We start from the raw sequence: 144179 nt of genomic DNA on the forward strand, positions 1-144179 counted from the left end.
TCCTTTTTGTTCTGACACTAGATATATATTTGACAGGACGAGCAGGACGTTCAGCTGATGGTAATTGATACGCCCTGCCCTGCCCTGCCCTGCCTACAATGCAGTGCCGCTCAGAATTATTGAAAAATCCAAAACTTCTGAGTGACACTACAATTGCGCTTGTCTCCTTAAGACATAAGATGTTAAGTCTCGTTTGCCCAGTTATTACTATCGAAACACAATAATGTTTACACATTAATGCTTCACAGCAGAAATAGCCGCCGTTGTAGTACCCTTTATCTAGCCGGCATCCTGTGCAAAGGAGCCTCCCACTTGTTGGAATGTTTGGGTTGAAAATCTGAATGAGAAGGGACTAAAAGTGATGCCACTCTAATCGGTAATGCGGTGTATTTGAAAATCTATATATATAAAAGAGATTTCCACGTATATAGTACTCATCACGATATCTCTGGAACCATTAGAGCTAAAGACTTGAAATTATTGTAGGAATATTCTTTTCACCGAGTAGAGGTCAGCTAAGAACGGATTTTCCAAAATTCCATCCGCAAAAGTTTTTTTTAATTATGCATTAATTAACAGAACAACGTCTGTCGGGTCAGCTAGTAATATATATGGTGAAGATAAAAGCTTTTAAATTGTTTCATATAGTCAATTTGCACTCCATAGTTGCATATTTTCCTCAATATCAGTGGCACCAATGTAATATATTATGTATGCCACACAAGTAATGTTTAGCACTAACATTGTCATCACCTTCTTATTTAGATTTCTAAGCTTGCGAAAGATAAATGATTACGCTTAGATCATTTATTTGTCTAGATCAGGGGTGCTCAAGCTTGAACTGCTGGCGATCTACCTCAAAATTGTTAGACTACGATCGATCGGCTCTGAGAGGCTTCAAGTATGTGTGATGAAGGATTGTCGTCTAAGTAGAGTGTCACGATGACAAAGATATTAGTTTTGCGCAAAATATGCATTTTTTTAGTCAAGGTAAGTGTAGGTCTGCTCTTAAATGTCAATGAAAAAACTCATAATTATTATTCCAAGTCGCGAGTTTATTAGTTATTACAAAATAAACGCGTTCTAAAGTTAAAGAGCGACTTTGGATGTTGAATCAGCATGACACTACATGTCCTGAGCATTCTTTTCATAAGATGGTACGTAATTACCGATTTTAGTTTATCATACCGGATTTTTTTCTCGAGATCGACTCAAAAAGCACTCGCGATTGACCAGTCGATCCCGATCGAACATTTGAGTACCCCTGGTCTAGATGGACTACGACAGCTGTAAAAACGCCGAAAAAAATTTAGTTTAGAACTCACATTTATTTAGAGCAATTCACTCACACTAACACAGTCTCATACAAATCGCGAGTGTAATTCGTACTTTGTCAGGCCTCTCCTCCTCGCGTCGGTTTCCTCAGTGCTGAGGGTCGTGATCATCTCGACAGAGTACTTTGTTGCGTATTATTTGCCACCATCTGCCTCTGCCGGAAGCAGAGTGCAAAGCGTCGTGGACAGTGGTTTCAAGGGCAGTGCGAATCTGATCGTTCCATCGCATGGGGCTCCTTCCTCTTGGTCTTCTTTCCTCCACCTTCTCTGTTACCATCAGTCTTTCCAGGTTGTCTTCATCCCTTCTGGCGATGTGGCCGAAGTATTCTAGGACCCTACGCAAGCAGATGGTAGAGCCTAGTCACAATGCCCAGCCCTTTCAGGATCGACACATTAGTTCGGTGTGCTGTCCAAGTTATGCCCAACATCCTTCTCCAGCACCAAGCTTGTCAGGCACACTAAGGTAATTAATCTGGCCTGTTTTTATCGGTTGTCTAAGAGCAAGAGACTCTACCTAGACGTATAGATTATCTAAGTGATGAATGACGCTTTAAGCTTAAGTTTAATCAAAATGTCTTGATTACATTTTTATAACCGGTGAAAAACGCAATACACTGCTGTTTTCAGGAGTCATTGGCAGTAATGGTCTCTAATTTTAGTGACACGGTTGCCATAACCAGAGTTGAAGTTGAAGTATCTAATAAGTTGAAGAGTTTAGAGTATCATTCTAACGGCCGTTCCCAATATTCAGTGAATCTATTTCTTGAGATAAAAATCGTAACTATCGTTGACTTTTCTGTCCCAATAAACTTATCGACGGTCACTCACCTTATCCATACATGCTGCCTGTCAATGGAGGACGTATAGCTTATCAGCGATAAAAGTTTGTATGAAAATTGCAATTCACGCGTCCCAATAGAAGGCGATTAGAATGACTTATCGGGTGTGTTGGGACAGCTTCAGATTACTGACAGTAGAAGGTAAGTAATTTATCTCTATCTTTAGATGGCAAGGTGGACGGGAAAACCACGCGGAGGATCACCTAACCGCTGATCAGACCAGATCAAGACACTCACTGGCCTACCACCTACGACCCCAATAAGGAAAGCCGAGGACCGAATGGAATGGAAGGCTTAAAGGCGTAATTACTATTATTTCAAACTTATGCCAAATGACTGCACGTTTCATACTTAACAAAATTACAATCATTACTTAGCAGTCCCGCCGCTTATTACGTATTACTTACACCTTCTCTTTGCTCCCTTTGGCCGCGTACTAAGGTACGGCTTATACACCCCCATACGAGTATTTTTTGACGGAGCTGTGGAAATTATCAATGCCTTGAAGTTTGACAACTCTCATCATGTACGTCGAAGCGTTGCTACGCGACAGTATTTCAACTCAGATTTTCGAATTTATTCATCACACTCCTGAGAGAAACAGGCGAGGGCTAAAGACAGAAAAAGGCGAGAGCGATAAGCGAAATCGAGTCATGGTGGTCAGGTTTATTTGCTCGCTATATTTTTGCAGTTCTGGCATTGCAAATGTTAATGGGTGAGAAATTACCAAAAAAATATATAAAATTTATCAATAGACATTTATTAAACATATTGCAACTACAAAAATTGGTTTTAAAATAAATTAACAATTTATCTTTTTGTCTACTATATAATAAATACTTAAGAGGAAACAGATTGGATGTTTACGATGCTCGAGTAATACCATACATTTCTTGCTCTATAGCACATCAATTCTGTTTCCGTTAACACAGATACTAGAAAAACATTGATACTTAAAATATAATTTATAATAAAAAGTGCATTAATATAAGCGTATTATTCATTCTGGCATTTTGTGAAAATTCCCGTATCACTTGGAATCTTTATACACGGATCTAGTGACTACCCTTTTGTCCTTCATTATCATCATCATCATCATCATAATTTCAGGCGGAAGACGTACGTTTAACTGCTGGAGAAAGGCTTAACTTAAAGATCTCCATGACTATCTGTCCTGCGGTACCCCTCTTCAACCTATTCCGGTGATCTTGACCAGATCATTGGTCCATCTTGTGGGCCAACCAACACTACATCGTCTTTTTTCTCCTTAGTACATCATAACTCAGTTATATACACGTTGTAACTATTTACAATATCATTAAAGGCATAAAAGGCATTTATTTTCTCAAAATTGATTCATTTAGAATTCTTTTTGATGCCTTTGATGATTCTGAGATCGCCTTCGTATTAATATGACAACTAGGTCGAGACAATGTGATTTATTTGTACAAATAAGTGAGAAGAAAAATGTATGTCTTTCAATGGAACGGGTATATGTTGTGACAATTTATATTTTACGTGCATTTTTTATATGGTTATTGAATATTTTGGCAGAAAACCTCCTCAAAAGTTAACAAAAGCCACTTTTTTTCTTTGGTCTTTAATAATATTATTCAATCTATAAAATTGTAACAAGTCGTAAGTACAATCACAGAATAAAAATTTGCAGTTGTACAGACTGCCAATAGAAGTGAAAACTTAGACCTTTTTGTATTAAAATTTGAAATTTCATAATGTTTAATAGTAATTAAAATTATTAATTTATATTACTTAAAACTTATTTACAGTAATATAAATAATCAAACAAAAACACTATTTCAACAATGACAGTGCACATTTAACTTTTCACAAAATCCATTAAAATTTCACTTATAATATATACACAGCACAAATGTTGCACAATACGTCAGCTGTATAACTACAGATATACTGCTATAAATATTACGGTGACGCGAACACACAAGATTTCACCCATCCAAAAAGAGTCTAACTATATATATTTATTCATTTATCGCGAGCGCCAATAATGTGCATGTCGGTGAGGCGAACCCATAAGATTTCCACCTACCAAAAAGTGCCCAACGTGGCTAAATAAGTTTTCACTTCAATAAATTTGATATATTTGGAACGACTTATTTAAGCTATAGAAAAATTATGGAAAAAATAATAATGTTTTAAATTGTATATATGTCATTCTTATCATTCATTATATCTCGTAGCAACGAGAAAAAATGTTTTGTGGTTCATTTGAAATCAAATAAGTTATTTTGTGATGTAAATATAAGTTTTTATTGAAATTTTTGTACATTGACGAACTGAACACCCGATGTATTGTTAGGAAGTTCACGCTTAACTTTTTTACGCAAATGTTTTAACCCTAATTCTAAGGAGTTCGATAGAAGTTTGCGAGTGTTAAAAAATGCCATTGGTACTTAACGGCGTAAAGGAACCCTGCTTTGTTTTTGTTGCTTTTGTAAGTTTACAAAAACAGGTTTTCTTTCTGAACTGACTGTTCGAGAATATTCGATACTTTTCTTACTTGTTTTTTACTTTTTCTCTAATAGATGCACCCGAGGCTTTTTTGATTAATTCAGCAATTGAGCCATAAAGTGAATTATTTATGTGTTGACTGACTGCGGCGAAGTGTAAGAAATAATTTGTGGAATCATACTGGTGTTTTCGGGTCCTTGTAGGCCGTAACAGTAAAATTGATATATACAATTTTATTCTAAACTTAATAGTTTAGAAAGACAAATGACACTTCCAAAGTGGTAAAATGTGTCCCTCCTCTGAAACTTCTAAAATAAGAGAATGATAAAATTAGAATGAAATAACGAAATATATGATGTACATTAATTACCATGCAAAGTTACTTGTACCGAAATCGAGTGATTCACTAAAAATCTAAAAATAAAAAAAAAATAAAAAAGTTTATACATAGTAATAGGTGAGATGTGCTTGAGTAGCACGCGCGACGTGAGGAGGCGAGAGCGGGGCCGCGGTGGGGGGACACCGATAAATATATAGATAATAATAAAATAATAAAATATTATTTATAAAAAAAATTAACATAAAAACCAACCAACTTAAGAAACACTATTCCAAAAGAATAGATGCACTAAAATGTATAAAAATAATTGTGTCATAAACAATCTAATTAATTAATCTAATTATTCTAGTTACGATTCGGTGTCCCCCCGCCGCGGCCCCGCTCTCGCCTCCTCACGTCGCGCGTGCTACTCAAGCACATCTCACCTATTACTATGTATAAACTTTTTTATTTTTTTTTTATTTTTAGATTTTTAGTGAATCACTCGATTTCGGTACAAGTAACTTTGCATGGTAATTAATGTACATCATATATTTCGTTATTTCATTCTAATTTTATCATTCTCTTATTTTAGAAGTTTCAGAGGAGGGACACATTTTACCACTTTGGAAGTGTCATTTGTCTTTCTAAACTATTAAGTTTAGAATAAAATTATATTAGAACCTCAATATCATTTTTGAAGACCTATCCATTGATACCCCACACGTATGGGTTTGATAAATAAAATTTATTGTTTTTTTTTTTTTATATTTTTGTGTGAAAATCTTAATGGGGTTCACAGAATACATCTACTTACCAAGTTTCCACAGCATAGTTCTTATGGTTTTGGAAAAAGTGGCTGTGACATACACGGACAGACAGACAGACATGACGAATCTGTAAGGTATTAGATACACATAGATATTAGATACCTGCCTATTACCTAGGTTTTCAAATATACATAGTTTTAAAAATAAATAGTTTTCGAAACTGTTAATGTTTAATGTTATTATTCCATACCGAAATTTGTTTAGTGTTTACGTATTGGCATTTGAAAAACGCATACCGATTACCGACACACCTCAAGCTACTAGAAGAACAGAGAGAGAGCTATATCAATATACTTACACAATTACTAATTGATTATTATTGTTTAAATTTTAATTTATAATGCATTTTAAATAAAAAAAAAATATTGAAGTAGGCGTTACTTTGCGGAAATCCATACTTATATAAATGATTTGAGTTTTCTTTAGTGTTAATTCCGCCAATATTTGTCTTTAAACAATTCGACACGTGTTTTGCCTCTACACGATGCATCCTCAGGACGTGTTGTCTCCCCAAAATCTGGCACTTGACAGCTTTTTATACATACTTTGGACTTTGGAATTTGAAACTTTAAAATAAGTGATAAGTGCACATACCACTCTGCAAAAATAAATATTATATTGTTTTAGTTATAATTTAGTTATAACTGACGTGCAAGAAATAAAAATGTTACATAACTTATGTTTAAATATAAAGAGCGGGACGACATCTATGTTGAGTAGGCAAGATGTTATCCTTTGGCACGTTCCTGTATTATTTTGTCGGAGTTGTAGCAACTATCGAGACCCTACTTATCATTTTTGAAGTAATTCTACTTGTACTCTTATATATTCTTTGGTAATACTTCTTCAGGCGCGGCTTTCATTGATCATCATACGCGACTACGACAATTACTTGACCATAACAACGTTACGGTAGGTGACTCAAATATTCGGATAGCAAAAAAAGATTTGGCCGAGTATCGTTTATTTACTCCTAAGAATTGAAGAGTTCTGTTCACAAACTCTCAGCAAACTATCGTTGAAGTAAATATCCTTTACAATAAAAAAGAATTATCGAATCGGTTGGCGCAATATTGAGTTATTCGTAAATTTGTCGCGCACATACTTATAGCAAATTTAAGAATTTTATGGTTTTCTCATGGATTCCATTGTCTGATCTGAACAAAATTACAATGGGACCACACGGGAAGCACCAGCTTTCAAATAAAAAAAAAATGATCAAAATGGGTTCATCCAGTCAAAAGTTCTGAGGTAACAAACATAAAAAAAAGATACTGATGAATTCAGAACCACCTTATTTGAAGTCGGTTAAAAAGATATCAAAAGTTCATCAAAAAAATTGGTTATTTTGTAAATATTTATTTATATTTAAGAAATTTCATTAATATGTATAATTCTTCCCGTAGGTGTAGTATATGTTTCACTCGGTATAAAGTGCGATTACCTTACTCGGGTATATTCAGACCCTCGGCTACGACTCTTGTTTACAAACACGCCTACAATTTATCGATGAGCATAGAGCTCATATTTGAATAGTTGAATGCCACCGTCCAAAACGTTAAAGATTTAAAATGCGCCACTGATAGATATTTGGTTAATTCTTACAGTCATTACATTTGTGAAAGATACATCGTTGTCCCGTTGCAATAAAATTTTTAAAAATCCGTAACACCCTGACAACTGGAATATGGAAAACCAAATCACTAACCAATTTCTCGATAACCTGCCTTTTCACCATTATGTTGGTCAAATAATAATGTAAGGTTTCCTATTGTAAATAATATGAAGTGTAACTTTTCCCCTGCTAAATTAGGCTCAAATTTTCACACCGAATTTCTCGGTATTATATCGAGAATTACATTGTGATCTCAATATCTTATATATTTTCATTCATTGACTGCCCTTGAGAAAACTATTATAAATGATATAAGAATAATAAGAAGAGCCAGAACGTTAAGTTAGTGTTAGAATATTATGTTATATAATCGGAAAATAGTGAGAAAATATATTATACAGAAGTAAATCCTCAAAATCGCACTAATTAGTCTTTTTTTAAGGTAAGAAATGAGCTCTATTGTTATCCCTGCTAGAACAGTATAATTGACTTAGCAAGTATAATAAAACAAACCGTGTATAAAGATCTGCAGTGCGAAATAAATATCAATTAGCTGCTACAAAAACTATATACAATTGAATCTAATTTACTGACTAGAATTGTTTCTTTACTTTAATCGACCTTACAATAATTCATTGTGGCCCACAGATTGTGTAAAATTCTCAATTTGTTTTAGATATATTTTTACTAAATGATTTATGTCCAAAAATAGTTTGGCCTCGGCAAAGAACCAGCTAAGAATAGAAATTGGCTAAATTTTATAATAAAGGCCGTATTTATAATACAAAATTGATAATAATTTTGCTTTATTTAATTGATATTAAACGTTATAAATGGCATCTAGTTTTAATTTACAATGTGGATTCAGAGAGAAGTCAAACAATTCATGAACGCCCGAGTCACCGTAGATTACTTTCCAATCTAACATCGATCAAAGTTCTGATTGAATGGTTCATTCTATCGGAAATACTTAAAACTTCAGAAATTATACCTAGACAGTAAATCCTTATTATATATACTAGATACTTTGCAAATAGTCCGAGTAAATACAATTAATTATTTTAGGTCACTTGATGCTTATAATGTAAGCGTCTCAGAAATAATAATAATGGATTTACGACTGTCTTCGCCTATCAATACAACATACCACTCTTCTTAAGTTCTCTGTGAAACCACCTTTTTGCATTTGAATTTCAACTTTACAGTTTGGTAAAGCTCCAACCAAACTATCATTTTCAGTCTTAATATCCTGTCCAGTGTCACAAAGATCCTGGTCGGATCACGAATCCACTGGGCACTTTTCAATTACGCTCAATTCCTCATCATTAGACCGCACGATAGGAGTATCTTTTGGAACTGTAATAGGCATTTTAAGCGGTCTTCTACTTGTAGTTTCTATGTTCACCACAACATTCGTTATACATTTTTGTTCTTCAGGTGATTTATCTTGGTTATGAAATGTATTTTCCTTTTCATCATTTTTTATTATGGTTTCTCCTCTACCATCCTCTTCATCGCTGTCTCTTTCATCTTCTTTAGCTTCTAATATCATTTTATGTGTAGCTTCTTCAATCACACTGTCAGTCGGTGCTTCATTTATACATGAATGTGTTAAAGTAAACGGAAGTTTAACAGACACTTCTCCGCCCATTGTACTAAGTGTTAGTTTTACTTTGACATAATATGATACGTAAATAGCAAAGACGTTACGATCTTCTGGTGTGTTCGAATTACAAACGACTGTTGATGCCAAGCTTGCTCCTGTTTTTGAATAAGAGTCCTCAAGCGCTATCCAATTTTTTGTGACACCTGTAACAAATCATCGGCATAAAATACAAATAATAAAAAAATTTAAGAACTTTTTTGTGTACTTTAATTCGTACTTGACAAATAAAATATGTGTATTTACTCATGGGCGCTGTGTTAGTTTATACTATGATGTTCAAGTGCCATGCCTACCTCATGGCAGCCAAGTTGTAAAAATTTTAAAGACATAAAGTACATGTTAACAAATTTTTGAGACTGATAGTTAAGAAAATTGTGTAACTAATTTGACGTTTTTAATTATTTTGCTTAATAATTACATTTCAATTGTTAACACTTATGTTCGTGCTTCGTGTTTGCATCCGAGCTTCTAATGAGACTCTACAATAGATTTTGAACCTATCACGAAATAAGTTATTAATTTGAATAAAAATTCTAATGTTATTTAATTTACCAGAGGGAGGCTCCTTTGTACAGGATGCTGGCTAAATTATGGGTACCACAACAGCGCCTATTTCTACCGTGAAGCAGTAATGTGTAAACATTATTGTGTTTCGGTCTGAAGGGCGCCGTAGCTGGTGAAATTACTGGGATTTGCCCAGTAAATTCACCAGCTACGAGAGCTACAGAGACTTAACATCTTATGTCCCAAGGTGACGAGCGCAATTATAGTGCCGCTCAGAATTTTTGGGTTTTTCAAGAATCCTGAGCGGCACCGCATTGTAATCGGCAGGGCGTATCAACAACCATCAGCTGAACGTCCTTATTTTCATAAAAAAATGTTATCTCTATAAGTTAATGTATACGTATACACTCGTGTAATGCTGCTGACATTTTTTTAATATGCGATTGGAGTTCTATTGGTTTATTGTACGACAATGGAGTCTGGTCTATAAAAACATACCTCTGTGTGGTGTAAGTGAGTAAGTGTCTGTATGGGTTTCTCCTGGATGTATAGGAGTGCCTGTTGCTCTCAGCATTGCCACCACATTCTTGAACTTGCCATTTGTGAACATGCACACGTCCACGTGTTGTACCACCAGGATCTGTGTCATAAAATAATTGAGATAAGTAATTAGGATAACCGATCACTGTCCCTTAAGCCAGCATCTATTTACCCTGAGGGATGACCATATATTTAAACATACAGGGTGTAAAACAATTACATCGCCTAAAGATTCCCACGACGATCGGTCCTGCGCTGCCCTCATCCAACGTATTCGGGCGATCTTGACCGATCATCAATCCATCTTGGGGGCCTATCAACACTAATTTGTCTTCCGGTACGTGGTTGCTATTCGAGTACTTTACTACCCCAACGGCCATCTGTCCGTTGAACTATGTGCCTTACCTACTGCCACTTCGGTTTCGCAATCATCGGTGACAATGGTTCTCCTACGAATCTCCTCATTTCAGAAACGCAGGTAAACTCCGAGCATAGTCCTCTATTTTACCCACTGAGTGACCATGAGCTTCCTCATAAGGCCTACAATAAGCAACCTCATCTGTGTTCCGTAGTCACCACAACACACTCACTGTTAATTGGAATGAGAAAATTTTACGGATCTTCTGGAACGTAATTTATGGGGTTAGCGTAGAAATGTGAGATAAATTAAAAAGTAGTAAAGCTTTAGTCTGAGCATTGCCTCAGTGCAATATTGAAAACAAAATTAAAAAAGTACATGATATTCTTAACAAAGATTTCACAATAGTTGACTCATGAGTAGTGGAGATGAGATCATGAGATGCACTACACAAAGTATTTAAAATAACCGAAGTGTTCCAGAAATACAACGCTGAAAGGGACATAAAATTTATTTGTTTCCAATTATTTCTTGGCGTCAATGCAACTACAATTCATGGCCAACAGAATAATAATTTTGGATACAAAATACGATAAGTATTTTTGCTATTACACTTATCCGTACAGCACCAAGATAAAAAAAAGTGTTTGTGTACTTATGAACGCATACAAGGAGTTATTCTTTGTTGGCGTGATAAAAAATTATTGCTCTTGCTATTTGACGTTTGTAGAAGAAACAATATTGTAATAAAGATGTTATTAAATACAACAATTAAATTATTTTTATACATTTACAGAGAAATTAATTATATTTTTGTTGTGGTTTGGTAGGCAAATGAGTTACAAGAGGCTTCGTAGCTGACTTATGATACAAATGGTCTAGTTGACAGCTAACGTCAAATTATTATTTACTTTGCCTATGACCATAAGCTTCGCGCAAGTGCAACCAAGAAGTAGGGAAAGTTTAATCCTCATCCCAATCTACTATCGCATTCTTTATAACATAACATAACAAATCTGCTGACCAAATAGGAACTTTAATAATGAGCATAGCCTCTAAGCCTGATTTTATACTGACCATCTGCTGATAATTAAGGCGACTTTATGGATAGGAGTTTTTAGCAAAAACCAATTGCAAGTACAAATTCAAATATGATTAAAAACGACTAACTGTCGTAAACCACACATATGAAAATTTATGTCTCAGACCTGAGAAGAATGTTCGTCATTTTTATAAATCGCTCCATTTCCAATCTGTGGTGTCAATAAGAAAGTCTTCATATGTTAGTGGCCTTTTCCAAATACCACACAAACGTCTTTTAATAATTCTCTTGAATCTAGGAACACATTTGCTTTGTTCATTTTCTGGGATCTTGTTATTCATCACCTAACAAAAGACCTACGAACTCGACTTCACCGAGTAGTAAGCATTACAAGTTTAAAGTCTAAAGTTTCATCTCTATTGACGGAAATATATATAAATTTAAGTATCTTTTAGCGAAATTTATCTTTTTTAAGTTTTCAGCAGTTTTGTAAAATTCATATTATTGCAAGTTGTTGAGAATTGCCGCAGTTAGATATACTGGAATACACCATATTTATTTATTTACAACTAGGTACAATAACATTTAACAGTTAACATAAAACTATCATCTTATAACAAGGACAGTATATTTTATGTGATCCAATTAAAATTGTACACATCATTCACTAAATACAGTAAAAAAAATAGATGGACACAACAGAAATTACATTATATGAAATTTAAGCTAATAATTAAATTATTTAACGTAAACTAGCGAGTTTTATAAAGAGTATTTTTAAACAAGTGTATATTTGTAAAGAATTTATCAAAATCAGCACACACTTCTCAAAAAAATGAGTTCTCTACAAATTCTCATAATCGGGTTGTTATGCGATACATTATTATTTGAGGAATTGATCTAAAATAGGCATGGAATATGCACAGATCGTGTTGGCACTTTAAAGTTTATCAAACCATCTATCTATCGATAACCAAAGTATCGATAGATGGACAACAGCAGGCAAGCACGCACGACGACGTAACGATGGCCCAGTAGCAGATTGAAGCGAGGCCGCGCGGCCAGCGAGGGCCCGGTGGGTGCGGAGAAAACATCTCGCTCCGCCCAGATACTCAAAGCCGTTGGCAGATACAGCACCCTTAATAGGCGTACGCGGCTTTACGCGTTGTTACGTATCTTAATATATATAAATTACGTGACACGTTGTTTGTCCACGATGGACTACTGAAGTAATAAACAGATTTCAATGCTACTACTTCATGGAGTGCAGTTTGGTCCAACTTGAGAGATAGGATAGTTTTTATTTTGATCTGGGACCCATAATGAGTTTTATTTTCAATATTTGTTTTGTATGGACATATTTTCTATGAGAGAATTTAGTGACGTACGGTTTGACAGTTCCGCTGTGAAACAATTTCATTATAACAACAGGGAGCATTTTTTACGAAATAATTCTTAATGTTTTGAAATATTATTGGCAAATTCTTAGTAAACAGTATTTTTTTATTATCTACAGAACAGCGTCTGTCGGGGCAGCTAGTAATAATATATTATACATAATACTAATTAGTGGGTGGTACATTGTCTTTATACTATCGGTGAGTAAACATGTTTCCGGGCAAAGTCACTTCTAGTATTTTTAGTTCTTATTTTGATTTCTAGCGTTTAATTCTAGTCTAGTTCGACTAGCCGTTTACATTATCTTTGGACCTGACGTCGATGACGTCACATCATCGCTTTGATACGGTGTGCAAAACAAGCATGACTAGGATATTATTATTAATAAATAAACTACGATTTATTTTATTCCCATTATAGATTGATGTAAAGGCGTTGTGTTGTGATGCTAATTAATATAATTATAATGATGAAATATCAATGAAAATATCTGGGTTAAGTAAAAAAAGAATTTATTTTTCTGTGATTACTATTGTATGGACACAAAACAGCGGAAACTACAGAACTATTAACAACAAAAGACAAAACATAACATTCAAAACTTCAAAACCAAAGCAGCGATAGCACAAAAATATCACGACATGTACCTAACGGTAATGAAACTGCAAACCGTACTAACACAACAGGACGAGCGCGAGGGGGTGAAAGGGTAACGGGAGAGGGCTTCACGTTCCAGCGAGGTCTAGAGATAATGTGGCCGTGTAGTCAAAGTCAAATTATCTTTATTCATTGAAATCATATTTGATCATTTAGAATCGTCAATTTTTGGTTTTGTTATAATAATAAGAGCTACATAATGTAGTTTGTAAAAATAATATTTTACTCTAGAAAATTATAATGTTTTGTTTAATTAAAATAGAGTTAGAGTAACTTCATTCCCAAGCAATGTTATCATCTAAGAAATCCGTTATTTTATAGTAAGCTTTTTATGTTTTCGTTTAATTGTATTTTTAAATTTGTTTACCGGCAGATTAAACATATCACTTGGGTGATTATTATAAAAGCGTATACATCGTCCTTTAAGTGATTTTGACTAATGATTTCAACTTTACGGAGCCTGGTAGTGGTAACAGCGAGCATATCTTTATACCTAGTAATAAACTTATGACTATCGCTATTTTTCTTCAACGAGTAACAATACTGACCTTAATTCTTCTGACAGTTTTGCCCGAGTGGTTGGCCACCACAACGCTAACGTTAACAGATTCTCCATGTGAGTACGTAGCCTTATCCAACCACGCCTCAAGCTCCACCCTGAGGAAAACCACATCATTAAAATACCGATACTAAATTGATCTAGGCTTAGTTCAGACTTCCCTGCTGTGTTTTAACATTCACATTAAGTGGGTACTTTCAAAAAGGCGGCCCATATAAAGACAGGTAGATCTCTTGTAGTGTTGCAGATGAGTAAGGCATCAGTGATAATTTACCATATGGATTAAAAAATACAAAAAATGGTTGTATACTTAACTGACTGAACGAAAAAAGTTAAAAAATCCTCCAGGCGAGGTAAATAATATGAATTTACAATGAGGAAAAAAGCGTACAAATTGCACCTAAATGAATAAAGAAATTTCATTTCATCTCATCTAATCTCATATAATCTCATCTCACCTCACTTTATCTCATCTTATCTCATCTCATCTTATCTCACCTTATCTCATCTCATCTTATTTCATTTCATTTCTTAGCACAGGATACCGGCTAGATTGGTATTACAGTAGCGCCTTTACTACCGCCGAGAAGAAATGTGTTAGCACTAATTTTGTTTAGATTTGAGGGGCACCACAGCCAGTGAAGTTACTACGCTGAGACATCTTATGTATCAGGGTGACCAACACAATCTACACTCGAGCAGCAAACAAGTAAGGCAGCAAACGTCGTAAATACGTCGGACTCAGTGAGTCTTACACCTCTGTGCCGTTTGGTGTCGAGACACTTGGCCCGTGGGGCCCAGAGACGCGAAGAATGTACAAGGTACTATCTTCGCACCTCAATAGAGGTACTGGAAATCCAAGCGATGGAAGCTATTTCGGTCAACGGATCAGCCTAGCAATCCAGCGTGGAAATGCTGCCAGTATTCTTAGTACACTTCCGAGTAATGATAGTTTTAATTTAATGTAGTCATAGTATTGTAAATATAGTTAAAATATATTTTTGTTTGAAGTAATGATTCAATGCTATAATTAAATTAGCTCTTGCTTCCACTTTTAAAATTTTTCTAAAGTATTTGTATGTTAAAACATTGATGAAAATGAAGTGCGTTCAGTTCTAGAATATTTTAAACTTATAATAGCTTTTAGCTTAATCGCCCTTAAGTTAAAATTGTCTAAATGCTTTTAACCAAACTTTCGACGAAAGTATCTAAATTTCGGACCGGGTTGATATGATCAATAAATTTAATGTTCTTGTCCCCAATATTATAAGGTATGGATAGGGTTTAAATTTAATTTCTTGGAGCTCCATTACATTCTGTTTCCATCGATCTGAAACGATCATAGTAAAGAAATAGATAATGTATCGGTCAGACTATTCTAGATTAGTCCCCTGAAGACCTGATCTGGAAAGATCTTGAAACATCGACAAACATTCTTAGCTGAAATAACAATAAAAATGTATCTCTCACGCTAATGTAAAAGCTCAGTTATAATTAATTACACGCGTTTTAATCCTTTAAAAAGATTTTTATTTAAATGTTTAACACTCGCGTTGATCAAAGGAAATACTATATTCGAGATTAATTCTCAAATTATGTTTTTATCCAATAGGTCTTGCTTATTTGTTCCAAATTTTACTTATCCCTTCAATTCAAGCGCTTTACGGAAATTTCTTAAACTGGCAGATGTGATTGACAGTTTGCTGAAAAATATTTTAGTAACTTATGTATATACATGTGCTCTCAAGATATTTTATCGATATAATTTGAAAGTATAATTATTCGCACAATTTCGGGCATTGTGTTCCAACCACTTTCAGTTCTTATTCAGTGTGAAGCCTTTTCTTACTGGAATAGTTTATCATATACCACTTAACACCGAGATTATGTATTTCAACAAAGCTGAAAATGCTTGGCTAAATATTGCGATTTATCAAAATAATAGATAATATTTTCGGAGGGAATTCAATAAATAGTGAGAGTGGTGTGCAAATTCCTTGGAATCAAGAAAAAGAATACTGGCTGATCAAGCTGTGCTGTTGATAGTAGGCAGTAGGCTAGTCGATTTTTTAATTTTATGTAGAATTCAAATTCAAATATTTTTATTCAAAATAGGATGTGACATCACTTATTGAAAGTTAACAAATACCACCCATTCCAAAACGATTGCCTGATCTTGTTGTAAAAGCATATACATCGCCCCACAAAAGACTTACTAACTCGATTGAGACGAGTAGTAGGCATTATAAGTTTATGTCTCTTCCTGGTGTTAATATTATGGTTATGACAGTTCTAGCTAATTCACTTATGTGCCACTGGACATACATTACATTATCAAGAATATATTGAGAAGCAACAGTCAAGATGTTAATTATTTCTTTGAATCTTGCTCTCAATGATTCTTTAGCACCTAGGTTATAAATAGCGCGAATAGCCCTCTTCTGCAGCACAAAATATATTGTATTAATATCGGCAGGGTTGCCACATAGTAATATACAATCTTAACTATGTCTTGTTGTGTTTTATTACGGGGCAGTGCAGCCGATATTAATACTATCTCATTTTATTTACTGCAGTTGAGGGTTATTATAAATTATTAGGATTGTTTTCATGAATGAATGAAAACTTTATCAATAACACGACATTTACAGCCTAATAATATAGCATGTTTCAATATTTAACTCTCAGTCACCACTTAATCTAATATATAAAATTCTCATGTCGCGGTGTTTGTAGTTAAACTCCTTCGAAACGGCTTGACCGATTCTCATGAAATTTGAGTGCATATTGGGTAGGTCTGAGAATCGGACAACATCTATTTTTCATCCCCCTAAATGTTAAGGGTGGTCTCTACTTTACAGTTGATAGCCTGTTCCAGCGCAATATTTGCATGTTAGGAAATTGACTTGAGAAGCCGTTCTTTTGAATTAAATTTAAAATTTAGTTTTTGAATTCGTTCCATTTGTGAGTCCCTAAATACTCAAAGAGTAAAAATATTTTTTTTTTAGTAGTGAACCATAATTGTAGTAATAATACCTCACCTGCCATCAGATAAGAGGAATGGTTTCTCAACCGTCACTCTTGGCGCCAGCGTTTCCGTGTTCTCTAGAAATTAAATCACGATTAATATAATTTTATTCGAAAAACAAAGCCAATATGTACCTATAAGCCTTGATTTCAAAATAAAAGAAAATACACTTAAAATTAAGATGGGGGGGCTCTAGAAAAAAACATATTCTCAAAGTGGGCGGTGAGCAAAATAAGGTTGAGAAACTATTATCTATAGGCTCTACTTTACAGTTGATAGCCTGTTCCAGCCCAATATTTGCATGTTAGGAAATTGACTTGAGAAGCCGTTCTTTTAAATTAAATTTAAAATTTAGTTTTTGAGTTCTTCCATTTCTACTACTTGGTACCAATTGGTGGTCAATGGACTGTATCATGGGTCAATTCCAAGCTGCAGTTGCCACTTTGCACAGATCCCACCACTGAAGCCGTAATTTCTTTTTTTATGTACGAGCGTACCTGGTGTTAAGTGATCACCGCCGCCCACATTCTCTTGCATCACAAAAGAAATTACAGGAGCGTTTCCGGCCCTTCAGAAAGGTGTACGCGCTTTTTTGAAGGTACCCATGTCGTATCGTCCCTTAAACACCTCACAAGGAAAATCATTCCACAGCTTTGTAGTACGTGGAAGAAAGCTCCTTGAAAACCGCACTGTGGAGGACCGCCACACATCCAGATGGTGGGGATGATATCCTAATTTGTGGCGTGTCGCGCGAAGATGGAATTTGGTGGCAGAAATCAGGTGAAACAGCTCTTCGAAACACACTCTTATAACTGCATAAATTTAACAATGCTATAATTGGAATATAACATAACAAGTAATCTCTCATGGTAAAATGTCTCGTCAAGTAGATATTGTACAAAAGCTAACAAGTTTCCGCTCCAGATAACTCAATCATTCTTTGTTTGACACGACAGCGGAGACCGGATATTATAAAATATTACTTTATTGATGAACATTGAGGTTCTTGTTAGACTCAATATTAAATATAATTAAATATTTATAGTTTAAAAACTACTAAAGGGATTTCTCAAGCTTGAAAGTTATTGCTTAAAAACATTTTAACTAGGTGCTTAGGAGTTTCTTTTTTTTATAAAAAGTAGGGAACAAGACGAGCTCGACGTTCAGCTGATGGTAATTGATACGCCCTGCCCATTACAATGCATTGCCGCTCAGGATTCTTGAAAAACCCAAAAATTCTGAGCGGCACTACAATTGCGCTCGTTACCTTGAGACATACGATGTTAAGTCTCATTTGCCCAGTAATTTCACTAGCTACGGCGCCCTTCAAACCGATACACAATAATGTTTACATATTACTGCTTCACGGCAGAAATAGGCGCCGTTGTGGTACCCATAATCTAGCCGGCATCCTGTGCAAAGGAACCTCCCACTGTGGGAGGGTCTGGGTTGTGGTCTGATAAGCAAACTTCGAAAGAAAGGTCATTTATTCAATAAGGTCAAAATTAAACTTATGAATGTGAAAGAATAGTTGAGCTTTAATGAGAAGAAGTAACAATAAACTATTTTTTTTATGTAAGAGAGGAGCAACCACCGTATTTTGAAGGTACCCATGTAGTATCGTCCTGGAAGCACATCATAAGGAAGCTCATTTCACATGTTTGATTGTACTTGGAAGAAAGATCCTTGAAACTTTGGAGGAACACCACAGATCCAGATAGTGAAAAAATGATATCCTAATTCGTGGCATATCGTTAGAGATATTCATGTTTCTATGGAGAGGGCTGTGCTCGGAGATTCCCTGCGAGATTGAATCAGAAATGAGGAGATCCGTAGGAGAACCAAAGTTACCAACATAGTCCAAATGATTGCGAAACTGAAGTGGCACTCGATACGACACATAGTTCAACGGACAGATGGCCGTTGCGGCAGTTAAGTCGAGGACTTAATGGCGACCATGTACCGGAAGACGCAGTGTTGGTAGACCCCCACAAGATGGTCCGACGATCTGGTCAAGATCGCCGGAATACATTGGATGAGGGCAGTGCAGGACCGAACATCGTGGAAATCATTGGGCCTTTGTCCAGCAGTGGATGTCCTCCGGCTGATGATGATGATTCATTTTTCTTTCATTCTTTCTTGCTTGCTTTGTTTTCCCTACGCTAGCACATTGTAAATCTATGGTCATGACATATTTCTTCCAGATCCATCGACCTCGTATAGAAATGTATGAATGATCTTACCGATTGCATCCCTTTTTGTTCTGTTGTGATCCGTATCTGTTTTTTTGTGTTTGAGTCTGAAACAAGAGTACTTAATTAAAAAAGATTTAATATAAAACGAAAACTATCCCTACCTCCAACAACCTTGCTTGAAGAATAAATAATTAAAAAAAGGGTTACATTATTATTTTTTATTTCTTTGATTTATTATTGTTCAAAACAAAGCATATCTACAATAAAAGTTATACATTTAAATACCATGAAAAGCACCTAAAACGCGATATCAGTGTTACATGGCAATAATTATAATAATTAATGATATAAACAATATGTTATGTTTTTAAAGTGATAACCCTCAATTCTAGGATTAATACACAAATAAAATTTGAGAAACAAAACTTTATGAACGATGCGGGGCTCGAACCCACGACCTCCGGCGTTCCGTGCCGGTGCTGTAACCAACTGAGCTAACCGTTCGAGTACTGCCTCGTTACAAAATTCTGTTTGCTTTGTTCAACTCTCAGGTTGTGGCTTCATCTACAGGATCTACTTTACAGTTGATAACCAGCTCAACCCCAATATTTGCATATTAGGAAATTGACTTGAGATGACGCTCTTGTAAATCTAAACAATAACGCCGGAAGTCGTGGGTTCGAGTCCCGCATCGTTCATGAACTATTGTTTTTCAAATTTTATTTGTGAATTAATGATATTATAATATTAACTTAATATATATTATAAATATGGTTAAAAATTATTAAGTGTTTACCAATACTATTTAACATGACATTGTTTTTTATTTTTGTAAAGAAAATTGTATTATGTTTGTAATAAATTAAAAATGCTTCTAATTCGGAATTAAAACTATGGCAATCTTGTACGGGAGGGTTAGCTTAGCTACGCTCGATTCCTTAAGGCCGTTGGCTCGGGCCCCAGCCTTAAGTGAAATTATCTACCAGTTCACTCCACCCAAGGTCACGTAAAAGAACTACGTCAAAAAAATAATAGTACATTTACGTAAAATTTAAAGTGAGACCGAAATTTAACGCATCCAAATAACTGTGCAGAAAATTTTGTAATCTATACATTACTAACTAACAAGACGCAAAAGGTATGAATAATGAAATTTCCTGTATACGACGCATATTGATAACTTAATATCCTGTATAATTTGTCTTCATATTAACATGCTCCACTTCAGAGAGTGGCGTTCAATTATGAATAACATATGTTTTATACATGACTAAATATTGCTTAAATTCCTCATTTATTTAAATGGCAGCCAAATAGAATATGTAGAGCAATTAACATATTCATGACAAATTAGTTCACCTGAAAACCAAATGCAGAAAGAAATTGATGTCAGAGTAAGTAGAATATTCAAATTCAAATAATTTTATTCAAAATGGGATGTGATATCACTTATTAAAAGTCAAAAAACTTCCAAAAAGTATGCCTCAGACCTTATAATAACGGGTGGAACAAACTCAAGGGGCTATTTTTTCATAAATAATGTGGTTACAAAGTATTATCGTATAATTAAACTTTTTATTTTATAGCCTGCGGGCGGTCGCTCTATTCCCAATCAGTGGTATCACTAAGAGAGTCATTTATGTTATAGTAACCTTAACTACACCAACGTTTTTTAACAATTCTTTTGAATTTCGTAATACATTTGTTTTGAACATTTTCTGGGATCTTCTTGTAAAAGCATATTCATTGGCCCTTAAGACGAAGGATATGAATAAATAAAGTTTTCAACTTATGTTTATTGATATGTTTCACTTTTGGATCACAAACCCAGGCCCTTACCAGCATAATAGAAAATTAAGAGTCTCTCAGAATAGAAGCATTCCATCAAGTTAAAAATCAAGTAACCAATTAAAAAAATAAAATTTTGACAAATAAACAACCGACTTCAAAACAATATATAATATGCATTAAAAAGTATGAAAATATTTGCGTATTTTTATACAACCTAATTAATTAATCTAATTCTAATTACGATTCATCAACGTCCTGCTCGTCTCGTCCCCTATTTTCATTAAAAAAAAAGTATCAGTGATGGTTGCAAAGTCGCTTTTCAGTAACTTGAGCTACGCTGACGATAATTAGGTGCTTGTCAGTCTTCAATTAGCGCACTGAACAGAATGCTATGAAAAAATCATGATTTGCAATAAAACGTGGGGAATAATCATAGTTTTAAGATGTCTGTATCTGTATCTGGAGGATGGAACACTTTAGGTACCTGGATCATATATTAATTAGTGACCTCGGTGAATACGCTGACATTAAGAGAGAGCGGAAAATAAATTCGATATGAAAACTTCTTTAGAAGCGCAGAGTACTTTATTTTGTGGATATATAATGACACTAAGCTGTCACGCTTGGCTATAAAACGCTCGTTCGGGGGTAGTCAGCTCCAGTCGACTAAGGGAGATTAGGACAACTTGCTGCATCCACTGCACTTGATGAATATCAAGGGATTTTCCATTTGCTTATATAAGATGAAACCATTGAGTATTAATGCTTAGTATAGTAGTATATTTGTTGCATCACTTTGTATATTATATCTGGGATCTGAAAGAGGTTTGATATATATTTGGTTAGGTATTGGGTATTTATGCATAGTTATTTTTACGGCAGTAAGGGACGAGACGAGCAGGACGCTGACGGAAATTGATACGCCCTACCCATTACAATGCAGTGCCGCTCAGTATTCTTGAGAAACCCAAAAATTCTGAGCGGCACTACAATGCGCTCGTCACCTAGAGACATACGATGCTAAGTATGAATTGTAATTTCACTAGCTACAGCACACTTCAGACCGAAACACAATAATGTTTATAGATTACTGCTTTACGGCAGAAATAGGCGCCGTTGTGGTACCCATAATCTAGCCGGCATCCTGTGCAAAGGAGCCTCCCACTGATAAAATAGTGATTGACGTTAACTAGCAATCTATCTTATCTGATGTCAATAAAGTATTTTTGACTTTGACTTTGACTGTATTAGCGGGCTTTAATCAAACTACTATCGAAATAACATAATTGCTACCAACCACAGCTAAAATAAATTCTACCTTCTCATTTCTAAAGTTTGTGTTTCCTTAAAAATACCCAAAAATTATAAAAAAACAAAATTATTTACTTTGATTAGCGCGAGTGTGACACATTTAAATAAAATACTTTTAAAAGGATTAATACGCGTGTTATTGTAATTTATTTATTTAAACCGATATTTCGTGACCTTTGCAGAGCACGTTTTCAGGTCCGACCTGATTATATTAAAACTTAAAATTATAAAAAAATGTAACATTTACGCATTCCTATGAAGCTACAGTTTAATACTTTAAAAAGTATTTTATTTAAACATACAAACAATTTCAGTTAGTTTGCCTGATAATGTTTTGATAAAAAGATTTGAAAATCAAAGCTCACCAGTACTCCAATCTCATTAAAATGGTTTTGAATTTCTCGATGCGGTTCGGCAATCAACGTGAAATCACACGTGAAATTCGAGGCTTCTCTAATTGCAAAAGCAATATCAGGTGTTACCTTTGGAAATTCTGTGATGTTTAATATATTCACAGATCTTCAATTGTTATTATCTAATTCATACTATAATATCTTCTGAGACAGCATGTACGGATAAGGTGAGTTACTGTCGATAAATATATTGGGACAGAAAAGTCAGCGATAGTTACGATTTTTATTTCAAGTAGGCCACAACCGGAGATAGACTGAATATTGGGAATGGCCGTTACTGATCGGACAGCCTGGGATTAGATTATGATTATTTTATAGCAATAACAATGTCAGTACAGTATTGTATATTTTATTAAAAAGAGCGTAAAAGAAGAATGCTGGGAGACTTTACTGCGCCGCTTCTTCTCTCTCAGAGCGCCATTTGTTTCCGAAGTGGTAGTATCTATTAGAAAAAGTGTAGTAGTTTACAAAAGTATTCTAAAGGAATAAATTTTGAGAAAATGCCTTAATTTATTTACGCTTATGATATATGAAAACCAACTTTGCATGAAATATTATTTGAGCCATTGTTTTATATTAATTTACATTTACTTTTTTGACTTATACGTGTAAGGACATTGACTATTTGACGTATGTTTTGTTGCATCACTTTACATATTAGAATATTTTAATTGAAATGATTTGTAAAACGATCAAAATGTAGATCTTGAAATATTGATTTAAACGAATTGAGAGTCTTGCTACTTCTTCTCATTAGCTCAACCCTTTACGAAGTAGCAGTAGATTCAATAAGAAAAAAAATATTTTTGCCATTCATAAGTATCATTTCCGTGACCTACATGAATAAATTGATTTTGATTTGATTTGATAAGGTGAGCCTACTCCCCTTTGTGTGAATGTACCTCTATATTTTATTATTATTTTAAACACTTTGTTAGTTTTAAATATTACCCCTCACTTCTGGGATTAAGTATAAAAATTTAATCTGTACAGTATGGACGGTGCGGGTTTCGACCCCGCGCCTCTCGAGTAACGTCCCAGCGCTTTTACCAACTAATCCAACCGTCCCACATGCCGCATGATCCGAAATCTTACATTTTTATTACATTCGTTGCATTATTATTATTTCATTTAAGCCAACGTTTTTTTGAAATTTATCGCCATATGTTGCCTCGGTACCACCTGTATTTGCTGTAGATAGATGTTTTTGCCAAAATTTACTAACAGTGTCCTGTTATTATTATTTTTATAAGTGTAACTCTATTAACTTGTAAAGGAATAAAGCAGGTGTAATTGTAAAATACCGTTACAATTATACTCGTTTTAATCCTTTTATTGTATTATTAATACATAATAGTTTATTAATTATAACTAAAAAGATTTTAAGTGGCATAATTTTTAGTTTTTCTTGAACTCTATTTATTTCTTTAAATGTATATCACAAGTTCTACCTACTTTGAGCTGCTGTTTCCCAACTGAAGTTTAACATTTAAAGAATAAGTATTGCTGTACTATTGTAACTATACTATATATTGGGAGAAATATACGTATTTGATTTGAATTTAAGTCGAAGCAACTAAAGTCCAGTTATTAAGATCTCTTGTGTTTCCCATTCTACTATTTGTTGCCGAAACATGGACAGTCAAAGAACGAGAGAGACAAAGGATTGACGCACTAGAAATGTGGTATTGGAGATGAATGCTACGAGTATCTTGTCCAAGAGTTCTTGTGTCCACACAAACGTCGCACGTCTTGATACTTGAAGAATTCAAGGTGAAAGAAAGGCTTTCATCTATAGTCAGAGCGCGTATCCTCAGATACTTCCGACACGTCACGCGACGTGGAGAGCATGCCTTAGAGAGACTTGTTGTTCAGGGAAGGGTCAGTATATACGTGAAATCCATCCAACAAATACGAAAAGCCATTGATTCTCACTTTTTGGTAACCTATTAGCCCTGAACCGTGACTGTAAGCTTTGGGCCCGGGGTTAAAATCCCAGTAATTTAATATATTTGTGTTCTGAGTCATGTTTATTTATTAATTAAGATACACTATTGATCTTACACTAAGCATTAATAACTATTCAAATTATAAACTTTTAAATACGAGTATTATAAATAACTAATAATTATTATTCATAACTTATAACTATGGTTCGAAGTGTAACATCTATCAAAGTGTATACAGCATTCACAAAACAAAAACAAAAAATATTGAAAATTAAATAAAAAAAAAACATTTAACTAGTTTGTGACATCTGTTTTTTTTATATCGGAAGATATGGATAGTGCTATTATTAGCTTGCAGTTTGTTATAATATGATCGTTTCATTATGTTGCGGGGCGAAATTAAAACCCAGGGTTGTTCTACTGTGTGATAGATAGAAGAACTTATCAGTCTTGGAATGATGTGAAGAACATATCCACATATATAAAAATAAATTGCTGTTCGTTAGTCTCGCTAAAACTCGAGAACGGCTGGACCTTTTTGGCTAATTTTGGTCTTGAATTATTTGTGGACGACCAGAGAAGGTTTAAAAGGCGAATAAGTATGAAAATGCTTGGAATCAAATAAAAACAACAATAATGTTTTTCATTTGATGTGTCCCCGTCGTTCAGAAATCAAAATTGAAAGAATTGTTTAAAATGAATAACTAATTAGAATCTTTATATCTTTCTAACTTTCTCAGGAGGTAAGAAATAAACTTAATTTTAGCTAACTATAGTTGGTAGATTAACTACAGTTGTTAACTGTCTTACAGATTATTTTTATGTAGATGGATAAATCTTAAGTTTTAATCGTAAGCCGACATCTATTTCTCATTTACCCCAAAAATTTTAAATATTCTTTTTTTTCTTATTACTTTATATGGCAATACAGCGTTTGCTGGATTAGCTAGTAGATTAATATTTGTTAAAAGGTTTGGACATTTTAACTTTCCATTAATAATTTTGTGTAATGTTATGACATCTATTATGTTTCGTCGACTGTTCGGATTCAAATATACATTTATTTATGTATGTTTAAGTTAGTATATTTTATTTAACATATCGGCTAAATTATGCCTCATTTGAGGCACCATACTATATGTGAAATGCCTCAATCATAATTAGCATAAATAATAATAATCCGTACAGTTACAATAAATACTGAATATTTTTATTTTAACTATAATAATTCACGAAATATTCTTTTTGTAAATCTCTATACGTGCAAACGTAAGGTACGAATCCTATATACACAAAGTTCAATTATACTCAAGGACTACTGTATCAATAAAACCTTCTTTACCCTCTTACATCAAATAAAAGGTTGTTATGGATACAGACAGGAGCGCTCTCTTATATGACAGACCGCACTTTACTTCATAAATTATACGTCTAGTATACAGGGTGTACTGTTTATTTATATATTTGGGCAACTAACAAATTACACTCTTTACATGATTAAACTTAAAATATAACAATAAAATGGATAAGAGTTAATTCACTTTTAAGCTATCACAGCATTCATAATTTTTACTACGCTTATAGGACAGTAGTTTTAACAATTTATAAACTAAAATCTAAAAATATTGTAATACATAATTTAAAATAAAAATGAAAATATGAAAACAAGGTTTCTAAGTCACAGTGTAAATTAAGTATTATCTTATTATATTGAGCAAGCGGAATGAATAAATCAATGTTCTGCGATTTGGCCAATGAGTTATATGACCTACAGAGCCTAGAATTAGTTGCGTTTTGACCCAGATTTGTCCTAGATTGTGGTACTACAAATAACGAATAGGCATTTTTTCTTATTAATTTTGGAGGAACGTATATTTTGAATTTGGAATACAAGTATGGAGAGTCTACTTTACCGCTAAAAATATTGTGTAAAAACAAAAGATCTAACACTATCCTTCTATCCGCCAGTAATGTTTTAGCCTTTTTTGGTAGCTTGAGTGCATTTTCGCTAAGAAGTCATTATAAGATATATGATACATAAGCGTATTTGCACACAATTGCGTATTGACAATTTGTTTCAGCGTATGTTAAAAAATATATATATCGTACAAAATTTATCGTACCTACTACAATAATCATTATATTCGATGGGATATTGCAACTCTCTTGCGTATCTGTGTATGGAATAGAACAATTTTAATATCGCGATACAAAAATAGGTGTTGATCATTGTCATGTGAAATTTTGAAGTTGTATGAATTTTTTAATGCTGAATCAAAATGAAATAATTATTAAAAACAATTTGGGGGTATGAAAAATAGATGTTGGCCGATTCTCAAACCTACCCGATTTGTACACAAAATTTCATACAAATCGGTTCAGCCTTTTCGGAGATGTTTGGTAACAAACACCGGGACACGACCATTATAATATATATTAGATATTATGTTAATAAATACGACTATTTATGTATGAATGTATTATATAATTGTTCGAAACTTTGTTCAAAAAGTTCAGGAATGGTGCCAAATATCATACAAGATATGCTGAATCGCGTTATTAGTGTGTTTTTGTTTATAAGCAATTCAGCCATTATTTTTAAATAAATGATATTGTTTCATCCCGTCTGTAATCAATATATCAGCGAGGTAGTGTTTTATAGTCGGCCTAGCCAGAAACCATACCCGATACATGTCATTATTTAAAAGGCGTCAAATGCTGTTTTCTTCAGAAATGGCGTTTGGGTGCGGTCAATGTTTGGTTCTGCATGATATGCACTGACCTCTACTATACGTATATACCACTGGACTGGCGGCTGTCAAAGAGCTTTTGTGCCTGTTTGATATTCGCCATTTTGGCGCTGTTGTACATGTAGCGAGTCTGCGGTAATAAAACTAGTGATGACAACCTAAGCAAACATCGATAGATGGTGGGAAACTATTAACAAAAAAAATGTATTTTATTTCATTGATTGTGGAAGTATAAATAACACAGAAAACGAACGCAATTAATTCAAAATTCAAAAATACTTCAGAGTACTATACGTTCCTTTGCAGCCATTTGTATTATACGTCAAAATTATTTAGTTCTCTGTACGCTCGCGAGTGGCGCTTCAGCTGATGGTAATTGATACGCCCTGCCCATAGCAATGCAATGCCATTCAGGATTCTTGAAAAACCCAAAAATTCTGAGCGGCGCTACAATTGCGCTCGTCACCTACTTGAGACATTTTTGACATTTGACACCCAGTAATTTAACTAGAAACGGAGACCGAAACACAGTAATGCTTAAACATTACTGCTTCACGACAGAAATAGGCTAAAAAACTTTTATCTGCAAAAATAAAAACCTTAATATAATTTTATTTTAATCATAATATAATAATGTATGAAATATTCGAGAAAAGTGACCAGTGAAAAATTTGAGCGTTTCATAAATTGTAATATTAACAGGAATATTGCTGCAAATTGCTATTATTATGCCTCGGGTGTTTGTCGCTGTTGCATAGAACTCGCCAGAATAATGTTGTTTCAACGTAAATTTACCGGTTAATGAAGCCTTCTCTGTGGGCAACCAACGTTAATTGAGGTTGGAAGTAAAATTTACAGCTAAGTAACAATTACGTGGAGCTTTGTAGTAATACCAGTTCTATATTAAAATATGTTCTTTGCATTATAAGTTATTTTAAACATTACTGTTTCCTGCGGATTTACCTGATTGATGGTTAACTAGTTGACGGTTTTCAAACCTTTCATCTGTGGGAGGCTCCTATTGCACAAGATGCCGGCTAGATTATGGGTACCATAAAGGCGCCTATTTCTAATATAATAATGTTTACACATTATTGTGTTACGGTCACAAGGGTGCCGTAGCTAGTGAAATTATGCTTATGTCTCAAGGTAACGAGCGCAATTATTGTAGTGCGGCTCAGAATTTTTGAGGTTTTTCAAGAATCCTGAGTGGCACTGCATTGTAATGGGCAGGGCGAATCAATTACCATCATCTGAACGTCCTGCTCCTCTCGTCCCTTATTTTCATAAAAAATAACCTTAATCATCATCACTTCAGCCGGAAGTCCGTCCATTGCAGGACAAAGGCCTCCCCTGAAGATCTCCACGACGATCGGTCCTGCGCTGCCATCTTGTGGGAGGCCTTCCAACACTACGTCTTCCGGTACGTGTCGCCATTCAAGGACTTTACTTTCGTATTCTAACTGACTTAAAAAGGAGGAAGTTATCAATTCGTCGCTAAGTATATAATAAATAGATCAAAAGAAGTAGTCTGACAAGCACAATTTAAACAAAAAGTCATGCATTAACTGTTCATCATATCTATTTCTATATTAATACTTTAAATTATATACACTTAATCCGTCAAACTTTGTAAGCTTGATAGATTGAAACTACCAAGACGAATATAAATTTTTATAGAGAAATTTTATACAATTTAAGAAATTAATTATGAAATAACAAAGTTACAATAAATGCTTAAATGGATTTGTAAGTTATTAAGGTGATTATACAAAAAGAAGAAGAAGTACGAGAATTAAGGTCGATGCGTCACTTGGACGGTTGGCTCATTTGGTAAGAGCGCTCGGACTGAAATGAAAGTCGCGGGTTCGAGTCCTGCCATGAGTTTTGGTACAAATTAAACTAGTATATTTAATCGCTGATGATACTTCACTTATTTTTAAAGTGAAGCGACGTGCGGATATTGATGACGAGGTAAGCAATGCACTCTCAAAGATAGTGCGTTGGTTTGAGACGAATAATCTGCACTTAAACAGTAAAAAAACAAAGTGTTTACGGTTCATTACACCAAACACAGCGGAGGTACAAACCAACGTACTTTAAAACAACGTACGGTCTTCCTGGGTATCACGTTAGATAAAAAACTTCAGTGGGGTCCACATATTACCCATCTAGCAGATAGACTCAGCTCTGCGGCATATGCAGTTAGAAAGATTAGAGAGTACACGAATGTTGCGACCGCTAGATTAGTGTACTTTAGTTATTTTCACAGCATCATGACGTACGGTATATTACTATGGGGTCATGCTGCTGACATTGATATAGTGTTTGCTCTGCAAAAGAGAGCTGTTCGTGCTATATATCAGCTTGGTTATAGACATTCTCTCAAAGAAAAATTTAAAGAAATAAATACGAGTATTATGACTGTTTATTGTCAGTACATTTATGAAAATTTAATATATGTTCACAAAAATCGTCACCTTTTTGCTCTTAATAGTGATTTTCATTATTATAACACTAGAAATAAGGGTATGCTTGTAACTAATTCTAGTAGGCTTCATAGGATACATAATAGCTTTAAGGGTAAATGTATACACTTCTACAATAAAGTCCCAGCCACTGTTCAGGCATTGTCTATAAATAAATTTAAATGTTTTATAAAAAAATGGCTCTGTCGTAAATCCTATTACTCCACTGCTGAATATCTAAATGATAGGACAGCCTGGGACTAGATTGTGATTATTTTATAGCAACTGTACAATATTGTATATTTTTATTGAAAAGAGCGCAAAAAAAAAGAATGCTGGGAGAGTTTCTTGCGCCGCTTCTTCTCTCTCAGAGCGCCATTTGTTTCCGAAGCGGTAGTAGTATCTAGTAGTATAAGAAATGACATCAAAAAGAATTCTAAAGGAATCAATTTTGAGAAAATAAATGCCTTTTATGCCTTTTTTATGCCAGAAGTAACACAAACATTCACACAATGAATTAAATTAGTAGTAATGTAAATAAAGATTATGTTCATTTACATTTTCAGTTAATTTTTTTAAATTAAGAAGTATTTGTTTGTATGTACATCAAGAATTGAAATGGAGGTATAGGGGTGTGTTTTAATACAGGCGTTAATTGCTTACCGGAGGACACTGTCCCAAATTATGTCTATTTGTTTTAAATCATGTAAATAAATAAAGATTTGATTTATCTTGTCATATCATAATTGCTATATCACAGCTAACCACCAGAGAAAGACTCCTTTGCACAGGATGCCGGCTAGATTAATGGTACCACAACGGCGCCTTTTTCCTTTAAGCAGTAATGTGTAAACATTACTGTGTTTAGGTCTGGAGGGCGCCGTACCTAGAGAAATTACTGGGCAAATGAGACTTAACATCTTATGTGTCAAGGTAACGAGCGCAATTATTGTAGTGCGGCTCAGTATTTTTGGTTTTTTCAAGAATTCTGAGCGGCACTGCATTGTAATTGACAGGGCGTATCAATTACCATCAGCTGAACGTCCTGGTGGTCTCGTCCCTTATTTTCATAAAAAAAATATTAAATCTATGAATTTTAATACTAGCATAAGGCAAGCATGAGCCGGGGTTTAAGAAAACAAATAAAACCTTTTAGACCTCTGCAATAAAACAAACCCGTAACCTATAAGTAACCTGAAGTAACCTTTATTAAATTATCCATATTGTATGAGGAACAAGAGAATGCTTTTCAGATATTGTAATATAATGCAATTCATCTCATATGACTGATTATTTGAATACAGTTTTCATGATAATATTATTGTGTTGGCATTCACAATAAATATTTAGATATTCGCCATAAAATTATCATAAGTGATTTGTTTGTATCTGGCAACCCTCACCATAGCCAATGAATAAATGATTATGTAATCAGGCTACACTGGCGCCCCTGGCGTGTCATCACCAGCGGTCGACTGTTATGTAAGGCCGGTGTTGTCATTATATAAACCATTAATTAACAACGGTTAGATGGGTTTAATAATACTCAGGGTTGCCTGTAATTCATATTATTATGAAAACGATAGATATATATTTTTTGATACTTTTACCGTGTATAGAAAAAATTTCTCTTAGGCAGTGACCTTGCTCATAGGACAAGGGCGGATGACCAGGGCGTATTTAAAGGTTAAAATAATTAGTAATTAATGATAATTGATGACTTGAAAAAAATGTAAACAGCCACCGATGTAATTTTATTTTCTGCATTTTTGGAAACAAGAATTAAGTTATTTGCAGTAATATTATCCGAAAGTTTAGGTGTATACTAAATATTCCGAGGTTGCGTTCGGCAAGCTCCGTAAAATCTTCTCGCCCCAAATACCGCAGTGTCTGAAGACGAAGGTTTTCAATCAGTGTGTGTTACCAGTGATGATTTATGGTACGCAGACGTGGTCACTAACGTGGGTTTTGATGAGAAAACTCGACAACGGAGAGGGCTATGCTCAGAGTTTCCCTGCGAGATCGGATCAGAAATTATGGCCCATAGGCGAACCAAAGTCTCCGACATAGCCCAAATGATTGTAAAACTGAAGTGGCAGTGGGCAGAGCATATAGTTCCACGGACAAATGGCCGTTGGGGCACAAAAGTCCTCGAATGGCGACCACGTACCGGAAGACGTAGTTTTGGTAGTCCCAAGATGGTTCGACCTCATCCAACGTTTTCCGGCGATCTACACTATCTGGTAGGGCAGCGCAAGACCGATCATCGTGGAAATCTTTGGGGGAGGCCTTTGTCCAGCAGTGGATGTCTTCCAACTCATGATGATGATGAATGAATCATGAAGATATGTGTATTTGTTTAACAGACCACTGACTTAATTTCAATTTTTTTATTCAGTGGTCATCAGATGCATAGTAAGACGCTAAGTAGAGAAAAGGCTACACGTGGTAGCTCTCTTATAGTTAAGTAAATAATTACTTAAACTCAAATAACTTGAAGATATTGTGGGATTTTCTGTTGAACGTGTTATTAAAATAGCATGTGTAGAACTCGAACGCGCCTGTGTTTTTAGTATCTAAGAGTTATTTAAGAATGTATTGGAGGAGGTTTTATTGAAATTATCTGAGTTTATGAAGTATAATATTATGATATATGGTGACTTTAATAATAACATAACTTAAACTATTCCATCAATGTATTATTAGTCCAACGAAGTTATGAACTGAGTACGGCTAAAAAAGAGTCTTATTGGCAGGAATTAAAGTAGCTATTTTTTCATAAGGTGTGATTGAATACAATTTAGTGCGATCAAAACGTTATGCCTTGCTTATGGCTTCATCATCATAAAATACTTTAAGTTTTGTAGGAAAGAGAAGCTTTACCATCTTATTTGAAATATTTATAGCCAATTTTAAATGTGCTTTCATTTTGTGGTCTTCTTTATTAGTTTCTTTAGTAAAAATGCAGATAGACTGATATGGGTTTTTTGTCAATGATCCAGCCCATTGAGCTAGAGGGTGCGGTTTCGAATCTCGGTAGGTGCATAAATATATGTATATGTATATATATATATATATATATATATATATATATATATATATATATATATACATATACATATACATATACATATACATATACATATACATATACATATACATATACATATACATATACATATGTTATATATACTGTGCATACATTTATACGATGAATAGTATAAATGTTTCCTAGTCATGAATATATCGTTATCCTTCACCAATTGCACAGGGTATGGCTAGGTGGGGGTAAGAAAATTTATGTAGAAAGTGTCAATTTCATTATTATTCTTGAAGTCCTTCTGAAAGACTTAAGAATATTCTTACTACCTCTCGGAGAGTGTTTTCGAATTGATCTCACAACCGGGCTGAAAGTGCGTGATTTATAACGTTAAAATATGCAGCGTTGTATGGAAATCCATTTCTAAAGCGCTGGTAAATTTTTATCAATTATTTTATATTTTGTCAAACTACTATACTTACAAGCAATAATTTACACACAAATAGCCTTAATCTCAATAATAATACAACATGCGTTTACTATTGGTGGTTTCCGAGCTACTTACGTGACAGACATCAATTCGTTGAAATTACTAACTATGACGAAAATGTGACCACTTCACGGCCTCTCCCAATTAAAAAAGGGGTACCTCAGGGGTCTATACTACGACCGTCCAGGTCGAGGATCATCTTCAATTGACTCCCTTCCTTGCTTGAAAAGGCCGTGCCATTTGTAAATCATGGTTTTACCAGGAGCAGAGTCTCCGTAAACAGCTAACATCTCTTGCAAAATAGTTTGAGGCGTTTTTCCTTGTTTGGTGAGGAACTTTACGACGGCGCGATGTTCAATTTTCTCCATAGTGGCTAGTTTGTTCCCGATTTACTTGTTCACTCGTTTGTAACTCGAAAGCTAATGACCCAATTAGGCTAGAAATTGGCATATATAGTAATTATGAGTTACTCAAGTAGCGGCTACCTGGAGGAGCGACCTCACCCCCGCCAACCCCGCCATTCCGCGAACTTTTTGACCTCCCCTCGTATGTCCCTTATTATTTACTCTGTACACAGCGGACGTGGTTCAACATATTAAATATTGTATATTTAATATGTTTGCTGATGACATACAAATTTACCTGTCTTTCAAGCCGTATGATTAGGAAGCTTTCAATAAAATTACCCCAGACCTTAATCGGATCTTTGACTGGTCAAAATCCAATGGATTGCTATTAAATTCGAAAAAACGAAATATATGGTTATAGGTACTCAGTAGTAACTCTAATAACCTTACATTAAAATTAATAATGAACAAATAGAGAGGGTAACCGAGGCCCGAAATCTTGGTTTGCTCATAGACGAAAACTTACGTTTCGAAAAATATATACTTCAGATTGTTCGTAGTTGGTCTTATAGACTGAAAGTACTATACCGAATCAGATACTCAATAAAAAAACGCTAGTGTGTTCAAAACGCTTGTGCACGATATTGTTTCTACATCCCGCGGCGAGACCACGTTACTCCTTATTTGAATAGAGAGTAATTATTAAAAATGTGGAGTCGTATGAAATTGCACTTTGCTACTTTACTATTCGGTATAATAAAGAACGAAATCATTATTTATCTATTTAAAAAGTTAAAATGGAGAAGTGATGCTAACATTCCACATAAGACTCGCGCTTCGCACGACTCTTTAAACATACCCATCTTCCACACATCCGCATTTCGTGGTAGCTTTCGCTACACAGCCACTAAGTGTTGGAATAACCTGTCACCACCACTTTGAAATTTGCAGTCAAAGGAATCTTTTAAGAATAACTACAAAAAGCTATTATTGCAAGAGCAAAAACTAAATTAAATACATCGATTGTAGTGAGGATGGGAATCATAATGGATATATTATGGATATATTTATGGAATAACCTGTCACCACCACTTTGAAATTTGCAGTCAAAGGAATCTTTTAAGAATAACTACAAAAAGCTATTATTGCAAGAGCAAAAACTAAATTAAATACATCGATTGTAGTGAGGATGGGAATCATAATGGATATATTTTATCTATATAATATTATATTACTCATTCATTTTTTATATATATATTTATTATATACTTGTGTAGCTAGTGGGGATGTACGTTAATGCGTGTATCCGCATCACTACGTGATATATATTTTCTTTTCAGATTTATAAATTAATTAAGTTCTGAGCTTTGTTTGTTAGATATAGATATACGATAAATATTTAAATATTATAATTACTTTTTCACACATTACTGCCAAAATAGCTTGCAAGGAAAAAAAATATATGAAGTTCATAATATCACTGTTAGGAAAATACGTCCTAACGTTTGCTGAGAACTTTCCTTTTAGCGAATCGCGCTGCTGCCTCGTTTGTTATCATTCTAGTTATTAAATAATCCTTACATGTTTTTAAGCATGAATATCTCTGTCTTTATTGTTTTTTAACATTAGTATTGATATTTTTTCTTTTCTTTATTTAATGTTAATTGTTCATATCTATTGTACTTGTAAAAGATTTGGTGGCAGTTATTCGCAAATAAAAAATTATTATTATTATTGTATGAACAAAGAAATCTGGTCCCTTCACCGTTGCTACGTATTTTTCTCTACGTATTTACGTCACAGCAGCCGACCAATCAAAGTGCGTCAGGTCATTCGACGGGTATAATATAAAACAGCGGTGCTAATTTAATTATTCATTCTCATTCCAGGTTCGGCGATTCAACTCCTGAGGATGCTTTTTCTAGAAGGGAAACATGTGTTGAATGGGTTTCAAAATTCTATGATTGAGAACGCGTGTAGACTCTAGACCGTACGAATGGGCGGGAGATTCTGCATGCACAAAACTAATCGAAATTAACACTGAATATATTGTTTCATTCTTAAAATTTATCTTATTTTTAATGGCTTTTAATTTCACACGATCCTTTCTTTTAACTCCTATTGTGCTTCTTTCTATTCCATTCTGACAAATTTTAATTTTATTGGCTAGTTGCTCTGTCAATGCCCATGTCTGACAACCGTATAATAAGCATGGTAGTATGCACGTATTAAATACTTTCCTATTGTATTTCATAGGCATTTCTTTATTCTTCATTACTGCATTAAGTGATCAGTATCGTTTCCACGTATTAACTATTCTTCTTTCTATTTATTTTTGCATACATTCTTCATTTTATTTATTTATTTATATATTTTTTCATAACATAAAAAAACTTTGTCAGAAAGACTTCTAATAGCGAAGTTCGTAATTAATAGTTTTTATTTTTCCCTGTATTTGTAGTAAGAACTATTTATCACTAGGGAAAAAAACCGACTGTAGTGATAACTTAAACTGATCTAAGCTGAAATATTTAATATTGAAATTGTTAAACTTGAGAAAAGCTTAGGTTCTTATTAAGGCGCGGACTGACTAGGATTGTAAACGCTACAACCAATAGTAGAATGTTTGTGTTGATCATGTGGCTCAGCTGCAAATCGGCATATATTTTACTGGTTTTCTTTTGTTTATTCAAAATATACATATTAAATTGAATAATTTTTTGGCTTAAGTTTTAGACAAAGACTAATTCTATTAAATTCTTTAATAAAAGAATGTTGTTGTCACTGAAAATTCAGAGATTTTTAACTCCAAAGGTTATTTTTGGGAAGCAACTTCTAATTTTTTTTTTAATTTTTCAAATTATATATAAATATTTTATTCGATTCAAATTTTTCCTTAAGTCCTTCTTTTTGTAATGTATTTTTTGCGTCGAAATATTTTCATTGCGTTATGTTGTAATCGACTCTCTAAGACACCATTTTTTTTTGGATATTGAGGTATGACCGCGCCTTAAGATGTTATGTATATTAATATGATAATGTAAGGAAATGTTTTATTTAAATATCTTATATTTATTGTATAATACATTTTATTCTTAGTTACATTTCATGAATAGAACATTAGAATTTTGTGTAAGTACATTAAGTATCATTATTTAATCCTGTAAAAGTAACAATTGGTTAGAGTCAGAGAGGAGGAGCCTGCCTACCGCTGCCGTATGCGTGAGAGAAAGAGAAGCCAGACAGACAGGCGCCGTAACGCGTTACGTTACGAAGCGGTTTACCCTCCCATTTTAGAAGTTATCACTTCAAAAACACATAAAAAATTATTGATTTTCATACAATTTTTTCTGTCCACATGGAACAAATTTAGTCCTAGTTGTCATATCATATCAGTTGGCTACCAGTGGGAGGCTCCTTTGCACAGGATGCCGCCTAGATTTTGGGTGCGGCAACACTTTACAACTGCGCCCATTTTTGCCGTGAAATAGTAACGTGTAAGCATTATTGTGTTTCGGTCTGAAGGGCGCCGTAGCTAGTGAAATTACTGGGCAATTGACACTTGACACCTTATGTCTCAAGGAGACGAGTGCAATTGTAGTGCCGCTCAGAATTTTTGTGTTTTTCAAGAACCCTGAGTGGCACTGCATTATGCTCCACTGAACGTCCTGTTCATCTTGTCCCTTATTCCCATAAAAAAATATCAATACGGAGTCTCTTTCTGAAATAAAATTCCACTTACCGATAATACAATTTTACGTAAGAGAGAAAAGAACGATTGATTGGAAACTTTCAAGCCACTAGTTAGTCTATATAAGTAACAAGGTTAAACTGCGTCATAGATCTGACCTAAATGTTAAATAGACCTTATTGTTCTTGTTGTTTTATGTAATGTTTTGACCTTTTATCGAATATTTAATTACAGTGAACTAATTTTCAGCTTTAAGGTCATATAGAAGTGAGTTAGGTTTTTTAAATTAAAAAGTTATTTAGGCTCGCTGATCATTTAATTTCTTGAGCATTTTACATAATGAATATCTGAGTTATTCTTATCTTAAAAATTCGTGAGGATTATTATTATAATATGAAAAAAATGTGTTTGTGATTTTTTTTTCTGACAATAAGGGACGAGATGGGCAGGACGTTCAGCTGATGGTAATTGATACGCCTTTCCCATTACATGCAGAGCCGCTCAGGATTCTTGTGTAAACCCAAAAATTCTGAGTTGCACTACAATTGCGCTCGTCTCGTTAGATGTTGTCTCATTTGCCCAGTAATTTCACTAGCTACGGCACCCTTAAGTTCAAAACACAATTCACACACAACACAAGTTTGTTATAATTTCAATTTTACACTAACACTAGCTGACCCGGCAAACGTTGTTCTGCCATATAAATTATTTCTAGGTAATTTCTAGTGTAGACAAAAAATAACTGACTTACTGTAAGTGTGAAAGGATGTGGTATATGCATGAAATAAGCATGGAGCGCTGTGAACGATGACGGAATATAAAAAAAAACAAACATTATTATTTTTAAGTTATTATAGTTTATTTCTTAAAATTAATTATCACTTATTAATTACGACAGTAACAATAACATACAATATAAATCTCTTAATGCCATAGCGTGAACAATATTTTTTGTTAGCCCATCTTTAGTTATCGCATACAAACTGGATGGTTTACCCACTCGAGAGCATAATTATCCGTGTGAAAAACATGGTGTGCTCAAATCTAAGCCACAAATAGACATCGTTTGGCCTTGGGATTTGTTGATAGTCATTGCAAATGCCAATATAATCGGAAACAGAATAGGGTATACGAGTATTGCGAATCAGCGATTGTGCAGAAATCGGTCGGTAATTTTACGTATCCAGTTTAATCTATAGCAACTTTTCCATCGCCGATATCTAAGAGTTGTTTTGAGAATGTTTCAGCGGATGGATCTTGAAGCATTTGAACGCGCATATTTACTTTCAACTGTACTTTTTCAACATTACGCCACAATGGAAATGATTTTAAGCAAGCGTTGATCTCATCTGTATATGTTGAACGTGGAACGTGTTTGTCTGAAATCACCTGAAAGGACCAACAGAGTGCCGCTAAATAGTTTATCGTTGTTTTTTTTATCTTTCAATGTCGTGTTCAACGACTCAACTGAATGTTTGTGTGTCAGAGTACATTCATCCCAGATGATAATTTTACACTGTTTCAGCACGGTGGCCATGGACCATTGTTTTTTAATATTACACACTGCGTCAGGGTTATTTTGAATATTTAGTGGCAACTTAAATACTGAATGAGCTGTTCTGCCTCCATCCAATAAAGTTGCCGCAATGCCCGATGATGCAACGGCCAATACGATGCCATTATTTGATCGTATTTCAGCAAGAATTAGCGAAATAAGGAATGTTTTGCCAGTTCCATCCGGTGCATTCAAAAAGAAGAACCCACCTTATCCTGCTGAAACTGCGAGCAAAGTGCGGTCATAAATGGTTCTTTGTTCCTCATTAATTAGTGGGACATTGCGGGTAACAATCGCTGCCATTTCTACAGTGTTGTACTGCAGTTCACGATTCATTTCAGTGTTAATTAAATCAGATGCAGTTCGATCTGGTGAATTCATACCGAAATGATTGAGTGATAAGTTGGCAATGATAATGCAAAGATCCTGAACAGCAATCAATGCTTCATTGTACATAGCGTCGCTGAATGTTACCGTTAGATCATTGCACCGTGTACGATATTGATGAAGTATATTATCAGTCATGAATCTTTGTGATTATCCCACAATATCTGTGCTCGGGCTTGGAAACATGTAGTCAACATTATAGCGAATAATAGATGAATTTGTATTGCTTTACAGTTCAATGCAGCTTCAGCAAGCATACAACACTGGTTGTCGTCCTCCAGCAAGCCGAGTGCAAGTCATGCATCTTTATATCTTGGATCTTTACGATTAATCAAATCTATTTACAAATGTAAAAAGGATAATGATTCAGTTTTAAATTAACCTGTTTTTTCAATTTTATTGATTTTATAATCCATATTTTTGCTGCTACTTAATAACAGGTGTGAATTCTTTATGAAATGCCTTTTGTTGGACTTAATTTTTTTTTACACCATCAGAAAGAAGATATTTCAACGAACAAAAAGCCTCCAAACTTTTTGAAAAAAGCTAATATTTTGACGTCAGAATTTTCGATTGCAAATTAGGGTCCTTTTTTGATATTAAGTTAAAATAAGGCGAAAAAATAAATATTTTAAATCAAATAAATTACAGTGTATTTGGGACATAATAAGGTAAGTTTTCACCAATTTTCGTAGAATTTTTTTTTTTTAAAAAGATAGAAATAAAATGCCAAAAACTTGGTGTTTTGAATTTTTCACACTGAATTTTGAGGTTATGTGAAAAAAGTGTAATTATAAAAGTTGTAGATTTCTTTATTACCTACAACTTTGCCGATTAACTTTTTGCCATAGGACTTGTAGTTTTGCCGGAAATCGAGATAAACCGTTTTTTACCCTAAAATACCCCCCCTTTTCCACTTCCTGAACTCAGATCGCCCGTAATTTATTTTTCCCTTAATTTTTGTTATATTCTCGTCCTTTACCAATGGGTTTTATCCCACTGTAATTTTTTTTGGTTTTAAAAAATTATCGACCCTGGTCTAAAAAGCGCGGCAAATTTTTAAAATCTAACATTGGTAACACTAAGCATATATCAGGAATAAACTTTAATAATAAAAATAAATGCTTATTTTTATAAAAAAAAATAGATTTGCCATAAACTCAGGGAAATTTTAGGGAAAAACATTTACAAAATAGACGTTAATTTATCAGTTATCGAGCGGGATGAAAAATTATTAAATTACTTAAATGGCTATTATAAAATAGGGGTTGGTGATAAAAGGGTAAAAATTTAGTGTTGTATGTATTTTTAATGCCACATTATATAAAAGTAAAATATTTTTTTTTTCCCAAAATAAAAAAAAAATGTTAAGGGTGAACAACCCTTATCACTTAGGGGTATGAAAAATAGATTGTAGACGATTCTCAGACCTACCAAATATGCATATAAAATTTGGTAAAAATCAGTAAAGCCGTTTCGGAAGAGTAAGGTAACTAACATTGTGACACGAGAATATTAAATGTAAGATCAAGTGAACCTAATGCGCTACTATCGTTATCCATAAAAATAATTATAAATAATATGTCAAATTAATAGGTACAATTGAAATGCTTAGTCTAAGTTTTAATACTTTAATGTGCACGATCAGCTCCGTCTTACTCTCGTGATTTGTATGTCACTTTGTGTTAGTGTGAGTGTATTGCTCAAAATAGAGATTAAACGTCCACCTAAATTTTTATCGACGTTTTAACAGCTGTCATAGTCTATCTAGACACAAAATTAATAATGTAAGAATTTAAGATCGTCTGATTACCTGAGAACATTATGATGTGCTAAAGCGCTGAGTGTATTATGAGGTGACGGAGGCAGCACCGCCTGTTGGGGTTTGCCGGGTCCCTGAAGCACTCTTATACCCATCCGTACTACGTGACGACGTGACACCTTCTCGTCTGCACGTTCTGCTGTTAATTATAAACTTAATTAATTACCTTGACCTGGTGCTTAAAACGACACTAAAAGCTTAGTATTAAGGCGTCCTAAATAAAAGTAATCTATTAAGTTGTGGATAGAAATATTCATTAATTTTCAGTTAGTATATTCAAAGTCTAATATTATATTCTTAACAATGGAAGTGTCTCGTTTATAGTTATATTACAAAAGAGAAATATTTAATCGAGTTCAAATCATATCAAATCACTTTATTCATCTTGGTCACTTATGAATGTCAAATGTTATTTCTTTTTACCAGTTACCACCACTTCCGGCAAGGTTGAGCTTCAATGAGATGAAGTGGCAAGAAACTTATTTACAATTTTAAATAACTATTTACAGCTGCAACGTTTAAACAAATATTTTAATTATATTATATGTAAAGTGATGAGTACGAAAGAAATACAAACTCAAGCGTACGTCACCTGGTGTTAAGTGATCACCGCCGCCCACATTTTCATGCACTTAATTATTCTTAGCAACAACCATATCCCAAATAAATGAAAAATAAAAAGAAACCCAGATAACCTTAAAGAATATTTTCTTCCTCCAAGCCGATTGGTCATCGTGGAGAAAAATGACCAACACCCTCTAAATTCTAATTGTAACTTCACAGTTAACTAGCCTTCTCAAAAAGACAAACATAATATATACATATCAACATTAAATGTACGATCTATTAGCTCACCAGAAAGGTTACTTGAATTTGAAAAAGCACTTGACGATATTAAATGGGACATAATAGGTTTAAGCGAAGTGCGAAGAATGGGAGAGTGTATTGAAGAATATGACAACTACCTTCTATATCATAACGGAGAAACACCAGGCCTTTACGGAGTTGGTTTTCTATTAAAAAAATATCTGTCATCAAAAGTAGAAGAAATAATTGGTATATCCGAAAGAATAGCAATCTTAAACATTAAATTACCAACATCAGTAAAAGATGAATCATGGACAATCGTACAAGTATATGCTCCCACTGAACCTACAAATAAAGAAGAACGTTTGAAAGTTGAAGAATTTTTCGAAAAATTACAATCGATCAACCATTATATGAAAAAGAACGTTATAGTTATGGGTGATTTTAATGGCAAAATAGGACAACGTAAGCCCGGCGAAGAGCACATAATAGGCAATTCTAGTTATGGTATACGCAGTAAAAATGGTAATAAAATTATCAGTTATACCTTACAAAATAAACTTACAATTCTCAACAGTCAATACAAAAGAAAACCTAATAAAAAATGGACCTGGATGTCACCTAATGGAAATTATAAGAACGAAATTGATTTTATTATGACAAATAAAGCGAGATGTTTTTCTAATACACATGTTTTGAATAATTTTAATTTTAATACCGACCATAGAATGGTAAGAGCTTCACTAAAAAAAGTACCAGCCAAAAAGTCGAGAAGGAATTATAGAAACACCAAGCCAATACCTATAACAGAGGATTACAAAAAACTACAAAATAATCTGTCCATAGCTTTAAACCAGGAAGACAAAAACTATGAGAATATAGAAGAACAATATAATTCATTAATAACTAACCTAATAAGGGAAACAGTAAAATGTAAACCAGAAGCAAAGACTCTATCAGATGAAAGTGAGAAATTGATAGAACAAAGAAAACAATTGATTTCAAAAAAGGATAAGGCCACTAAAACTAAAATTGCAGAATTAAGTAAAAAAATAAGATCTCAAATACGCAAAGATATAACTCAGAAAAGAAATAAAACTATACAAGATCAAATTACCAAAACTGGAGGAGTAAGAAAAGCACCAAAAAAACTGATGAACAAAAAGGATTGGATGATTAATCTCAAGAATAAAACTAATAGAATAACTAGGAATAGGGAAGAAATAATAAGAACTGCAGCCGAGTTCTATCATGATCTGTACAAAAGTTCTAAAAATTATCGAAACTTAGCGGAAAATGTAAAAGACCCAAGCTCACTGTACTATTTAATCAAATCCTGAAAACTGAAAGCATTCCGGCAGACTGGACTAAATCAACTATAGTACTTATTTATAAAAAAGGTGACAAAAACGATATTGGAAACTATAGACCGATAAGTTTGATGGCAAACATATATAAAATTTTCTCCAAGATATTACTATCAAGAATCTCTAAGGTATTAGACAAGAACCAACCCAAAGAGCAGGCAGGCTTCAGGACAAAATTCTCGACTGTAGACCATATACACATGGTAATACAAATATTAGAAAAATTTAAAGAGTACATCTGTGTATATTATCTAGGTTTTGTCGACTACAACAAAGCTTTTGACTCGCTAGAACATGATGCAATTTGGAACTCTCTTAAACTTCAAGGAGTTCATGGAAAAATAATAAATATTGTTAAGAATATATACTCCAAAAGCACAGCTCGAATAAAATTGGATAAGGCCAGCAGCGAGTTCCCAATAGAAAGAGGAGTCAGACAGGGAGATCCTATATCTCCCAAACTATTCTCAGCAGTATTAGAAATGATATTCAGAAACCTTGAATGGGAAAGTGAGGGACTTAATATAAATGGGGAAAAACTAAACCATCTACGATTTGCGGACAATATAGTACTATTTTCCGAGTCTTCAAAGAAACTAGAGCATATGCTACAACAATTGTCAGAGGAAAGTGCTAAAGTAGGCCTCACAATGAACGTCAACCAAACTAAAATAATGACAAACTCTGATAGAAAAGAAATTAAAGTAGATGGTAAAATAATTGAATATGTAGACGAATACGTTTACCTGGGGCATTTATTATCAATCAAAGACTGTATGACAAAAGAAATCGATAGAAGGGTCACGAACTCTTGGAAAAGATATTGGTCGCTCAGCGAAGTGATGAAGAACAAGCATATTCTCATTAAGGACAAAAGAAAGGTTTTTAATGCTTGCATACTACCATGTTTAACTTATGGATCACAAACATGGGCCCTAACCGAGAAAAATCTCGCAACTCTAAAAACTTGCCAAAATTCTATGGAAAGAAGCGTCCTAGGTGTTAGATTGAGAGATAGAATGAAGCTTTAAAAATGTAAGCAAAATTATTAAACAGCAAAAATGGCGATGGACAGGCCATATGATCAGAGACAATTCTGGAAAATGGACGAAAAAAGTGACGGAGTGGTACCCCAGAAACGGAAAAAGAAAAAGAGGCAGGCAATCCAAAAGATGGGAGGACGACATCCGAAACTTGGTCGGAAGCATGTGGACTCGTCTAGCCAGAGATAGAACGAATTGGAAAAATTTAGTGGAGGCCTATGTCGAGGGACACGCAGCAAGAAAAGTTTTTAATAATTAAGTTATGCAATATATTTAAATGTAATGTAGTTGCTGCAATAAACGCGTTTTTTATATGTAAAGTGATGAGTACGAAAGAAATACAAACTCAAGCGTACGGGTCACCTGGTGTTAAGTGATCACCGCCGCCCACATTTTCATGCACTTAAAATAAAAAGAAACCCAGATAACCTTAAAGAATATTTTAATAAAATAATTTTGAGTTCTTACAAAACTACTCTATAATATACTATTAACCCTTTAATGCACAGGATACCAGCTAGATTATGGTTACCACAACGGCGCCTTTTTTACCGAGAAGCAATAATGTGTAAGCATTATTGTGTTTCAGTCTGAAGGGCGCCGTAGCTAGTGAAATTACTGGGCAAATGAGACTTAACGTCATAATATGGATCAAGGTGATGAGTGCAATTGTAGTTTCACTAATTTTTTTTGGGATTTTTCAAGAATCCTGAGCGGCACTGCATTGTAATGGGCAAGGCGCATCAATTACGATCAGCTGAACGTCCTGCTCGTCTCGTCATTATATTGTCATCAAATAAATATTATTTAATAATTTTTAATAACAATGAAAGGGTCTATGTTTATCTATTAGTTTAATTATTTCTTGTGACAGATTAATTGAACTTGTAATACAATTTGGAATGCTTTAACAATCCATAATATAACAAAGGTTAACACAGACTCTAACTTTGTTCTAACGTTATTATGAACGGTCTTGTAATTAAAGTGATTGACGATCTATTGACGGCTACTTTCATTAACAAAATTAAGTGGACTTGATTGATTGAATTACTTATCTCTATTTTACTTGATGTTAATTGGATACGAGGGTGACACTGAAAGTTTTTAGATCTGGCCACTAATTGTAAACTAAAAAAATAAGCTTTAATTTTGAAAATGAACATTCTTACCAATATTATTGCGAAACTCTGTAACGGCCGTTCCCAATATTCAGTCTATCTTCGGTTGTCGCCTACTTGAGAAAAAAATCGTAACTATTGTTGACTTTTCTGTCCCAATAAACTTATTGACGGTAACTTACCTTATCAGTACACGCTGTCTATCAATAGGATGACGTATAGCTTACCAGCGATAGAATTCTGGATGGAAATTGCAATTCACGCGTCCCAATATAAGGCGATAAGGATGACTTATCGCGTATATTGGGACAGCTTCAGATTACTGACAGTAGAAGGTAGTCATTTATCTCTTTCTGTAGATAGTATATTGGGAACGGCCGTAAGAAAAAAACGATTCACTCGATGACAGATGACGGCTATAATCTTGTAAAAAACGGAGATAGTCAAAATCCAAAATGTAGTAAGCAACTGGTCGCTTTCGAACTTAGCCAGATTATACTTCGTCTCCAATCGCGATACTGTATTTTTGTTTTCATGGTAAAAGAAGGACAAACGAGCGTACGGGTCAGTGATCACCGCCGTCCATATTCTCTTGCAACACCAGAGGAATGACAGGAGCGTTGCCTGCCTTTTTAAAAGGTGTACGCGCTTTTTTATTACTACTATTTATACTAATTACTACTATTTCAAACTTATGTCAAATCACTGTACGTTTCATAAAAAACTAAATTTCAATTTTTACTAAGGCAGTCCCACCTCTTACTACGTAGTATTTACATCATCATATTATTATAAACCTCTTTGCTACTCGGTTACATTATCTATGGTCCTGACGTTGATGACGTCACATCGTCGCTTTGATACGGTGTGGAAAACAAGAATCACTAGGATATTATCTATATCATATATATATATCTACATACATAAAAATGAATATCTGTTCGTTAGTCACGCTAAAACTCGAGAACGGCTGGACTCTGATTTGGCTAATTTTAGTCTTGTATTATTTGTGGAAGTCCAGAGAAGGTTTAACAGGTGAACAAATATAAAAATTATCGGAATTAAATAAAAACAACAATTTTGTTTTTCCTTTGATGTGTCCCCCGTCGTTCAGAAATCAAATTAAAATAAGAGTTTAAAATGAATAACTAATTAGAATTTTTTCAATCTTTCTAACTTTCTCAGGAGGTAAAAAATAAACTTAATTTTAGGTAACTGTAGTAGGTAGATTAACTGCAGTTGTTAACTATATATCAGATTATTTTTATGTAGATTGATAAATCTGAAGTTTTGCCCAAAAATAAAATTTCTGAACCTAACCGCACCAACAAAACAAAACAAAAAGTTTATCAGAAAGCTTTGAATTTATTTGTATCATAACAGTGTGTCTGTCAATATCAAATTGAAACCTCATAAATACCCAGTGTTTCAAGAAAACTCTCGTTTTGAAAGTAAGGAATATCGTGTGTAATTAATCGAAAATAAAAATAAGATTTCATTCGTACCAAGCATTTTTTATAAAAAAGGATCTGTTTTGTTTGTTTTAAGTTTATTTTATACAAAAGTGGTATTTTATTTATCGATTGAGGCAGTACGAAGTCTGCCGGGTCAGCTAGTCTATATATACAAAAATGAATTGCTGTTCGTTAGTCTCGCTAAATCTGGAGAATGGCTGAACCGATTTGGCTAATTTTTGTCTTGAATTATTTGTGGAAGTCCAGAGATGGTTTAAGAGGTGAATAAATACGAAAATGCTCAGAATTAAATAAAAACAACAATTTTGTTTTTCCTTTGATGTGTCCCTGATCGTGGTTGAGAAATCGAATTGAAAGAATAGTTTAAAATTAAAATAAATAACTAATTAGAATTTTTATTTCTTTCTAACTTTCTCTTAACAACAGTTGTTAACTATCTATAAGATTATTTATAGAGCTAACTCACGTGCTAACCGCAATGATGACCAGAGAGAGACAGATCAAGAAAATAGTCATATTGCTATGTCAGAATTGCGTTCTTTAGTAACAATGAAGTACCTACATAGGCTTAGAATGCAAGGAGTCCGTGCATATCAGAAAGTTTTAAATTGATTAACAGACTGTATGATAATTGATTTAATACAAAAAAGGATTCCTTTTGTTTGTTTTAATTTTATTTCATACAAAAGTTTAGGTCTTTATTAGTATTCATAAATAAACAACGATTTATTTTCTAAGTATAAATATAAAAAAAAAATCTCTTGTTGTAAAGATGTTGTCTTGTGATGCTGATTATTATAATTATGATATATCAATGAAATAATCTTGGTTAAATAATAAAAGTATTTATTTTTCTATTAAATATATATTATTAAAACTATAACAGCGACATAAAATAACACAAGTATTAACAACAAAAGTCATTCAGTTCTTTTATACTCCAATACTGTTTCTGTTTTTGGTGTATGTAAATGATGGTTTTTAATACATAAGCAATAACACATAGTCTTGAAATTCAAATACTTTATTTAAAAAAGGATTTCAAAGCACTTATAATTGATCATCAAAATGGCCACCCATTCTAAAATTTATGCCACAGACCTGAGAAACGGCTCCAAGGAAAGTAAGCGGGCTTCTTCATTTTTTGTATAAAATTTTGTTTAAAATATATGAATGATTGTAATCGTTTCTTTTTTTGCAAAAAATGTTTTATTTGTTTTTGAAGTCCAATAACATTATTATTTTGGTTATAATGATCAAAACTCCAAGTAAATCTCATACTGTTTATCTGATGAATACCTATACCAATTTTAATTCTTTAGGAATACGATGTATTCTTACCAATGTATGCACGAACATCATACGAAGTTCCAATTGGTGCACCGTGGTACTGCTTAGCTGGAACGAGTTGAACACTAGGTGGCGCTAGTGGTGTAAGTTCCAATTGGAAGGGAAATGTATTCGCCCCAAGACGTTTTATAAGTGCATCCTGAAACAGAAATCAACTTAAGCGCCTTTTTTTATATGAGAGGGGGCAAACGGGCAAGAGGCTCAAGGGATGGGGAGAGGTGAGGCAACCGCCCATGGACATCCGCAGCAACAGGTGTATCCAGAAATGCGTTGCCGGCCTTTAAGGTGGGAGTATGCTTTTTTCTTGAAGGTCCCTAAGTCGTATCTGTTCGGGAAGATCGCTGCCGGTAGTTGATTCCACAAAGTGGCTGTGCGAGGCAAGAAATTTCGAACAAAACGCGCGGTTGTGGAATGCCAGACGTCTACTTGATGCGGATGGTACTTTGCACGTAATGTGAGGTGGTGGAATTCGGCCGCTGGAATCAACCCGAACAGCTCTGAGCACTCCCCGTGATAAATGCGGTAGAAGATGCAGAGAGAACCCACATCTCTACGCAATGCTAGAGAATCAAGCCGATCGGAGAAGACCCCTAATGCCAAAAAATATGATATCAAGTGCGAAATGCCTTCAAGAAGTAGATTACGTAATATTAAATAAAATATAAATAAAGTGGAAATCGTTCCTTGTAAAGTTTTTCTATAGTTAGCATGCCCATAGTTACCTAATTAACTATACGCCTTATGAGGAAGCTCATTGTCGCTCAGAGGGCAATGGAGAGGGCTATACTCGGAGTTTCCCTGCGAGATAAGAGAGATGAGAGAAGATCTGTAGAAGTACCAAAGTAACTGACATAGTCTAGATGGTTGCAAAACTAAAGTGTCAGTGGGCGACTTGTATGGCGACCATGTACCGGAAGACGCAGTGTTGGTGGGCCCCCGAAAAATGGACCGATGATCTGGTCAAGATAGCCGGGGTAGGATGGATGAGGGCAGCGCAGGACCGATCGTCATGGCGAGTTTTGGAGGAGGCCTTTGTCCAGCAGTGGACGTCTTTCGGCTGAATTGATGAAATGATGAAAGTTTGTCCTACAATACAGTACAAGTTGAGTAGTGCCGGAAGAATTTTGGGTCTTCTATCTAGACTTCTCTTGAGAATGTCGTGAAATGGGGTAAATTGAACATTGGTCTATATTATCACCAGAAGAAGTGTTGTGATACCATTCAAACCGAAACACAAATAGTGCTTCTACATTTTAACTTAGTGACATTTTCCATTTACCAAAACTTGTCCATGTCGTATCCAAATGAGCCTTATCCACATCACAAACTGATTTATTTGGTTGTTCAGTTTCACAGCCGCTGCTTTTGATTTCACTTACAGCGCATTCGTGACCACATTATCGTAAAAAGCCTACCTGCAGTGGTGTATTAGGATCCATGTCGTGATTGCCATGATGCGGCCATATCTGTGCGAGACTCATAATGGCCTCGTTGCAGAACTTCAGCCCCATCACCTCCTCGTCTTCTCTGCCATATCTGTAAGAAGTCTATACCTTAATATACGATCTTAAAATATCATTATCATCATCATCATCATCATCAGCCAGAAGACGTCCACTGCTGGACAAAGGCCTCCACCCAAAGATTTCCACGATGATCGGTCCTGCGATGTCCTCATCCAACGTATTCCGGCGATCTTGACCAGATCGTAGATCGTAGGTAGTTCTTACTCTTCAACAACACATCTGCGGATCTCCATATGCCTCACCACTTTCCACCATGTGAGTGTCTTGCCTGTTTTCCCCCTCTTTTATAAAAAAAAATTAACTTGGTTTGGGTACAACTGGAAGCGAACAGCACTAATCATTGGTTTTTATTATTACTTTATTATAAGTGGTCACCGCTGTTCAATTGCACCACCAGGGAATCATAGGAATATGGCCAGCCTTAATAACTGTACTATGTAGAACGCCTATGCAGATAATGAGGATATGACTACTAAGCTAACCCAGGACGGGTTCGAATCCCGATAGGTGCAATCATTTATATGATGAATATGGATGTTTGTTTCCGAGTCATGGATGTTTAAGTAAGAATTTAGTATATTGTATTAAATATATCGTTGTCTTGTACCCGTAGTACGGGCTTTACCTAGTTTGGGGTAAAATGATTTGTGTAAAAGTGTGTCAATATTATTATTATATAGGTTCTAATATAGGTCTACTAGTCGAAGTAGTTATAATATCTTGCCAAAATTATGTACTGTCAATTTAGAAAATAATCTGTTATATGCGATCCGTAGCAAATCATAAACCAAGACGCTTGTAGCGAAATGTTTTATGTTGTCTGACTCATAAAAGTGATATAAAATGTAGCAAATAATTCGCCCAATATATTTAACAACTGCTGAAATTCAACCTCAACAATATTAAATATGTCTGAAACATGTTAAGGAATCGTGCCTTTAACTTGATCATTTTGCTCGTGTTATGAAGACTGATACGGTGTAAAAGTAACCTTAAATATATTGCTAATATTCTACATAATATTCTACATTTAGGTACATTATGACGATCATGTTTGGAGCAAGATAATTTGTGTTAAAGTGTGTCAATATTTATATTATTATATGTATACCTATGCTAGCCGTCGTGTATGTATAACCTGATTTCTGCCACCGAGTTCCACCCTCGCACGACACGCCACAAGTCAAGGATATCATCCCCACCATCTGGATGTGTGGTGGTCCTCCACAGTGCGGTTTTCAAGGAGCTTTCTTCTGCGTACTACAACGCTGTGGAATGAGCTTCCTTGTGCGGTGTTTCCGGGACGATGCGACATGGGTACCTTCAAAAAAAGCGCGTACACCTTCCTTAAAGGCCGGCAACGCTCTTGTGATTCCTCTGGTGTTGCAAGAGAATGTGGGCGGCGGTGATCACTTAACACCAGGTGACCCGTACGCTCGTTTGTCCTCCTATTCCATAAAAAAAAAATAGTGTAATATAGTTAATATAGATTATCTAGGGTTAAGGCTGACAGTACAGTTTCTTATCAGGTATCTGGTCAAATCTTTTTAGGAAGTGATGTAGTTTCATGACATCTACCTAGTCTTTTTTGCAATATTTTGTTATTTTATTGTTATTTCCTAAGGTAAATAAATATAATTCAATTTCTTTTGATAACATCACGAATAACGTTTTATTAAGATAGTTAAACTTAAAGGTATTAAATTTAATGAAATCTCAGCAATAAAAAAAAAGGATTATTTTAATCAAGCCACGAACGAATCCATGAATTCACACATTATTTCCATCAAAAACCTAACCTACTAACTTAAATAATTATTCTCGTATTTCGGTTATAAACCTTAGTAAAAATTAAAAATCTTCTTAAACTAAGTAAACTTTAAGTACAATTGCAGGTGATAAGCATGTCAAGAATATCTGTGAAGTCTGTAAGGACTCACAGAATTTACTTGGAATACTTTGATTTATCTGAGGCTTTTGATTATTGTTGTCACACAATACTTGAGAGGAAAGTAAGCCATATTGGCTTATAAGAAGGCATCGATCTTATTAATTCATATATTTAAATCAATTTATTTCTTTTTATAATTTAATGCAATTTTCTTATTAAATCAAAAGAAGGTTCATATGAACACACCAAGGCTCTATTGTTGGACTGTTCCTTTTTCTAATCTTTATTAAAGATCTGCCAAAGCTTAAGAAATAAATTATAATATAACTTTGTTTAAAATTGACACTCCTGTCATACACAAATTTTCAATAAGCGATGTCTTACGATTCATGATATTCTAAAATATGTACGCAAAAAATATTTGAAAATTTTGGATTCTGCATTCCATAAAATTAATGTCGAAATGAAAATTTTGTAGCTTCAGATAAAATACGCTACATTTATAGTTACCCCCATGTTTATTTTGTAATATCTGCAATAAGCCCACATTTCATGCGAAGGCTTGTTACAATATAGAAGCCTAAGCAAACAAAATATTGTTATTCCAATCTTTGTCGTGGAATGATAATATTTATTCGAGAATGATAGTTTTTTCATGATTTGTAACACTTTTATTGAATAAAATGAGTTATGTTACAGATTTTCTTTAAAGGAGATTGACCATACGCGGGCCATGGTTGTGTCAGACAATAATAATCTTTGGAAGAGTCTATACTCTATGGCCTAAAAAAGTACTATAATGTCGCCAAAAAAGCAGAATTGTTTTAGTGCCACAGACAACTAAATCTAGGTTAGATATGGTAGGTTCATAGAAATATTAGGTAGTACATAATATATTACATACATAATATTTTCTTGTTTAAATCATGAGACCAGAATTTTAATGTCAACTTAAGAAAAAAAAGTGCGTATTAATTAAAAAAATTATAGATATTAAAAAAAAATAATAGGTTAGGTTTAAAATTGTCTATTTGGCATGAAATGCGCTATATATACACTCCATATTAAATTAAACATTTAATTATGTGCATATTCAAATTCAAATTCAAATATTTTTATTCAAAATAGGATTTAAAATCACTTATTGAACGTCAAAATCTACCACCCATTCAAAAGAGACTGCCACAGACCTGAGAAGAACGGGTGCAAGAAACTCAGCGGCTTTTTTTTTTAATATAAAATATGGATTACAATGTAATATCGTACAATAAACATTTATAATTAAAGAGCCTGAGGGTGTTCGCTCCATTCCCATTCCGTGGTGTCATTAAGAAAATCGTTTATGCTATAATAACCTTTCCCACACAAACGTTTTTTAACAATTCTTTTAAATTTCGTAACACATTTGTTTTGTACATTTTCTGGGATCGTATTGTAGAAGCATATACATCGCCCAACAAAAGACTTACTAACTCAACCCAACCGAGTAGTAGGCATTACAAGTTTATGTTTGTTCCTCGTGTTAACATTATGAATGTCACAGTTTCTAGAAAATTCCTCAATGTTCTTATGAACATACAAAACATTATCAAAAATGTATTGAGAAGCAACAGTCAACGTGTTTATTTCTTTAAATTTTTCTCTTAATGATTCTTTAGAACCTAGGTTATAAATCGCGCGAATAGCCATCTTCTGCAGCACAAAGACTGCCCCATAACAATATACCATAGGACATTATACTATGAAAATAACTAAAGTATACTAATGTCGCCGTATCTATGTCAGTTAACAGTCTAATTTTCTTAACCGCATATGCTGCGGAACAAATCCTATTTGCCAATCCTTCAATATGGGGGCCCCACTGCAATTTGGAATCAAGAGTAATGCCAAGAAATATAGCAGATTCCACTGGTTTTACCACCACTCCATTTAATAAAATATTTGCATCTACATTTTTGACATTTGGCGCGGTGAATTTAATATATTTGGTTTTATGATTATTTAACAATAAGTTATTGGCGCTAATCCAGTACACGATGTCAGATAGAGCATTGTTTACTTCGTCATACAAAACTTGGCTTCGTTTCACTTTGAATATAAGTGAAGTGTCATCCGCAAACAATACCACCTTGTGTTTTTTTTCTACAAGGTCAGGGAGATCATTTATATAAATTAGGAAGAGGAAGGGTCCAAGAATATACCCTTGTGGTATCTCCATACCGAGAGGAGTCCCAGGAGATCTCTTGCCATTCACCTCGACCCTCTGAATCCTATTATTTAAATATGAGATCAGAAGATCGAGTGCAGATCCTCTTATACCATAGTGGCATAGCTTCCTGACCAGCGGTGAATGTTGAACACAATTAAAAGCCTTAGATAAATCACAGAAGATACCAAGTGCATTCTGTGATTCCTCCCAGGCCTCAAAAATATTCCTGATGAGTTCAACACCTGCATCCGTAGTCGAGCGTCCCCTAGTAAAGCCAAATTGTTTTATATGAAGTAACTTATAAGTGTTAAAGTGAGTAAGCATTTGGCTTAAAATAATTTTTTCAAAAATTTTACTAAGGATCGGCAACACCGAAACAGGGCGATAGTTATTCGGGTAGCTCATATAAATTTGTATGAACAATAATAATAATTCAATATTTAATTAATACAAAGCATACATGTTTATATATACAATACATACGTCATATGAATGTATAGATTGTAACTTACTTAGTACCCACGTGCTTATCAGATTTTCCGGCACTGTTACTTACACCACGTTCTTCCATAATATAAATTATGAAGATGAGAATTTTCACTTAACTTTATGAAAGTATAATAATAAATCAATTTCAATAATATAATAAAGCTTCCAAATACAAGAAAAGAAAAATGATGTTTGCTATTCGTATCACTGCAATACAACTAATATAGGGACCGAGCGTCTAGACTGTCACGGCAACTGAAAAGTGAAAAGAGCGCGAGAAATGATGCGCACCAAAAACGTTACTATCCCATTTGATGAGTAGGTTTTACTCTCCATATTTTTCTCATACCGGGTGCCTCATATGAAAAATCGATTCTTAAGGAGTAAACTCCTTCAATTTGCCAAGATGCTGCTATCTGTATATATTTGCTAATCTGCGGTATATTTTGTAATTTTCCCGCGTTGGCTGTATGGGTTGCGCGATCTTGGATTTCAAAAATTACTTTGGGGCTATACGTGTGCGTGGTGGTTATAATAATCTTTCGGAAATTTTTGTGCCACATGAAACAAAACTCGTTGAAATCGTAAATTTGCGCAGCGGCCATCTTTATTACTAGCGGATTTAAAAACAAAATGGCGCGTAACCGAAAATCGTGATGATTTGCCATTAAATTTTTCTCATACGTCGATAAATAAGTTTCACTTCAAAAACATACCGACGTATTGAGAACCTCTTCCTATTTTGAAGTCGGTGAAAAAGAGTGGCCGAACATATGGTAAATTCAGTAATTTAAAAGAAATATTTATAGTGACTATTCAAAGCGCTTAGTTTAAGCCTAATTGAATTAAGATTATTTGACTTTTACTATGAATACTTATAACATAATGTGGCGTTGTACATTATAGCCTCCTATCAGTATCTACCAATAAACACAAAAAGCAATCCCAGCGGAGGAACTCGGGATATACGAGTATAGTACTTTCATAGCTGGCAACATATTTTTTTTAATGGTTTTGGTTACAAAATATTTTGCTGTTTTGAAAAAACGTATTAGCTTAAATTAAAAGTTGTGAAATAGTATTAAGGTGTGAAATGTGTTTTTCTTATCATAATTTTTATTATAAAACGCTTTGTGACATCCTTTCACTCCACAGTAAGCCATTTTTCAATTAAATTTCGCGCACAGATTGTCCTGGAAGTTGACAAAATGACACTGACGCGGCGGGAAACGTTTGTGGTCATAAACGACCACATTGAAACTGCTTCATTTCGCTTGGGCCTACTCACGTTCTAAGCGTTATTATTCTAAGATTACAATAATAAAATCGATCGCTGGTAATCGATTCATAACCGATTATGAGTGGCACCTTCATAATACCCACATATTTGAAAAAGATCTTTTTTTTAAATATATATCCGTAATCATTAATATTGAATCGAAACATCTGGTGGCATTCTAGTTTCAATCAGTATCATTTTGCATACTAACCTTCCCAAATCGGCAGTTCCCCAGGGCACTTGATTTTTCAGATACACCATAACGTACCTCATTTGGTTTATAAGACGATTTATTTTGCATGGTCTTATAGCTTGTTTCAATAGCTTTCAGATACATTCACTCCATCCATCCTAATTATATGCAATCTATTAATACACGTAAAATAATATGCATTGACAGAACGCTGCATGAGCGCCAAAATCGTGCGGACCTACACCGTACCGGATTAGTGAGCGCTGAGTTGTTTAGGCTAAGTAGTATATAATAAAAAACACTTTTACGAATTACTTGAATAGAATATATAATCACTATACTCACAACTATATACAAGTAACACTAAATGATTTATTACAATAGGGCAGTCGGGTGGCAATTCGTAACAGTTACCCTACTACCAATCTTAATAATACGAAACTACCAACATCATAACAAAGTGACATCACTATGATTTTTATGACATGTGATTATATAATATTATAATTGCTAAATATAATAACTAATTATTACTAAAACAATATAATATTAACAGGATACATATTATTCTATTAATATTATCATAACTGAATGTTGGTACTAATTGGAATGTCAAGTAACCTCTAAAACGATAGCTAAAATGTACCCGATTTTTAGAAACGGTGTACGCTCGTATCCGTCCAACTACCATTATATTGCCATAATTTCAACAATTCTTAAGATGGTTAAGTTTAAGCGAGAAACGTTAGCGTTTATTCTTAACATAGTGAAAGCCTTTGATCGGATACGGCTCAAAGCGTTTCTAGTGAAAGGCCTTCCTACAGACTTCCTGAGAAATTATGCAAATGGGTCACTAGCTTTGTGGCTGATCAGAGTATTAAGGCTGGTGAAAATGTATTTAATGCGGAGTTATTTTGGGAAAATCCATAATTATCTGAATGTTTTAAGAAATTTTATTCATTCAAACTCACGCCTTGTTCCCGTCGGGGTAGGCAGAGACAATAGAATGCCACTTGCTTCTATATACTTATACTATACACTTCTTGCATCATTACAAACCTCACGCGCTTCCTCTACATTAATTACTCTTTTCAAACATCCTCGTCGGTTCCGGGTGCTTCGGACCTTTCCTTTTTTCAAAACGTCCCCAATTTGGTCGACGAATGTTCTACGAGGTTTACCACACACACTTGCCTTATATATTTGATGCGTCATTCTTTCTTCACTCATTCGCCCCACGTGTCCAAACCATATCAGCATTCCTTTTTCAGTCCTTGTCACAACATCCTTTTTCAAACCACAGCGCGCTCGTATTACCGCATTCGAAATTGTATCAGTCAGTCTTACCACACACATATTACGCAGTGATCTGCTTTTTTGCTTCTTCTGCCATACACAAATACTATGGGTATTTGTGTAATTTTAAGTATTAATTTTTCTAATATTCATTAATCTACATCTACATGCAGAGTGCACCAGCTTTACTTAGACTTTGCTCAAACTTCACCTGCGTAATGCTTAGTTGAGTGAAATAAGACGCCTTAAAAACGTAATTGAGTTTACGAGATATTATGCTAAGCTTACGCTCAGCTAAGTTGCCACGCACACAAGCATCAAACAGTTGCCGCAATAAAGAAGCTATTGTTCTTACGTAGTGCAGTATCTAGTTGAAGCGTAGCGGAGACCAGTACTTAATCTAAGTATATTTCTTAATTTGTGCTCAGTGAATCCTAGTTTACTGTTTGGTATTTTATTGTTAAATTGGCTTAATTATAAGATCGGCAATGCTCTTGTGATTCTCATCTAATACAAGTGACACGTATGTATGTTTGTTTGTTCTCCTTTTTCATAAGAAAGGAATAAAAATTTTCACCAGTAGGAGGCTCCTTTGCACAGGATGCCGGCTAGATTATGGGTACCATAACGACGCCTATTTCTGCCGTGAAGCAGTAATGTGTAAACATTATTGTGTATCGGTCTGAAGGGCGCCGTAGCTAGTGAAATTACTGGGCAAATGAGACTTAACATCTTGTCTCAAGGTGACGAGCGCAGTTGTAGTGCCGCTCTATATTTTTGGGGGTTTCAAGAATCCTGAGCGGCACGGCATTGTAATGGGCAGGGCGTATCAACAACCAACAGCTGAACGTCCTGCTCGTCTTGTCCCTTATTTTCATAAAAAATAAAAAATAAATCAAAAACAATACTCGATTTCCATACAAAGTAAAGTATTTTTTACGAGAGTAAATAAATAAATAATAAATTAAAAAAAACAGTGTTCTTGTGCAATACTATAATTAATAACACATTACTATTCCTACACTTTTACACACTTAACTTACTTACATAACTATAATACAATCATCATCTTAAAATGGCGTATTTTATTTACCTGAATGTGAGCGTCACTTGTCCAAACAGCTTTTTGTTTTCAAGACTCTCCCCATCCACGTGAAGAACACCCTGGATCTTGTCAATGGTGCCATTTTCCACCACCAGGTCACGAGACGTCAGGTATAAAGTTAACTTGTTACTTGGTGAAGTCTTCTTGAATATCCTGGGGATATTACAAATTTATGACTATTATGGTTTTGTAATGGATGTCATTGTCAGATCTTGACCAAATTGTAATGGGACCACATGGGAAGCACCAGCTCAAATAAAAAAGAATTATCAAAATCGGTTCACCCAGTAGAACTGACGCAGTACAATAGACTATTCTTGTTAAGTTTTCACAAAAGATTGAATTTTTTGATTTCATTTAAAGGCACATCTCTATTTGTCACCGTATTGACGCAATAACTTTTGTTTTGATAAAGTTTTTCAATTGGTACAATATCAAAAATAAACAAAAAAAAGTTAACAAGTGACTTCAAAAACACTATTCCAAAACATTAGATATAATATGCACTAAAAAGTATAAAAATAATTGCGTATTTTTATACATTCTAATTAATTAATCTAATTCTAATTACGATTATTGTTATTTTTCTTTAAATTATTTTCTACTTTTTAGTTTGGCTTACTTTAAAAGTGTGTTTCTTAGTTTTTTTTTTTAAATTATTTATTTATACTTTGACACCCTCTACGTAGAACAGTCGATGATAGGGTTAAATTGCGTGCATTGGTAAAGGCTTAGGTTCAATAGTAATCATTATCTATGTTAATAATAAACGCAAAGTAAAGTTATTTAAAATTATTGTCTTCGTCACTACAGTATTACATGACAGAAAGTAATTTTAAACTTGGAGTAACTTTACACTGCGTTTATTAATATTTGAAATATAATATACTGACGATAGAAAATTACTCACAACAAGTTTATTTGAGTTAAAGTTTGCGAACTGTTTTACCGGACCTTGAAGCTACATACGTTTAAAATCGCGTGCTAAACTTTTGCAAACATCATTGTTAAACTAAGACAACTTAACACACTTTACAAGGCCCTTAGGGTATTAAAACTAACTATAAAGGATTAATGGCGTGTTCCGAAGAACTGTTTGACCTGATTCCTGCCACCGAATTCCATCTTCACGCGCCACAACTTGCATATTATCCCCAACATCTAGATGACTGGCGTTCCTCTGCCGTGCGGTTTTCAAGGGACTTTCTCCCATGTACATATAAGCTGTGGAATGAGCGGTGTTTCCAGGCTAGGCATGGAAAAATTGTTAAAAGTATTTAGCAGCACAACAAACCAGGTGTAAACACTATTTGTATGCATTACTCAGCTGATGACGTCGTCAAAACCAGTCAAGCGTTCAAACAAGTAAAATATTTTCGGATAACTGTTTTGCGTGTTTTCATTCACCCCAGTATTTTTCCCTGTAATAATCTAGTAAGACTATCGTATATAGCGCATCCTAAAATCGTATATGCATTAGGAAACCCTAACTTATCCATACAACAAATTACTTTATAATGTTAACAAATCTTTTCTATCTATAAAACTGTCTGCAATAATAGCACATTAAATTTTTCAGATTAACTGTAAAAATGTATCATTTTAAAACTTTTGACAATTTTTTGCCAATAGCGGCAAAAAGGACTGTAAATCTAACGCCTTAGACTATTCGGGTAACTATTACATTATTGGTTTGATTTATGATACAACTTTATTCATATGTCATCCGTGGCCGTCTGTAATGCGACATGCGATAGATGGACTAAAAAATCTGACTTACTTATTATTATTACTGCAAATAAACGCGGGAAAAGAATAAACCAATCGCAAAATGTCAATTTGTAAACATTTTGCATATTCTTCGTATACTCAGGTATATCTATAATTTAAATTTAATTTAATCTAAGATTATTTGTAAGGCCGATAGAGTTTAAAATTTATATTGTCTGAAACAAGAAAGGATCATGTTAAAGCCCTCATCATTTAAATAATACTATAGTCGACCTGACCGACACTGAACCACCCTTGTATTGTGTGGAATGACATTTTATTTACAATATCCACTGAAGAGGATAGGACAATGTAGCCGAAATGTAACCCTACACCGCCTCGAGCTCTAATGTACTTTTAGAACAGCTTTGTTTTGTAAACTATCAAGTAATGAAATCAAATCAAAATCACTTTATTCATTTAGGTCATAGGTTGTCAACGTGGGCGATAACGCCCCCTTGTGGGCGTTTGAGACTTTCAGGGGGGCAGTTGAAGACCCAGAGAAAATTAGGGGGCATTGAGATGGCGCAGATGGGGCGTGGGTTGATTAAAAAATATAGTCTAAAAAGGAAAAAAAAACATACTCTCAAAGTGGGCGGTGAGCAAAATAAGGTTGAGAAACTATGATCTAGTTAGATCAACCAAATGAAACATATGAATGTCAAAAGTTTTCTTTTCTTTACATTTAACACGAAAAAAATTGAGCATTATTGAGAAGAAGTAGCAAGAAGTTCATTGTCACTCTTTTAGATCTATATATTTTACAGTTTTTTCATTTTATAATTACAATATAAGTGAAGTGATGCAAGAAAAAACTCCTACGTCGATAGAAGATAATCGGTAGTTCGAAAAACCATAGGCTATTTTTAATACACTTCAAATGCTATAAATGTATATTCAAATTTAAATATTTTTATTCAAAATAGGATTCAAAATCACTTATTGAACGTCAAAAACTACCACTTATTCAAAATAGACTTCCTCAGACCTGAGAAGAACGGGCGTAAGAAACTCAGTGGGCTTATTTTATATAAAAAATATGGATTACAATGTGATATACAAAGAGCCTGAGGGTGTTCACTTCATTTCCAGTCTGTGGTGTCATTAAGAGAATTGTTTATGCTACAGTAACCTTTCCCACCCAAACGTTTTTCAGAATTCTTTTAAATTTCGTAACACATTAGTTTTGTAAACTTTCTGGGATCATATTGTAGAAGCATATACATGGCCCAATAAAAGACTTACTCGACTTAACCGAGTACTAGGCATAACAAGTTTATGTTTGTTCCTCGTGTTATCATTATGAAATATCAATATTTTAAAAGACATTTATTTTCTCAAAATTGATTCCTTTAGAATTCTTTTTGATGTCATTTCTAATAACTACTAGATACTACTACCGCTTCGGAAACAAATGGCGCTCTGAGAGAGAAGAAGCGGCGCAAGAAACTCTCCCAGCATTCTTTTTTTTGCGCTCTTTTCAATAAAAAATATACAATATTGTACAGTCATTTCTATCGCTATAAAATAATCACAATCTAGTCCCAGGCTGTCCGATCATTTAGATATTCAGCAGTGGAGTAATAAGATTTACGACAGCCCCATTTTTTATAAAACATTTAAATTTATTTATAGATAATGCCTGAACAGTGGCTGGGACTTTATTGTGGAAGTGTATGCATTTACCCTTAAAGCTGTTATGTATCTTATGAAGCCTACTAGAATTAGTTACAAGCAATCCCTTATTCCTAGTGTTATACTAATGAAAAGCACTATTAAGAGCAAAAAGGTGACGATTTTTGTGAACGTATATTAAATTTTCATAAAATATAATATAATACTGACAATGAACAGTCATAATATTTATGTCTTTAATTATTCTTTGAGAGACTGTCTAACCAAGCTGATATATAGCACAAACAGCTCTCTTTTGCAGAGCAAACACTATATTAATGTCAGGCAGCATGACTGATTATATAGATATACCAACACATCCTCTCTCGAAGACCATAAGAAATCGGGGTGGCCACGTAGGTACCGATCACGTACTGATAGAACGAAAAGAGGTGAAGATGAGGAAATCGGGCAAGAGACTGTGGCTGGATGATCTCTGCTTGATGTGTTTTTTATTATTATTATTTCCTTTAAAGTTAAAGTTATTATATATTTTATTTTATGAAATGCTCACATAATGCCTCTATTTATTTACGGTATGTGTGGATTGATGCATCTACTATACTCAATAACTCTTGTGTTTATAAGTATTAATTTTCTTTTTTTGACTTACTCGTGTAAGCCTTTCAGTTTTTGACATTTGAGTATCTTTGTTGCATCACTTTGCATATATTGTAATTGAAATGATTTGTAATGCAATTAAAATGTAAATCTTGACTTATAAGAGTGGCAATGAGTTTCTTGCGACTTCTTCTCATTAGCTCAACCCTTTACGAAGTAGCGGTATATTCAATAAGAAACAATACTTAATTTGTTTTTGACATTCATAAGTGCTATTTCCGTGACCTACATGAATAAAGTGGTTTTGAATTTGAATTTGAATTTGACTCACGTCATGGGATGTGGTGTGGTAATCGCCCATGGACATCTGAAACATCAGATGCGTTGCTGGCTTTTAAGGTATCGATTCAGAAGAACTGCAGTCGGTAGTTGATTCCACAAATTGGCTGTACGAGGCAAGAAAATCCACGTGAAAAGCGTTAATAATTTAACTTCGGAGAGAGATTTAGTTCCACACTGTTGAAGTTGTGAGAACAGCAATTTATATTAAAACTAGCTGACCCAGCAAACGTTGTATTGCCATCTTATTAGGTATTAAAAAATTCAATTATAAAAATTTTTGGGGTATAAAAAATAGATGAAGACTGATTCTCAGACATACCAAATATATCGTATATAAAATTTATCGTACTACAACAATCATTATATTCGATTGCCATCTTGCAACTCTTTTAAAGTTTATATGTGGATGGAATGGTATAATATTAAAATCGCGATACAAAAGTAGATGTTGATCGTGGACGGGTGAAAATTTGAAGTTGTATGTATTTTTTAATGCTGAATCATAATAAAAAAAATATTTAGAGGTTGGTGACCCTTATCATTTAGGGGTATGAAAAATAGATGTTGGCCGATTCTCAGACCTACCTACGATATACACATAAATTTTCAAACAAATTGGTTTAGCCGTTTCTGAGAAGTTTGGTAACAAACACCGGGACACGAGAATTTTTTATAAGTATTAGAGTTACACCTTACGTCTAAACGTCTGGTACACAAAGAAAAGAATTCTTACGAAGAATAACGAAACATTAGGCCTTGTAATGAACAACATTATATTTTAACAACATTAACAAAGAAAATTGCATGAAAAATGAATTGAGAACTATCAAAGTGATTACTCCGGCCACGCTAAATAAAATAAATGAGCTTTATAAGAGGCGAAGTAAAAGCTTGCAAAAAGCCACAAAGGAGGTTTTGTTTTCTAGATCATATAATTGTAATTTATTGTGGCAACGAAGTGAATTCATTTTGTACCATGACACTGTGTAATTGCTATGTCTTTTAGCATTAATTGTAGCTTTTCCAACGAAATTGTATGTTATATGTAACATTCTTTATGACTATAATAAGCACTGTAACACTACTGAACTAATTTTTAAGAACAGAAAACGTTGTTTTTTAAAGACTTAAATACTTAAGGAAGGTATAAATTAAAAAAAGTGTGTGTGTACTTATGTATGCACGCAAGAAGTTATACTTCTTTGGCGTAACAAAGTAAACGTACTCAAAATTATTTATTGCTTCTGCTATTCTAAGTTTGTAGAAAGAACAATATTGTAAAGATCTTGCAAATATGGCTTTGACAATTAATTATTAAATAATGAATACGGCTGTATGGGCTTGAACCCTTTGCCTATCCTAATTCACTCTCATGATTTTTTCATAACGCGCCTAAAGAAGTATAACTTACACTTACTTATAACAATTTACACACATACACTCACAAACACACTCCATCCTCCAATCCACTATGAGTAGTAAGGTCTGTGAATTTTGTGATGATAATGTTTTAATTTAAAAAGAAGGAAAATATGGAATGGAAATCGAGTGTAATGGGTCACCTGATGGTTGGTGATCACCACCATACAGCCCATACTCTCTTGCAAAAACCAGAATAAACACAGGAGCGTGGCCCGCTGATGCTGGGTTGCACCAAACCAGATGATGAGAATAGTACTCCGGTTATGGCCTAATTTTCAGTTAATAGAGCGCTTATAGTTTCGCACTTTGCTTGAAGTCAGGTGACCGCGGACACATAACAGATGACATGGCTTTCATTACGGCCGCGGAATTGAGTATTTGATATATTTTTACTATCATTTTTATTATCAAATAAAAATAATGACCAATAAAATTAAATAATGACAACCCATATAGGCGAGTAGTGATGCTGCGTAATGTTCCTGGGTAAAAATCTCGGTAGGTGCAAACATTATTTTTGTTGAATATTATGGATGTTTGTTTCCGAGTCCTGGATGTTTATTATGTATTCATTTATGTTAAGGTTAGTATATTGTAAGTGTATACTGGCGAAGAGTTATTATAATATAAAGGAGTACATTGAGTTTGTAGAAGTTTGGCGTACGGCTCCTTGCACATGGCGAGTCTCTGCGAACCCCGTAGCATCCACTACTAACGTATTTATAATTACTTACGTAAATTACGTTTTGACGCTAAACCTAGTTTTTTCAGGCTATACCTAGTTTGGGGCAAGACTACCAAAGTAATATTAGACAAGAATAACAAAGTAATATTAGAGTACCTACCACCTACACATACTTCTACCACCAATTTTTAAGGCTAGGACCGAGCTAATGGCAAGATTCTCTCGTACAAGATTGCCATAGTATTAATTCGAAATTAGAATCATTTTTGATTTATTACAAACATAACACAATTTACAAAACTAACAAAACTATGTCATGTTAAATAGTATTAGTATACAATTAATAAATTTTCGTATAATTTTTATGTAGATTGAATGATTAGCATTACTCCAACTGTAAAAGATTTTTTTTCGCACTGTCTAAGTATATAAAATAGAAACGTAAAGAATGAATTTTCGTCTCATATCGTGTAGAAATATAATTATTTGTTGTACAAATATAACCTTTATGTAAACCGTCAAGAAATGGCTTTAATTATGCGCTGTTTTGGCGATTTCTTGGGGTAGCGGGCTTAAGCAATGATATTTAAAAGTATTGCCTCTTTATTGTATATAATATCATTGAGGCTTAAGAAAAACTGGCTTATTCCTCGGATAAAATCAAAATGGTGTCAATTATTAATGTCAGCTGAGCGTACAGAGTACATTATAACTGAGTGACCAAGGATTCATAACTGCTAATAAAAATTACTAAATTACTAACTACATTGAATTAGAATTCAGAGAAAATTTTATTAAAAATGTAGCGTTTGAGAAAAGAGCAGAAAAAACTTTAAAGATAATGTTTGAAAAACAGCACTTGACATATTGACAAAGTTCAAAGTGACGAATATATTAAAAATGTCCTGTCTTGCTATACTGTACTGAGACAATGACAAGCCTATTTAATTTGTCTGCATTAATTACACTTAACAAAAAATTGTTATACTAGGAGTAACTTTTTGTGTTGTGAGTTATTCTGAAAGTAATTGCAGCAAATAATTTTATACAGCTTAGTTATTCTCGGATAATGACACCATCGGTGAAATTGAGCATACATAGACTGTGGCAGCTATGAGCACGTCGAAATAAATCATAAAAAGGAGGTCTCACCTACTTCTAGATTTCTTTGCCCATAAACCTAACGGGATTTTTTTTAATTAATTTTTCTTGTAATCGAGTATATATTGAAAAATAACATAAAAATTCTTATCTATTTTTTTTTGGTTTGAGTAAGAAGCTCTATCTATACGTATAAATTATATAGGGAACCAGGCATAAGTCGAATTTTACCAAAACATATATTTTTATAAATCTATAAATAAAAAACAACCCGGGCGTTTGTTGAGTAAAAGTGTCAATACAAACAAGACGTTAAACTGAGCATAAGAGTACGCCCTACTCATTGCTATGTACTGCGGCTCATTTGCAGTCTGATAGCGGAACGGCCAGAGTGTGCTTAAAGACAATGTAAGCACACTTTTCCTTAGTCGTGTGTCAACTGTCACTGTCCGAATCGAATCTAAACTGAATAGATGTTTTACATTGCTGCTTATTGAATAAGAATATTTTAAACAATTGGAGTAAATGCAGCAATGTATAGAAATAGCAGTCGAAGCTTATTATGGTGTAATTTGTGGAATGTTCCTTATTTCGGCTTTATTTTTATACGACGTGATTTGTCTAAATGTATAGAAAGAAATTACCCTAGATGAATGAAGAGGCCTGTTTGTGCAATTTACACTATGGGTCCCAAAGAATCTGTCCGTGAAAATTTTTAAGAGATAAGTATCAAAGAGAATTTAAACACTTCGTTCGATAAGTCTGATGATAAAATCTGATGTACGTGCACAGGAATATTAACCTGTTTAAGAAAAATAGCGATGGTCATAATTTTATTACTAGGAATAAAGATAAACTCGCTGTTACCACTACCAGGCTCCATAAAGTTGATAAATCATTTAAAGGGCAATGTATGGGCTTTTATAATAAACTCCCAAGTGATATGCTTAATCTGACAGTAAACAAATTTAAAAATTCAATTCAACGAAAGCTTTATAAGAAAGCTTACTATAAAATTACAGATTACTTAGATGATAAAAATGCGTGGGAATGAACTTGCTCTAACTCTGTTTTAATTAAACAAAACATTATAATTACAAAATGATCTAATATGATTTAAATGAATTAAGATATTTTGACTTTGAATAGATTTTGATTTTTTTTTTTATTTTGACTTGCACATTACTCTTTGACTAAAGACAATGCCGGTGCTGCGGTATACATTGGTGTCTAAATAACATCAAAACTAATAAAAAGTAAATTTATTGATAAAATACAAGCCATACGGTACTGATTCTCATGAGAAAAGCAACACAAAACTGCAAAATTTTAAATTGTATTTACTTGTGTCTGCGATCAACAATAAACTTAATTTAAGTTTGTTTAGTTTAACACTACAGCAAACTTTTTTACCAGAGCCAGTGACTTCGGGTTATTTACCCCGGTCTTAACATCATTTTAGAATTAGTTAAAACATGAAATGACTGGCAATTTTTTTTGATATTAAATATATTTATACATATAGTGCATGTAGAATTAACAGAATATTAACATTTAAAGAGGATTTGAATAAGCTTTGTAGGTACACAGACTAAGAATAAAATTAAGAAGAAAAGTAATTTACTCTACAATTAACTTTAACTTATTATTGCAGTAGAGTTAATATTAAATTATATTAAAATGGATGGGATGAAATAGAAGTTTAAAGTTCACAGGGAATATTATTAAAGAGACTGTCCACAATGACAAGGGATATGCACTGTATCATAGAAGATAGCTGCTGGCAGCGCTCTTAGTTAAATTATTCAGTACCTAAGTAAACATTATTATGTTTTGGTAACTGTAGAAAAGCTTAATTATTATTATATGTTACTAAAAAAATTGGAAATTGTAGAGACAGTCGATAGAAGTGAAAACTTAGAAATTTTAGCATTAAAATTTACATAATGTTTTAAAATGATTAAATAGTAATTAATTTCAATTTATTTTTAAAACTTATTTTCAATAATATATTAATCTAACAAAGACATTATTTTAACAATACACAGTATATAAATACACATTGAACTTTTCACAAAATCTTTTTTAATTGTACGATGTAACCATTTTTATGAAAAAAAAATTCCACTGAGCTTGTTGCACCCGTTCTTATCAGTTCTAAGGCATTATTTTCGAATAGGTGGTAGTTTTTGGCTTTCAATAAGTGATTTTATATCCTATTTGGAATAAATATATTTGAATTTGAATATTCAATTTCACATATAAGATAATATAAACAGCAGTATTGTTGCACAATACGTCAGCTGAATAGTTACAGATATACTGCTATATGCATGTGACGCAAACGCACGTGATTTCCCCCATCTAAAAGTGTCTAACTATATATTATATTTATAATTATTTTTTTGTCGGTGACGGGAACCCATAAGATTTTTCCCTACCAAAAAAGCCCAACGCCGCTATAGAAGTTTTCACTTCAAAAAATGATAATGTTGTTTTAAAGCCCAGGTAACAGTCGCTGAGGCCAAAATAGGCCTGTAAGACATCATCATCATGTTGTTATACCACCCTTGTACCAGGCTGTCAGCGGTTAGTGAGAAATGAAACATCTCATCTGACTCACCTACATAATTATTTAGGACCGAATTTTCGAATAATTACATGTCAAATACAGAACGTTATTAAATCGTTCCACATTTTGAAATCTCATTTCACCCGAATTAACTTTTAATTACTTTGATAATTGCTGTTTGATTTACCTATTCTGTGTTAATAGTAGTGTACTATACCTACTACTACATAATTTAGTCCGAACTTATTCTTGAAATAGTTTTTTCTAGTTTAACAAAAAATTTGCTAAGTATTTATTAAGTTACTCAAATAGATTTTGTATAAACAAGCGTTAGAAATTATACTTCTTTGGCGTAGAAAAAAAAGTGTGTGTGTTAAGTACGTACGCAAGAACTATGTACATAGTATAAGAATACTTCTTTAACGTAATAAAAGAAAAATCCTAGAAAAAAATTGAGTATTCATTCAGTTAACATTATGACTGTCGCAATTTCTAGCAAATTCGTTAATGTGCTTAAAGAACATTATCAATATATATAATATATTCATTATTAAGATGCAACAGTCTAAAATTTTAAAATTAAGCTAGGCACGGAAAATTAGATTTTTCGAAATCACATGCAAAAATGGACCCTGGCTCAAATCAAATCAAATCAAAATCAGTTTATTAGGTCAGGGAAATGACACTTATGAAAGTATAAAGAAAAATTTTTTTTCTTATTGAATCTACCGCTACTTCGTAAAGGGTTGAGCTAATGAGAAGAAGTAGCAAGAAACTCATTGCCACTCTTTTATATCAAGATTTACATCGATTTACAAATCATTTCAATTACAATATAATATGTAAAATGTAAAATGATGCAACAAACACACTCAAACGTCAAATAGTGTGAGATCGTGGACTATCATTATAACGGAAGCAAACGCGCATGTATACAATTTTTTTTTAATAAGTATTCAGTATTAAAATTTAAGCTCTCACTAAAAATGTATATTTTAATTATTTCAAACAGTATCATCGTGTTGGTGACGCCTTAGCTAGACGCGTATCTCCACCAACGTATTTTCAACGTTTTTTGGTTTCGGGGTTGGCAACGCTCCCGTCATTCAAAGTGAAATAAACTTTATTCAATTAGGCTTAAACTAAGCGCTTTTGAATCGTCACAATAAATATTTATATTAAATTATTGAATCTACGATTAGTTCTTAACAAATAGAGCTCGTGAGAAGAACATACAAGAAACTCAACGGCCACTCTTTTCAATCATCTAGATTCTAGAGTATTTAACAATGGTTGTAATAAACATTATTATGTATTAGTGTGGAAGGTGCTACAACCAATCCTGTTCAAATTATATCAAATATTTCATAAGAAGTAATATAAAATGAACTGTAAATTGGATGCCTTTATGATGATGACCTTTAGAGCTTGTATTCATTGTTTGTGTAAGGATGGTCGTGATAACTGTCATAATTAGTACTAGCATCCAATAAATACAATGATTTATTAACTATAACAGGTTCCTCTGGTGTCAAAAAAGAGTATGGGCCGACGTGATGATATACCATCAGTCCTATAAGCGCGTGTTTGTCCACCTCTTCCATAGAAAAGATACTCAAAAATCTATTAATGTGTCTACATATAAAGAAGGGTGTAATATAATCAAATGATGTTTTTTTCCTTACCTTTGTGAGTTCAGTGCACTGTCCGATGTCATTTTGCAATCAAATGTGAATCTGGAACAAAAATAATCACATTTGTATCCTCGCAAGTCCTATATTTTTGACAGATATTGTCCCCATTGGTAGTTGAGTTACGCATTCTTTCGCAGTTTTCTTAGGGTGATTTAACATGAATACTTTTTCATGATTATTTTTATGATTCTTACAAAAATCCTGTACACTCTCGTGGAAAAGAGTATATCTTATCTGTACCATCCTTTACCGTACAATAACAAAATAATTAAGGCGTCCTTTAAAACTGCCTTAAAATATTACATTGTAAAAATATAGATTGCTATGCAGCTTACAGTACTGGGGACCGGTCTCTCTACGGAAATCGTCGACCAGTGCCGGAAAAACCAGTCGCAGAATGGGGCAAAATTAATCTTGTTCAATTTAACTCTCGAGAAGAATATTTTTTTTGGATTCATGAATGTTAGGAATTTCCTAGTTTACTAAATAATTTTGTTCATAAGGTAGGTATACCTTTTTGTAAATTATCAAAATTATTATTAATTAATAATTCGATTAAATTTCCTATCGTTCAGTTAAGTATAAAACCTAGATACTAAACATCAGAATTTTGGTGGTTAGGTTATGAAATCAGAGATTGCTTGCAGTGGTGACATCATAGTAAATGGTACATCGTCAAATTTGTGGGTGTCTTTCTGCACGAATAATTAACTATATTTTGTCGTATCACCCCTTTTTATCTACACACCCCTCAATACCTCGCCTCATATTGGAAAACTGAGTCTCAAAATCTCGAGCGTTTACCAATTCACTTCGATAAGCAGTTTCTTCCAGGTTATAAATAAGGCAATACTTCAAGGCTCAGCAAAGCGGACATCCGGTGACATAATATGGAGTATTGCTCTCATTCCTGGTATGTTGAACTATTTGACCGATTGAAACGTAGAGCTGCGAAATCTGCGAATTCTCAAGGATCTAGTGTAAACAGCTAGATAACTTGGCATTGCGTAAAGTAGCTACATTGTGTCTTCTACCGCATTATTCACGGGGAGTGTTCCGCAGAGCTGTCTGGCCTACCTATGAATTTCACAATTACAACATCAACAGAACAATACCCCACCGTCTGGATGTGTGGTGTTCATCTTCAGTGCAGTTTTCAAATAACTTTCTTCCACGTAAAACCTAACTGTCTATTATCCTTGCGCTGTGTTCCCGGGACGATACGACATGGGTAACTTCAAAAGAAGCGCGTACTCTTTTCTACAAGGCAAGCTACGCTTCAGTGATTCCTTTTATTTTGCAGAAGAATAAAACAAATTAGCAGATCAGGGTGACCCGAACGCTCGTTTGCTCTCCGTTATTATTCATTTTTTTCTATGGAAAAGGAGCACAAACTAGCGTATAGGTCACCTGGTGATAAGTGATCACCGCCGCCCACATTATCTTGCAACACCTGAAGGTGTATACGCTTTTTGGAAGATACCCGTGTCAAACGACAAGGAATGCGGAAACACCACACTAGGGGGCTTATTCCTAGTGTTAGTATTATTATTAGTGGAAGAAAGTTCCTTCATAACTGCACTGTGGAGGAACGCCACACATCCAGATGGTGGGGATGATATCCTAATCTGTGACGTATTGTGCGAAGTTAGAATTTGGTGGCAGGAATCTGGTGAAACAGCTCTTCAGAACACTCCCCTCAATAGATGCGGTAGAAGACACACAATGAAGCGACGTCTCTACACAACGCCAGTAAAAAAACTTGGGAAACTCAAAATCTTCGAATAATAAAACACAACCAGTTGTTATTGTATAAAATCATTTTATTCAGTGAGAGTGAAGCGTAGCCCAATTTCGTTTGAAACAAAACACAAAACAGAATGGATATCGGCTCCATATTCCTGGAATTAATTTTTCACAGAACAGAGCGTCCCGTAATTGCACGCTCGTGTAAAAAAATCAATATTTAATATTCATTCTCTCTAGAGCCATTTAATTAAATCAGAAATAGCGTGCTTTATTATAATTAACTTTATCGATGATAATATTTAATTATTAGACGATTACATTTAGCCACGCTTCTTTTTGGTATTATTATGACAAAAACGCCAAAATATTGTCTATGTCAGAGCAGTCAGTTAAATTTTGAAACAAGGTTTGCTTTCAATGTCCTGTCAGTGCTACTCCATCATTCCGCCTCTTTTAGAGGAAGTTTTAGGTACAGTGCCACCAAGTGCTGGAATGATATACCACCACCGTTTCGCAGCTTGAAGACTGTTGGAACATTCCGGAAAAAAGTTAAATACCTTATTCTTATGTCTATTTGAATAATTAAGTATCTTATATTATTACATGATATGTCTATTAATAATACATAACAACTGGAATGAACTTATTGTTAGTTTCTGTTGCTAATATTTATAAAATTGCTATTATTTTAATATTAATGTCCCTATATTCAGATCAGTAGTACCAAATTTCAAATTATCATCTTTAAAAAAAATATTAATGGAACCTTTAATAAAACAAAAAATATTATTTAACAATTGTAGTTACTCAATGAATCACCAGGGGGCTGCTGAAAATCAGCGCTGTCGGTCAACCAACGCAGCATGACGCTGAGTCAGCTCCTTTTGATAGCAATAACTGCCAAAGAGTACTTTTAAATTATAAGCACTATAATATTATGCCTATATTATTTTTATTTTTTACTTTTTGTATTCTTTTGTGTTATTTCTGTAAGACTTTTTTACTTGTATTATTCTGTGTGGTGGTTTGTGTTTGTTATTAATAAAGTTTTCATTCATTCATTCATTTATTCAAAATGTAAACTAATAGCCCCTTTACAAACTCATGACGTTTACCAAGTGTTGTTGCAATATGTTATATCATAAACATTCCCTATAGTAAATACATGTACAGATAATCCTCCCTATAACTATATATAAACTATATATAAAACGCGTTTAGTTTTTTTTCCGTTTAACGCGTTGTTACGACCTCGTAATTCGTAATAATTATTAACCACAAATCGTAAGAAGTATTTCAATTGTTTGCCTAGTTTTACTTTTTTATTAAAGTTTAAAAATAATAATTAATAATTTAACACAAATGATACACGTGCAAAAGTACGCAAAGCTTATTAGGAACTGTACAAATCTTTATAAATTTCACAGTACAGAAATATGTATGTGGGAAAATCCCCGTGTTATAGGTGCTGCAGGTCGCGTAATATGAAAACGTGTTATAAGGAGGATCACTGTATTTCTGTTTCGTCTTATAATGTAGTAAAAAAATAAAGCGCATTATTTCTATAACTCTTTCACCGGATTTTCCTGATCTGAGGCTTTCCGATACTTGTATCGGTTATCTTTCAGAGCATATACTTACAATATACTAGCGTTTAGATGTTTGGAAAGCGTGCAAGAGAGAAGATCAACTCTAACGGACAAACAGCAAGATTAAAAAGTAAGCGAATATATTGTTACTGTAACCGATTTTTTTTGTCAAGTCGTAAACAGTCAGCCACTCTTGACATTCGCTACTTAGTATTTTGAACATTGAACTACTAATGCAAATTGACAGATATAATTTCACGGTCACGCATTATAAGGCTCGCAAGTTTTTTTTTGAAAATAAGGGACAAGATGAGCGGGATGTTCCCCTGATTATAATTGATACGCCTTGCCGATTACAAGAATCTGAATGAAAAACCCAAAAAGTCTGGGCGGCACTACAATAGCGCTCGTCACATTGAGACATAAGATGTTAAGTCTCATTTGCACATTATTTCACTAACTACGGCGCCGTTCGGACCGAAACACAGTAACGTTGACACATTACTGCTTCACGGCAGAAATAGACGCCGTTGTGGTACCTATAATCCAGCCGGCATCCTGTGCAAAAGAGTCTCCCACTGGTAAAATATATGTAATCCGTAATCCGACATAAATAAAAAAAAACACAACACATGTTTCTAGTTCTATTTTAATCTGTGAAGTGATTCTGTCGTGGCTATTAAATATATAGTCAAAATGTCACAACAGAGCGCACCTGTTAATATACACTGCACACAGTGCCGGACTTAGAGTACTGGAGGCCTCAGGGAACAAAGGAATAGAGGCCCCCTGGTCCAAAATATTTTTCAAATAAAATGGATAATTTTTTTAGTCGAGTTTTCCAATAAATAGTTAATTGTGAAACCGAGTATAGATTATGTTATTATTAAATAAACATACAAATATAATCGGAAACCAGAATTATCTGAAATTAAATTTTAGCGTTAATGAACCGAACCTCCCAAGCTTTATTCACCGAAAAATCGTATTAATTTCAATGCTCAAGAGAGAATGGTTTGATAGATGGTTTAGTCCCATCGTGGTTCAAAGCCTATTTCTTATAAGTTTCAATATTGAGAATTAGCGCTCTCCAGTGCTCATAATAATTATAATATAGGGACGAATAAATATAGATCGATGATTTCTATTAATACTTAAGAAAATCATGTTTGTAAAAAAAATCTGCTGGTAAAGGTAAAACGCGCAAAAAATATCAAGGAAAAAGTATTCACTAGTCTGAATTTGAATATTATTTTTTCCGAAGTCTCTTTTGTGCGTCCCTCTTTGGTGGGGCCCTGGGGCTGTAGTGCCCTCCCCTAACTCCGGCCCTGACTGCACAGAAGCTCATGGGAGTTTTATGGGTTATATTTTAAAATAAAACCGCCATAACATTATTATTATAACGTGACCGGGAGCGAATGTTCACGATAAACATTGTGTAGAAATAAAAACAAATAATCTTCATAATCTACGACGTTATAATATAATTAAGAAGTTTTACGACATTGAAAGGCCTAAAATGCTGCAACATTTCAAAGAGATGAATATTTTTCTAGTTCTATAAAAACCGATTTCATAATAGTTATTTTCATAACATAATTTAGGATAGTAGATAAATCTTTTTTTATTTTTTTATTTCTATAGTTTAATTCAATCTTTTTGAGTGCAATTACTTGCCAACAAACTGTTAAAGTCTTATATAATTTGTATAACAACATTTACATCATTATGTTTAGAGTACTTATTTAATTAAAAAAAATATTGTTTTGAGTTTAATTTCGAATCGAGTTGTTTTTATATAACATTGTTTCAAGAATGATAAAATAAATGAAGAGTTCGTTCGGATCAAAATCTAAGAGTATAAATTAAACCAACGCATATTATCATAAATATTGCAGATTTAGTTGTTATGAATCGCGCGCGCGTTACGTAAACCTAATTTAGAAGATGGTTATCAATTACAAAGTTAACTCAGACTTACTCCAAATTATACAACATAGGGGAGTTGGTAGAGAAGCCAGTGATAAAAATACAATGATTTGTCAGTGATGAAAAATAAAAAAACAGTGATAATAATCAAATAATAAAAGGCATTTATTTTCTCAAAATTGATTCCTTTAGAATTCTTTTTGATGTCATTTCTAATAACTACTAGATACTACTACCGCTTCGGAAACAAATGGTGCTCTGAGTGAGAAGAAGCGGCGCAAGAAACTCTCCCAGAATTCTTTTTTTGCGCTCTTTTCAATAAAAATATACAATATTGTACAGTCATTTCTATCGCTATAAAGTAATCACAATCTAGTCCCAGGCTGTCCGATTATTTAGATATTCAGCAGTGGATTTACGACAGAGCCATTTTTTTACAAAACATTTAAATTTATTTATAGATAATGCCTGAACCCTGGCTGGGACTTTATTATAGAAGTGTATACATTTACCCTTAAAGTTATTATGTATCTTATGAAGCCTACTAGAATTAGTTACAAGCAATCCCTTATTTCTAGTGTTATAATTAATAAAATAATAATAAATCAATAATATTTGAGTGTATACTTTTGCAAGTGTTATTTAAAGTTTATTTTGTTATAATTTTGCTTTACTTCACGTAGGTACTCGTATTTTTTTTGTAAACAATTAATAAATAAATAAGGAAAAGAATTTGAATGTATAGTGAGAATGGAGCATTGCAATCTCAGATAAAGGATTGGTCTCCATTTTGCTTCAACTAGATACCGCACAACCTAACAACAATAGTTTTTTTATTACGGCAACCATTACATGCTTGTGTGCGTGGCATCGTGACACTCAATGGCATCTTTCAAATTTTGTAACACGCTTCGCGCTATTTTATATTGAAATTAATAAAATACAAAATACTTACTGATGATAATATGTGATACCAGTGACTTTCTTATTTCTTGTTGTATTATTTTTACAAAACTTTACTACGCAACCTGGCATTTTTTTTTAATTATTAGCAAAGTTTTACAGAATACGTCACACATTGTTTAATACTGGCTCGAGTACACCCACCTAGTTGCCGCACTTAGCGACTACGACTGCGGTATCTAGTTGGAGCGCAGCGGAAACCAATACTTAATTTACGATTTCAATATATAATTTTTCCAGACAAAAACAAAATGTATTTCCAATATATTGGACTATATTAATCAAAATTCAATGTTGTTAATATATCGATTTGTATGCGAGCTTCCGTAAACTATTTGGACAGTTGTGATCTATTGTTCAAACAAGCACCATACATAACAATAAAGATTCGACCATATTCATCGTACACCGAACCAATCTCACTGTGGCAGACATGCATTTCAATTACTTTGGAACTATGTTTCTTGTAACACAACTGGATGAGCGTATTTATCTATTAGGAGGTATTAACACTCTACCAGTGGGATGCTCCTTTGCACAATTCAAATTCAAATTCAAATTCAAATATTTTTATTCAAAATAGGATTTATAATCACTTATTGAACGTCAAAATGTACCACCCATTCAAAAGAGACTGCCTCAGACCTGAGAAGAATGGGCGCAAGAAACTCAGCGGGTTTTTTTTTTATATAAAATATGGATTACAATGTAATATCGTACAATAAACAATAATAATTAAAGAGCCTGAGGGTGTTCGCTTTAATCCCAGTCCGTGGTGTCATTAAGAAGTTTATGCTATAATAACCTTTCCCACACAAACGTTTTTTAACAATTCTTTTAAATTTCGTAACAGATTTGTTTTGTACATTTTCTGGGATCATATTGCAGAAGCATATACATCGCCCAACAAAAGACTTACTAACTCGACCCAACCGAGTAGTAGGCATAACAAGTTTATTTTTGTTCCTCGTGTTAACATTATGAATGTCACAGTTTCTAGAAAATTCCTCAATGTGCTTATGAACATACAAAACATTATCAAAAATGTATTGAGAAGCAACAGTCAAAATGTTTATTTCTTTAAATTTTTCTCTTAATGATTCTTTAGGACCTAGGTTATAAATCGCGCGAACAGCCCTCTTCTGCAGCACAAAGATAGTATTAATATCGGCCGCACTGCCCCATAACAATATACCATAGGACATAATACTATGAAAATAACTAAAGTATACTAATCTCGCCGTATCTTGGTCAGTTAACCGTCTGATTTTCTTAACCGCATATGCTGCAGAACTAAGCCTATTCGCCAATCCTTCAATATGGGGGCCCCACTGCAATTTGGAATAAAGAGTAATGCCAAGAAATATAGCAGATTCCACTGGTTTTACCACCTCTCCATTTAATAAAATATTCGCATCTACATTTTTGACATTTGGCGCGGTGAATTTAATATATTTGGTTTTATGATTATTTAACAATAAGTTATTGGCGCTAAACCAGTACACGATGTCAGATAGAGCATTGTTTACTTCGTCATATAAAACTTGGCTTCGTTTCACTTTGAATATAAGTGAAGTGTCTTCCGCAAACAATACCACTTTGTGTTTTTTTTCTACAAGGTTAGGTAGATCATTTATATAAATTAGGAAGAGGAAGGGTCCAAGAATAGACCCTTGTGGTACCCCCATACCGAGAGGAGTCCCAGGAGATCTCCTGCCATTCACCTCGACCCTCTGAATCCTATTATTTAAATATGAGATCAGAAGATCGAGTGCAGATCCTCTTATACCATAGTGGCATAGCTTCCTGACCAGCGTGGAATGTTGAACACAATCAAAAGCCTTAGATAAATCACAGAAGATACCAAGTGCATTCTGTGATTCCTCCCAGGCCTCAAAAATATTCCTGATGAGTTCAACACCTGCATCCGTAGTCGAGCGTCCCCTAGTAAAGCGAAATTGTTTTATATGAATTAACTTATAAGTGTTAAAGTGAGTAAGCATTTGGCTTAAAATAATTTTTTCAAAAATTTTACTAAGGGTCGGCAACACCGAAACAGGGCGATAGTTATTCGAGTCAGAATTGAGTCCCTATTTAAATATTGATGTAATTTTACTATACTTCAGAAGGTCAGGAAACACGCCAGCTATTAAAAACTAGTGCTAGATATGGTGCTATGACGTCAATAACAGAACTTATTATATTTACAGATATGCCCCATGTATCAGCAGTTTTTTTTATTTCTAAGGATCTGAAAGTTTTAATTATTTCTGCTGGGCTAACAACACTGAATTTGAAATTTTGTTTACATTCCTTAACATTTTCCAAAAGAAGATATTTGCACAGGATGCCAGCTAGATTATGGGTACGACAACGGCGCCTATTTCTGCTGTGAAGCAGTTATGTGTAAGCATTTCTGAGTTTCAGTCTGAAGGGCGCCGTAGGCAGTGAAATTACTGGGCAAATGAAACTTAGCATCTTATGTCTCAAGGTGACGAGCGCAGTTATAATGCCGCTCAGAATTTTTTGGTTTTTCAAGAATCCTGAGCGGCTCTGCATTGTAATGGGCAGGGCGTATCAATTACCATCAGCTGAACATCTTGCTCGTCTCATTTTCAGTCCTTATTTTAAAGAAAAATGTGCTGCAGACGAGGGCTATTCGCACTATTTATAACTTTACGAGGGTGGCACTGAAAATTTCGGGAATCAAGGAAGTGACACACAACATTACCGTTTAAAAATGTATTTATTGGTTTTCGAAGTATTCTCCGCGAAATTTGACACATTTTTCCATACGATGGAACCAATCATTGAAGCAACCATTCCATTCGGAAGTTGGGGTCTCCAAAATGGCCGTTTTGTAGGCGTCCACAGCTTCATCATTCCATTCCCAATACTTTTAGTGCAGCCTATGTTTGTCCTAAGTTCATTGAAACCAAAATTTAACTGAGTAAAAATTGTCACAAAATTGGTATTTCAATCCTTAAATCATATGCTAACATAGCTCTTTATAAATCTTTATTTATAATCTTATATGAAGGGTTTTATTATTTAGTAAGAAAACTATTTTGATGCCAAATGGAAAATAACACCCTTGTAGAGTACAAATGATTTGAGTTTTCTTTAGTGTTAATTCCGCAAATATTTGTCTTTAAACAATTCCACACGTGTTTCGCCTCTACACGAGGCATCCTCAGGACTTGTTGTCTCGCCAAAATCTGGCACGAGACTCATGCCAGTCACACTCGTTTATTTAAAGACAAATATTGGCGGAATTAACACTAAAGAAAACTCAAATCATTTGTATAATTATGGATTTCCGCACAGTAAACGCCTACTTCAATAAAATACCCTTGTAGAGATCCAGAGCACAATAAAAACTTAGTATGATTATGCATAGGTAACTTGAGTATTTAAGTTAAGTATTATATTGAATAAACGTGACAAAATTCGCGTCCTTTGGCATAATGTGGCGTTACTACCCTACTCGTCACCCAAGACCTGTTTACATTATTATACTCAATGGCTCCAGTAACTAGCATATACATAATTATATAAGCGTATAAAAGGCATAAAAAGCATTTTATTCTCAAAATTGATTCCTTTACAATTCTTTTGCTGTCAGTTCTAATATCTTAATATATATATAAATTACATGACACGTTGTTTGTCCGCGATGGACTCCTAAACTAATGAACGGATTTTAATGGGGATTACTTCATGGAGTGCAGTTTGGTCCAACTTGAGAGATAGGATAGTTTTATTTCGATTTGGGACCCATAATCATTTTTATTTCCAATATTTGTTATGTATGGATATATTTTCTTGACGCACGGTTTGACAGTTCTGCTGTGAAATATTTTCATTATTACAACAGGGAGCATTTTTTACGAAATAATTCTTGATGTTTTGAAATATTATTGGCGAATTTCTATAAAACAGATTTTTTTTTATTATCTACAGAACAACGTCTGTTGAGTCAGCTATTATAATAATATTGATGAATAAAGCATGCAAAAGAGAACAAAATTCGTAACGGAGTTACAGTAAGGTAGAAAAGTATAGCGAATCTAATTTTCTAATCTAATGTAATTTTTGCGATTTTTGAAAACAAAATTTACGAACGATGCGGGACTCAAGCCCGCTACCTCTCGCGATCCGTGCGAGCGTTCTTCCACTGAGCCAACTGTTCGAGTGGCGTATCGTTGATAAATCTTGATTTTGTTCATTTAATTTGTATGATAGTGAATCTGTTGTTAGAAAATAATTGTGACTCCATGCCTGGGTCTGCTAGAGTGCTGTGAGGTGAATCAGAGGCTGAAAAAAAGGACGATGTATTAATCTTAAAGCTCTATTTAAAAATTTAAATTCTTCATAATTTGACAATACAAGGTCCAGAAATATGAGATGAAGGAACATTATAACTTTACCCTTAGATAAGTTGTACGTCTAGATAGACTGTGAGAGCTGTAAGCACGTCGAAAAAAATAGTGGTGAACTGCGAGCCTCTATTTTTCAGAAATGCACTGACACTTAAACAAAGTTACTTACGTACTTTGAGTGTAAAACGTAGCTGTCATGCACACTAAAGTAATAAGCCTGGCCTATTGTAGACGTTGAAATTATCTAAAGTCTTAGATATTTTAGAGTCAAATCCCAAACTGTATACTTTTTTGATTGTGTAAATTAAGGGTTGTTACTCTAACTAACATGATAAATAATAATAATATTACTAAACAAGAACAGTTTTTTTTAATACAACTCAAATGGGCAAGAGGCTTACGGGAAAGGGGAGTGGTGAGCCAACCGTCCGTGGACATCCGCAACAACAGGTGTCAAGAAATGCGTTGCCGGCCTTTAAGGTTCGCGAAAACAGTAGGCGGTAATTAATTCCACAAAGTGGTTGTGTGAGGCAAGAAATTACTGGTAAAATGCGTGGTTGTGGAATGCCAGACGTCAACCTTATGTGGGTGGTATTTTGCATTGTGATGTAATGTCCGGTGGTGGAATTTGGCCGCTGGAATCAACTGGAGCAGCTTCTCTGAACACTCCCCATTTTAAATGCGGTAGAAGATGCAGAGAGAGCCATATAACTACGCAACGCCAAAGCCAAGCGAAATAACTTTTCTTTTTATTAAAAAAAAAAATTAAATTATATTTTTATGACTGGTCTGTCAAGTGGAGTGCTAATAACACATAGCAAACGGACCACGAAGGGCACATAGCAACGAATAAGGAAAATGAGTCAATTTCAAAATTCCCTTTAGCTCCGTCACTGGCGTTAAATATTCCTCCTTGTAAGAGGAAAATTCTACGTAAATGTTTTCAGATGTGATATGTTTTGTAATGAATTTTTCATTTCATTCCATGGAAAGAAACATCCATATTCAACAAATAAATGTTAGGACCTACCGGGATTCAAATTCGACCGTTTTTCCGTCCCTTTATAATAGTAATGATTATAATGTTATGAAAAGTATGGATTAGAATGTTATATGGTACAAAAATATCTTATAATTAAATAGCCTTAGGGTGTACTCTTCATTTCCAGTCTGTGGTATCATTAAGAAAATCATTTAATATGTTATAGTAACCTTTCCCACAGAAAGTTTTTATACAATTCTTATAAATTTCGTAACACGTGTGTTTTGTATATTTTCTGGGATCATGTTGTAAAAGCATATACATCGCCCAATAAAAGAATAACTAACTTGAATTGACATAGTAGTAGGCATAACAATTATTACCTATGTATTTAATAATATAGACATGTTAAGACAGACCCCCAAGATAAAGATTAGATTACTTAAGAAAAAGCTTACAAATGTATTATTAGATAATATTAGGTAATAAGTATAGAAAGACTACATGATGTCACGCATTATAATAATATAGTTATTCGCATCTCATATCATTATTCTTTAATTTTAGAACCATTTTGTGTTATGTTTGTATATTGGCTGGTAGTAGGTTATGTATAAAATAAATGAGCGCATCTCACGCCGATTAACGTAACGTTTAGCGAGTAAATAAATGTAAGTTAAATGTAAGTAGATATATGTAAATAAATAAATATAAAAACATTGCGTGTGTACAAAGTAAACATGTCAGAAGTGAAACCCGCATGGTGCATGAACCTCTAAACTGCATATGAATTCCTGGTACGTGTTGCTAGGATGACACATGATTTCAACCGCTATGAAAGACATTCCTACCACCACTAATATATATAATAATATGTTCTCCTGGTGTCTATGTAGTAATACGTCGTGCGCTTGGAGTCAGAATAGATTATGGTATATTCGCGCCATACTTAAGACAATCTCTTCTTTAACTATGATCGCCTGGTACTAAAACATTGTATTATGCTTCCTATCTCATTATCTCCCATGTTAATATTATGAATTGATGTGACTGCTCTTTCTACTGTCGCTTTTTCGTTTCATCGACATTCAAATCACAACGATGATAAAGAAGTTTTCACTTCAATAGTATGCATATTTCTGTCTCATTCTTTGCCAGCTTCATCCTACAAATTTTTGTATTTGTGTCTCTTACCAGTCGTTTTCTCCGTTGCATCCGGTTTGAAATCACAACGATTCTAAAGAAGTTTCACTTCAAAAATATTCTTCATATTCTTATTTTCTGGGCTTACATCGTTAAAATTCACACAAAAGGACTGAGATAAACAACGGGTTGGCCTTACAAAACACCAGACCACGCCAGACAAACGATATCTAGGCCACGAAACGTATAATAATATAATTACTGTGCTTTTAAATATAACGTGTTAATTCAACGTTTATAAGCTTTCAAATTGCCACAATCTGTAAGCTAACGAGCGTCATTATTGACGTATGCAAATGATTTATGAAGCGAGGTGTCCCAGTTTATTCGTAAACATAAATTTACTTGGAGATTTTGCTGTTCTTTACAATGTAAACAAGTCAGTGACCGAATTATAAGAGTTGTAAAAGCAGAAATAAAAATGATAATAGTAATACTTGCATATGCATATTACATAATAATATATCCGAGTTATTTGTTGTTTTTTTAGCAGGACGGCACCCTTCAGACTGAAACACATTTTTTTTTTTATGGAATAGGAGGACAAACGAGCGTACGGGTCACCTGTTGTTAAGTAATCACCGCCGCCCACAATCTCTTGCAACACCAGAGGAATCACAGGAGCGTTGCCGGCCTTTAAGGAAGGTGTACGCGCTTTTTTTGAAGGTACCCATGTCGTATCGTCCCTGAAACACCGCACAAGGAAGCTCATTCCACAGCTTTGTAGTACGTGGAAGAAAGCTCCTAGAAAACCGCACTGTGGAGGACCGCCACACATCCAGATGGTGAGGATGATATCCTAACTTGTGGCGTGTCGTGCGAAGGTGTAATTCGGCGGCAGGAATCAGGTTAAACAGCTCTTCGGAACACTCCCCGTGATAAATGCGGTAGAAGACACACAATGAAGCGACGTCTCTACGCAACGCCAAGTGATCAAGCCGTTCACAGAGCACTGGGTCCCCAACAATTCGAGCTGCTCTGCGTTGCACGCGGTCAAATGGATCGAGCTGATACTGGGGTTCGCCAGACCAGAGATGACAGCAATACTCCATGTGTGGCCGGACCTGCGCTTTGTAGAGCGCTAATATGTGGGCCGGCTTGAAGTATTGCCGTGCTCTATTAATGACGCCCAGTTTCTTTGAAGCCAATTTGGCTTTGCCTTCCAGATGACCACGAAATTGGCAATCGCTCGAGATTTCGAGACCCAGTATCCCGATACTAGGCGCGGCTTTAAGAGAAGTGTTCTCGAAGAGCGGTGATACGACAAATGGGGTTTTTTTGTGGTAAACGCGCAAACTTGAGTCTTCTGGGGGTTAAATTGGACAAGGTTCAATTTTCCCCATTCCGCGACCTTCTCAAGAGAGGACTCGACAGAAGACACAAGTTTCTCCCGGCATTGGTCGACGATTTCCCGAGAGAGACCTGCAGGGCCAGTGTATACGGCATCACCAGTGCTATTGTCTGCATAGCAATGAATGTTGGAGGTGTCCAACATATCATTGATATGCAGTAGAAACAGCGTGGGAGACAGCACACAGCCTAGGGGCACTCCAGCATTCACGGGCTTCGGGTTCGAGCAATATCCGTCGACAACGACCTGTATGCAGCGCCCAGTGAGGAAGCTGGAGGTCCACTTGCACAAGCTCTCGGGAACCCCAAATGATGGAAGTTTGGAGAGGAGCGCCTTGTGCCATACACGATCAAAGGCCTTCGCTATATCCAGGCTAACTGCCAGGCCTTCCCCCTTGCTTTCAATAGCCGCTGCCCATCTATGTGTTAGGTATACCAGAAGATCACCTGCCGACCGACCGTGGTGAAACCCGTATTGTCGGTCGTTGATCAACTGGTGACCCTCTAGATATACCAAGAGCTGACGGCTAATTATGCTCTCCATGATTTTGGAGAGCAGGGAGGTAATAGCAATAGGCCTGTAGTTTGCCGGATCCGAACTTTCTCCTTTTTTTGGATCGGATGGACAAGGGCTGACTTCCACGAGTCAGGGACTACGCCTTTAGAATAAGAGTGCCGGAATAAACGCGTTAGCACCGGCGTCAACTCAGAGGCACACGTTCTAAGCACGATTGAAGAAATGCCATCCGGCCCGCCCGACTTCCTGACGTCCAACGAAAACAGAGCTCGCCTAACAGTTTTCTGTCTGAACTGTCAAGAGTCGAGTTGGAGGCGAAAAGAGTGCACAATAGATCGGCTTTCTCTTTTGCCGTATGGGCCAGGGTGTCATTCCTCATGTGCAACGGCGGCATGGACGGCTGGCTGAAGTTACCAAGAGCAGCTTTCGACAACGACCAGAACTTGCGTGTTCCGGTCGGGTAACTGGAAAGCTGCTCGCTGATTTTGACGACGTGTTTTGACTTTGCACGGGCGATTTGCCGCTTAAAAAATCTGGAGGCACGGTTATATTTCCTCTTAAGAACTGTGCAGTTCGGATCCTTTGTGCCCAGCGCCGCAACCCAAGTTCGATACGCCTGTTTTTTGCAGTCAGATGCTGCTTTAACAGACGCATCAAACCAGGGCTGTGATCTGCCACCGATGGGTACTACAGAGTTTGGTATAAAAATATCCATACCCTGTAGTATCACATCGGCTACTGCAACGGCGCAGGCACTAGGATCATCCGAAGGGAAACAAACCCTGCCCCAAGGGTAGGATGCAAAAAAGGAACGCATCCTATCCCAATCTGCTGACTTGTAGTGCCAAACGCGGTGGGTCGCTGGTGGTCAGCGACGTTGGCGTCGGATAGGCACTACACTCCTGACCAGGCAATGGTCGGACGTTCCGAGAGGGGCGTTGACAAAGACCTGGTAACCATCGGGATGTGTAGTCAGCAGAAGATCCAATAAGGACGGCATGTGGCTATCCACATCCGGGAGCCGCGTTGGCGACTCAACCAATTGGGACAGACCATACGCCAATGCAAAATTATGCACAGATCGCCCTGCGTAGTCTGTGGTACGTGATCCAAGCCATTCGGCATTGTGCCCGTTGAAATCACCCAAGACTACGATTTCAGCGGAGGGGATCTGTGCAAGTACGTTGTCAATTGCCGCTTGAACGCAGCCCATGAGATGATCGGTTTCTGCGTTACCACTATGGGACCTGTAGACACACGCATAGATGCGGACGCGGTCCTCTAAATCTACGCGGAGCCAGAGAGGAGACAGGTACCTACCCTCAAAATTGCCGAGACGGCGACAGCAGATATCCTTCCTTACGTACACACATACCCCGGCATGAGGCAAAAAATTGTGCCCAATTTCGTACCCGGGGTACGTTAAATATGACGTATCGCTAGGTCGAGATATCTGCGTCTCAGTAAGGAAGCACAAGGCCGGCTGCGCCGTCTCAAGGTGGTGGTGGACGGCGTTTAAATTGGAGTGAATTCCCCTGATATTGCAAAAGTCCACGTTGAGTGTGGAGCGGGGTGCCGTGGTGATAGGGCCTCGTTTGTCCTTGGTCATGCGCGGTTCTGTGCCCTCCCCAGAATACGAAGGGCAGCCCGGGCTAGAGTGCCCGGGGAGGGATTCTCCAACTCTGGTAGAGCCGGTACCCTCCTGGGGTAAAATCTTTTTTAGTACCGCTGTCATATTCGGGTGGAAGGGGGGGGGGGAATGGCCACCGGTCCTCGACACTAACCTATGCGAAACATAGCGGCACTAGGCAGCTACTTCACGCCGGTATTCTGTGCGAGTGTGGTAATTTACCCGGACGTGTCTGGCCCGATTGTGCTGACGTCAAAAGACGGCAGCGTGACTCTCTCACTTCTAAAAAAGCCCTTAGTCGCCTCTTACGACACCCATGGGCCTGGGACTCCCCTATTCTTTTTACGCCCCGGGAAAAGTACAGGGCAACAATAATGTTTACACATTACAGCTTCCAGTAGCATCCATAGGGTCTCCTGTTACCGCAATTTAACTACTTAGTGGGACCCATTTTGCATGCAGTGTTTGCAAGTTACTCCAACCAATCCAGCTCCTTCCAGAAGTTCACTCCTGGTATGTTCACCGACCTTTCGGAGCCACCTTGTTTATATCTTAGTAAAAACCCTTAGGTTTTCCCGTTGCATGGCGACTCCTGTACATTCCAGGATTACTTGAATGATCATTCCATCTTCAGCCAGATATCTTCTGCACTTAGGGCAGAAGATATCTGACTTAGCTACAGTTACGTAGTATTTCAAATATAGTTATAATCATTCAAATTATGTGAGCCTTGAGGCTTCTTGAGTGTAAATTCCGCCAAGATTCATCTTCAATCAATTCGACACGTGTTTAGCCTCTGCACGAAGTATCCTCAGCGGATGTTGACTCGCCAAATTCTGGCACGAGACTAAATGACACAAAAATAACATGCTTACATTTTTGAATGGACAAACATATGTGGTCTCTTCACCATTGTTACGTATCTCTTCCGGGAGTAATAACAGTCACAACAGCCGACCAATCACAGTGCGCCAAATCTTGGGACGAGTGTATAAAAGAGCGACTACTCTTCATTATATCTATATATATTCAGTCTCATGCCAGAATTAAGCGAGTCAAAATCTCCTGAGGATGCCTCGTGTAAAGGCGAAACACGTGTCGAATTGATTGAAGACGTATCCTAGCGGAATTTACACTCAAGAAGACTCACAACATTTGAATAATTATGGATTTCCGCAAATAACGCCTACTTCAATAAATTTTAAAAGCTTTGAATAATAAATTTAAAATATTCACAATTCCTACACATCAAGAATTAACCGCTAGGTAATTTAATAACACCTCTAATGTATAAATAGGGTATGCAAATGCGACGGTATCGATCCAGGAGCACATATAAACATCGGCCCTGAGAGAATTGCAGACTAAACGTGCTTTGCATTCATATTACTTCAAACTTTACTGCTCGAATGAGGCGTTAAATTAGAGTTATGTATGTGTTGCCTACAATTTTAGAGTCTAAACAGACAAATGGAAGCCTTTTTCGTAGTTGCATAAATACAGATTTAAATATTTTTATTCAAAATAGAGTTTACAGTCACAAAATGAAAGTCAAAAACTACCAACGATTTGAAAAGGTAAGCCTCAAACCTATGAACGGGCGCAACAATCTCAGCGGGCTGTATAGAAAATATGGTTACAATGAAAAATCGTACAGTAAAATTTATTATTTAATAGCCTGTGGGCGGTCGTTCTATTCCCAATCACTGGTATGAGAAAGAAAGTCGTTTATGTTATAACGTATAAGTCATTTATTGAATTACCTTTACCACGCAAACGTTTTTAACAATTCTTTTGAATTTCATCGTACATTTGTTTTGAACAATATCTGGGATCTTATTCTAAAAGCATATCCAACGGCTTACAAAAGACATACTAACTGAACTTAGCTGAGTTGTAAGTTTGTTTGTTTCTGAAGTTAACATTATGGTTATGACAGTTTCTAGCAAATTCTTTCGTGTGCCTATGTACAAACATAACGTTATCAAGAATATATTGAGAGGCAACAGTCAAGATGTTTATTTCTTTAAAGTTTGCTCTCGATGATTCTTTAAGATCTAGGTTATAAATGGCAATAGCATACTACCTGTACTCGTCACCGACAAAAAACACGCATCAAAAAGCAAAAATTGTTGAAACTTAATAAAAATAAATATGAACAAGAGAAAAATTTCAATCAATAAACTGTATATATATATATAAATATAATTTATCGTAAAGTCAAACTTGATTCCAGTGGTTGTGCAAGAATGCGTCGGAAACATGAGGGTTGTGAGTCGGTCCAGAACCAAACTATTACATAATTATAAACAAGGGTTGATGCTTAGACTACTTAAAGAATTTCATATTCAGTTATAAATACCACAGTGTCTGAAGGCGAAGGTTTTCAACCAGTTTGTGTCAAAACTGGACTAAGTAGGGTCGCTAACTATGGCCTGATGAGAAAGCTCATGGTCGCTCAGAAGGCAATGGAGAGGGCTATGCTCGAAGTTTCCCTGCGAGATCGAATCAGAAATGAGGAGATCCGTAGGAGAACCAAAGTCACCAATATAGCCCAAATTATTGCGAAATTGAAGTGACAGTGGGCAGGGCACATTGCTCGATGGACAGATGGTGGTGCAGTAAAGTCCTCGAATGACGACCACGTACAGAAAGACGCAGTGTTGGTAGGCCCCCATGAGATGGACCGACTATCGCCGGAATTCGTTGGATGATGGCAGTGCAAGATCGATCGACGTGGAAATCTTTGGTTGAGGCTTTTGTCCAGCAGTGGACGACTTCCAGCTGATGATGATGATGATTCAGATATATCTAACCGCAAACTTTATTTTCTTAAGCATTAAAAGTACTCGATGATTGCCATGTACTATCAGTTGATTATTGAAATATTCCTTAAATCTCACCACAGGTACTTTCTTTCTATCTTGATCATTCCTCGGTTAAATTTTTGAAGTGAAAACTTCTTTAGAGGCGTCAAGCACTTTTCTTGTTTTGTGTTGTGTTGGTGTCTCAATAAATGAATATTGTATTTAACCACATAAATACTAGTACTTTTATACTGATAAATAAAGCAATTACAAAATATTCAAATATTTTGTAATGTAAACGTTAATGTTCAAGTCTTCACTTCTGCCGGCACTCCCGGAGTGCAACCCGTATTTTTTTCCTCACAAGAAAACTGCTGGGCTATCTAGAAAAATTAGGATTCCTTTTATGTCACATAAAGACAGTTTCAGTAACAAAGATCAAATGAAACTCCACCAGGACAACCTCTCCCAAGCAACCGTTAAGGGTAAATTAGGTTGCATTAGTTGAACAAGGCGGCAAATACTTTTAATATTATGTTACTATAAATATTTCTTTTAAATTACTGAATCTTAAAATTTCGTGAGAAGAACATACAAGAAACTCCACGGCTACTCTTTTTAATCAAATAGAGTATTTTACAGAGGCTGTAATGAACATAACAAATTAGTTAGTAAAGTGCTGCATCTAATATATAAATTGTGTTTAAATAATATAAATTATTTTAATAAGGTAATAAAGAATAAACTGTATAAATATAAATTATCGTTTATTAATTAATATGCATAGTATAATAGTAGTAAGGATGCTTCGTGAGCAAGATGGTCGTGATTACTGTCATAATTAGTAATCGCATCCAACAAATACTTTACCTTAATTTACAATTTATTAACTAAAACAGGTCAGGCTGGCACCACAAGCAGCACCCCTTCACGAGTTGACGCATGGACCAGCCATCGTTTTCGTTCTAAAGCAGGAATAGATCTCTTTTTATTATAAGACTGTTTCTAATCTGCAGTATTATTACCCCATTGTTACCCTCGACTGGTAAAGCTGTCCTCAACTTTGCCAAAATTCATCTCAAATTGATTGAAGCTCTTGTCGCTGGGAGATATTATCTCATTGGAATATATCCAAGATTGTATTGTACATAATCACTGACAGTTATATAAGTAAATTTTAGAGTTCCTTATATTTTTTTATAAAAATACGTTTATATAGCATGTTTAGTAAACATAAGTGGAGGACTTGAATTTGTTCGCAGAACTTTTGTTAGAAAAGCTCTTTGCAGACATGAATGTTTACAGATAAATAATAAAAACATAAAAAAATACCTATGAACTTAGATTGGTCTCCGCTGCGCTTCTCCAACTAGACACCGCACTATCTAAGTTGGAGAACCTAAGAACAAATAGGTTATTTATTACGGCAACCACAGAACAGGTAAAAGACATAACTAAACTGTTCTGTGACGGCAACTATTAGATGCTTGTGTGCGTGGCATCTTGACACTCAATGGTAACCTTCAAATTTTGTAACATACGCTTCCTGTTATTTTACATTGAAATTAATAAAATACAAAATAAATACTGATGATATGTGATCCCAGTGTCTTTCTTATTTCTTGTAGTATTATTATTTTTACAAAGTTTTACTACGCAACCTGGCATTTTAGTTTCAATTATTAGTAATAATATGGTCGAGCGAGGCGATGGCTGATCGGGCTGTTTTTCTAATGAAGTGTCAATAGTTTCGGAGTAAATCATATCATGTATATTTATTTAATTTAAATATATCTTTGACAAGCACTCATAGGCGGAGATCTATAGAGCGTACATATATTTTGCTCAGACTTTACTTACGTAAAACTTAGCAGAGTATAAGCTTAGTAGTATCTTTGATTTCTTTTGAACCGACTTCAAAAAGGAGGTTCTCAATTCGATCGGAATTTTTTTATATATATGTACACCGATTACTCTGAGGTTTATGATCCGAACATAATTCTTCTTTCGTTCGATGCGGAAAAGATAAAAATTTACATAGTTTGGCCCAGTAGTTTTAATTTTATGAACATATTTTATGAAAAATTTTGTTTAAGTGGATGTTATATTTGTTTTTTGTGTACGGCTTTTTTAGGAGTTTTCATTCAGGTTGATATTATTATACTAAAATGACACTAAAAAGTAAAAAAATAAAAAAAAACTACGTTTAAAAATCTGACTTCAAAAACTGAAAAGTAGAAAATAACGAAAAATTTAATTTAACACACCTCTTATGCTTACCTTTAATATTAAAAAATACTTTTATTTGTATGTGCTACATATTGATAGCTTTGAAGTCGGTGCCAAGCCAAAAAGCACCCAGGACTATTTTGTTTACTAAAAATTGTCATGACGTGGAGCTAATGTAATTTGCATCCCCTTTTTGGCTAATGTGTTGATTCGTATAGGATTTTTTTGTTACCTTGTATACACAAATTATGCAAATAAAGAATTATTATTATTATAAATGTAATAGTAGGTACCTACACTCGCCACGCGTGACTTTGAACATGATAGCTTCGTCTAGGCCAAAACAACCCAACTGGACAGACACGCGCGGCGAGTCTTCCTTAATTATTACAGTTAGTAAGCTGATTACGATATTAAGTTTTATTTTTTTTTGGCTTGGCACCGACTTTAAACCTATCAATAGGTAGCACATACAAATAATAGTATTTTATTAATATTAAAGGTAAGGATTTGCATAAGAGGTGTGTTAAATTAAATTTTTAGTTATTTTATACTTTTCAGATTTTGAAGTCGGTTTTTTTAAACGAAGTTTTTTTTAGAGTCATGAGACAACTGGAATTATACTGAGCTTAAGTTAAGACAGCCTAATGCAAAAGTCAAGTTCGCGTTTCATCAAACTTAACACCTTATCTACCACAGATTATGCCTAGTTTGAAGTTCAATAAAATACATCTACACATCAACATCTAACTTACGGAACCCTCAGCTACCTTATCAGACACACGCTTGGCTCATTGTTTGAAACATGAACAGAAATAGTGCCAATCATTGTTACTCTTAAAGTATAAGAAGTGCGTCAATAATAAGATATATTTTGTACAAAGAATTCGAGGAGTCGAGCCAACGCGATACGAATTATTAAATTGCTTTCCAAAATTCTTAACATTTTTGTTATCAGTCGTATTTTTGAGTAATAAGAATCTCAATTAGAATGAGGTAACCACGTACTGACTATTCAATTGTAATGGACAGCAGATTGCATGTTTCAGCCTCAAAGTTCTTAATTTTTTTTATGAAAAAAAAAAATACGTTTTAAAAAAAACCGACTTCAAAAACTGGCAAGAATCAAATGACTAAAAATTTAATTTAAAATACCTTTAATATGAATAAAATGCTATTATTTATATGTGCTACCTATTGATAGGGTTTAAGTCGGTGCTTGCCCGCTTGGGTTGTTTTGTTCTAGACGAAGCTTTCCCGCTCAAAGTCACGCATGGCGAGTGTAGGTACTTTCTATTACATTCGGCTTGGCACCGACTTCAAAGCTATCAATATGTAACACACACAATAGTATTTTATTTATATTAAAGGTAAAGGTGTATTAAATTAAATTTTTAGTTATTTGATACTTTTCAGTTTTTGAAGTCGGTTTTATTAAACGTAGTTTTTTTATTTTTTATTGTTTACTGTTTAATGTCAGTTAATAATTATAATATATAATCAACCTGAACGAAAACTCCTAAAAAGGCATACACAAAAAAACAATTATATCATCGAGGTAAACAAAAATTTTCATAAAATGAAAACTATTGGGCCAAACGATGTAAAATTTACGTAAATCGGATCATAAAACTCAGAGTAGTCGGTGTGCATACATAAAAAAAATACCGTTCGAATAGATAACCTCCTCCTTTTTGAAGTCGATTAATAAGGGGCGACGAGCATGACATTCAGCTGATAGTAATTGATACGGTTTGCCGCACTTCTAATGCAGTGCCGTTCAGGATTCTTGAAAAACCCTAAAAATTCAGAGCGGCACTACAATTACGCTCGGCACCCTGACAGATATGTTAAGTCTTATTTGTCCAGTAATTTCACTAGCTACGGCCCCCTTCAGACCGAAATACATTACTGCTTCACGACAGAACACTCACATCACACATCCACTGGTAATATTATTTATATGCCAGCTGCTGTATTTGATTCCTAAGAGTTTGCACCTAATTCCAACTACTTAATGAACACCTAAGTATATATTTTAATGTACAGTAAAAAATATTTTTAAAGCTTCTCTTTACAATGAAATATTAATTAATATACAAAAAACTAATGGAATTAACTTGAGGTTAACTAAAAACTGCAACGCAAATCATAAAGTTTTAATGAGAGAAGCACTTTTGTTTCTTAAAGTTATCTATATCTGTGGTTTTATTATGTTTTTTAGTACTTAGTTTACTGTAGTACTTTTTAGTTTTTAGCTGTTAGTAATTAAATAAAACTTTGATATTAAAGAAAGCTTTGCAAAAGTATCGTATAATTCTAAATGGTTCGTTTATATAATTGTAGTAGAGATATTAATTATAATGGTATATAGTCGACTGAATTTACGAACAAAAATTTGGGAGGGCTCAAAATGACTTAACTTGTAAGTACTTACTTATAACGGGGTATTAACAATGATAACATTATTGAAAAAAATCTGTTGTAGTAACAACAGGCTAAAATCGATAGTTACTTGACCTGAAACGTCATCCTCTACTGGTTTACTTCGTAGAGTTGTGCAATATCTTCCAAAGCAGCTCCATATAGCCATCAACTACTCTTAAACCACATGTATTTTATTCAATAGAAGAATTAGGCGACGCCGTAAAATAATAGAAAGTAATAGGAATAACAAGTAATATAAAACAAATTATGAACCTGTATCCTTATTAGGAAAATTACAGACAGATACAATTAGAAATAAAATTTACAACAAAAAAGGAATATATACAAAAAAGACGCAATAATGACCACAACATTCACAAAGCCTAGGACCTATTATGAACTGCAAACAATTACCTATGAAGATGCTAACTTGTACAAAGATTCAAAAATGTATAACAGATTACATTTCCTTTCTTTAGTGCTTATACATATGCAGTTACAGTTAGGCATACATGCTTATGAACAGGAAGACTTAAAGATTATACTTATAGAAATAGTGCTTTAAGTTTTTAATGAGAATAAATATTCTTTAAGCCTAACAATTTATTTAAAACTCCTATCAGACCATTTTTGTCACCTACCGAGAAAATTTATAAATAACTTAAATACAATTGTTGTATCACACAACCTGTATCATTATTAGGAAAATTACAAACAGATACGTTTAGAAATAAAAAGTACAACAAAAAAATAAATAAATACAAAAATGACGCATTAATGACCACAACATACTAACAAAACCTAGGACTACGTACCGGAAGACGTAGTGTTGGACAAGATAGACGACGAACTGGTCAAGATCGCCGGAGATGTTGGAAGCCTTTGTCAAACAGTGGACGTCTTCAGGCTGAAATGATGATGATGAAGCCTAATAATAATCAAAATCAAAACAGTAAAGACTGAAGACAAATATTCTCTCGCTCATGAAACACTCAGCTTCTAATCATGACGCTTAAAACAACGTTAAGATATCAAGAAACTCAAGAATTTAAAATATTAATAATACACACACAGGTCCACTTGTGTAAGCTCTCGGGAAGCCCAAATGATGGAAGTTTTGCGAGAAGCGCCTTGTGCCATACACGATCAAAGGTCTTCGCTATATCCAGGCTAACTGCCAGGCCTTCCCCCTTGCTTTCAATAGCCGCCGCCCATCTATGTGTTAGGTATACCAAAAGATCACCTGCCGATCGACCATGGCGAAAGCCGTACAGTCGGTCGTTGATCAACTGGTGACCCTCTAGGTATACCAAGAGCTGGCGGTTAATTATGCTCTCCATGATTTTGGAGAGCAGGAAGGTGATAGCTATAGGCCTGTAGTTTACCGGATCCGAACTGTCACCTTTTTTTTGGATCGGATGGACAAGGGCTGACTTCCATGAGTTCCACGTGTTAGCTTCAACTCAGGGGCACACGATTGGAGAAATGCCATCAGGCCCGCTCGACTTACTGACGTCCAACGAAAACAGAGCTCGCCTAACAGTTTTCTGTCTGAACTGTACTTCAGGCATAGAGCTCTGAGACCGCGGTGTCGGCGGTGTTTTTCCGTTGTCCTCAAGAGTCGAGTTGGAGGCAAAAAGCAGAACTTGCGTGTTCCGGTCGGGTAACTGGAAAGCTGCTCGCCGATTTTGAAGACGTGCTTCGATTTCGCACGGGCGATTTGCCGCTTAAAAAATCTGGAGGCACGGTTATATTTTCTCTTCAGAACTTTGCAGTTCGGATCCTTTGAGCCCAGCGCCACAACCCAAGTTGCGTATTGAGTATGGGAATCTAGGTAAGAACGCTCGGGGACACGAAGGGGGCATAGGCCAAGGTTTTAAGTGCTTCAACCCTATTTATATATAAATAAAACATATAATAAGTACACCGTCAACACCCATAAGTTGATGAATCGAAGATTACATATTGCTCTTTACGTACATTTCCTTTCTGAGCTCAAACATTCCTTTCATCCTGATAAAATCCACCTCCTAGTAATATATATTAATGTTTAACATGCTATTCGCTCCAGGGATTTCATCGTGAAAGTACAACAGACTCTCTAAAATGACGTTCGTGTTTAGGTATGAATGATAAATGGGATAATGTCAATGATAAAACAGTGAACAGAGCAGCTCAATGTTACAGTATCAATCATTGAGGCTTCTGCTTAGCGAATATACAATATTTTCCATAGAGAATACTCGACGCCAAAGGTCCCGTCGAAAAGGTTGTCCTTGTTTTATTCATACAATTTTATGGCATGGGTGATAAATGAAGGTGAATATGAATTTTTTGTGTCGCAATTTAAAGGCAATGGATTTGTGCAATACGTACTGATATATGTTTGATAGGAAGCCTTACTAAAGGTCCTAGCCAATAGCGTGTATCGATCTTTGACTAATGAATTTATGTCCGTTCCTAGGAGAGACTAATTTTTGTCAAACCAACGACGAAATTCAACATGTTGAGAGAGGTGTAGCATGTACATTTTTTTTGTTATTCTTTTTGCATTTAAAAATTTGGCACATTTTTGGTTGAGGAAAAACTATCTTCCTATCTTATGTGAAAACTAAACTTTTTTTTAAATTTTATTACAGTTTATTTACATTTATACTTTGCTCGATGACATTCCACCTTGTAGGATGGTACATGATCTCGGTTGCTGTAGAAATTTAGGCACTTGTGATCAAAAAAACGTGACGTCAACCTTTGGCAGTTTGCTTTTGATGTTAACCTGACACTGCCTAAAGAATTCTGAAGAGACCGAATAGATGGAAATCTGAAGGTGAAAGGACAGTGCTATATGGCAGATCCGTTAACACCTAGTAGCCAAACGTTCTTAGTAGTCTATTGTGATGCGATCTTTTTAACATAATAAACTAGATTAATTAATTTTATGTAGTCGTAGTATTGTAAATATAGATATAAGATTTGTTTTGTTTGAATAATAAATTTTTGTGTATTTAACGATAAACTAGATACAAATATTATGAACCGAACAATTTAAAATTAGAAGTCTGATGCAACAATATTTATAGCCAGTCTTGTTACATTATAATTTAATTCATTCTTTTTAATAAAAATAGATAATATTGTCTATATGTTTATCATAATATTTTTGTTGTTAGTAGTTTTTATACAGATTTTTGTTTCACTTTATACTAATCTACCCGCAATAATTAATTTTTCGTGTTACACTAAGATTAACGCTTTAATCTCAGCTATGTTGACCATCACACTTTATACTTATCTTATCAATGTCTAAATGTTATCATCAGTAATACTTCCGACATAAAAGAGATTACTTTTTGAGATTGCGCTAAAATTTGAATTTTTTTACTTAAATTCTAGTAATACTTTAATTTATTGTCAGTAATGTTCGCGAGAATTCGATAACTACTTATCGGCGTAAAGGGACCTTGATATATCTGCTGTTTTTGTAGACAGAGCTATTTACAAAAATATGTTTTTCTTTTTACTACCTACTACACTATTCGACATTATTCTAGAATGATCCTTACCGGATCGAGGGACCACGCAGTATTCTTTAATTCACTGAGTAACTGAGCGATAAAGTAAAAAGTCTAGGCGGTACCTATAACTATATACTAAAGATACTAGTGAGACACTCCTTTGCACAAGATGCCGGCTAGATTATGGGCACCACAATGGCGCCTATTTCTGCCGTGAAGTAGTTATGTGTAAGCTAAGCTTATTGCGTTTCGGTCTGAAGGGTGCCGTAGCTAGTGAAATTACCAGGCAAATGTAAAATTGTAATGGGCAGGGCGTAACAATAACCTTCAACTGAACGTCATGTTCGTCCCTTATTTCATAAAAAAAAAGAGTTATAGTTAATCAATATTAGTGCTATTGGTACATAGTATATTACTGACAGCTGTTTCGTGAGACCAATTATTTGCGGCATTATAATTTCTTTTTTTATTCTTGAATCTTGAATTGGTAATACGAAACAATATGTTTGAAAAATGAGGATACAAAAGCGTACGTATTGAATCATGCGTGAGTGGTGGCCTTTAGATTGCAGTAAGCGCTTGAAGATTGACAGTACTGTAGATGTCGTATTCTTCTGGAGACACGCATTATATTAAACTTTTCAGTATGGCAGTTTTTTTTATGATAAAAGGGACGAGACAAGCATGACTTTCAGCTGATGGAAATGGATGCCCTGCGTATTACAATGTAGTGCCGCTCAGGATTCTTAAAAAACCCAAAAAGTCTTAGCGGCACAACAATTGCGCTTGTCACCTTGATACAGAAGATGTTAAGTCTCATTTGACCAGTAAAATCGCCAGCTACGGGGCCTTCAGACCGAATCACAGTTATGTTTACATATTACTGCTTCATGGCAGAAATAGGCACTGTTGTGGTACCCATAACCAAGCCTGCAAAGAAGCCTCCCATTGGCAGTGCAAATAGAAGATTGTGTAACAAATATTTTTCACTCAACCCCTTAGGACTTTATGCGTAATATCAAACATATTGTGAGCTAATAATAAACCTACTTAATTAAGCATTCTCCTGGAACATTCATAATGATATTCTTTTCAATATGGTAATGCAAATACATAATAATTATAAGAATTTGTAATAACATTTTTTTGCTCAACTCCATCGGATTATTGCGTAATCCAACATCATACATATTGTGAGCTGATACTTAAAGGAGTATTCTTGGACAATGATATGTTGGACACCACCAACATATCATTGAGTTTGGGTGGTCTGGCGCACCCAGTATCAGCTCGATCCATTTGACCGCGTGCAACGCAGAGCAGCTCGAATTGGGCTCGGGAGTGTTCCGAAGAGCTGTTTCACCTGATTCCTACCGCTGAATTCCACCTTCGCACGACACGCCACAAGTTAGGATATCATCCCCACCATCTGGTTGTGTGGCGGTCCTCCACAGTGCGGTTTTCAAGGAGCTTTCTTCCACTTACTACAAAGTTGTGGAAGGAACTTCCTTGTGCGGTATTTCCGGGACGTTACGACACGGGTACCTTCGAAAAAAGCGCGTACACCTTCCTTCAAGGCCAGCAACGCTCCTGTGATTCATCTGTTGTTGCAAGAGAATGTGGGCGGCGGTGATCACTTAACACCAGGTGAACCGTACGCTCGTTTCTCCTCCTTTTCCATAAAAAATAAAAACTCTCAGAAATGGATATGGCTTATATATGAGGAAAATATTACTTAGGGAATCAGATTTGCCATTCAATCCTGTAATTTAGGATTCTAGGATTTGGTATATCAGGTTTCCATAGCGGATAGCCAAACAGTGCCAGTTTGATCTTATTTCAGATCCCTTATTGTGTCAACTACTTTTATAATATATATGATTACATGGCCGGAGTCGTTATTTAACTAGGAGTTTACTTGTTATCTTTCAACTATTTTACAATCAGTTACAGATATGCTGTGATTTTAACTTACAAATATTTCGATCGATCTTGTTGTATTTTTTAACCGACTTCAAAAAGGAGGAGGTTATCAATTCGATCGGTATTTTTTTTATGTATGTACACCGATTACTCTGAGATTTACGATTTACGTAATTCTTCTTTTGTTTGATGGAAAATAGATGCCATTTGGTCCCATAAAAATTTTACATAGTTTGGCCCAGTAGTTTTCATTTTAATTTAAAATTTTCGTCTGGATGACATAAGTGTTTTCTGTGTACGGCATTTTTTTGGAGTTTTCATTCAGGTTGATTATATATTATTACTAACTGACACTAAAACGTCAAAAATAAAAATAAACTACGTTTAAAACAACCGACTTCAAAAACTGAAAAGTATCAAATAAATAAAAATTTAATTTAATACACCTCCTATGCAAACCTTTACCTTAATATTAATAAAATGCTATTATTTGTATGTGCTACATATTGATAGCTTTGAAGTCGGTGGCAAGCCAAATGTAATAAAGTTACCTACACTCGCCACGCGTGGCCAGAAAACAATAATTATAGTAAGTAAGCTGTTTATAATAATATTAAGTTTTATTTTGTTTAGGGCTTGGCACTGACTTAAAACCTATCGGTAGGTAGCACATACAAATAATAGTATTTTATTAATATTAAGGTAAAGGTTTACATAGGAGGTGTATTAAATTAAATTTTTAGTTATTTGATAGTTTTCAGTTTTTGAAGTCGGTTTTTTTTAAACGTAGTATATTTTTTTTACTTAATCAACTCCTTTCCTAATTTTTTCCTTTTTTTCATTTCTGAGAATTGTTAATTAAGCCCTAGTTCCATTATCACTGTCTCTTATTATGATGCCTCATCAGATCTATTTCACTTTCAGAATTCCGGATTTTGTTTTTTACTTATGGTCGCTTTTCTTGATATTCGTCGGAGCCATTCATTGCAAAACACAAATAATACTCTCGAAATTTCTATCTTTCTTAACTGTCGTACCAATTGGGTTTTTGAAAAAAATTTTTTTTTGTGATTAATGGAAAGATTATATATTAGTTTTATGACAAAACTATTTTTTTTTTCGCAATAATTCAAAAGTTATTTCAAAATAAAAAAAAATTTTTGAATCCAGTACCGAAAACACGCCGACAACTCCCGAACAAACCCGAGCGCGTGTGACGTCATAATGTTAGTTTTCACTCATTGCAGTTGATAGAAAAATAATAAATACAGTGTTTTGATATATAATTTTGTTGCCATTATTAAATATTTAAATTTATATTAAAAATGTCGAACCTCAAAAGTTATCGTTCTTGTTTTGTACCATTATGTAAGAATACTACAAAGGCAACTCCTGATAAAATGTTTTTAAATGTTCCCCAAGATGACAAACGTCGAAATAAATGGTTTCAAGCAGTGCACCGTGATAATCCCCAAACAAAATCGAATTTTTTTTGTTGTGAAGATCATTTCCATGTAAGTATTTCTTAATACCATTTTTATTAATTATTATTTATCTAAGTATATAAATCAAATAATTATTATATATTTAAGTTAAGTTCAGTAAATAATATGAATAATAATAATAAAATGAATAAGCTTTACTCCGAACTCGGTGTTCTGGACATACCCGTCCTTTCACAATACAAATATTATTTTTACGACTTAGTTGAACATAACCTATAGCTTTGTCGCCGTAACTCTCACGAGATGCTCTGCAATTTATGAAATAAATAATTATATTTAATGTAATGGAGAATAAATAATTAAATATTTTCATTTATTATATTATTTTTTAACAAACTTACCTTGATGCCTTGGCATCTCGAACTTCAGCAGAATTAAACCGAACGTCATTTTTTAAAAAATCGGTGATCATAAATATATCAACATCAGGAATATTATCAGACTTTGCCTTAATAAATCCTTTATCACACATAGCTAATCGAAACCAACTAACAACTCGTATTTTAGCAATAAATTTTTAATATTATTGTCTAGACACGTGTAATAGCCGTAAACGCTGTACTGTTATTAAATAGCTATAACATTATGACGTCACAACTATGGTGACCAATCATGGCGCGTTTATAGTCACGTGATTTTTATTTAAATTTCATAAATTTTTAATTGTTTATAATTAATTGAAAAAAAATTTTTTTGAAGTTTTTTGCATTAAATATCAATATTATTAATAATAAAGTTTTAAAATACATAAAAAAAATCAATAATTTTTTTTTTGTATTTTAAAACTTTTTTTTTTTTTTTTTCAAAAACCCAATTCAACCAGAATAACAAAATTACCCTTCAGGTAGAACAAATATATTTTGTAATGTAATTATTTAATAAATTGCATGATGAAAATAATTCTACATTTATATTGTGGCTTCCATAAAGCAAAAAAATGCTCGTATAGTTGAGGGAACTTCTACAAAACTTTGCGTTTGTCAATGACCTAGAAAGCCCTATTTAGGTAGAGAATTTACGGTATGATTTCTCGAAGCGGGCGGAAAACTTTGTATTATTATATTGTGCAGTCTAAAGTTTTCTAGGAGCTGGGACAATGAACTTTTGTAAAGATGGTACTTAAGTCATCGATTGTAATAAAATTATTTGCCGCCGGTATTTGTTCCGGCACTTTACTCAAAAGGCGTGGTCCTAAGCTCATGGGAGCTCATGTCAGCCCTTGTCTATCCGATCCCAAAAAAGAAGACAGCTAATTACCGCCATAGGGCTATTACCTTCCTGTTCCCAAAAAATCATGAAAAGTGTTACTAGCCACCAGCTCTTGTAATACCTAGAGAATGACCAGGTGCGGTTTTCTAGGAAATTTCTTCCATATACAACCAAACTATAGAATGCGGTGTTTCCAGGATAAAACGTGGGTATCTTTTAAAAACGTCCTACGTACTAACTACGTACCCTTTCTAAAAGGCTGGAAGCACTCCTGTAATTCCTCTAGCATTGCAGGAGAATGTGGGCGGCGGTGATCACTTAACATCAGGTGATCGGTACGCCCATTTGGCCGCCTCTACTCTTCGTGTTTTCCTTTGGGACGGATCCCTAAATGTTCATAAACAAAAGAAGAATAATAAACTGGGAAAATTTCCAAGACTTGTCAATTTTAATGAGCATGTCATTTGTCCCTCACTTTTATTACTCTTGAAACTCTTTAAACGTTAGTATATAAACACGCCATTTGTATTTATATATTCTCGTCACTAAGGAAAAGGTTACGCAGGCCTTTTCTTAAACATTAGCTTTAAGTGACTTATTTCACGTTGATTTAATAAAAGTATAGTCAAAGTTTGACAAGCTTTTCAAGTCAGTGTAGGTGAACTTCTTAAGTTAACATTAGATTTAATTATTTATTTATTTGGGTACATCTAACGTGGAAATTAAAATTTGGACGTGGACTCTAATAGTTCCCTAATAACACCTTAAGGAGGGGGGCGGCTGAAAACCAGCGCTGCTTGGAGTAATGTACGCCGAGCAGCAGAAGCTGAGCCGCTACCTTTTATTTCATTTTAATTTGTAATCTGTAGCATGTAAGTTATTCTGTATTTTTTTTCTTTGAAAACAATAAATGTGATTTTATTTTATTTTATTTACAGCAATGCACATCAAAACATTGACAATATAATATTTTAACTTAGCCATTTAAACATCCCTGTCTATTACAAGTATGCAAAGAATTCTCATATAAATACAAATGTTTGGGTTCTTGTGTTGATTCCACCAATATTTTCTTCAAACAATTCGACACGTGTTTCACCTCTACACGAGGCATCCTCAGGAGATGCTGACTCGCCAAACTTTGGCACGAGACTTAATTAAATAAAAATTTAATAAAAGCCGGAAACCGCTCCTTCAAGACTAAGGTATTAGTCGCATAAGTTGGCGCACTGTGATTGGTCGACTGTTGTGACGGAAGAAATAAGAAACAATGGTGAAGAGACCAAATTTTGTTGTTTATTCTCATATATTACCTAAAATGACAAATTACATGTTTTTTCAACATTTATGTGAGATCTTGATCTTAAGTAATTAGTATCTAAATTTATAATAATATATATATATATATAAAAATTGACAAATTAAGTATTAGAATTTTACACAATAAAGAATAGGAGTAGAGAAAAAATTATTAGGTGTTGTTCACCAAATAAGCTTCTTTTTGTATAGAGTCATCAAATATATCTAAGTGGACTGTGAACCTTAGTTTGAAATATTTCTTTCTTACACCTTATCGAGTAAATAAAAGTATTAATCTGGTCTACGCTTTTATTAAAGTTTTGACTGGTAAATTGTGTTGAATTATTAGAAATATGAAAATATATTTATTGATAAAATGGATACATAAAAATACAATTAGCGATCAACAGAGTTCGTTAACATAATATAGCCTATTACTTACCCACTACTTTGAAATTTACTGAATTTTTTCCAGACTTTATTTCATAATATTTAATATAATAGTAAAGAGTTAAAGTATGAAATGGCTATCTTATTTTAATGTCAGAGGCAGAAATAGCTCGCATTATCGATGTTGAGTCTGGAGACGGGACTGCTAATTAGCACACCGTGCGAAACGCTTTTGTGATGGAAACTTTGATTGGAAGAACGAACCACGTGGAAGACCGCCCACACATCTGAATAACAATGAATTGAAAGCGGTGGTGGAAGCCGATCCTAAAGCGTGCCGTTAATTCTGTGTAGTTTGTACACAGAATTAACGGCACGGTTTTATCTTACCAACAATATTGCAACAACATATTTGCGTCAAATCAATAAAATAAAAAAAGTGAAAAATGGGTGCCTCGTGATTTGACTGATCTGCACAAAGAAACGCGTGTTGAAACTTGTGTTGCCTTGTTGAATCGATACAGAAATGAAGGAGTATTGGGTCGAATTAGGACATGCGATGAAAAGTGGACTATTTACGATAACCGTAAGCCAAAAATGCAATGGCTGACCCCAGGTCAACAGTGTCCTAAAGGAAAGCTTACCAATAAGGTAATAACTGGTTGGTGGTATTCACTATAGGTTTCTCCAATTTGGTCAAGCAATAACGGCAAATGTGTACTGTGCCGAAACTAGCGACCGACTTTTGAATCGAATTCTCACCATTATTTGTAGATGATAACGCGAGACCACATATTGCACGAGAAACCATTTTAATTCTACAGGAAATGCAATTAGAAACCATTCGTCACCCTCCGTATTCACCAAATCTCGCTCCAACGGACTACCATTTTTTTCGTGATTTGGACAAATTTCTACGTGGTAAAAAGTTTTCTTCTCAAGAGGCAGTACAAAATGCTTGCCCACAGTTTTGCAAAAACATAGATCACCATAGTTCTATCGCATAAATGACCTTCCTATTACAAGTCAGCAATGTATAGATAATAATTGTAATTATTTTGTTAAATAAATAAAAACTAATTTAAATTTTTCAGTACAAATGGACAATTTCATACTTGAACCACTTATATTATTTAGTCAACTCAAAACAATCCTTTTAGCTATACTAGCTGACCCGATAGACGTTGTTCTATTCATGATAAAAAAGACCTGTACTCAGCGAAAGGAATATTCCTACAAAATTTCAAGTCTCTACGCCTTAAGGTTCCAGAGATATCGTGATGAGTCAATACATTGGTGGATCTCCATATAAATCTATATATAGATTAAACTAGCCGTTACCGCCCACTTCGCTGGGCGAATTTTAAAAGGAAATAAATCAAACAATAAAGAAATAAGTAACCATAAACCATCTAGGATAAATTTCGCATCGAATGATGGTAGTTTCATGTCCATACGATCAGTGGTTTAGGCGTCAAATAGCCTCAAACAAAGACCATTTTCATTTTATACATAGATTAAAACTATGATTACGGGGAATAGTTGGATACGTAGATAGTTGGTGATGTATTTATTGTGACATGACATTGATGATGACGAGTCTTTGATGGTATTATAAAGGACTAGAGGCCACACGCAGGTTATATTCGATCATATAATTTTTGATATTTTTTATCCGTCAATTGTACAGATATATGACCTCTCTTATCGTTTACCACAAAATTTTGTAATCTACCATTTGTCTGAGATTCTAGCTCTTGTTTGACATTGAAATTTTGAAAATAACCTATCATCACTATCATCATCAGCCGGAAGACGTCTCATCTTATCCAGAACATCGGTTCATCTTCTGGAGGGCCTACCATCACTGCGTCTTCCGGTACGTGGTCGCCTTCTACTATCTCACTCATCTACCATCCTTCAAGCTATGTGAAAAAAAAATTGAAAAATAACGTATACATTGATTTCATCATTTAGTTATATTTTGTCAAACATTACTATTCGTTTAAGCTTTTCTACACTTTTAGTGTATTTAACAAAGTTTTCACCTTGTCAAAACTTACACTAGCATGTACCTGAAAACATTCTTAAAAAACTACCAAGTCCGAGTCGGACTTGCCGATTGAGGGTTCCGTATTATTAGGTATCTACCCACCTGTACAAATGAAGGCGAAAGGTTATTTTCATTCTTCGTCATAAATCGGAAGATATACATCATGGAAATAATAATATATCTGTTTAAGACTACTATTACAAAGCTGTGGAATGAGCTTCCTTGTGCGGTGTTTCCGGGGCTATACGACATGGGTACCTTCAAAAAAAAAAGCTCGTACACCTTCCTTAAAGGCCGGCAACGCTCCTGTGATTCCTCTGGTGTTGCAAGAGAATGTAGGCGGCGGTGATCACTTAACACCAGGTGACCCGTACGCTCGTTTGTCCTCCTTTTCCATAAAAAAAGACTGCATTCAGGCACAGTCAGTTTGCTTCATTGGAAGCACAGTGTATAAACGGCTGTTTTTTACGTTAACTTAGAAGTTTGAATTTCACAGCTACAAGTGACTGTAGACTTGAGTATATCGTTTATATTTCAACTCGATACCTTCACGCGTTTCCGAGATAAAGTGTATTGACGAACAGACACACGGACGCCCAACAAAGTGATCCCACTTTTTTCTTTTGAGGTAATAAACCCTGAAAAGGATATAAATTTATAGCATCACGTATCAGAATAAAGAAAAGACCTTTTTAAGTTTTATCTAGATAGATCAGAGTTATGTGATTTTATGCTCTGACGTTAAGCCCAATCCCTGAAATAGTCTTTCACTGTAAGCTGCTGACGTCATATCCCTCAACGATTCCTATTACTTTAATACTCAGGTTAGAGCGGAAAGTGCTTTAGCGTTCGATCCTTACTACCTTTTGTTATTTATTGTTTTCTAGTAGATTCTATACATTTCTTTGTTTATTAATAAATATAATCGATAGGTCTATAACGGCCTGCCAATTTACTTAGGAATCGTTGTTTATAAAAAGTTTTGTTACCGGGATATAACCGAAATTTATTAATTCGTATGAATCGTGGTAACATAGTACTTTACAATTGGTAGATGCGCTGCACAATTCGCCAATAAATCGACATACAAATATTTGACTGTCAATATAACAATTATTATATTTATACGTCACTAATACACATTACTATTATACAAAGCTGTAATTCAATAACCTTATAAAAAACCTTAGTTTGTAGGTAACACTCTCCAATAATTGCTTTTAAATATTATTATTTTCGGCTAAAGAATTCCTTTGAATTATAGAAGTATTTATCTAGTAGCCATAATTTAAAAAAAAATATGGATTATTGTTTTAGACAACTCTCTAATATTTTTTTGGAAGATGGTTAATAAGTCCTTAATACACATAACATTTACGTTATATTGATGAAGCGCTGTTCTACAGTATGGTATCAAATAGCGAGTTGGATCTCTTGGCGAGTTGGAGCATATGATTATATTCAATGACCATCTTTACATGTTAATTGCATGTAACGCATATTAAAAATTACCCTCCATACGTACATTATTTTGGTCCCTTTTATACATTCTATAATAATTTGTGTTACAAGAAACCAATTGATTCCAAGAATATACTTTTTCAGACCTCCTGCTCGACAGAGTTCAAGACTTCAAGTAGATCACAAAATGTCAAAGTAAATAATTATTTTCATTCAAAACGTAGAAGTACTATTATAAATACTATAATATAAGTGATTTTAATTTGAAATATTAAAAACCAGTATGAATAATCTAAGCGTACGGTCTTTGTACAGAGATCTTATTCAAAAATCAACCTTTTTCATTGATATTGGAGTCGAATATTGAACTGACAAGTAAAAAGGGAGACAAAGGGTTTGTTTACATACAACCAACACCATTAGTAGAACACAAATAAAAAAACAAACGCGTTGGTACAAATATTTTCACGACTTTTCACACGAAAATTCCTTGAGCCATCTGGAAAATATTAATCTTAATCCTTTAGATATTTTTCCTTTCCCTATAAAAATATTCAACAGAGAAGTATCTAAAAGCAAATGATGTTTTTAATTGTAATGAAACGAGAATAACAATAGAACTCAAGGCCCTTTTAGGGCCTCATAAATATTATAAATATTTAAGTACGCATTTATAACTAAATAAATGCTTATTTTTGTACCATTTTCTTTTTATTCAAATCAAATCAAAAATTTTTTTCATAGGGTTAATCAACTTACAATTGAAATATGCCATTATTTTTTTATACGGCTTATTCGGAATGCAGATTTAATTAAAGAAGAATGAGCAAGAAACTAAGGTTTTTCTGTTCGAAATCAGATTAGGTATTACATGTTCCAAAAACAGTAAAAAAAAATTACTTTCTTACAATTGACCATTTTGTTTCAATTTACGTAAGTAACTCATTGCCTTGCAGAACATGTGAGAACTATTCACGTTTGAAATGAAGCCTTACACAGGCTTCATTTTAAAGATGGGCGACTAGAATCCCTATCTGCATACAGAACTTATCTCGCTTTGCTCAGTAATTAAAATTAATTCCAGAGTACTTCGCCACGCTGACGGTCTAACACGAGACCCGTGACGTAATACAGTGGTTTACTCCCTTAGTGTATTACCTGCTGAAATTATTAAGTACTATTATCTTAACAATTAGTTATTTTTTTTAAGTGGTAACCTTCACTTCTGGGATTAATTACAAAAATAAAATCAACAAATTTTATGAACTCTTGAATCTTGTTCAACTCTCAAGTTATGCCCACATATTATTTATTATCTTACTCTATTGATTAATATTATCACAAATTCAAAAGTATTACATAAGATATTCCGTGAAAGAGTAATTTTTGCTGCTTAGGATTTTCAATTTTAATTATTTCAATATAGAATTTCATCACTGGGAGTTGCCATTGTACACTGTACAGAATCCTAGCTGAGTACTTTAAGTAAACAAAAACGAAGTGATTCTGATGCCGCTGAGAATTATTAGGTTCTCTCAATGTTTTGGTCTAAAGTGTGCCTGTGTGTTTTTTTATGGAAAAGGAGGAGAAAGGAGGACGACGTACGGGTCACCTGGTGTAAAGTGATCACCGCCACCCACATTCTCTTGCAACACCAGAGGAATCAAAGGAGCGTTTCCAGCCTTTAAGGTGTACGTGCTTATTTTGAAGGTTACATAACACACAAACACCGCACCAGGAAGCTTATTCCACAGCTTTGTAGTACGTGGAAGAAAGCTCCTTGAAAACCGCACTGTGGAGGACCGCCACACATCCAGATGGCAGGGATGATATCCTAACTTGTGGTGTTTCGTGTGAAAATTTAATTCCGTGCCGTTCCTTAAATCTTTTCATAGTTAAGATCTTATTTCAGAGAAGGTTATGTGTCAGTTCTCGATAATTGTGATTTCAAGAGCTCAGATCAAATTTCAACAGCACCGAAATATTTACAAAATATATCCAGAAAATTATTATTAGTAGGTAATGATTAGGAATCATATGTCATACAGAAAAAGCCATTTGACCAATTAATTACTTTTAATGGCCAATCATGTTCTCATCTCTAACCTTAACGAGCCAAAGCCGCATAGTTCCTGATTTATATCACTTAACTTCGACGACAAATTACTTAGAAGGAGCTAAGTAGAATACAAGTTATGTAGCCCCCACTGTTATTTGCGTCGTGAAACTTTCCCTGAAGGCATTACATCTTCTGTCCCTGGGAAAGTTTTAAAATCGATGGCAAGAAACATAAAAGTTTACTCCCAACTTCATGCTGTATTAAATCTTGTATTTAATATTTTATTTCTTCCTTATTTTTATATATTTTTTTATGAAAATAAGGGACGAGACGAGCAGGACGTACAGCTGATGGTAATTGATACGTTATGCAGCGCCACTCAAGAATATTGAAAATCCCAAGAATTCTCAGCGACAGAACACCTGAGCTCGTCACTTTGAGATATAAGATGTCAAGTCTCATTTGCTCAGTAATTTCACTAGCTACAGCGCCCTTCAGAGCAACACACAGTAATGCTTACACATTACTGCTTCACGGTAGAAATTTGAAACCCATAAGATTTTCCCCTATTGAAGTTTTCACTTCAAATATACTCACGAAGTAAAACTAAAATCACTCCGACATTAATCAAATGAGAAACAAAGAGCAAAACCTAGTCTTCCAAATATATATTCAATTTTAAATGCAACCATCTTCCTAGACTACAAATTATTCTGTCATTGTCATTCGGGCACAAAGCCGTTCTGTTCAGTCATTTTTTCCACGAAGCTGCAACACCTAAAATAGAGATCAATTGAATTAAATGAATTAAATTATAATTAAATAGACCTTGACAGTGGACGGTTGAAGTGCGGTGCCATCTTAGTTTACGAATAAATTGCGAACGTTTATGAACAGAATAAAATTTGAAGTGACTTAAAAGGCACATGCTTAGAGCCGTTCATCATTTCAATGAGCTTACCTTGTTTTTAATAGTTTGGTGTATTATATAGAGTTATTGAACAAACCACAGATTTAGAATAAAGAAAAGAATAATATTAATTTATTTACCACTAGCTGACCCGGCAAACGTTGTTTTGCCATATAAATTACTTTTAAAGTAAGACCGTTTCTTGGACATTACTTTATTTTTCTAAAACAAAAGAATTTTTCTAAAACAAGTGTTCTGGCCCATTACAATGCAGAGCCGCTCAGGATTCTTGAAAAACCCGAAAAATTCTGAGCGGCAATACAACAGCTGCGCTCGTCACCTTACATAAGATGTTAGGTCTCATTTGCCCAGTAATTTCACTAGCTACGGCACCCTTCAGACCAAAACACCAAAAAGCTTACACATTACTAGTTCACGACAGAAATAGCCTTTTTAGAATCCATTATTTAGCCGGCATCCTGTGCAAAGGAGCCTCCCACTGGTAAATATAATATAGTGGTGGTTTAAGTTGGTAAGTGGCGGCGTCCCCCTCCTGCCCACACCTATGCTGCGGTCGTACCGATTCGCTCTATGCACTTATTTGGTTTCCTTGTACCACAACATGTTTTTTTCTGCTTAATAAATTATTTTTTAGATCAACACATATACAATTTTATATGAAAACTCTTGCATACTTTTAGGGACTAAACGTTGATTCATCTTTGTAGCTATTAAGTGACATAAAAAAGGATTATTAGTGTTTATTGCACATTTGAAGTCAGAATGGTGTTATCAGAGGATGAAATCCCCTGACATTTACTCAAAACCTGTGCTTATCTATTCATAGCTATGGTATAAATAAGCAACCTTAAAGATTTTATCTACATTACAAGGTTAAGCCGACGTGTTAGTCAACTGGTCAAAATGATTCAGTGTGGCGTTTTCAATTTGATCAGAAATCGACTCCTAAGGCTCGTGACAAACTATCACGAGCTACGGCGCCCTTCAGACTGAAACACAATAATGTTTACACATTAATGCTTCATGTCAGAAATAGGCGCAGTTGTGCTACCCATAATCTAGACGGCATCCTGTGCAAAGGAGTCTGTTATCGAACTGGTAAAGTTTGCCAGAGCAATCTTCTTCGAAATAAGATTCATATTATATGTTTTGAACGGAAGCGAAAATCTGAACCGGAACTGGAATTAAACAAGAGACAATCTTCAATTCCATTTTTTTTTTTTTTATAAAACCCTCGATCTACGCGGATGAAGTCGCGGGCATCAGCTTGTGGTAAACAATTCATTGTTGCTCTTTTCAATTCACGTTACTGCTTAGATCCATCAATCCTAACAGCCTAAACATACGGTCGTATTTGGAACGGCCAGATTATCGGGATTATTATAACAGTTGGTTCGGCGTTGTACTCGGTACGGTACGTACGGTAGGAATAATAATAATTTTGTTCGATTTTTAAAGTTTGTTGTTATAAATAACTATAAATACAGCGCCAAATGCTGGAATGACTTGCCGCCACCTATTAAAGATCAAAAAAGTTTGTTCTCTTTTAAAAACAAACTGAAATCTTCTCTTTTAGAGAAACAAAAGGGTTGAGAGGCATAAAAATAATACTATCAAATAAAAATCAAAATAAGATCCTATTTAATAAGATAAAAAAAAAATCTTTTAAAAATCTCATCAGAATTCCATCTTTTAAGTTTCTTCTCTTTTCCTACTATTTTTAGACGGTCACTTTTAAGACCTATAACAAAAAGAACCGTGTTGTCTACGGCTGCTGTCAACTGATCGACTTAATCTTTTCCAATTACAAAAATGCTGAGTGGCTCAAGGTCCTTTTCATGACATCTTATTTTTTATTTGTTAATTTTACTATGTATATAATATGTTTTGTGTTGTCAGGAATAAATGCATACTTTACTTTATAGCGGCCACAGAAAAACATCATCTGTGAAAATTTTAACTGTCTATCTAGACGTACAGATAGATGGAAGGACAGCAGAGTCTTGTTAATAGCTTTCTGTTTTACCCCTTGGATACGGCATCCTAAAAATTAGAGATTCCTGTTGGTCTTCAGATACAGTAGTAACGATTATGTTCTCTGTTGCTGAACCAGTGGGAGGCTCCTTTGCACAGGATGCCGGCTAGATTATGGGTACCACAGCGGCACCTATTTTTGCCGTGAAGCAGTAAATGTGTAAGCATTCGTGTATTTTGGTCTGAAGGGCGCCGTAGCTAATGAAACTACTGGGCAAATGAGACTTAACATCTTATATCTCAGGGTGACGAGCACAATTGTAGTGCCGCTCAGAATTTTTTAGCTTTTCAAGAATCCTGAGCAGCACTGCATTGTAATGGGCAGGCCGTATCAATTACCATCAGCTGAACGTCCTGCTCGACTCGTTCCGTACTTTGATTAAAAAAAAAACAAAGTGTGAGTGTATGAGGCACGCATTTGTGTAAATACACATAGGTGTGTATCTGTAAACATTGTAACTTTATGAACCTACCGCTATTTGTGTATCCACTTATAAATAAACTGAGCAAGTATTTCGAGTTTCGAGCTTTAAAGAATTTGTAAACAGCTGACTCGTGTGAATATTTAGCTTACAATCAGAACCAAATTATAATCATGTCAATAAGTAAATAGAAACACTCTTAATCAAAGAGGCAACTATACTGGCCTTCAAAAGTAAGTATCACACTTTTAAAATTGGGATAACGTTTTAAGTTCACAAGATATAGTTTCGAAATAAAAAGGACTCCAAAGAGAATTTAATTTTGTACATAAGAACTTTATAGTCGGTAACCTTCTTTTAAGAATTGGCTGAAAAAAAACTTCAAAAACAAAACCATTCCTTTTTCAAAGTGGACGTTTCCGAATTACAATTTTACCATTCACATTTTTCTTTCTGTAGTAAATTTTTTTCAAGATCGATGGGTCTTGTTTTAAAAATTTATGCTAGAAAAACTAGGCATCAGTATGCGTCGCACTGCAAGAATGGTGGGTGTGACGGTACGAACGGTCCAGAAGGTAAAGCAAAGGTACGAAGAGACTGGACACCATCTGAGCAGACCTTGTAATGGCAGACCCAGGTGCCCGAGAAGATCGTTATATTATTTCCACTGTGTTAAGAAATCGCCACCAAAATGCAGTTGAAGTCCAGCAACAGCTACTTCAGACCCGGAGGGACTACATTAGTGACAGTACAGTGAGAAGAAGACTTGCTGAAGCAAATTTGGAACCCCAAAGACCAGCGAGTGGCCCAAAACTCGAGAGACAGCATCGAGTAGCGAGACTGCGATACGCCCGTGAACACATGCAGTGGGATGAAGATGAAAGGTCAAGAATTTTGTTTGGAGATGAGTCGATTCTCCCTTTACACTTCTGATGGAAGGCGAAGTGTTTACAGGTGACCTGGTGAGCGATACCTTCAAGCCTGCATCTCAGAAAGAGTCCAATACGATGGAGGCAGTGTGCATATTTGGGCAGGCATATCTTCAGAAGGTCGCACAGAGTTAGTAGCCATAGAAAATGGCACCCTCACTGGGCAAAGATATGCTCAAGAGATTCTCAATGAGTATGCAGGGCCATATTTAGCAAATATGGGTGATGGATCGATGGTAATGCATGATAATGCCCGGCCACACACGGCTCATATCGTACAAGAGTATATTCAGGAGGTCGGTATCAGCGTGATGGCTTGGCCATCAAGAAGTCCTGATCTAAACCCAATTGAACACGCCTGGGATGAGCTTGGGAGGCTAGTCAGAAATCGCAGACCACCACCTACTACCCTCAGGGCACTAAAGCAGGCTGGTAGAAGAATGGAAGAATATTCCCCAACATCGGCTCCGAAACCTAGTGTTCAGTATGCCAAACCGGCTCGAAGCTGTAATCAGAGCTCGAGAAGGCAATACCAGTTATTAAAAATTAAATAAAATGTAATACATTTTAGTTCAATTTTTTACACTTAACTAAAAATGTCTTTTTTCATTGTTTTATCTTTTTTAAGTTAAAAATGTTACTAATGGATAATTTTAGTTTCTAAGAATTAAAGCCTATAAAATTTGCAACAAAATGTTTTTAATCTTAAATCTATACCTTCTATAGTTAAGAAAAAAAAAATAATTTGAAAAGTATGATACTTACTCTTGCAGGCCAGTGTAATATAGTAGTCTTATATAACCCATCCTTAACATAATTTTAACTGCAGGTCGCTAGAGCTGTTTCATCTGATTCCTGCCGCCAAATTCCACCTTCGCACGACACGCCACAAATTAGGATATTATAACACTAGAAATAAGGGATTGCTTGTAACTAATTCTAGTATGCTTCATAAGAAACATAATAGCTTTAAGGGTAAATGTATACACTTCTAGCCTGGAACTAGATTGTGATTATTTTATAGCGAAAGAAATGACTGTACAATATTATTTATTTTTACAAATCTGTGGAATGAGCTTCCTTGTGTGGTGTTTCCGAGACGATACGACATGGGTACCTTCAAATATAGAGCGTAGGCCTTCCTTTAAGGCTGGAAACGCTCCTGTGGTGGTCCTCTGGTGTTGCAAGAGAATGTGGGCGGCGGTGATCACTTAACACCAGGTGACCCGTACGCTCGTTTGTCCTCCTTTTCCAAAAAAAAAAACAGATATGCTTTATAAATTTTGTAATTGTATCGTAAGTATACTATCTTATATTATGTTTATATATATATTATTCATTAATTAATAAATATAGTTATTTATTTTTATTTCATTTCATTCCATTTAAAATAAATAAAAAAACAACGCCCTTTATTGAAATTACTCAGTTTTCAGATTCACTAACTCTTAATTTAAGAGGCTTTTTCCAATTGACCGTATACAACTACGAGTGGTTGAATAATCGACGATAAGTCATCTCTAATCAGCTTGATTCTTTTCGCGTTACGTAGAAATGTGGGTTCTCTCTGCATTTATCACGGGGAGTGCTCAGAGGAGTTGTTAGAGTTGATACCATGAGCCCAATTCCACCATCGGACATTACATCAAAATCCCAAATTCCACTCGAATCATTTTGTCGTCTGGCAATCGACAACCACTGGATTTGGGAGGGCGAGGAAAATCTAACCTCGCACAGCCATTTTATGGAATCAATTACCGAGAAGACTGTATATCCCACCATTCACAGTCTACCAGATATTGGGGATGTGCTAAAACCAGATCAAAATTAAGAGATAACAAGTTATCTAGAGTCAAGGGCTCCTTCATTGGTCTTGGTATTCAATTATACAATAAAATACTATACAGTATACTAGGGCTCACTTAGCACAAATTTAAGAAATATATTAAAGATTCTTTGACAAAGAAGGCTTGTTATAGTACAGTAGATTATATAATAATGCATGGTTCTTGTTTGTTTTGTATAATATTATATTGAGTAGGGTAAGTTATTTTATGATTTGAAAGATGGGCTGGGAGTTTCTTATCAGTTCTATTCCCCATGGCAACGCCCCTTTACGAAGTGATGTAGCTACATAAGTGTACCAAGTGTTGTTGCAATATATTATGCTATTATTACTCCCTATGGTAAATAAATGTCCTACTAATATCTTTCCTTTCTTGGCGTGCGTCCGTGCAAAATGTGATGTCCGTATGCCAACTTGATGGCTGACAGGCTTGCCCTGCATGTCTCAGTAACGACTCTATGATAATTGAATTAGCAGACGCCTCTGTTTAGGACATGATTATTCTCATATTAAACATTTTATCGAGATAAAACCTTTAGTTGCGAATGCAACGGGCAAGTGGCAACTATTAGTATTTCTTTGTCATAACCATAATGTTAACACCAGGAACAGACATAAGCTTATAATGCCTACTACTCGACTAAGTCGAGTAAGGCCGGGTTCCCACTATGCCGGACCGGCAGATTTACCGGTTCGGTAAAACTGCCGGAAGAGCTAATGGCTAAAGAATATATATGAAGCTGTTCTCATTACGCCGGATCCGGAAAAAATACCGAGGCCGGCATTTTTACCGAGCGTTTTGTCACTGCGAAGTGCCGGTAAAACCATCGGACCGGAGTAATGTGAACGAATTTGCGCCATCATCTGTCCCCCGCTCGCCCCGCCCGTGCTCCCCTCACGTGATTCGGCTCGCATTTTCTGATAAAAGAAGACGTGTAGCATGGAGAAACTTTAATAACGCTTGTCCAAGAGATGAAGAAGGATCCGGTGTAATGTGAACATTCTGTCCGGTGTCCGGTTTCCGTCAGATCTACCGGTCCGGCATAGTGGGAACAAGGCCTTAGCAAGTCTTTTGTGGGGCGATGTATATGCTTTTACAACAGGATCCCAGAAAATGTTGAAACCAAAAGTATTACTTTAATCAAAAGATTTGTTAGAAATCGTTTGTGTGGTAAAGGTTACTATAACATAAATGACTTTCTTAATGATACCACAGATTGGGAATGGAGCGACCGCCCTCAGGCTATTAAATAATAAGTTTAATTGTACAACGTTACTTTGTTACTTTGTAAATGTTACTTTAATTGTAAAACATATTTTGATGAAAAAAAAAGCCCGCTGAGTTTGTTGCGCCGATTCTTCTCAGGCCTGAGGCATTCATTTTGGAATGGGTGGTAGTTTTTTGACTTTCAATAAGTGATGTCGCATCCTATTTTGAATATAAATATTTGAATTTGAATTTGAAAAATTTGAATTGTCTTTTATCTATCTATCTAGACAGAACTAGACCAGAGCTTGCACGGGACACCTGTGAGACTATGGAAGATACGTATGTATATTACATTAACAAATTTATACAGAGTTATATACATAAACCAAATTGTACCTGTGACTTCGTTTGCGTCAAATTTCGCATTGTAAATGAGGATAACTATTAGTTCATGTTATATAATCTATGTGCCGAAATTTGTTGACAACTCAGACTCTTTGTATTAATACAAATGATTTAAGTTTTCTTTAATGTTAATTCCGCCAATATTTGTTTCTAAAACAATTCGACACGTGTTTCCGCAAAGTAACGCCTAATTTAATCAATTTTCTTTGTATTAACCCTGTGCTTTCCCGGGGAATAAAGAGAATAGGGAAGTCCCAGGCCAGAGGGAGTCGTAAGTCGACTCTGGGCATTTCGTGGTTCGAGAGCATGGAGGCTTCTTTGCACCGGCTAGATTATGGATGCCACAACGGCGCCTATTTCTGCCGTGAAGCAGTAATGTGTAAGCCTTATTGTGTTTTGGTCTGAAGGGCACCGTTGCTAGTGAAATTACTGGGCAAATGAGACTTAACATCTTATGTTTCAAGGTGACGAGCGCAATTGTAGTGCCGCTCAGAATTTTTGGGATTTTTCAAGAATACTGAGCGACACTGCATTGTAATGGGCTGGCTTATTGTAATAAAAAAAGTACAATATTGGGATTGATACTCAATAATATACTTTGTTTGAGTAACCTAGCCAAAAATATAAACAAATTGTATTCGTGCGTTCGGTATCAAACCAAAACTCATAATATCACCCGCTGAGTTACTTTGCAAATTTCATCAATTGCTGAATAATACAGTTCTGAACAAAATCTTTCATGATTAAAATATATAATATTAAAAATCTAAAACATATATCATGAACTAAACAGAGGATAGATATATTTTGGATTGATTGACTATTAATTCAAACATTATTATCGTGCATCCTGAAATTTGTGCATTTATCTAAAAAGTTCTTATATTATTATATTCCAATAAATTATATTATTATTATGTATTTTATTTTTGTGATTTATTTATGTATTTTAGTATACATTAAGTATAATGTATACATTATACTTAATGTATACATTATACTTAATGTATACATAATAATAATATAATTTATGGGAATACAGTAGTATTCAATGAATTTCTGTGAAAGAATTTCGTACAAATTAAAAAACACTGTTGTATTGCAAGCACTATGTTGGTAGAATTATAAAAGTATTAATTTAAAAAAAATTCAATCAAACTCACCGTATTGATTCAAAATTGTTGACAATCGATTCACTCAATTCCAAATTTAAAATAACAAACAAATAATCTCCAAGCGCCAAACAGTATCTGAATCACAGGACACTCACAAATTAAAAACAAAACGGGAATTCCCGCTCTATTTGAATTTCGAACACTAGCTTCTATTAGCGTTCAGCTTGAGTTGAGTCACACTGACAAAGGATACACGCGGGTAAACAGCGGCTTGGTCTACGCGCGACTGAAGTATCAAGCCGCGCGCCGTAGCGCAGTCGAATAACTGAAACTTTTAGTTATATCATATTATATTCAACAAGTAGGTATATGTAGCAAGCTCTGAGCTACACAATGGACTTTGGACCTCTGCTTGTGAACTCTACTAAGCGTATTCAGTGTTAAAGCACTATATGTTGATATAATTTTTCTGTCGTAAAATCGCCACAGATAAAGAATATATTATTAAAGTTATATTTATATCATTATAATCGTTAACATAATGATCTCATGACCTTTATTTACATACAGTGTGTGTTGATTGATGCTTCTATTAAACTCAATTATTCTCGTAAGGTGTTTTTTTATTAATTTACATTATATTTAACTTAAGTTACGCTTAAGGTACACGATTAATCGTGTTAATAAAGAGTGGGACGTTTACGTATTACGTATACGTTTCAGTATTTTAAACGACTTAAAAAAGGAGGAGGCTCTCAATTCGATTGGTATTTTATGTTATTATTTTACCCCGATTACGCTGAGATTTATGATCCGATTTCCGTGATTCTTCGTTAGTTTGATGCCGAATGTTTGCTATTTTGTGCCATAAAAATGATGTTATTATAGTTTGTGTACTGCATTTTTACGAGTTTTCATTTAGTTTGATTATATATTATTATTTACACGTTCGCCGAAAAGTAGGTCTGAGGCTACCTGTCATTAATAGCTAACAAACGTTTTTACGATATTTCAGTGTCTCACAAGAACGTGAAATATGGGATCTATATTTTTTTAGGGACTCGGAACCTTTCTTAAGCCTACCCATAGCTACTAAAATAAAAGTGTATGCGTGTAATCTTTACGCGCGATTGAAGTAAAACTTAATTAAAATTAACTTTAAGAATAATTAATACATATATGTGTATATATGTATATACCCTTTCACTGGTGGGGGGAACATGTACAGGTTTTCAAAAATGTAAAAACAACAGTACCAATGGAATACTAAAGCTCTTCAGATATTGATAGTGTATGTGTCATATTAGGTATATTGTCAAAACCGTAATATTATAATTTCACTAGTGATTATAATAAGCCGGTAGATTGTCAATCGACTTCATTTCTTACAATTTAACGGCAAAACAATAACTTTAGTATAACTTGGAGCGTGTGTGCATTTTTACATCTGAAATTATTGTCGAAATAGTAGTGAACAATGGATAATTTGGTTCTGGGACTCCCTGGCTGCTGCCGCGGTACGCTACTCTCGTGCGTTCTGATTAACAGTGTAACTTTGTTTATGGGCCTACTAGTGAACAAAGGCTGAATAAGTTAACAATTATAAATTACAATAATGCATTGACATAATTAAATAATAAGTTTATTGTACAATATTACTTTGTAAACATATTTTTTGATGAAAAAAAACCCGCTGAGTTTGTTGCGCCCATTCTTCTCAGGTCTGAGGCATTCTTTTTGGAATGGGTGGTAGTTTTTGACTTTCAATAAGTGATGTAACATCCTATTTTGAATAAAAATATTTGAATTTGAGAATATTTATTATAAAGGTTAAATTTAGCATTAAAATTATTAATTAACATATTAATTGTGTTCATAGACGCACTCAAAATGTTAATTCAATATTATCATGTTTGTTGTTTGAATAATTAGTCTGTGGCAGCACAATATTAATTAAACTTGTAGACGGCACAGTGTTTCGTGTAAATATGTCAAGAATAATTCAATATAATATGAAGTACCTATTCATTCGTGCGACACGGATCTCAGTGAATATGATTGTGGTGAATGTTTAGTTCGGGTTGACACTTGGTATCTGACCCGGCAGCCGTTCTGTTCATAAAAAAAACTCTTGCAAGTGGAATTTCGTAAAAATATCTCTTATCTGACATCTACTCGGCGAAAGGAGAGACGACGTTTCAAGACCTGGAAAGTTGTTGGATATCTGGAAAGGTCTTGAAACGTCGGGTTAACTAAAATAAAAATGTAACATTTACGCAAACATCTAATGTAAAACCGTTACAATTACACGCGTTTTAATCATTTAAAAGTGTTTTATTTAAATTCATGGTTTTATATAAATTTTGAAATTTACATTAATTCGGCGTGATTAACAAGCACTTTATAGTTTCTTTGCAGATATAATTTAATCTACCTTTGTCAGTCTCCGTCGAACTTGATTATCTAAGACTGATTGAAGATAAGATTAGGTTTAATTGTTCAATGTATTATTTATCAGTCTTCATATAAGTGTTTTATATTCAATGTATTCTACTTCCATGTGTGGCGTATTAAGCTTTATTTTATGACAGTAAGGGAAGAGACGAGCAGGACGTTCAGCTGATGGTAATTGATACGTCTTGTCCATTACAATGCAGTTTCGCTCAGGATTCTTGAAAAACCCATAAACTTTGAGCGGCACTACAATTGCGCTCGTCACATTGAAATATAAGATATTAAGTCTCATTTACCCAGTAATTTCACTAGCTACGGCGCCCTTCAGACCGAAACACAATAATGCTTATACATAACTGCTTCACAGCAGAAACAGGCGCCGTTGTGGGACCCATACTCTATCCGGCATCCTGTACAAAGGAGCCTCGCACTGGTGTGCTTCCCACTTTTGAAAGTGTGTTCGTGAGTGAACAATTTTATGACACCCCATACGCTAAATAACTACTGATCAAAAATATTTTAGTTATTTACAAGTCGTTTCAGTTTTAAGAAGTTTCTAAGTGAATTTTCTCACCAAGTATGTTAAGCCTTATGCAGTGCGAATTAGACTGACATGACAGAGGCTATGTCTATGTGCGTCTATCTATGTACATTAATATTAAATTTTAAAAATAATTTTTCTAAGATATTTTTTATACTTTTGTCATACAAAATACAAATTTACTAGCTGACCCAGCAAACGTTGTTTTGCCAAATAAATTATATTTAGTGTTCTTCTTTTTTTTTCTCCGACGTACTTCATAAATACTACCAGAAAAAGTATTTTCATTATCTGGCTTATATATCTACTAATATATAAAATTCTCGTGTCATGGTGTTAAACATTGAACTCCTCCGAAACGGCTTGACCGATTCTCATGAAATTTTGAGTGCATATTTGGTAGGTCTGAGAATCGGACAACATCTATTTTTCATCCCCCTAAATGTTAAGCGAATTTTTTTTTTTAACTTTTTTTGAAATTTTTTTGATTATGAGTCAGCATTAAAAAATACATACATCTTCAAATTTTCACCCATCTACTATCAACAGTTACTTTTGTATCGCGATTTTAATATCGGCAATACAACGTTTGCTGGGTCAGCTAGTAATATATATTATATGACACTCACAAACAATATGGCTTTCTATTGGTAACAGAATTTTCAAAATAGGTTCAGTAGATCCAGAGCTAAAGGCCGGCAACGCTCCTGTGATTCTGTTGCAAGAGAATGTGGGCGGCGATGATTACTTCACACCAGGTGAAAAAATTAGCCTCTAGAAAACTTTTATAGGTAATGATTTTATTTTTTTCGTAATTTTTTCAATATATTTATATTATTCAGCTATTCGAGACGGAGACAACCAAACAAATATCTGTTATCCAGATATAATTAGTGTTCCAAGAACTATGTTGTGTAATGTTTGTAGATTTGAACTAAGTAATTTTTAGGACGATCTCACTAATAGGTATTATAAACGCTATAGTTTGTAAGAATAGGTACGGATGTATGTATATGATGTTTGATGGTAATGCAAAATTACAGGTATCCACTGCAAAATGGCAATAATATAATGTTTGTTAAACGATTTATTTCAATCAGCATAAACATGCAGATTTTGCGATTTTGGAACGCGTGTGCAAGCCACGTAGAGCTGGCCGTGAGAAAAACATGGTATGCCCAAATGTATGCCTGCTACTCTTAAGGTTTGACCCTGCGATTTGTTGGTAGTCATTAAACTGCACGCGCTTAAAATTATTAACTCACCGCTCGCAGACGTCCGAATGCCCGCACGCCCTTCCCATTCACCCGCCACCGAACCACACTATAATATCACGGACTCGGTTACTTAACTGTTTAATTGTTTAACTATTCAAATATTATTAAGGTAAATTTTTTACTACCAAAATATGTGCGTTACAAATAAATTTTGAATTTGAGGTAAAATAATAAGCTTAGATACACTGCATTTCGGCGTATCTCTGCTTATTATGCTGCAAATTCTCGCGCCAAAATCGCTCAGTAGTCAACGTTTTTTTAAGCTTAGAGGGATCGTATCGCAAAGCGTGTCGCTTGATTAAAATCTCTCCTAGTTTTCATTGAATTGTTGTTTTTATTTTAGTTCTTGTCTCAATAAGTAGCTTGATATCAAATTAAAATTATTTTACTCTTTTTCCGAGTCTATTGTATCCGATCATTAGAAGAAGTAACACTACGTCACAAGTAAGACGGACGCGAACACGGTGCAAGAACATTTTGTTTTAGAAATTGATATATAATGATTTAGCAAAATGATTAAAAACGTCAAGTTAGTTATACAATTTTGTTAATTTAAAGGGGCACTTATTTGAAATTCGACACTCCACCCTTTTAGAGTTTGTATAGTTTTTCACGGAACACTTTGTCATTGCGTGGCGTTGCATTCAAAGCGTGGTCGAAACAGAACTGGTAGTAAAATTTGCCTTATAGGCGCGTAGGCAGAGTGATTGTGAGTCTAGTTGTTCATGATTCCGAGGGCAAAATCATTAAAATATTATTATAGGGCTTAAAGTATGAATCTGCCTGGAAAATTAAGTTTCGTTTTTTTTAGTTAATATATTTATTGTACCAAAATTATTACCATTATTATCTATACATTGCTGCCATCTTATATGAAGGTCATTTATGTCTTTACGATAGAACTGTTGTGATCCAGATTCGACAAACTGTGTGAAAGCATTTTGTACTGCCTCCTGAGAAGTAATTTTTTTATCACGTAGAAAATTTTCCAAAGCACAAATAAGTGGTAGTCCGTTAGATTTAGGTCTGACGAATACGGAGGGTGACGAACGTTTTCTAATTGCAGTTCCTATAGAGTTAAAACGGTTTCTCGTGCTGTATGATGACTCGTGTTATCATGAAGCTATAATAGTGTAGAACGATTTATCAGTCGGGACTGTTTCACTGCTAGTTTTGTTATCATTGTTCGGAGTTTGGCACAGTAGACTTCTGCCGTTATTGCTTGACCAGATCAGAAATCTGTAGTGAATAACACCATGCAGAGAGAAAGACCACCAAACAGTTACCATTACCTTTTTATTGGTAAGCTTCATGAGACACCCATTTTTCATATTTTTTTTTTTATTTGACGCAAATGAGTCAAAATTATTGGTAAGGTAACGTTAAACCATGCCGCTAATTCCTGAGTAGTTTGGCTCGGATCGGCTTCCACCATCTCTATCAATTCATTGTTATTCCTGTCTTCCATGGGTTCGTTCTTCAAATCAAAGTTTCCATCATGAAAGTGTTTAAACCAAAATCGCACGGTGCGTTCATTAGCATCTCCAAATGCAACATTGATAATGCGGCAGGAACACTGCCGCGTTAGTTCCGCGTCGAAACTCGTATTCAAAATTCATTCTTATTTTCTAAATATACATCTTTCTTGTCTAAGCTGATTAAAAAAAACAACTGAAAGTAGATAATCGAATGTTGTACACTTTTTAAAAGAAGCACTACCTATGTAGTACTTATAAACCATGACATGAAAAAAATTTCACTCATAATTAATCTCAAACCATGAAGGTTCTATGTCAATTCGAAGTACCCATTACAATAAAACGCCAATTTCATACTTTAACCCCTATTATTTCTCCCTCTTTTGTCACTATAATGTTAAACCAAATTAAATTATTGTAATATTTGTATGTGATACTGGAAACAAATCTCAAGCGGGTGACGTCATGTGTAATTCTATGCCTCATTTACTGAAAGCAGGGATACTCAAAGCTATGGAACCCTTTGCTATTCAAAGCTCCCCTAACTGCCAGTGAACTAATTTGACTTACAACTCATGTTTCAAGAACATTCTAAAATGTTCACCGTATAACCCTTACTAAATAAAATAAAGTTTATTTCAGTATCATAACTATCTTATCAAACAAATATAACTATATATAGTAAATCGTAGTATTTAGAGACAAGTTTGTGCATCTTTGAATCATACAATTCATTATTATAGAATCTTAACTCCCTACTATAGTTTTCATGTAGTTTTTTTATGGAAAAGTAGTACAAACGAGTCCCCTATAAAGGTGAGCGGGAGACGTGTTGGCCCCGCCGGCTTGGTAGTGGGAGCAATAGAGGAAACGGCGGCGCGGCGGACGGTTTAACGCTTTGCCTGCGATGAACTATCAAAGCAGGCGAACTTCACTTTAAATTTAACGACTTCTATGAAGCCATCATCCACGCTTTTTGGCGTGAAGATGGACGTACAGTCAGCCAACACTCGATGACTCTAAGTCCATGGTATCGAGAATTGAATTACACCGTTTGCTATTGCTACAAATACAATAAACACCTGGGTCTTCCGCGTAAGCCCTCACGGGACTCGGGGTAACTGTTCGGGGCGATGGCCCCTTTCAGTGATATAATCGCCGCCTGCAACTACAGGCGGTGCAGTGGGTGGGACCGGTTAGTTGATGGTGTCATATCCGGTGGTATCTTCATATCCTGCTGCAGTGTGATCGAGCCCGCGTAGTGTCGCGAGCGATCTGCGGACTACGGCATGGTGATATACAATAAACATTAATAATGGCGGAGGTGATTATGTCACAGAGAAAATTCGCACCGCCTTTTAGGCTGGTCCTACATTGGAAGCGGAATTTCTCCCGACCAGATGGTATGGGTGGGTTTGGTCGGGACTGAACAAAACAAACATTGACACCCCGTGTCCCCTCTTACACTGGAGCCAGTGCTCTCTCGGAGAGGGAAAAAGTCTGAACTGGTCTGAGAACAAGCAAACAGGTTTGTTTTTCGTCTAGTCCAGACTTCAGTTGCATGGAAGCTTTGTAAAATTCACTTTTACGGTGGTCTTCATTGAACTCATGGACCCATTTTCATTTACGTGGATTTACTAATATGTTCCTGTCGTGACATGAAATCAGTAAGTTCGTAGTCCATCTTTAAAGAGGTCAAAAGTATGTATAGAAACTCACAAAATTTCCACTTTCCACGATATAAACACCTTTACTCGTCGGGAGTTTACACAATACTGACTTTGTACTCTGACTGGTTTATCCGCCCCTGTCTAACTGCAGTGTAGGAGAGCCGAGTCTGGACTGGTCTGGTCTGGCCGGGTCTGCTGGCCAGACCGACTCTGCTTCCAATGTAGGATCAGCATTAGAAACTTGTCGTCCTCCTGGCAACGCCATCTTTTTCAAAACTGACGAACTACTTTTACGGCCATTCCCAATATTTAGTCTATCGCCTACTTGAGATAAAAATCGTAACTATCGTTGACTTTTCTGTCCCATACAAATGATTTAAGTTTTCTTTAGTGTTAATTCCGCCAATATTTGTTTTTAAAACAATTCGACACGTGTTTCCAAAATCTGCCAGTGTTGTGCCAGATTTTGGCGAGACAACACGTCCTGAGGATGCCTCGTGTAGAGGCGAAACACGTGTCGAATTGTTTTAAAAACAAATATTGGCGGAATTAACACTAAAGAAAACATAAATCATTTGTATAATTATGGATTTCCGCAAAGCAAACGCCTAATTCAATAAATTTTCTGTCCCAATAAGCTTATCGACGGTAACTCACCTTATCCGTACACGTTGTCTGTCAATGGGACGACGTATAGCTTACCAGCGATAGAAGTTTGTATGGAAATTGCATTTCACGCGTCCCAATATAAGGTGATAAGAATGACTAATCGAGTATATTAGGTTAGCGTCAGATTATTGATAGCTAATTATTGAGAGTAGAAGAAAGTAGAAGGTAGCAATTTATCTGTATATTGGGAACGGCCGTTAGATTATCAATGAAGAAGTTTACGATACGTAATTAGTAAGCCAGAGGTCAACAAGATCCGGATGGATATTAAGGCATTTTGACGTAATGTCTGGTGGTTTCGGCTAGCTAGTATCAAGATAAACAGTTGTTCAGGTGAATTGATTTTAATTGAAACCCTGATTTTTTTCTTGTTTCTTCTTGGTAATATTCTTTGTAACTTGAGCGGTGTCTCCAGGTGTGTATGAGGCATAACGCCATTTTCACTTCGACCGCTCCTCCAACTAATTTAGGCATCACGTAGTTATCCATGTCATTTTCTACCTAAAAGAAAATTCCTCTGAGCACTTCTCGTAATATAATATGGCAGTAGAAGATGCAGAGAGAAGAACCCTCTACGTATTGCTACCGACTCTGTAAGGACTACTTTCCTAATGGTGTACTAATTCTGCAAATAAGTATCTTATAGCTTCTTCTTTGTATAAAATATCAAAATTATCACACTCTGAAGTCATGACTCCTACATTAATCACATTAATCAAATTCAAATATTTTCAAAATAGGATATGATAACACTTAATAAAAGTCAAACTACTACCAATACCCATTCGAAATATGCCTCAGACCTGAGAAGAATGAGAGCAAGAAACTCAGCGGGCTTTTTTATTTTCATAAAAAAATATGGTTACAATTTAATATCGTACAATAAAACTTATTATAAGCCTGAGGGCGCTCGCTCCATTTCCAATCTGTGGTATCACTTAGATAGTCTTTTATGTTATAGTAACTTTTACCACACAAGCGTTTCTAAACAATTCTTTTGAATTTCGTTATACGCTTTTCAACTTTCTGGGATTTTGTTGTAAAAGCATATACATCCAGCAACAAAAGACTTACTTACTCGACTTAGCCAAGTAGTAGGCATTATAAGTTAATATTTGTTCCCCGTTTATATTATGGTTAAAACATTATCTAGCAAATTCACTTCTGTGCCTATGTACATACATAACATTATCAAGAACATATTGAGAAGCAACAGTCAAGTTGTTTATTTCTTTAAATTTTGCATTCAATGATTCTTTAGGACCTAGGTTATAAATAGCCCGAATAGCCCTCTTCCGTAGCACAAATATAGTATTAAAATAGTATTAATATCGGCTGCGTTGCCCCAGCTCAAAGTACTATTGAGCGGTTAGACGTTTGAAAATATACCGTTATTGATTTCCTAATCAACTTATCAGCGTATATCTGTACTTGAAATACCGCGGCTCGTATTATGAGTCTAAGGTTATTTTTAGTAATGTACCTTGATATTTGACCGACTTCAAAAAAATAAGAGGTTTTCAATTGATAGTTGTTACTTTATATATCTTCAGCAGGCAGATTTTAAAATTTGTACGAGCTGGGGCTACTGCTTCGACTGCTACGACTATCTTCTTGCCTCATTAGGGCTACTGGAAACCCAAGCGCTGGCAGCTATTTCGGTCAACGGATCAGCCTAGAGCTATCCAACGCAAAAATGCTGCCAGTATTCTTGGTACACTTCCCCGTAATGATAAATATAGTTATAAGCATTATTTATTTTTAATAAATTGAAACTTAGTTATTACAAACGTCCGTCAAACGTCCAATTCAGCGCGACACGCGTGTATGGATGTCAACATCACGTTACCGCTTACGAACAAAATATCTTTGATGAATTTGAATCTTTTTTGATCGTAGCTTCATTAACATCAAATTTTTGTTTACACATAAGCTTCTGTGACTTATAGTACCTTTTTAGAAAAAAGGAATGGTATACTATTAAATTTTAACATGAACTCCTACCTTCCTACACAACGGAAAACAATGATTTTTAAAAATATATATTTCACATTTGAATGTATGTGTGTACGTATGCTCAAACCGTCAGCCCAATTGAAATAATGCTTTGCATATATATGAAGAGCGACATGACCACTGAGACAAACATAGTTATTATATATGTATATGCCATATGCCATATACTGAATTTTAATCCTAGAAGTGAGGGTTATCACTTTAAAAACATAACATATTGTTTAGATTTACAAGAGCGACATCTCAAGTCAATTTCCTAATATGCAAATATTGGGGTTGAGCAGGTTATCAACTGTAAAGTGGATCCTGTAGATGAAGCGTTCCGTGCGAGTGCTCTCCCAACTGAGCTAACCGTTCGAGTGCCGTATCGTCATACAATCTTGTATGCTTTGTTCAACTCTCAGGTTGTGGCTTCATCTATAGGATCTACTTTACAGCTTGCTCAACCCCAATAATTGTATATTAGGAAATTGACTTCAGATTTCGCTCTTTCAAATCCAAACAGTTTGTTATTTTTAGGTGATATCCTTCACGTCAAGGATTAAATATAGAAATTTAATTTGTATATTTTATCTCAGACGTTCACACTGAGAACATGTTAACATGTCTCAAAAATTATCTAGTATTATGTTTATATGATCAAACTGAACCTTTCCCATATATAATGAAATGTAACGGTTTCACAGAATATCATAAGGGCTACTCAAGCCCCATAGAACCTTCCTATAGCAACCCTTTTCCTGTTTGAGCTTCAATACGTACAGTAACCCGTTGTGCAGGATGCTTTTACCGGTAAATATTCAGATTTGTACACTATATATAGGCCGCGGTATTATTAATAGGGGGTAGGTAACCCGCTCTTAATCGCATGAAACGATGCAAAAAGCTTACGTCTGGTATCACTGACCTGTATAAATACCACTAGACAGGCTGTTTCATATGTTTGACAGCTAATTTTTTGTGCCTATTTGAAGCGCCACTAATCAGCAGCGTCGAGAGAACAAATTTTGACATATAATACAAATGGCTGCGAAAGAACATACAATACTCTGAAGTATTTTTACATTTTGAATTAATTTCGTTCGTTTTCCGTGTTATTTATACTACAAGAATAAAGTTCATATTTATTTTAAATATTAGCCCACCATCTATCGATGTTTTGTGAGGTTGTCATCACTAGTTTTATTACCGCAGACTCTCACTACATGACCAACAGCGCCAAAATCGCGAATATCAAACAGGCACAAAAGCACTTTGACAGCCGCCAATCCAGTGGTATATAGTAGAGGTCAGTGTCTGGTACGTACAAAAAGATTGACGATTTAACTTAGACTGCGACCGGTCTCGGCGGCGTACGGAGTGGCAATCAAAAGTTTTGTCGTCCTAAGTTTGCTTTGATTTGATTTGATAGCGACCGTGTAAATCATGTGTATGTGTGCGTGCGGCGATTTGGTCGCTTTAGTTTGAAGCTAAACTACCTACTGTTTAGTTACTGTATTTTATTTCAGTCTCCGTTTGAATTTTTTAAGTCGTTTGACTATAAATAGTAGTTAAAAAAACTAAAAAACACACTTTTTGTACACACGTGTTGTTAGAAAACCGGAACTAAAAATTAGAAAATTTATTTTGAAATTTAAAATTAACATCAATTCCTGCCATAAAGACGAAAGATGAAAATTATATAAATTAACAAAAATGTTATTTTGCAATTTGTAAAATGGAATAATTTTTAGATTAATGTATTGTCTTCGGTCCTCGATAAATCTACGAAGTTTTAACGAAATCCGGCCGTTTAAAGTGGGTCAAAATCGCGCCCAAATGAGTCGGTTACAAACAAACATACATACAGGTGAATCTAATTTTTTATTAGCTTTTATTAGCGTAAACTAAAATACATAAATCTTTCACAAATAATCAAATTCGAAATAAGACTATCAAGATATTAGTAATCAAGGTAATAAAATGGTGCTCTCTACACATAAGTTAGATATCGTGCTTGTTTTCCTGAAGAAAATAATCAAAGTAAATTATTATTCCTCGTTAATTGGATATCTCAAATTTCAATTTCCAATTTCGATTCGACGGAACGATAGTTGAGCTTTGTGTAACGTAATATCTAGGATTAAATCTTATTTATTACTGAAGACCTTTAAGGCAGGATGTTTTTTATGAAAATAAGGAACGAGACGAGCAGGACGTTCAGTTGATGGTAATTTATACGCCCTGCCCATTACAATGCAGTTTCGCTCAGGATTCTTGAATGCGTCGATACAATTGCGCTTGTCACCTTGAGATATAAGATGTTAAGTCTCATTTGCCGAGTAATCTCACTAGCTACGGCGCCCTTCAGACCGAAACACAATGATGTTTACACATTACTCTTCACTGTAGAAATAGGTGCCGTACCCATAATCTAGCCGGTATCCTAGCAAATGAGCCTCTGGTATTATGAGAACTGACAATATAGTGCCTTATAGTGTTTAACATAAAAAACTTACATCCAATATCGTGCTATAAGAAAACAAAAGGCGTTGAGATATGCATCCATTGCAAATCCGTTCTGGTATTTATTAGTATATAAATGCAACATATATATTATTTAGCATACAAGATTTAACTCCTTAAGGACAAACGGGGACCAAAAATAGAATGTTAAAAAATAGTAAAATTACGCAGTTTGACCTTTATATTCCAGGGGCCTTTCTATTTACAATTATTTGATTAGATCCTGTCAAATAATATTAGAAAATATATTTTATAGAAAGCTCCACGGTTTCAAGTTTATTTCGATGAAAAATTGTCTTTAGTGTCAATTCCGCTAAGTTTTGTTAATTACATGCCGAAGGTCTAGAGTTAGGGGTCAGACGCAATCTCCAGCGAAGTATCAAGTAGGTGTACTTCAAGTTTTATTGTAAGTGTAATGTGAGCAAATATATCACACATTTGTTAGGTTTTTTCAGTTGAGTTCCTGGGTCAGAGCTTGTTTCTTCTCGCTTAAATGACACTGCTCCTCGCATCGTCGCTAGCAGCACCTAATAAACAGGTTTCCATTGCAGGTCGCTGTTAGATGAAAAAAAGATCTTCGAAGAAGAAACCACCAACGTTAAGTTATTACTACGCCTAGTGCAGTATATTAAGGAATGGCCTGACAGTAACAAAGAGGTGTCCAAAGAATTAAAATTATTTTTTTAGAAATATCAAGAGGAGTCAGCAAAAGACAAAAAAGGACAAGAAAAAATTTTTTCTGGCCGCAAAGAAACTCACACAGACATCGGGCCTTTAAGGTGGGTGGTATGCTCTATGCTTGAAGGTCCCTGCCCTCGCATCAGTTGGGGAAAACAGCAGTAGGTAAATGATTCCTCAAAGTGGCTCTGAGAGAGAAGAACACACTTACGTTAAGTTACGTCTTATAATGTGTTCTAATTGGCTCCTCTAGTATCGTCGATAAAATTGATTCATGCCCCACTTTGCTAATAATTTTTTTTATTTGCATGAAAATTATTGAATGACAATTCGTGGACGGACTGGGTGTTATTACAAGAAAATTATTTAAACATGGCTTAGACAAGTGTTTTGTTAGACAGTGACCTAACTATAACAACATCAGTGACCTAACAATAACGACGTCTAAAGTGGAGTTTATTTATTTTCTATTACAAAACAGTGTTTAGCTTGTGTTTAAATAAAACGTCGTTAAACACAATTTTGCCCTGTACTTTCCCCGGGGAGTAAAAAGAATAGGGGAGTCCCAGGCCCATGGGTGTCGTAAGAGGCGACTAAGGGCTTTTTAGAAGTGGGAGAGTCACGCTGCCGTCTTTAGACGTCAGCACAATCGGGCCAGACTCGTCCGGGTTAATTACCACACTCGCACAGAATACCGGCGTGAAGTAGCGGCCTATTGCCGCTATGTTTCGCATAGGTTAATGTCGAGGACCGGAGGCCATTCCAACAGGTGACCCGTACGCTCGTTTGTCCTCCTATTCCATAAAAAAAATAAACTGAACTGTATAGGAACAATTAAAGGGACGGAACGCAATTTTAGACAGCTGTCATCATAGAATCTAGGTCTTCAATATGAATATGATATATCCGTTAGACACACCTTAGACAAGCTTCGACTCGTGTTTAAATATAAGCAATGTCTAAAGATTCTTGAACGCTTAATAACAGAAAGACACAGATTTGTAATAGAACATTTTTAAAACAACTGTTCATTACATGTTTTACTCGTTTCTAATAACACAGTGTCTAATAAAATGATAACAGTTACTTATGAAATGTATGTTCAAGCGAATTTCGACCTTCTTGAAGACTGTAGAAAAATTACATTAAGGTTGGTCACGATTCAATTTTGGCGATAGTACATAATGCATCAATTCATACTTAAACACGTCCAATCTTTGGGCCACTGATAATATTATGATAACTGACAATATAGTGCCTGATAGTGCTTAATATAAAAAACTTATTTCGAATATCTTGCTGTAAGAAAACAAAAGGCGTTGAGATATGCATCTAATGCAATTCCCTTTCCCCCTACTAATAGGGGAACCTGTTGTACCTTGGGACTATGTGTATCAAGGCCATAAGGCTGGTTTCAAAAATTCCCGCGATTTTCAATTCTATTATCTAGTGTATTCTGTACTTCACTACTGATTATTCAATTTGAAAGTAGTCACTTACCGCCATTAAGGCGGTGTTTGGTGATATCGACGTTAAAAATTTTTTTGGGGAAAAAGTAAGCATTTATAATATGCTTTGAAGTTTGATAGTTTTGAATGTTTTATAGTAGCCACTGAAATTTATATACCATTCGTTCTTTTCTTTAACTATTATAAAAACAATCATAAAGTTACGGGATAAGTAACCCCAAATTATTTGAAATCTACCGTTTTGTTGAAGATGGAGGAGAGTTGTACCTCAGCCAACTTTGATCAGCACAATATTTTTTTAAATTATTTCACATTAACGTAGTTTGATATTCCCAGTAAAATATAAAAGATTTGTCTCATTAGAAAAAAGAAGCTATGAATATCAATTTGATTTTTTTTCATATTTTATTTTATCGAATAAAAAAACGGTTTTTGTTAAAAAACTACCAATTCCTAGGTACACCATAATACTGACCTAGGTACGATAGGGTATGTTGTACCTTGGCCATAAATCCCTTTTTTCATCATCTTAACGTTGGTTGTTTCTTCTCCGAAGATTAACAATATCTTATATTTTTAAAGTGATAACCCTCACTTCTAGGATTAATACATAAATAAAATTTGAAAAACAAAATTTTATGAACGATGCGGGATTCGAACCCAGGACCTTCAGCGTTCCGTGCCGGTGCTCTAACCAACTGAGCTAACCGTTCGAGTACCGCCTCGTTATAAAATTCTGTTTGCTTTGTTCAACTCTCAGGTTGTGACTTCATCTACAGGATCTACTTTACAGTTGATAACCTGCTCAACCCCAATATTTGCATATCCGAAGATTTTTTTTCATCTAACAGCGACCTGCAATTGATACCTGATTATTACGTGCTGCTTCCTTAACTATCTCACTTATCCAATCTTCTTCAGAGCTGATGTTCTCCTGATTTTCACACCTCTTGACAACAAATCAGCAATAGATAATTCCTTTCCAGGCAAATATCCCAAATTTAAGTCAATTTATTTTATTAAATACTAGCTGAACCGGCAGACTTCGTACTGTCTCAATCGATAAATAAAAGACCTAAACTTTTGTATAATAAAAATTAAAACAAAAAAAGGAATCCTTTTTATTACAGCAAATATTTTTATTTTCAATTTATTACACATGATGGTGCTTACTAACAAAACAGAGTTAAGCTTGCTAAATTAAGTTTGCTAAAATTAAGTTTATTTTTTACCTCCTGAGAAAGTCAGAAAGATATAAAAATTCTAATTAGTTATTCATTTTAAACTATTATTTTAATTTGATTACTGCACGACGGGGGATATATCAAAGAAAAATCGTTGTTTTTATTTGATTTCGAGTTTTTTCATATTTATTCACCTTTAAAACCTTTTCTGGACTTACTCAATTAATTTAAGACCAAAATCAGCCAAATCGGTCTAGCCGTTTTGGAGTTTTAGCGAGACTAACGAACAGCAATTCATTTTATATATATCTATAGATTCATCCGCTTCAATCTGCGTGATGTCATGCAAGAAGTTTGTTGCCTGTTCTTACATTTTTGTCAGAACTGACTAAAATAACTGTTGTATCAGATCGTGCACTGCGATAGCGCAGGGAAGGGAAAATAACGCAACCTCTCCCAATCCGCTGACTTGTACGTGGCGAGTCTCTAGTATCCTGCAACGTTGCCCACGTTGCAAGAACAACAAGTTGAAGGGCACTATACTCCTCACTTGGGTATGGTTGAACATCCCAAGAGGCATGTCGATGGAACCTGGTACTATCGGTACAACAGGTTCCTATATAAATGAAACATAATATATTATTTGCAAACGGAGGCCAAAAATAGAATGTATAAATTAGTAAAATTACGGAGTTGGACCTTTATATTCCAGGGGCCTTTCATATTCTATTTATAATTATTCAAGTGCTGATCCGGCAAACGTTGTTTTGTCATATAATTTAAGTACCCCGCGCCCGCTCATTGTATGAATTGTCATATCTAATGAAATGTCATTGACTGAATTATTTGTTCACCGAATACATGGGTATTTAAAAGTCAAAAGAATATAGGTTTTGGATAAGTCATCACCATAAATGATATCTTCTAATATATAAAATTCTCGTGTCATGGTGTTAAACTTTGAACTCCTCCGAAACGGCTTGACCGATTCTCATGATATTTTGAGTGCATATTGGGTAGGTCTGAGAATCGGACAACATCTATTTTTCATCCCCCTAAATGTTAAACACGAAAAGTTTTTTTTTTTACCTTTTTTTTAATTTATTTGATTATGAGTCAGCATTAAAAAATACATACAAATTCAAATTTTTACCCATCTACGATCAACAGTTACTTTTGTATCGCGATTTTAATATCGGCAATACAACGTTTGCTGGGTCAGCTAGTATAATATAATATTATATTGCCACACTCATACACAAATTATCTTCCCCCAAACTAGGCATAGCCTACTATGTTATATATATATATACCTAAACCATCTCCGAAACACACTGCATCTTATGGTATAAGTATTATTCCGATCGGTTCAGTAGTTTTCGCTGTATAACTGAAAGAAAAAATCGGTTTTCTATGTATTAGTACACCAACAGACCAATATAAAACTTACCTGCGCATTTTTAAGTAACCATTTAGTGTTGCCTGTAAATAAAACATGTGGCACTGTTCTGGCAAACCACAGTTCAGTCCTAAATTTAAATTCAAACATATTTATTCTAAATAGGATGTGACATCACTTATTTAAGGTCAAAAAACTACCACCCATTCCAAAGAGAATGCCTCAGACCTGAGAATAATAGGCGCAATAAACTCAGCGGGCTCATTTTTTCATAAAAAATATGTTTACAAAGTAATATTGTACAATTAAACTTATTATTTAATAGCCTGAGGGCAGTCGCTCAGTGGTATCATTACGAGTCATTTATGTTATTGTAACCTACCACACAAACGTTTTTTTACAATACTTTTTTCCTTGAATAACGTAAAACTTTTGTTTTAAATATTTTCTGGGATCATGTTGTAAAAGCATATACATCGCTCCACAAAAGACTTACCTACTAACTCGACCTAGCCGAGTAGTATGCATTACAAGCTTATTTTTATTTCTGGTGTTAACAATATGGTTATGACAGTTTCTAGCAAATTCACTTAAGTGCCTATGAACATACATTAAATTATCAAGAATATATTGAGAAGCAACAGTCAATATGTTAATTTCTTTTAATTTTGCTCTCAATGATTCTTTAAGACCTAGGTTATAAATAGCGCGAGTAGCCCTCGTCTACAGCATAAATATTGTATTAATATCGGTAGCGTTGCCCCATAGCAATATACCATAAGAGATAATACTATGAAATTAAAAAAATTAAAACTAGAGTTTAGTACTAAGGTATAATATGTCTCTAAAGTTGCGAAAAGAATAACTTGAGTCTGCGACAAATAAATTCACTAGCTTTGTTGGACTAACGTCGTTTCCAACTCCAAGATGAATAGCTGAAAACCTTCAAACTGTTCCAACTTTTCATGATGACTTAGAAAGAACTCTTGAACTTAATTTGTTTACAAACGTGACCTTTAAGCAGCCGATCAAAAAGCGTAACTCTGTTGTTGAAATTTTGCCAAAAAAACAAAAGTTTACTTAGCCATTTGTAATTATGGCTTCCAATTTACTTCAATAATTTCCTCAATTTTCTAATACTTTTTATAAAGAAGTGATTTCCAATAGCGTCGTATATGTATACTAAGGTGAGACAATTCCGTTCATTCTCTTATCCTACCTCTATTTTATATCAAGAGAGTAATGTACTAATTGTGTGGCAACTCTTCATTCAGAGATTAATGTTACGATTTCTAACGAATGTTTGTTTTTACCCAAGAGTACCGCTGCACTCTTGGTGGGGTTCACTTCAATCCGCCATTTTCTGAACCAGTTGCCTAGATCATCGACGGCGGCTTGAAGCACTTTAATGTTCTTGCTCAAAGTTGAGCGGTTGGAGCCAAAGTAGAGTGCCGTATCGTCAGCGTACTGAGCGAGCTGGACACTCGGAAACTTGGGAATGTCGCTTGTGAAGAGCGAGAATAGAGTGGGAGAGAGGACCGAACCCTGTGGCACGCCAGACTCGTATGGTGCGCACGAGCCTGGCAATCCCAGTTTATACAACTTAAATACTTAGCCGTTGTGCCATACCTTGTCGAAGGCCTTAGCGACATCGAAAAACACGGCTGCCGTGGTAGCGTGGAATTGACGCCGTATGAGGATATACTCGGTGAGTCGGTGAGCCTGCTGAGGACACGAGTGAGCGGTTCTGAACCCGAACTGTATGTCGGGTATCTGGTTAAGCTCCGCGATGTAGTGATTACGAAGCGCGAGAATTTGTCGTTCGTACAGTTTCCCGATTGAATTAATTAAGCTAATAGGCCTACAGCTGCTCAGATTAGCTTTAGGTTTATTGCGTTTTGGGATACCGATAACAATGGACTCCTTCCATTATTCGGGGAACGCGCTATTAGACAAAAGAATATTAAAAATGGTAACCAATAAAGTAATAAGAGTCGGCGGCAGGATTTTAAGAACCCTATTGTTTATAGTATAGGGCCCCGGGGCCTTATTAGAGTGAAGCTCCTTAATAATTAGCTTCACCTCTTCGTAAGAGGTGGGTTTAATTACATCGCCTGAAGGGCTCAGAGCGGAGCGACGTTCAACTTCACGATCAACTTCGTCAAGGTGTGTCGGGTCAGCTGCTGCATTTGGAGAGCACTGACTCTCGAGACTATTGGCGAGGCATTCAGCCTTCTCATTGTCATCGGGCGCCGGCTGCAGTCCCAGTCTATCCAAAGGAGGCATGACAGTGGGCGGCTCCTGTTAGAACGCGCGTGGCCAGAAGGCCACATACGGCTTAAGGTTGCCGAGCAAGCGTTCCCAACGTTTTTTTTTTATTAGGTTCACTATTTTATTTATTTATTTATTATATAAACCTGTAAACTTACAGTTTTATCCAAAGCGTTTACAAGCTAGTCCCAAAAATACAATTAATATAATAAAATTAGATTTTAAATTAAAGATAAAATAAATAATAATAATAAATAATAATAGTTATATAAAATCAAATAATGTCCATAGCGCCAAATAATCAAATAAAATAAGTCCAAAGTTTTAAGTCAATAATTAAATTAAATAAAAAATTATTAATATATAATTCCAGTACTATCTAACATAATATGCATGTCATTAACAATCGTTTTAAATTTGTCCGCAAATAAATCAATGTCACACTGAGTGAGCAAGTCGCCGATCAGACGTAATAAACGGGATACACTCTTAATGTAATAAAACAGAAAAATATGTTTACATGTTGGGGCGAGTGCCTCCTTCTGGAAGTGAACACAGCATAGAACACCCAAGCCAATAATCCGCTTTTTCTAGCAGAAGTCTTCTGAACCTAGGGACTGATGGATTGAATATGTCTACATTCTGACAGACTTCATTATACAGAGAACAAATGCGATATAAACTAGAATGTTGACCATAATTTGTGCGTGGTGAGGGTAGACTGAACGTTTTCCTATTAATAATACGGCTGCAGTGCCGTGGGACAGTCAAGGTAATTTTACTCAATAAAAGAGGACTGTCTATGTGGCCATGAATCAGTTTGTGTAAAAAGACAAGGTCTGACACTTTCCTACGCTGTACAAGAGACGTCATACCAAAATGCACAAGTCTAGATTCGTAGCAGTCTAGTCGACGACATAGATTACTTGAATATGAGAGATGATATAAGAATTGGGTTTTTGAAAAAAATTTTTTTTTGTGATAAATGGAAAGATTATATATTAGTTTTATAACAAAACTATTTTTTTTTATTCGCAATAATTCAAAAGTTATTTCAAAATAAAAAAAAATTTTTGAATCCAGTACCGAAGACACGCCGACGACAACTCCCGAACAAACCCGAGCGCGTGTGACGTCATAATGTTAGTTTTCACTCATTGCAGTTGATAGAAAAATAATAAATACAGTGTTTTGATCTATTTAATTTTGTTGTCATTATTAAATATTTAAATTTATATTAAAAATGTCGAACCTCAAAAGTTATCGTTCTTGTTTTGTACCATTATGTAAGAATACTACAAAGGCAACTCCTGATAAAATGTTTTTAAATGTTCCCCAAGATGACAAACGTCGAAATAAATGGTTTCAAGCAGTGCACCGTGATAATCCCCAAACAAAATCGAATTTTTTTTGTTGTGAAGATCATTTCGATGTAAGTATTTCTTAATACGATGGGTCCACATAAGTAATGCTGATGCATGTTTGCAACCACCTGTAGACACCATATAAGAGATTATTATTGCTTACAACATCAAAAAACTTAAATTTAATAGGAGTATAAATTACCTGCTGAAGCTGCACAGTCATGGCATTGAACATCCTGAATTTTTTTTGACTTTTCATTAATAGTTAAAGTAACTGAATAAGCTTTACTCCGAACTCGGTGTTCTGGACATACCCGTCCTTTCACAATACAAATATTATTTTTACGACTTAGTTGAACATAACCTATAGCTTTGTCGCCGTAACTCTCACGCGATGCTCTGCAATTTATGAAATAAATAATTATATTTAATGTAATGGAGAATAAATAATTAAATAGCACCTCGAACTTCAGCAGAATTAAACCGAACGTCATTTTTTAAAAAATTGGTGATCATAAATATATCAACATCAGGAATATTATCAGACTTTGCCTTAATAAATCCTTTATCACACATAGCTAATCGAAACCAACTAACAACTCGTATTTTAGCAATAAATTTTTAATATTATTGTCTAGACACGTGTAATAGCCGTAAACGCTGTACTGTTATTAAATAGCTATAACATTATGACGTCACAACTATGGTGACCAATCATGGCGCGTTTATAGTCACGTGATTTTTATTTAAATTTCATCAATTTTTAATTGTTTATAATTAATTGAAAAAAATTTTTTTTGAAGTTTTTTGCATTAAATATCAATATTATTAATAATAAAGTTTTAAAATACATAAAAAAAAACAATAATTTTTTTTTTTCAAAAACCCAATTTCGACTGCACCTGCTCTAACCTCTTAATATGAACTTTGTAAGAAGGGTTCCACACCGGACTGCAATACTCTAAAAGACTACGCACATAGCTGTTAAAAAGTATCTTCGACACATCAGGGTCGTTGAAAAATTTAGTTTGTCTAATCACAAAACCTGAAAGACGAGATGCCTTTTTGGAAATGTAGTCAATGTGCTCTCCAAAATCTAATTTTGTGTCGGTTGACATGTTATGTTATGGTTATAATGCCTAAATCTTGCATTGTACAAACTCCTGTTAGTGAACACGCATTTATGAAATAAGTAAGTAGTGAAGAATTTCGTTTTCGAGAAAAGTTTAAGTAAAAACATTTTGAGGAATTTAAAACCATCCTATTACTAACACACCAATCGCAGATCGTATCAAGATCTCTTTGTAATATGATCGTATCTTCTGTAGATTTAATTTCACGATAAACTTTTAAGTCGTCTGCAAACATTTGAAATTTGGATTTTAATTTAGTCGCTAGATCGTTCACAAAGACCAAGAAAAGAAGGAGCCCTAAATGGGAGCCCTGTGGAACCCCTGATGGCACAGCTCTTGAAATTGACTTAAAGCCACAGATGTTTACAATTTGGGAACGGTTCTGCAAATACGATTCGCACCACCGCAGTAGAGAGCCACATATTCCTGCGTGACCAAGTTTTTCTATAAGCAGTACGTGGTCAACCACATCGAAGGCTTTTGATAAATCAGTGTAAATAGTATGCAATTCGTGACCATCTGTGAAAGCTTGAGTAATATCACTAACAAAATCCACAAGATTCGATGTAGTTGATCTACCAGGTAGAAATCCATGCTGTTGGGGTATAGCAAGGGTTTAAGTTGAAAAAAAATATTTTTCTGAACGAGTAATTCAAACAGCTTACCGATAGCAGACAAAATTGAGATGGGCCGGTAGTTAGTAATATCTCCAGGATCTCCCTTCTTGTGAATTGGACTGATGTGCGCAACCTTCCATCTTGAGGGAAAAGTTCCATATAGTAAAGACTTATTGAAAATGATTCGTAGCGGCTCAGCCAATTTTGTGCCACAGGCCTTTAAGAAACTAGGAGGTATAGATTCTGGACCAGGACCTTTATTTGCATCTAGGCTTTTGAGCGCTGATATGACATCTGAGTCTGTGAAACGACATAAACTAAGTGACATGTGGCATACGACGATTTCATTGTGTTTAGTTCTTGGGTTTGGGTCATGCTGATAGGTTGAGTGAAAGTATTCTGAAAAAAAATTGGGAATCTGTTGGCCACCTTGAACGCTTTGATCTAAGTAAGTTATTTCATCCGGTATGTCGCTGCTATTTGATCGTAGATTTTTATGAAAGACCAAAACGATGGTACTTTGCCTTTTCCTTCAAACTCTGGATCAACGATCGACTGAACCAAAATGGGAAATTGCTCCGACCTTTCGTACTTGGAACATTGGATTGTACATTGGAACATTCTTATTAATGATGGATGTAAGTATATCATAGAAAACGTCTACTGTCTCATCGACTGTTAAACTAGTATCGAGAGTTTCCTCCGAGTTAATGTTATCTAACTCCTTTCTAATGATGTCATATTTAGCTTTGCGGAGTTCCGCGATACGTACCCGTACCACCCGCTGTAGGTAGCGGAGGTGGCGCCTATTCTCGACCGACGGATACCTTTCGTAAACTCTAGTGGCTCTGTGTTTCTCTGTAAGTCCCTGACCTCTGGTGGCAGGTTTAGGCGGTGCGGTTGCATCGTCGGGACCTGCCTGGAGCAGGCCTTGATCCTGTTCTGGATATGTGACGTCACATGGGAGATGGCACTGTGAGCCGTGTCAACCGAGTCGATGACGTCTGATATAAGGTCAAGGTCATCGGACTTGATAGTCTCGAGATCCTTTTCCAGCCGTTGCCAGTCGATTACTGTTTTCGTCGTTGGTTGAAAGTTAACCGGAGGGTCTAGATTTAGGACGACGGGCCGGGCTGATTTTAATTCGTGAAAAACTTCGATTGAATTTACATTGAGCGTTACGTTTTTAAGTAACGCAACGTCGAGTGTGTCTGCGCGACGATATCCAGATATCGTGTTGGTTCGTCGGGTGCTATTACTAAAAAGTTCAGCGTGTCTGTAAGAGAATCTATTAAAATTCCGTTTCTATTTGTGGCTCTATTGTTCCAGCTAGAGTGTTTGGCGTTAAGATCGCCGCCCACTATGATTGCGGCCCCGTGGCCGAGTAATGCGTTGATATCTGTGTCTAATATTTCTTAATTAGGCGGAAGATAAGCTGAAATAACAGTGATAGGCTGGTGATTCGCCATACTGACTCGGATGGCAGAGCCCTCGATGTTAGTGAGGACCGGAGGATCGATAGGTATAAAGTGTAGAGACCTTTTAAAATAAATGAGGGTACCACCCAGATGGGTAGTGCGTCACCAACTGTTCTGCTACCGCTTATATTGCGGTCTGTCGGCTGCAAGTGGGGAGAGGTTACGTCACGTCTTGAAAATTTTCTTGTGTTTCTAAGAATATATTAATTTTTGTATATTGGGGCCCGGTGACTTGTAGCACAGGTATTCGTTACCTATTTCAAGCTGGTCTCCCGCAATTAAAACAATGTTTCAAGATTGATTTAAGTAAACTGTGTACATACTAAGTTCCTATTGCGAGAGAAAATAAATATATAAAAATATATATATATGCGAAAAAAAATAAGTCATTCTCTCTTGACTCATTCGCATCACGTGTCCAAACCATTTCAGCATTCCTTTCTCAGTCCTTGTCACAACATCATCTTTCAGACCACAGCGCCCTCGTATTACCGCATACGGAATTCTATCAACCAGTCTCACCCCTCGCATACTATGCAGTGATCGCATCTCAACTGCGTTATTTCTGCTTTTATGCTTCTTCCGCCATACCCAACTCTCACTTCCGTACACTAACGTGGCGACAAGCACTCCATAATGGACAGCCATTCTTTCGGCACAGTCTGGCCGCTCATAAAGGCATGCAGCGCTCCATTCACAAAGTTACTCGCAGTCACTCTCCTTTCAGTATCTCCTTCATATCTTCTAACACTTCCTAAACTTCCACTTTATAACACGTTGTTGATATTTTAAGAATATATGATCGTGATCGATTTAACATTGTTTACTTTCAAACAAATGATCCGCAAAACATGCTCAAACTAGCTCAAATATACGGGTTTGTTGGTAATTTACGCCGATTTCAAGATCATTAATAATATCAAACTTGGCAACTGTACAAACTTACGTTCAACCAATCCCAATACGACACATTTAATCTGGATTAGACCCTTACCCCTTCCGTCCCGTGATTAATTAATTTCCTTATTAATTCCGGTATATTGACGGTACATTTGTGCCTGTCTTCCTGCTATAATTTTGATCCCTTTCAATGTCAATTGGGCTTCATAATCGCCTATTTTGTAAAAGTTTTTATTATATAACACATCAATTATATATTTACATCACTCTGTAAAGCTGCCATATTGAAAATTATCAAGATACTCAAGAATTGTACTTTTCAAATAATTGTGTATAAACAAATCTTAATATATATATATATATATATATATATATTAATTATATATATATATATATTTCTTTTGTGCGTCTGTTGTAACTGAACTCCTCCTAAATGGCTGGACCGATTTCAATGACACTATGAGTGTCTTAAGGTGGATTCGAGAATGGTTTAGATTTGCAATTAAACTACCTCCGAAGCGGCTGGACCGATTTTGATGATTTTTTTGTGTGTCCATATAATATAATTCACCTGCTCATGTGTATATTAGTGAACTCCTCCTAACGGCTGGACCGATTTTTCAAATTTAATATGTGTGTCAGGACACCGTCTG

The 144179-nt window shown here is 34.9% G+C and overlaps 1 protein-coding gene across 1 annotated transcript; it reads right to left on the minus strand.

Annotated features, from left to right (window-relative positions):
• Positions 1 to 7107: 7107 nt before the first annotated feature.
• Positions 7108 to 118694, minus strand: LOC126964651 (arrestin homolog). The gene is made up of 11 exons (XM_050807895.1): positions 118472 to 118694; positions 70352 to 70402; positions 58528 to 58692; positions 49967 to 50087; positions 48543 to 48690; positions 41380 to 41527; positions 19423 to 19478; positions 17193 to 17256; positions 14141 to 14249; positions 10096 to 10237; positions 7108 to 9236 (listed from the first exon to the last, which is right to left on the minus strand). The coding sequence occupies exons 2-11, from the start codon at positions 70381 to 70383 to the stop codon at positions 8707 to 8709; spliced, it is 1515 nt and encodes a 504-aa protein (XP_050663852.1). The 5' UTR covers positions 70384 to 70402; positions 118472 to 118694; the 3' UTR covers positions 7108 to 8706.
• Between the last annotated feature and the right edge of the window lie 25485 nt (positions 118695 to 144179).

The sequence above is a fragment of the Leptidea sinapis genome, chromosome 5 (genome assembly GCF_905404315.1).
Source record: "Leptidea sinapis chromosome 5, ilLepSina1.1, whole genome shotgun sequence".
NCBI lineage: Eukaryota > Metazoa > Arthropoda > Insecta > Lepidoptera > Pieridae > Leptidea > Leptidea sinapis.

Bases quoted from the DNA above. Each gene is read 5' to 3' on its own strand.
- LOC126964651 (XM_050807895.1), bottom strand. From the start codon at position 70,383: ATGACATCGGACAGTGCACTGAACTCACAAAG. The intron at 48,691-49,966 runs GTAGGCTTTTTA...TTTCTGTTTCAG, and splicing joins ATCCTAATACACCACTGCAG to GATGCACTTATAAAACGTCT. The intron at 10,238-14,140 runs GTCAGTATTGTT...TTTATGACACAG, and splicing joins AAACTGTCAGAAGAATTAAG to ATCCTGGTGGTACAACACGT.